This window comes from Pteronotus mesoamericanus, unplaced genomic scaffold (assembly GCF_021234165.1).
Source record: "Pteronotus mesoamericanus isolate MK-2021 breed Mesoamerican mustached bat unplaced genomic scaffold, CSHL_Meso_final contig_27, whole genome shotgun sequence".
NCBI lineage: Eukaryota > Metazoa > Chordata > Mammalia > Chiroptera > Mormoopidae > Pteronotus > Pteronotus mesoamericanus.
This window is the reverse complement of record NW_026555115.1, coordinates 23,287,640-23,418,834: the sequence shown is the minus strand read 5'-3', so window position 1 is coordinate 23,418,834 and position 131,195 is coordinate 23,287,640. Positions and strand designations below refer to the sequence as shown.

General features: G+C 47.5%; 1 protein-coding gene across 2 annotated transcripts; it reads right to left on the bottom strand.

Annotated features, from left to right (window-relative positions):
• Window positions 1-9,658: 9,658 nt before the first annotated feature.
• Window positions 9,659-123,085, bottom strand: ITGB5 (integrin subunit beta 5). 2 transcript variants are annotated; one of them, XM_054575183.1, is made up of 15 exons: window positions 122,609-123,085; window positions 114,133-114,218; window positions 102,218-102,422; window positions 93,184-93,433; window positions 85,743-85,911; window positions 65,599-65,760; window positions 64,026-64,121; window positions 62,189-62,278; window positions 52,678-52,812; window positions 44,114-44,543; window positions 20,208-20,430; window positions 15,995-16,098; window positions 12,573-12,692; window positions 11,067-11,233; window positions 9,659-10,387 (listed from the first exon to the last, which is right to left on the bottom strand). In XM_054575183.1, the coding sequence occupies exons 1-15, from the start codon at window positions 122,676-122,678 to the stop codon at window positions 10,292-10,294; spliced, it is 2,403 nt and encodes an 800-aa protein (XP_054431158.1). In that variant the 5' UTR covers window positions 122,679-123,085; the 3' UTR covers window positions 9,659-10,291. The 2 variants fall into 2 exon arrangements, with proteins under 2 accessions (XP_054431158.1, XP_054431160.1); XM_054575185.1 differs by lacking the exons at window positions 114,133-114,218; window positions 122,609-123,085 and adding an exon at window positions 106,014-106,034.
• Window positions 123,086-131,195: the final 8,110 nt, after the last annotated feature.

Here is a 131,195-nt window from a genome sequence, read left to right as displayed (position 1 = left end):
ATCCCACCAGGGCAAGGAAAACCACCTGTAACAGGTGTAAGCTCCCAAGAAAGCAAGGACCTCACTACTGTGTTCGTCGCAGTGTTCTCTGCGCCTGGAACACGGCCCAGCAAATGTTTCTGAATGAATGCCACAGAAAATGAGCTGTCACAGAAAAACACTTCAAAGACCAAAATAACAAAAATGAGAAGACACAATATTATGTTTGGGGAACTAAAAGAGAATTTTTAAAATTTCAAAATTTGATGGAAAAATTGAAAGATGGTATAATATTGCAAACTACATTTGTGGGCTGGAAGATCAAGTGGAAGGAATCATCAAAATGCAAAACAATGGGACAAAGAAATGGAAATAATGGGGGAGTAGATGAGAGCCTTCAAGAAGACATAATGGGACTAAAGGAAGTAATTATAGACAAAAATTAAGAGAAATTTCCAGTTTGAAAAAAATACGGCTGTAAGTTAAAAGGGCCCACTAAGTCCTAGGCAGGAGTTATAGACAAAGTCATAAGCACATTCTGCAAAAACTATTGAATGTCAAGGATAAAGCATTTTACAAGCATCTAAAGGAATAAATTACTTGTGAAGTAAAAGGAACCAGACTAGTAGCTTACTAACATCTGTGACACTGGAGGCTTGGCGACATCCACAGGCCCTGAGAAGAAAGGAGTGTGTGTCATAACCAGTTACCCTGAATCCAGCCATATGATCCCCCGTAGCCTGTTCGTAGTGCACTTCCCTGCTCTGACTCATAATCCACACTAGTGAGTGTGATGCACTGAGCATGTGCCTTTTAAGGGGCTTGTGAGGTGGAGGCTGGGAGTACAGAGGTAGAGCCGGTCCATCTAGCCAATAGAAAGGGGACCCATTGGCAGCTGAAGTGATCATATCACAGCATCTCAGGAAACAAACTGGGGGAGTTCCTTAAAGAAAATCTAATCCAATCCCATTTTACAAATAAAGAAATCTAGGCCCATTGAAAAATGATTGGCACAAGGTTGCAGAACTAATTTCAAGCAGACTAAGGACTAATATCCCTGTCTCGACTCATTTAATATTTTTTATTACACTTTTACTCCCTTTATAGGTAAATTCAACATTTTTACTAAAATGTAAAGTAAATAAAAAATATATTTACTTTTGTCCTGGTCATTATGGAATTTAGTTTTTAAACTAAGCTTTCAAAAGGACTTCCATACTATGAGAAGAGATATCAGCCAGTCTTTCCTTCTATCGATCACAATTCATATGTGCTTCCATTACTACCAGGATTCAAGAGTAAATGCCAAAACTGAAGTAGCGATTCTATTTTTGTCCCCATTCTTCTCCATTCCCTAAATCCATACACTTTGCCATGTGACTCAGAAGTTTCATTCAAGGTGACTATTTCCACATACCACTGATGCTGGGCTTGGTCATGTAACTTGCCTTGGCCAGTTGAATGTGGGTAGAGGTGATGGTACCATTTCTGAGCCCAGGCTCGTGTTTCTGTCCACACTTATTTCACTTCTGCCCTACCATGAGAAGAACATGCCCTGGTTAACCCACAGGTCCCAGAAGATTAAAAGAAAGGCAAGCACAGCCCTCACGATCCTTCTACACAAGGGCCCTAGCTGCTCTGTAAGGCTTGGGAGTGTGATAATAACTTCCTATCATTTTATGCCATTGAATTCTGGGGTGGTGCATTAAGCAGCAGTAGCAAACTAACACATTTAACAATGTGCCATAGCTCTCACAGATTCAGCTCTGGTTACCAGGAAGACACTAACTACTCCACCAAGATCAACCTTCCTTCAGCCTTCTCAGTCTTCACTTCTGGCTGCTTTTGGTGATCTAAGCAACAGCTGCTTGGCTCTGGTGTGGATACAGCATTTCAACACAGCAAGCCCCGCATCAGTCATTGAAAATGATGATGGGTAACCCCAGGGACTCCACAATTTGCTGCCTCTGCCTCCTAACGGGTGGATACACTATCATGTCAGTGCGGGGGGGCACGCAACTGGCTGACTAAGCGTAGGCTAAAAGCAGTGATATCAAAGCATGTTTTTTTGAAGAAATCTGATTTAAAATATTTTTTAAAAAGCATGGGAGGAAGAAATCAGGATTCCTTGGGGTTCTTTACATTTATTGTATAGTTAATGCTATTTTATTAAATGCTATTTTTATTCTGGATTACTGATGTGGAATGTCTAACCCACCCCCCACCCACCCCATTCTAGGGCCTTGGAAGTTTGTAATCTGGACTTGTATAAATTATCAAGTTTTTTTCCCCCTTCATTTTCTTCATAGTTCTTCCAAGTTCATACTCGGCCTTTGTGCCTCAGGAAAGGGAGGCCACAAAGGAAACACAAAGAGAAATGAAACAATTAGAATAATTTTTAACTTTTAAAGTTCAAGGTTTTGGCATAAATACTTCTTTGGAAGAATGTTTGCCTCTCTCCTCCCCACCATGGCAGCAGGGGAGGCGTCTTCCTCCGGCCTGGAGAGAACAGGAGGCAGAGGAATGGTCGCGGTCAGATGCTGGGGTAATCCAAGCCCAGCCAGTGAGGGAGGGAGGGAGGGAGGGAAACCAATACCCAGGCAACAGAGCTGCTCTGGGTGTCACTTTCTATGGAGTGGCCCAGGAGAACGAGGACCATCGGAGCCCCCACCCCAGCACAGAGCAGGCAGTAGGCTTAGAGGCCGTGTGTGTCTGGGGGCAGAGCCTGAGGTGGCCTGAGCGTCTCGTGGCTCCAGAATGACATGACAGAGAGGCCGAGCCCCCCTGAAAATTGCATGGGAGTTAGCTGAGAAACAGACCTGGTGGACAGCCATCCTGTAAGGACGTTTCAGTGAAAAGTGGTTCTTGCGAGAACAGTAATGTGTTAGCAGGTGTCCGTGCGCACAGCCGTGGCTCTGCCAGCCTGCCTACCTCTAGTGTTGTAACGCCGCATTGTCTCCCTGCAGGTGGCAGCCCCCCCGGGATGAGGTTTGGGAAGGATCCTGAAATGAGTGTGTTTAACAAGGCATTCTGTTCCTATTTACCTAGTAACTCTGTTTTCTCCCTCACTTGAATAGACATTTGAAGTAGAGATAATGTTGAGTCAAAAAACAAAAAGAATTATGTGTTTTGCTTACTTGAATGGATGGCCTAAAGATTCTTACTCACCTTATAGAATTTGCTCAGGGAAAAACAGCCAAGTCCTTTGTCCTTTCCGTCCCTGCCCGCTGTCCCTCACCTCTGCCATCTTGCTGCCCTCTGACTTCCCAAGGTTCCGTGGCCTCCTCTCGGGCTGTGTCGCCTCTTCCTCACTTCTGTTGTCTCTTCCCCCTTTAAAACTCCAGGTCCATCCAACAGGGGAATGTCTTCCAACTCAGATCAAACCTGCAGTCTCATGGCCCAAACTTGAAAGAGCCCCTCCGAGCCGGTGCTGGGCAGGCGGGAAAGCCAAGCCTCCTGGGTCTCGCCTGGACCATTGCCCAGCTCTCCCGCCCATGTGGGGGGACACAGGGCGTGACCCACATGGCCCTCAGCTGACTGTTTTGCTTGGTGTAAGTTTTCTAAAATATTGTTTTACGGTCACAGGCCAGGACACAAATGCCAACCAGCATACATGTCAGCTCGTACCACTGTCCCATAGACCCGGGGCCAGCTGATGGGCAGGGGGAGTGGCCGGGAACCTGTGCCTACAGCAGCCCTGTGTCACCCCTGGGGAAAGGAGCTGCAAACCATAACATCTGTATCAGGTGTCATCTTTCCTGATTTTAAAAGATAGTCCTTTGAACTGTACCTGGATTTTTAGTTAACATGCATGTACCAAAGGCTGCTCCTGTGATGCAGATGAGAGAAATAGCTACAAGGAAGAGGAAGCAGGGAGACCTTTTACAACTTCAGAGTCTGCAGAAGCACTTTATCTCACTGCAGCGGGGATGTGGGCCCTCAGGGCAGAAACTCCGATTACTCCCCAGTCGTACCACTGAGTCTTGGGATGAGAAAAAGTCATTTTCCAGGAGAAGAGGAAGGAGCATCAAACCAGAGGAGGAAACCCCGAGCTGGGGCCTCAGTTGCCAGCCCTCACCCCAAGTGTGACTGACCTCAATTTCCGCTTTTGGAAATGGGGGAAATCCCTTTGCCGAATATCTTGCAGGTCTAGTGGGAGGGTCGCCTAAGGAGAGGCTGCTTTTAGTCTCCAGGGCTTAGCCTTTGGTGCAGAGAGGACCAATGAAGCTTTAATTACTGAACCTTCCAGGGTAAAACTGAGATGTTAAATGATCCCTGGTTGCCTTGATAAATAGTAGGTCCAGACTTTCTAGTATGTCCCCTACTTGCACATCTATAAGTGTGTCTTCTGATAAGGAGTCTGTAGTGCTCACCAGAATGCCAAAAGGGTCCCCGACACAGAAAGGTTAAGTACTCCGAGCCTAGGTCGCCACCGGGGCTTAGGACCCTACAGTTACTTATGCAATTTAAGTCTTGTCTTTTTGCACCAAGAATTTGCAGCCACTTAAAATGAAGACATGATGCAGCAGAATACCTGTCAGAGAATCAGAAAGCACGCCTGGAGGCAGGGCGAGGAGGGGGTGAGGGAAGGCAGGGTGGGTGGCGGGGACAAGGATCCCGGTAAAAACTGAAGGTAGGTTACATTTTGTCACATTTAGTTCCCAGCTTCCTGAAAATCAACACCCAAACAGACCAGATTATACAGTTCCCCTTGGATGACAAAATGAAGCATCGGAACTTCCCTGCGGTGAATTCCAAGAGAAATACATGGCATATGACACCCTTCTCACTGCCATCCATCCCCCCCGCCCATCTTGGAGACAGCTCTGTCAGATGGACTAGCTGGGCAGTGAGAGACTGAGGGTCTTCCCAAAGCTGCCAGCTCACAGGAGGAACCCTGGGCACTGGACAATCTCTAGGCACAGCGCTCTTACCAGCACCCCCGCCTGTCCCCTGCCCTTGGTCAGTCGTCTCCTGGAGGGTCTGAAGCTCTGAATGGAGCTGTGTCCTAAGAAGTCTGCAGCCCCTAAGCTAAGAGGGGACAGAGCCAGGTGGGGCACCTAACTAAGCCTCCTCAGCTTTCTGACTTGAATGAGGGACCAAACACACAACACAGGCATGCTGAAAGCCACAGCTAAAGCCAGGCTTCCCGGCAGGCAGAGAGCCAGGCCGGCGCACGTGCGCCCTGTCTGCATGTCCAGTGCTGGCTCAACATCCACATGGGACTGATCCCTCAGGTGCCTCAGACACACAGGTCCAGCATTTACCTCCTCCTGAGTTTCACCCAAGCTGCTTTCCTCTTCCTCCTCTGTTCCACTGCTGCCTCCCAGCCAGTCACAAAGCCCTGCCGGTGCTGAGTGCACCAGGTTGCCCTCTGCGGAAGCAGGAGCCCTCGCAAGCCCAAGCCTTCCAAAGAGCGGGAGGGGCTATTAGGTTAAAAGGCACCACTGGAACAGAGAGTAAGACCTTCTCTACTCTCCTCTGATCTCCCCATCTGTGTGCTTTTACCTGAAGTTCGTTTCAAGAGTTTCATGATGATCAACCTCCAGCTTTGATCCTAATTAAGCAAATTAAAGCATCTCTTCCCAAAGAGGAGACTGTTACTTTACTTTGACTAGTCAACCAAGCTGAATAAGTGTCCCTAGTCCTTATAAGAATGACACTATAATCCTAATTTGGTTCAGATTACATATATTGGCATAGGAAAAAAAGATTGAGAAGTCTTACACAAAAGGTCAAGAATAATTACCTCCACATGAAATGTTTATAAAAGATTTTTACTTTCTTTATAACCTATTTTCCATCTTTTCCATTTATTACATTGGCAATTTAAAAGTTGTTTAAAATCAATAAAAAGACAAATGTATTTGAAAAAATAAATTAAAATTAAATTTAAAAAAATCATCTTAAAAAAAATAAGTACCATCTGGAAACCTGTTTATCAACATAGGTTGATTACAAAGGTAAACAGCGCCCCCTTCTCTCCAATGAACAACTGCAGCACTAGTCATCTATCCAGACGATACCAGAAATGCATTTTCCAGGGACTGGCAGGCGCTCCTTGCAGAGCTGCCGCCACGGCCATGCAATGGCAACTGCTCTGCAAGAGGCGGCTCATTCCCACCTGTGCTTCCACAGCCCAGCAAGGGCAGCAAGGGCAGGGTCAGCCCTTGGTTTGAGAGAACTTTCCAGCCAACCTTTAGCTCCTGCTCCGTTTGTGTTAATTCGGGGGTGGGAGAGTGAGGGGGATGGGGTGTGGCCATATCACCTCAGGGAAGGAGAAAAATAAATCACATACAGGCCTGGGTCAGCATCTCCGAAAGCAGGTCTCCAAAACAGCTTGTCCCAAGAGATTCCAGCAGGGGGCAACCGGGCACTGTGAGCATCAAAAACCATCTGGTGTCACAGATGAAACACGCCTAATTTCCACGTCATTTGGAAGCAAAAGGCGAATCATCCTTTGCTGCTGCGCGTTTACAGAGCAACTCAATAGAAAACAAATCTTCGAACAAGTTAGTGATTTGTCTCCAGGAAATACACAGTTAAACAGAAGAGAAACCCAGCATTTCTTCCAAAATCTTTTCTCAATTTACAATCTCAAAGCCACTATTTACCTATTGTACTTTTTTTAGTATATTTTGGTTATGCTCTTACCGTTGTCCCATTTTTTTCCTCCCTTCTCCCCTCTCTGCCCTGTGCCGCCCTTTTCTGCAGCATCCCGCCCCCGCCCCCCGCCCCCCGCCCCCGCCCCCGCCCCCCGCCCCCCGCCCCCGCCCCAGTTCATGTCCACGGGTAGTGCATGTAAGTTCTTTGGCTTCTCCATTTCCTATATTATTCTTTACCTCCCCCTGCCCATTTTGTACCTACCAGTTACACTTCTTATTCCCTGTACTTCTTCCCCCTTCACCCCTCCCCCTCCCTCGCTGATAACCCTCCATATGATCGCCATTTCTGTTATTCTGTTCCTGTCCTAGTTATTGTTTTTTGCTTGTTTGTTTGTTTTAGGTTCAGTTGTTGATAGTTTTGAGTTTGTTGTCATGTTACTGTTCATAGTTTTTGATCTTCTTTTTCTTGGAAAAGTCCCTTTAACATTTCACATGGTAAGGGCTTGGTGATGATGGACTCCTTTAACTTGACCTTATCTGGGAAGCACTTTATCTGCCCTTCCATTCTAAATGACAGCTTTGCAGGATAGAGTCATCTTGGGTGTAGGTCCTTGTCTTTCATGACTTTGAATACTTCTTTCCAGCCCCTTCTTGCCTGTAAGATTTCTTTTGAGAAATCAGCTGATAGTCTTATGGGAACTCCTTTGTAGGTAACTGTCTCCCTTTCTCTTGCCACTTTTAAGATTCTCTCATCTTTAATCTTGGGTAATGTAATTATGATGTGCCTTGGTATGTTCCTCTTTGGGTCCAACTTCTTTGGGACTCTCTGTGTTTCCTGGACTTGCATGTCTAGCTCCTTCACCAAATTGGGGACATTTTCCTTCATTATTTGTTCAGATAAGTTTTCAATTCCTTGCTTTTCTCTTCTCCTTCTGGCACCCCTATGATTTGGATGTTGGAACATTTAAAGTTGTCCCAGCAGTTCCTAACCCTCTAATTTTTTTTATTTTTTTAGTCCTTTCTTCATTCTGTTCCAGTTGGACATTTATTTCTTCCTTTTGTTCCAAATGCTTGAGTCCCAGTTTCCTTCCCTTCACTGTTGGTTCCCTGTATATTTTTGTATACAGGGAACCAACTTTGTATAGTCTTCACTTCTTCCTTTATTTTGCAGCTGTACTGTCATTTCTTTAAGCATCCTGATTACCAGTGTTTTGAACTCTGCATCTGATAGGTTGTCTATCTCATCACTTAGTTCTTTTTCTGGAGTTTTGATCTGTTCATTTGGGCCGTTATTTCTTTGTCTTAGTGCTGCTATTATGTTGGAAGGGGTGGAGCCTTAGGTATTCACCAGGGCAGGGGAACCCGTCACTGAGTTGTGATGCTGTCTGTGGGGGAGGGGTCTGAGAGGGAACAATGCCACTTGCTCGGCTCTCTGCTGGCTCTCAGTCACTTCCCCTGCTACCCACAAATTGCTCCCTTCTGGTGCAGATCCCCAGGTCGGTGGGCTTGTGCATGCTCTAGGACCACGTAGGTCTTTCAAACAGACTCTCCTGAGAGACCAGCAGTTTCTGCTGTGGCTGCAACCCCCCCAGATTTTTACAGCCAGAGGTTTTGAAGCGTTTTCCCATGCAGGAACCCTGGATTGCGCGGTCTGTCTTGTTCCCCAGAAGTTCTCCCGGTTTGTCCACACGCAAATATGGGATATCCTGGTCTTCAAGCCGCTGCCGTGCAGCATGTCTCCACCCTGGCTGCCGGTCTCCACTCCTCCCGGTCTGGATGTATGTTTCTCAAACTCCTTGGTTGTTGGATTTCCATACAGTTTGATTTTCTGGCAGTTCTGGTTATGTTTTTAAATTGGTTCTTGTCCTTCTTTTGATAGTACAAGGAAGCAAAGTGTATTTATTTAAACCTCCATGTTGGCCAGAAGCCCATTTACCTACTTTATATATTTATTTACATTTGCCTTTATTCTAAAAAGGATTTAAGGAAACTTCACCAAGTCACGGGGTCTCCTAACTGCACAGGACAAAGGAAACGCAGTCTACACTCATTTGTCCCAGGTAATAGGCCCTATTTACCAATAAGCATTTGTCTTAATATTCTCCTAAATGAAGTAAGGGGAATTTCATCCCAGGCTGAAAACACATGAACTTGGAATGAAAGCCCAATAGCCTTGAAGTGATGCCAAAGGCAAAAAATGACTAGTGAAGCCCTGGCTGGGTGGCTCAGTTGGCTGGAGCGTTGTCCCATACACCAGAAGTTTGCAAGTTCGATCCCAGGCTAGGGCACATACCTAGGTTGCAGGTTCAATCCCCAGCTGGGGCGCATATGGGAAGCAACCAATTGATCTTTCTGTCTCACATCAATGTTTCTTTCTCTGTCCCTCTAAAATCAATAAAAACATGGAGTTCTGGTTTTTTTTTTTTTGAAGTCTAAAAAATGATTAGTGAGAGATTTTACAAAAAGGAGCAGGAAGTAGGAGGCCAATGCTCTGGTTGAGACCTGGGTCTTCAGTAACAGTTTGTCATGAGTTAGCCTCTAGACACCTGACAAGCTACTTTCCCTCTCTGGAAATCAGTTTCCTCTTCTATAAATAGGGATATGATTGAACAACATATGGGATTCCTTCCATCTCAGATATGGGAACCTAAGAGGACTTCAGGGCCTTGCAGGGGGTGGGGAAAACTGCAATGGGTTTTGTGCTTTGAGCCTGGTTGGGACACAGGAGTTTAGCCGGGGAAGGCATTGCAGTAATGAAGTGACTTTCATCTAAAAACCACATCTTGACCTGCACAGTCTATTTCTGGCCTCAGTCTCTGTGAACTGGGGAGAGAAGACAGAGGGGTGATTTCCACAGCTTTTAGCCTACACTCTTTCTTTAAGCAAAATTGGGAGGGTCCAAAGGGCATCTGCTCAGCCCTCCCCGGAGCCACCCCAGCTGCCCAGGAGAGCCTGCGTTGGAAGAGCCCTGGACTGGCTGGTGTATCCCTGGAGGAAGGATACAGGCCGCTTCAGAAAGGAACAGCACACACTTTGTAGAAAGTGTCAGGCAAACACAAAATATTTTGGTTTTAATCTTTACTTCCAATCCCCAACAATCTCTTTCCTTTCCATTACAAAAGTACTAAACAAACATGGACAAAAGAGGAAAATTGACACTTGTAAACTCCATGCCTTCAACAGGCGTCTCAGTAATTCCATCACCAACACCCATGTGCAAGGCACAGACATCAGGCAGACAACTCTCAGGAATCAGAACTACACCATAAATGCATGATCTTTTTATTTCGTATAAAAATAATCAAACACGAAAAAAGCCAGACCATGCATCGATTTTATCCACTGACACTCCCAGGAGCCTTCTCCTCTGGCCAGACTGGAGGCCTGGCCCTGCAAGGCAGCACAGCATCTCAGCAGTTCATGGACAGGACAGGCTGGACGTGGTGGGTGGGACCAAGAGCGTCAAACTCCCCTGGCCTTTCCGAGGCTCGGAGGGGTGGCTGCTGAGCATGGGTCTGCCCCAGCAGCCAGGTGTCATGGCTGGGTGCCTTCCCATGCAAGCAGGGCTGGCTCCTCCCCCAGGCTCACTGCAAGGTCTCTGTGCTTGTCTATCTAGGGAGCTGTGACTGAGTCCAGCAGCTGTCCAAAGCGTCTCAGTCTCTGACTTTATCATTTGCCCCCTCCAGCCCTCGAAGGAGAAGGAGCCGTCAGTCCACTGTGCCATTGTAGGATTTGTTAAATTTGTTGAAGGTGAGATCCACCGTGTGTGTGGAGATGGGCTTTCTGTACAGAGGGTTTGAAGCCTACAGACACGGAAGGCAGAAGGACATGTGTTAGTGGACTCATTCCAGTGCACACACTCAGGGCGAGGGGCCCTTCCTCGGTCAGTCACCCAGGAAGGCACCAGGCAGAGCGCCCAGGTGGAGGGGACGGATGGGACGCCCCTAGCTCTCGTGCCCTGGGAAAGTCCTACCTGCCCTCTGAGCAGTCTCCATCTCTGAAATGAGGCCTGGGAGGTGGGTGGTCTCTAAAGTTCCGTCTACCTTTAAAAGAAACGAACTGGGGCCTTGGGTGAGTAACTCCCTTACTCTGTGGTTAGGTAGCCCTTTGGGAATGTGCAGTTTGCTTGCGAAGACGGGACTTACATCTATAGATACTGTAATAGATCATAAGAACCTGAGGTCCTTTCCTGGATCTGCTGTCTCCCTGAGACCACCCAGATTCTGTCTGCTGAGGCTGTGCTGAGCACCTCTGCCCCATGAGTCTCCTGACGGGCGTCTGCTGCGGGGCTCTGTGCCGGGCCCTCTGTGCTCCTGGGCCACACACTTCCTGCCGTCTAGAACCGGGCACACACCTCCTTTCAGGTTTTGCTCATTGTGTTTTGAATCCCAAAGATATTAGTGGACCTTTACCACTTGCCTGAACCCAACCAGACCTCTAAAGTTGGCATTTTTTTCGACTTCCAACTTCCTAATGGCTTACCATTTCATAGCGGGCCCTGGATCGTTCACTCTGGAACTTCGCAAACTCTCTCCGGTCGTGGATGGTGACAAGCAGCTTCCAGATGGCCAGGAGCGCCATCCCAATCAGAAGGATACTGCCAACCACGGCCAGGAGGATGGTCATGGCATTGGGGGCTGTTCCACACTCTGGAGGGGACCAGGAGGCACGATGAGCAAAGGCATTAGCATCAGGGTACCCCTCCTATCCCCAACCTCAGGCGTATCTAAAATGAAAGGCACTTGTCTCACCCACAGGTCCTCCCACTATTCTCTCTCAGACCCTCCCGCTGCTCCCAGGAGACAAAGGTGGGCAGGCAGATTTCTTCAGTGCATATGAAATGAAAGGGTCAAAGAGGGACTGTGACCGTTCCAGGGCTACACAGCAAGTCCACGGCAGGGTCTAGAGGAGAACCCTGGTGGCTGTTTCACTTCCTCCCATGTGCCACATACATGGCTGCATCTCCTCAACCCGAAGCCCCGCCCCCGGCCCCTGCGCCCCTTCAGCCAGGCCCATCCCCAGTGCAGGACGCCGGACCATGCCTCAGCTTCTGCGTAAATGGTTTCAGGGGCAGACTGGGCAGGCAGGAGATTTCAAGAAGCCTCTTCCACAGGGGCTGGGCTGGGGGCCAGCCAACATTTGTAAGCCCTTAGTGTGGTGCCCTTTGGAGCAAATGTGCTTATTTTCAAAGAACCGCAAAGACAGTGCCTGGAAACAAAGCCTCATTCTTACAGGCCCGCGTCCTGGGCTGGTACCACATGTCCCCCTGCCTCTGCCCAGGGAAGGCCCATTATGTGGTCTGGCCCAATCTGGAAAAACAGTTTGCAGTGCTGTGAATTAGAGAGATCACATCTTTTTCTGCTCCCCCTGCCCCTCTCCAGAGGAGAGTAAAAGAGGTCACACTAGGAACCTCAATGACTCCAGGGCCAAAGGCCCCTGGCTCCTCCCCGGGCATGAGGCAGGTGGCAGAACTGCCTGTGTCTGGATTAGAGCTGGGCCTCTGCAGTAGAGCCCAGCCGCTCGCAGGAATGCTTACCCCAGGCAGCCCAGGCAGGGCTGGGGGTCTACCCAGACGCTCTCTGTTGCCAGCGTTGCCTGCTCAGCCCTCGGCCTCCAGACCCACCCTGCACATTCCCCGCAGCGCCCAGAAGCTCCCCAGCACCATTAACCTTTAGCTTTGCAGGTTAACTATGTTTTGAGCTTACTGTCACCCTATGGTTTCTCTCTCCCCAGTTGAGACACTCCACCGGGGCAGGGCCCTGTCCTCCTCTGACACCCATGTCCTCTAGAGCTGCGCCCCAGCAGTGGGTCCCCAAATATGCAACCATCTTCCTTCTGAACTCTAGGAGTCGGGGAGGGGTGGCCTTACAGTCTGCTCTTTATGAGGTACTGTAACCTGCCTTCTCTGGAGGTGGGGAAGGGCGGCGGGGAGAGAACGGGCAGCAAGCCCCACGCGGGGAACGGCGTCAGGAGCGGAGCCTCACCCACCTGGCTCCCTGAGGACCGTCAGGTTGGACTTCCCCCCGGGCAGCTCTGTGTAGGTGAACAGCATGACACAGTCCTTGGCAGTTTTGTAGAAACAGAGGACAGCTTCCTGGTCGTCTTTCACTGGAAGGGAACCAAGCAGGAATGTGCTGGGTAGATTTCCGAGCAGCCCAGACCGCGGACAGGGCAAGGAGCCGAATGCCTCACAGAACAAAGAGGGTGCAGAGGGGCTTAAGGGGGCAGCTGGGCCTTTAAAAGTGAGCTCCAGTTTCTCATGTCAAGAATGCAGGCCCAGGCGCTGACTTTCGTTTGCTTTGGGGATGTGAATTCCCTTGGATGGGAGGGACTGCTGTGGAAAGCAAGAGGATCTTCAAACCTCCAAAGTGTTTGCTGCGGTGAAGTGACATGAAAACAAGCATTAATGGGAGGCAGGAGTGGTACATGGAATTGGCTGTGGACATTAAAGGGATAAAGAAAGAAGAGCCAGCCTGGAGCCCCTGGAGGCCTGAGTGAGGGTTCACACTCGAGACCACTAGGCTGCACGCTGGCTGTGGAGGCCAAGCACCGGAAGCTCTTTCCTGGGATGTAAAACCAAAAAGACCCACAAGGGGATGAGGACATTTGGATAAAAGATTGGTGCCCACAGAGGCACCTGCACCCCAAGACAAAGGGAGCCGCGTGGGAGGCCAGGGCGGACACTGACTGGCCTCGCTCCTCCTCACCTCCCCCATGTCCCGACTGCTCCCCAGGCTGCAGGGTCACAAGCCCCATCCAGGCCTGACCTGCACCCCAGGGCTTCCCGGGGAAAGGCTGAGACTGGTTTCTAGGAGGGGGAGGGGCTTTAGGAGACCATGAGTGAAGAGGGAGAAGAGGGGCGAGGAAAGGGCAGTCGAGCCAGGATGACAATGTAGGTTCCTGATACAGCGGGAAATGCTCCCAGCTCCGGCCTTTGCGGCCCTGTGGTACAAAGGAGTTCCAACCTGAACCGAATAAATTGGTGTGGTTTTTAAACACGAAGGCCTGGACTTTTTTCCTCAGCGATGCCCCCCCGCCAGCCACCCACCATCATAAGCCTGGCCTGGGTGCATCCTGAGAGAGAGAGAGAGAGAGAGAGAGACAGAGAGACAGAGAGAGAGAGAGAGAGAGAGAGAGAGAGAGAGAATGAAAAAAGCAAGGAAGAAGTGTTAAGTGGTGAGTTCAAACAGAAACCTTCTCTGAGAAGCAACAGGGACAGACTGAGAGGCAGCCGTGCATGACTGGTATAGCTGCTCCCAGCAAATCAGTCAGGGGACCGCGGGCAGGCAGTCCTGCCTTTTCTGACTGTGTGTGTCTGAGTGAGGGGCAACTGCCCCAGACCTGCAGGCAGAAGTTCTGCCTTAAGTAACAAGGCAGAAACAGGAGCAGGAGGATGGGTGTGAGAGGTGGCACTCAGCAAGCTCCCACTGGCCCCTGGGTCTACACAGGCCTGGCATACAGTCAGTGCTCAATGAGTATGTTGGCTGTGTACATGACTCAACATATCAGGAGCCATGATTTAACCAGAGAGGTCAGTCAAGACCAGGGAGGCAGGAACAGGAAGTCTACAAAGAAGGCCCGTCAGGGCCCAGACAGACAGGTGGCTGGGCTGTGAGGTCAGGGGCCAGGCTGCCAGCAGGGAGCCACAATGCAGAATCCCTCTCAGGGTACATTGTCTCTTTCCCTCACCATTTTAGCCATTTTAAAAGTGTGCAACTCAGTTTTAGTATATTCACAATGTTGTGTAACCATTCCGACTACCTAATTCCAGAACGTTTCCATGACTCCAGCAAGGAAGGCCATACAGTATGTTGGCGGCCAGTCTCGCGTCCGCTGTCTGCATTCCCCGGCCACTCCCCGCAGCCTCCGCGCTTCTGTCTACTTTGGGAAGGTCATAGCAACGGAATCATAGAGCATCTGTTCTTTTCCGCCTGGCTTCTTTCACTCGGCATAATGTTTTCAAGGTCCATCCATGCTGCAGCATGTGTCAGTACTTCATTCATTTTTATGACTGAATCATATTCATTGTATGGTCGTACCACATTTTATTTTTCCATTCCTCAGTTCACGCACATTTCGGTTGTTTCCCGTTTTTGACTATTATAAATAATGCTGCTTCAACATTTAAGTACAAGTTTTTGTGTTAACCTATGTTATTAATTCTCTTCTGTGTACACCAGGAAGTAGAATTGCTGGATTGTATGGTGACTGTTTGATTTTGTGGAATTGCCAAATTGTTTTCCAAAGTGGCTACACCATCTTATATCCTTACCAGCAGAGTCTGAGGTTTCCAACACAGAGTCCCTCCTGACTCAATGTGAACAGTGTTCCAGAACAGTTCCAAACCCAATGACATGCTCACAAACTCCTCAGCCTGGGCACCAATGGCAGTACTAAAGAAGACATGGATGTAGTCCCAAGATGGTGAAAAGCAAACATTTTTGTCCCTCTGTCTGAACCTCCTTGTGGGCTCAGTCAGCAATGGACTTACAGCCATCTGTGTCCAGAGGTAAAGGCAGGGGAATAGAGGGATGGCGTCAAACTGGAGTGGCTAGAGTGAGAAGAGCCTCAAGATGTAAGCTGCCGGGCAAGACAACAGAGGACGGACTGGGCAAGGTTTGTGGGAATGGGAGAAGAATCAGGGCATCACTTGCTACCAGATGAGAGCTCTGCCCTTTCTGATGCCTGCAGCACCATGAAAGCTACGAGGGGCAGAGGCAAAATGGTGCAGACACTGGCTAGTGTTCCCTAGCCATGGTTTCCCTGTTTCCTAGGTGCATGGCTGGACTACGTTTCCCAGCCACCCTTGCGGTTAAGTGGAGATGAAGTTACGTGTGCCACTTCCAGGCCTGGTCCATATAAACCTCCCACATGATCCTTCACTCTTTCCCCACTTGCTGACCAAGTGGAGAGGATTCTGAGGACCCTGAGGAGGGAAGAACCTTGACAGAGAGGGTGCCTGGATTCCTGAATGACCACATTGAAGGCCTTTTCAACCAGAAGCATCTTCACTGGACTCTCAGTTAGTGACAACCTCACTTACATTTTGTTAAAGTCATTGAGGTTTGGGGTTTGGTCATTAAAGCAGCTAGCATTACTTATTTTAACTAACATGCGAACTTCTCAGAGAGTGTGGGAGAAGACTGGGTTCCAGTGATGGGACAGAAACTTATGAACAAGGAAGCCATACATCCTGGAGAGGCTGGAACCTACACCGCAGCACGGGCTCCCCAAGTCCTCCTGGGGAGCAGCAGCCATGCTGAGAACGCCGAGGCTATGCTTCCTAACTCAAGGCTAAAACTGCACTCCTCCCACCAAGCAGCCCCGAAGAGCATCCCGCAGAAAGTCTCTCTAAGCGTCTGTAAGATCCAAAAGGGGACAGCCGCCCGGGGCTGTCCCAGCCCACTCACCGATGGTGTCCGCCCATGTGATCACCTCATCCTTGCACAGGGTTTGGCAGGTCTGGTTGTCAACCGGGCTCCTCGAATGAAGCAACAAGCACTCGACACAATCTCTTTGGAAAAGAGGCAATAAATGTGAGTGTTAGATGCTGTGTAGTAGCTCTGCACATATAATAAGATCCCAGCCCTCCTGCAGACCCCGAAAGTTTTAACTTCTGCCTGTCTTCAGACGTTTTGGCTTCAGAGGATGTTTCTGCTCTGTCCTTCCTGTGGCTGTATGCAGGGAAGCCCTGGGTTCCTGGAGGTACATATATGAGTTTAGAGCCGTGTCTGGTGTACACGTCAAGTTGCAGGTTGGAGACCTTTCAAATTCTGATGCTGGGAGCCAAATCCTCCCGCACTTTCGCGCATCAAATGCCTGACTTAGGCATCTGCTCCAAGCAATTATTTTCCAAGTGATAAAAAACTGTGATCCCAGCCTTGGAGAGGGGTTCTCACACCCCATGGCCAGTGCTTGCTGAGCCCACATCGCCAGAATTCCCAGGGTTCCTTCCACTCCCGGTCAACACCAGGGCAGGGCTCTCAACCCTCCTGCATATTAGATTCTCCAGGGGGGCTCTGAAGACAAAATACCACTGCCTGGGCTGACCACCCCATAGAATCACTTCTCTGGGGCAGAGCCTGGGCTCCCAGGAGTCAGATAAAAACAGTGGGGGCTGAGAACCACTGCCCTGGAAACTCGAGCCCTCGCCCCCCTTCTCCCGCCCTAGTGGGGCTGACCCAGCGGGCGCCCTCAGGGCTCTGCTGTCCACCCCCCTATTAGCTGAGCCACACTAAACTCTGGTAGAGGCCACGGGGTGGAAGCCCCCTTCCAGGGAACCCACATTTCAACAGACACTCGGAGCCTCTTTCCTCCCACCTCAGAAACTGATGGTTTAAAGCAGATGTTGTATGACTTGCTTAATTAAAAAGCTCAATTAATAATTAGTATTTACATTTTCCATAGTCAAAGCCCAGCTCCAGAAATTCTCCATCCACCTTCAGTTACCTCAGGGAGAACACGACGCCTAGGCCAGGCCAGGGCAGCTCAGCTTTGCCTGAGGGTCTGCAAAGCCTGCTGAGGAGGGAGACGGGCCCTGACCTTCTGAGGGACCGTGGGGTGGGCGGGGGAGCAGACGGGATGGTGAGAACTCAACTTCAGGGAAGAGTGGGCTGAGGGAAAACAACCAGCAGACTATAAATTTTCAGGGACTTTGTGAAGCCCCTCAAACAGAGGCTTTCTTGGGAAACTGGGTTAGAACTCAAGAACCTAGGATGCTGAGAAGGCCCCAGCCTCCCTGCAGCTGCGTCTTGGCCCCAGACTGCAGGGGGTGACCTCACAGAGCCTGAGTCACATGGAGGACAGCTGCCCCACAGACCTGTGGGGACCAAAGGGGCTGTGTGTCTGGAAATCTCTCTGGCGCAACATAGAGAGTATACAACCACAGTGCATCACCTTTATTATCATCATCCATTTTTTAATTCCTCGAGATTAAGATGTCGGGGCAGAAATGTGGGCTGGAACGTTAGAGCTGGAAGGGAGCTCGGAGAGCACTGCGTCAAGCCCTCTTAGCTTACCCGTGAGGGAAAGGAGGCCAGAGAAATCAAGGGCACAGCTGGGTCTAGCGCCCAGGTGCCCGTCTCTCAGACAACCCGCTCCCCAAATCCTGACTCCACTTTCTGACCAGTAAGAATGAACAGGCAAGTGAGTAGGTCATGAAGAGAAAGTGGGTAAGATTTTCTTAAGAGGGTCTTCGTGTGCTTAAGAGCTCAACTATCCCAGAACTGGCCACAAAATCCCTCTCCTGGGACTGACTTCATGGAAACATTCTGGAGTTACAAGCAAGCTGGTGATGTTTGCATTTCCCCTGAGACTAGAACTCCAAAGGGCATGCAAGCAAGACCTGGCTGCGGTCCAGAGAGGGAGGAAGGGGTGGCTCCAGCTGGGGCCATTCACGCTGACCCAGCTCCCCCTCCCCTGCTCCACCGCCACCCACCCCCCCAACACATCACAGAGAAGGGAGGCTGCTTCCGGTCTCAGCTGGGACCCACTGTGCCCTCCACCTGCATCCCCTGCTGCCATTAAACCACAGAGGCCCTTCTAGGAAACATTCCGATTATCCACATAGACATATCAGTCTAACTTGTATGATTCATGTACTGGGCTGAAACTTGGGATAGATTGTCGTCACGTATTAAAATGAGCCTGGTCGTTTAAACAAACAAGTTGCTGAGAGAGACTTTGCACAGCATCTGTTAATTGAAATCAGCTGAGGCTGAGTGTGAACTCACCCAAGGTGAAGGGTATGTGTAGTTAGTTCTAGACAGTAGAGATCAGCTGCTCTGAAACCCCAGGGGGGAAAAAAAGGACAAAAGGCATTCATAAGGTGGCTCTCAGCAAAGCAGCAAGTAGAAAAACAGACTGATAAGTCACTATCAAAGGGACTTTGTATAAAAAAAGAAGTTGCAACTAGAATGAGAGAGAGAGAGGGTCAGAGTGGTCCAGAGTGAGTGAGAAGGAACCGTGAGGTACCCTTATGGCATCTCTTTGCTCTCCTTGCTCCTTTGGTATTGTTTAACAGAAAATAAATGATCAAGCCTACATCTCCTGGGAAGTGAATGCCTTAACATTTAAAGCTAGGGTTGTCTTCCCATGGGACCTTTTAACTGACCTTCGCCAATCCAGACAAAGGGATGAAATAAGTTTGATCTACTTTTATTGATTCCATGTGTGTTGTCCTAGCTTGTGGGCCCCAGCCCCCCACCCCCAACAACTAACTCTCTGAGCCGCAAGAACTGGGAACATATACTCAAGGGGTTCTGTTGGTAGGAGTTGGGGGGAGGGCACCCCCCTCCAACATAAAACAGGCAGAATGTCTGTGATTCCATGCTCAGAGGACCTTGGCTTTTCGGGTTCCCGATCCAGGATCCTAAGCTCCACCCCTGGGTCGTTTCTCTTTGAATTTCTGTTGTTTCTCCACTCTTAGCAGGTCTGAAGTGGATCTGTTTTTCCTCTCCCTTACTCCCCTCAACGGCTCCCCTCCAATTACACAAAATTAAATCTGGCCTGTCTATCTTGTCTCTTGATCTGCAGCCAACGTTCAATTACCCACGCCTGGGCTGTTTGTGGCAAGTGTCCAGCCACGGGTCTGGCCACCCAGAATTTTTCTGAGCACGGATTGACCAGCAGCCACGGCAGGCTCAGGGAGCATGAACTCATTTCATTATTGGCCTGAGCCAGACGTTTGGAGGGGAAATCTGCCAAAAGAAAATTGCACACTTGTGTTGCCCAACTGAAAAGAAAGGCCGTCTATCTTATTATTTGTTTCTGGTTATCTGCCCCTCTGCTCCCCACCCCCCGGCTGGCCCCTGAGCACAGAGGGCGCCGCCGTGGCTCTTTCTCTAGTGAAGTGCAAGAGAAGCTGTCTCGCTTTCCTGACGGTGTAACGGTTCCTTGTACTCCCTTGCAACGGCGCTTGGGCAGTGTGAAGAGCAGAGCTGTGCGGAGGTCGGCCCGGGGAGCGTGACCCCGTGGCCGAGTCAGGGGAGGCCAGTGCCCGGGTCCACACAATCTGTGTATTCAGCAGCCGCACTGAGGCGGCGCTCCACTGTCTGCATAAATGGAGCAGAAAATTCAACAGCCACGGCAGTTTGTTTGCGGCGCGTCTCATCTAGGGTGGGTGCCCTCCTGCCCCGTGCACCTTCTGATTCTGTGTTGTTTAAAGTGGCATTTCTCCTACTGTGTCCTGTGAGATGTGGTCTGGGAGATGTCAATTTGAGGGTGGGAGGGGGAATCAAATGCATATGATGGAAAGAGGCACCCTAGATCCCCTTCTGAAATATTCATCAGTGCACTGAAGGCTCTGAGAAGATGTTATTTTTGTATCAAAACCAGTTTAATTTCATGTAACTCAGTAATCTTGTAATTTCTAAATTTGTTGAGTGATCCAACAGCAGTCTTGGTTTTTTTTTCTCTTGTTATTTTCTTACAAAATCCCCATGGAATCAGAATCTCAAAGATGCTGTTTTAGTTAATGTTAGTAAGACTTCCGCTCCCCAGCAGTGCTGGGAGGGTGCAGGTGGGGAGCGAGAGGCAGGCCGGCCCAAGGGCTGACTGGGCAGAGGACAGGACTGGGCTGGGGTGAGAAGCTGGTGGGAGGGGCTCGTGGGTGGGGACAGGTACCTCTTGGTGCTGCACGCATCTGGGCAGGTTGGGCACTTCTCACATGTCTCCCCAAAGGCTCCTGGCTCTGTGCACTGGCACTGCCCGCAGACACAGTGCCCGCGGTCACTGCAGACCTGGCCATCCTTGCCCCGGCATGCGCTGATGTCTGTCGAGCAGTTACAGTTGTCCCCGATATAACCTGCGTGGCACTTGCATTCTCCGCAATGACATTCACCGTGTCCTAAAAGGACCACATAGCATGTTAGCACCTGCATGGATGTGCACGTAAACATCTACCCAGTGCCTGCCATGTGCCAGGCACCGGGGACCTGAAAGAATGAGACACTGCACCCTCAGGGTCCTTTCAGCAGATAGAAAGGACCTAGTGTGGACGGAGTGACAGCAGGGACCCAGGTAGCTGGTGTGGCCTGGCTGGGTCTGGGGCTGTGCTCCAAGGTGGCCCAAGTCCTAATCTCCAGAACCTGTGAACATTACCTCATGCAGCAAAAGAGACTTGCAGAAGCAACTGAGTGAAGGGTTCTGAGATGGGGAGATTCTCCTGGATTATCCGGTGGGCTCTAAATGCCACCAGGAGGGTCCGTGTAAGGGGAAGGCAAAGGGACATGGGACAACAGAACCAAGATACTGTGCTGCTGCCTTTGAAGACAGAGAAGGAGGCCCGTGGCCAAGTAATGCAAGGAATGCAAGGAATGCAGCTTGGGAACACGCCCCGCCCCCCGGGCCTGCCCCCAGAGCTGCGGGGGGGGGGGGGGGGGAGCACTGCCACCTTGACTTCAGCCCAGTGAGAATGATTTCAGGCTCTGCCCTCCAGAACTGTAAGAATAAATCTGTGTTAAGTCACTAAATTTGTGGGAATTTGCTACAACCACAGCAGGAAACTAACAGAGCTGTCAGCCCTGGGTCTTGGTGAGATGCTGAACTCTTACTCTGGCCACAGGCGGGGTGACTGAGGAGCAGGTACAGGAGCAGCAGTGGCCAACACTGAACAGTGCTCACTACAGATGCGTCAGGCTTCACAACATAAACTTACAGCCATTGGGCGGTAGGAATCACCACCACCTTCACTTCCCAAGTGAACAAGACAGATGAAAGATGAAAACAAGACAGAGAAAGATGGAGCGGCTTGGTGCAGATCATACTGCCAGTAGCCCTCAACTAGGAGGCAAAGTAGGGAGTCTGGTTCCAGGACCGTGTCTGAACTCCAGGACCCACGGCCTCTCAGGAGAAAAGAGGACAGAGCAGGCCTGACCCAAGACGAGAACCAGCTGAGTGTTGCCCTGCTTCCCTTTGCAAGGAGGGCTCCTGTGTGGAGCCCGCAGGGGAGGGGTAGGGCACCCCCCCCTCAAGGTTCAGCGGTTGTCGTGGGCAGGGAAGGGCTCAGCTCAGGGGGTCGAGCGTGAATGTGTGCATGTAAGAGGAAGCATGTACTCCAGGCACGTGTGTGTGCACATGCCAGGCATGTGTATAAGTGTGTGTGGGCGTGTGCACCAGGCACGTGTGTGAGGGTGGGGGGTGTGCACACGGTGGTGGGCAGTGCAAAGCCTGGAGACATCGTCTGCCAAGGGGACCCGGAGCCTGGCAATTAGTGGATTCTCAATTCTCTCTACTAACAGAGGCTGAAAGCAGTCCTATAAATGGCACTTAACTGAACTGGTATTCACTGAACACCCACTTGCACATGGGCAGGAGACTGGACAGGCATGGATGGGCGGGAGCCTCGCATTTCACTCCCACCCCTGAGTCCGTCATCCTGGGAGTTGGATCCCAGCACCTTCTGTGAGACCACCCATGAGTGTGACCCACAATTCGGGTTAGGATCTAACTTCAGAGAGCCTCTCCCCACCACTTACTTCCTGCCCCCTCCCACCTTCTGTCCACGCCATGGCACTGAGCGAGCGGCCATCTGGAGCAGCCAGGCCGCCCAAGCCTCCCAGGGCTCAGAGCCACAGCAGCCACTGTGCAGGGCAAGGGCCCCTCCCACCTCCCAGGCAGGCCAGCAGGAACACAGGGCTGTCCTCTGGGGGAGGCGAGGAGGCTGCGGCCAGTGTGGGGTGTGCCCCATGAGCCCCAGGAGAGAGCGGCGTCCGCTCCCGCTCAGGGCCGTAAACGGGGGAGGGTGGACTGCAGCCCCTCCTCTCCACCAGCCTGTGAGCCTAACCGGTTTCAAGCCTGGACAGGCAGGAAACCACGCCCCGCAGGAAGTCTTCCCAAATGAAATGGCTCCAATCACAAAATTCCCTCACTCTCCAGCCTCAGGGACCTCACTGGTCAAGAGCCTGTTTTAAATTAACATGGTTCACTGTTGGGAGTAATTCCCTACCCCCTCAGACACACACCCTGACATTTTATTATGAAAATCTCAAAACCAGGGGCCAAGTTGAAAGAATTGTACAGGGAACATTCATCTACTCACCATCCACATTCCTCTGTTAGTCTGTTACCTGCTCATTTACCCCATATCTATCCAGCCCTTGATCCATCCATTAATCTGTATTTTTAAAAATGTATTTCAAAATGAGCTGCAGATACCAGTGCACTTCAGGGGTAGGTTTTTATAGCTCTGGCTTGTACATCACATCATCCCATAAAAAATAAAATAAAAAAAGTAAAAGGTTCCATCAAGTTTGTGCATAGTAAGTCATTAGATTTTCTACTAATAGTTTATTTCTCTCCTTAAAAAAAAAAGCAAAAAGCAAAAGGCATGGCCAGCGCCAGGCTTACGAGCAGCTCGAATGGTGCTCAGGCCAGAGGTACTGCTCTGCTTGAAATAGTGAATGTTGTTTTTCTTCCTACTTGAATTGTTTTTGGCAGCAATATAAAATCATCCAACTATAACCTGACACAATATTCCAAAGTGTCAAAGATTTGGAGAGGAAGTAGTATATTATTTTGTGGAAGAGCTGGGTGTTGGGTGAGGCGTGTGTGTGCTGAAGGGAGAACCTGCTCCCCAATGGGGGCTGCACCTCTAAGTGAAAATGAGGGCAAACCAGGCAGGGGTGCCTGCTGCTCTGTGCTCTCTTCTGGGACGGCTGATCAGTAAGTCAACCTGGCTGCTTTGGGTACGTCTGACGCCATGCAGGTCTGAGCGCTCCAAAACCCAGCCCAAAGCCACTGCAGGCGAGTGTGCCCCAGATCTGGAGTTCAAGTAGAGTCAGGAGTCAAGGGTGGGGCACAGTGAGGGCTGAGGGTTCTCCAAAAGTCCTGGGAAAAGAAGAGACTCCCTGCCAGAGACATAAACTGTTTCCTGAAAGCCTCCACAACGCCAGAGCACAGCGAAGACATGAGAGCAGTGTGCAATGAACGTGCAAGGCAGACAGAGCGAGCGCACAGCCCCAGCCCCCCTCAGTGGGTGGGCGAGCAAGTGGGGGTCACTGAGGAACATCAGAAAATCCTTATCTGCATGGCCTTGGACCTCAAATATTTGATAATTCCAAAGCAAAGTTGCAGCGAGACAAAACTAGGAAGTGACTCCAGGCTCCTCCTGAATGTCTATCCTCAGTGACACCCTTGATAGTTCTGGTTTACTCTGTCAGGACGTCGTCACCTTTCAAAGACAGCTCAAAGCAGCTAGAGCAAAGATGAGGCATGTGCAGCCATGGCCTCCTTCACACCCATGGCAGGTCGTGCCGTCCAATCATGGGATTCTCTTCCAGGGACCATACCCTACAAGTAGGTTCTACGAACTAATGAGAGCAGCACATCTTGGTTTAAAGCTTCCAAGTCTCCTTCAGAAAGCATGAGCCACACAGAGTGCCATAGACTATGCAGATCTGGTCACATTTTATCCTAACCCAAATGTCTCAGGTCTTGCAGCTGTGTCTCAACCTGCCTTTCCCTCTACCTACGTGGAGATTTCTCACACCTTCTGGTCAGCCCTTGGTCTCTCCAAACACCCTAGGAACATGTGCTATTAAAATGGCAAGGGTCGTTCGGCTCTGTCCCAAGGATCAATAACCTGTCAATAGCTGGTAGAACTGAAGGGAAGACTAGGAACATGGTCCCGGCTAACAATACACAAAGGGCTCGAGCAATGGCTCTTCATCAAAACAAAGCTCGTGCAGAATGCTGTCCCAGCCCCTCAGCAAAGTGAGTTGAATTGAATGATGCCTATTTAATATTGCACAGATCTAAAAATATTTTCATTACACAGATAGGGGTATTGAAGGGCATGTGAAAGCACTTTGTAAGCTGTGAATTGCTACATGTGCAAGTTATTATTAGCACTACCTTTGTTAGAATGATTGATAGCTAAATGGACAGGAAGTTGTAAATGTGTCTATTTATACAGAATTTCAGCTCTACAGAATTCAACAGCTTTCCTTCAGCACAACAGTGCTTGTGTGGGCTGGGAGCCAAGATGCAGCAGCCCCTTGCCTTCTTTCATAAAACAGAAAGCCAGCTATTTAGGGGAAGAGGTACCCTTGAAGTAGGCTGGGGGAAGGGGCTGCCGGAAAGGAGCGAGAGGGGCCAGTGGCCTGGACGCCAAAAGGGACACGAGGGGCAGCCCCAACACCGTGCTCTGCAGAGGCCAAGGAGGGCCATTCCTACAGTGGCGACTGGGTTTTGTCACAGTCTGTGGGGACTTGAGGGTAGAATCCAGCTGGTGGGGGATGAGGAAGTGGCGACAGGTGACACAGGCTACTCCACAAGTGATCTGGTTGTGCAGCGGCAGGAAGTGATAGGAGGAAGGACAGGATCTTGAAGACGGGAGATATTTGAGCCTATTTCTGATTACAGAGAAGAGTCAGAAGAGAGGAAGTCTGGGGGGAATACAAGAATCGAGCGAATGGCAAACTCTACAGAGGTCTCAGCAGAGAGAGAAGGGGAGAGGACGAGCTAAAGGGTGCTGGTGGCTGCGGCCGGGGGGGTGCTCGTTGTCAGCCCCAGCAGTGGCGTTCAAGGTCATGGCAATCAGCAGCATGAAAGTCTACGGTATTGTGCTAGAACCAAGTTAAAATCTGCCCCCCACCATTTGTTGTTTCACCTTTGGCAAGTCACTAAATCACTGTGATGATGTGTCCTCATCTGTCAATGAGGATAATGCCTTCCTCGTGGGAATGCTGTTAGAAATATGGGCACTACTGTGAGTACAGGTCCTCACCCGGTGTCTGGCACATGAGGGCGCCCAGGACATGTTAGCTGGGATTGCTGGGCCTGCCCCCGGAGCTGAGCAACCAGGAATGCGGAGATCAGGGTGCCAGACGGCTCGCCACAGGGAAATGCACTGGACAGGGGGGCTTGGGGGAGGGGGGAGGGGGGAGAGGAGTGAGTGTGAGGTGGCATATAGGGCTGACCAAGAGGTCAGTAAATAACAGGGAAAGGGCAAGGGCTATGCCGGAGCCAGGTGAGTGCTGCCTGCAGTGTAGAGAAGGCCAGCATCCCCCCAAAATCCCCGCCCCACCCCCCCCCCCCCCGCCCCCGCGACCACCGGTCTCAGGAAAAGGAGGGAGTGGGGATTTCTGCATAGCCTAAGAATGAGGAAGAGTCTGTTAACCCTGGAATGTGAAGGGTGAAGAACAAAGCCAGGATACAAGGACCATTTAGAAAATGGGGCAGTAAGGTATTGTGGTTAGCGCAAAATTTCTGGACTCAGAATGGGTTGGCCTCCTGAACCTGCTTTTTACCAGCAGGAATGTTTAACTCCTCTGTATCTTGGCTTCTTCATTTATAAAATGGGGCTAATAAAAATGTCCCCCTTGTAAGGTTGTTATGTGAGTTAAACGATTCAATCCGTATAAAGCACTTGATGTTTAGCATGTAATAAGTGCTCAATAAATGCTAGTTATCTCCATCATCATCATCAACATCATCATCATCGTCATTATAATGGGTATGAGGGGAGTGGAAGCCTGGAGCAGATTTACTTGGAGAATGGGATGGGAAGCACTTTCTGGGAGCTCAGATCCAAGACTTTCGGGGTTAAAAGCTCCCCTAAGCACACCTAATCCGCCCAGCCTGAGGAGAGAACCCCTCTCCGCTTGGTGGGGAGGCTGACACACCAAGGTGCCTGGGGCCCTACTTGGGGGTTCCCTGAGGTGTGCCACAGGATAGCAGGGAACCAGTCAGTGAGGGAGGGGATCGAACCTGGCCCTCGACAAGAGGGGGACAGCTAGATGTCTGGGGGAGGGCTCTGTGGCCTGTGGGGTACTTATCATCTCTCCACACTGGTCTAAACAGTTCCCATCCAGCTCAGGACGCACTGTGGCTCCCCTCAGTGGGAGCTTCTGTCCCCTCTGGGCGTCCATTCTGGCTGGCAGAGGGCAGGACTGGGCTCAGTTCCTGAGACAGAAGGATGCTCCCCTTCCTCTTTTCAAGTTCCTGTCTCCCTCTCCCTTTCTCGCTTACACAAGATCACTACCCCTTCATTGCTTCCTGCCTCTCACAGTACCCTGTTCTCCTCACAGCACCAGGCCCCCTCCCTCTCCCTCAGCTTCCAGCATCCCCTTCCATCACAGCCCTCTGTCTGCCCCACAGTCTCCCCCTCCTCGCTCTCCCTTCCTCTTTCAGAACCGGAGCCAGGAGCCAGCCAGCCGTGTAAACAGGAAGTGGTTAAGAGAAAAAGAAAAAGAAGGGGTGTGTCCTGGAAAGCCTTTGCTCATTTGGGACATTTCCCTATCACTGGAAGTCAGGTCCTGTCTGTGCTCCGGACCCCCCTGGGTGAGGCCCTGGGCCAGCTCCCGCAACTCCAACTACCGTGTGAAAAAGAGCAGGAAACCGACCCAGAGCTTTCTGTGCTTCCAGTCACGGGGCTGATGCGAGTCAGGGGCCCAGGGAATCTGCCAAGCCAAGTCGACTGGGAGTGGATCCCACAGCCCTGCCCTCTTTAGCATCAGGCAGATGTTTGGACGCCTCCCTGAGCCTGTGGACTCAGCAGGGAGCAGCCTCATGTCACACACATCCTGGCACTCACCCAAATCTCCTTGCAGAACCAAAGCTGGACGCAGCTAACCCCTGGTCAAACGCATACACAGGTTTGCTTGCAAAGGGTACGTACGGCCTTTCTGCCTGGGGCTTCTGCACAGGAAGGGGAACTCCCTCCTCGGAAGTGCTGTTCCTGGTTCTTGTTGACATGCAGGTTACGGTTATGTAACAGGCCCTCCGTTACCCTGAGCGTCCCTGCTGTGCTGCTGTGTCCTCAGGTGTCCTCACTGTATCTCGGTATCTCCGCCTGGTCCCTGGAGGAATGTGCTCCCTCCCACCACTTTATCTTCCCCTTTCGTGCACTGGCTTTGGTTCCAAAAGAGTAAAAAACAGAGCTTTCGGAAATGCACAAGACTCGTAGCAGAAACTAAATAAATCGCCAGGGGCAAGAGAGAAGTCACCACACTGTAAACACTGAACTGGCCTGCCAAGTCAAGCCTGTAACACCGCACTGGCTTGCCAAGGATGAGTGACTGACCGGAGGACCGGAGAGCCTGCCAACTCCCACCAAGAAAGCACAGCACGCCTCATGCCGGACACGGCCGTGTAGGAAGGCTCCTCTGACCAGCTCAGTCCTATCCGTGTCCCTCTACTTGAAACTCCATGGAACTGCTCAGCTGGGGACATCCTTTCAGAATGGGTGCTACTATGCAATCTCAGCTACCTACTCACCGCTCTGGGCAGTGGTCCAGCTTCCTTAATAGAAGAGGGATAGTGCCTTGTCTGTTTTACAGGATTGGGGAAATCCTCTGTAAATGTACACCAGAGAAATGTTAAGACTTAAGCACTTTACTTGGATGACCTCATTAGTCCTCCCAATAACCCTATGTGGTGGTATAATTATTATCCTAATTTTCCCAGATCAGAAAATAAGGCACTGGGAGGCCAAGTAATTTGAGCCATACTTGTTTGGTCCTGGAGCCGGGACTCATAACCACTATAGTACTGCCTCTCCAGCATAATCCAATCACGATTAAGTGATAAAAAATGAAAACACCACAAAGGATAAGTGTTCAAGGTGATCCAGGGTGTGGTATAGTTAAAAATGTGCAACAGACCCAGCTACAAGGTGGCGTTTTAAAAAATTACTCATCATTAAATCATTCTTGGCCTCCATTTTCTTATCTGTAACGTCAGGGCCGTAGCCTAGGTGAGCTCTAAGGCTCTTCCACCACTGACATCACTGTTCAAGGTCAGAGCAGGGAGATATCTGAAGAGCCAGGTTAAGCGACAGGTTTTCACATAGAAGAGTGGAGAAGCATTTTGGGTGCAAAAACGAGCATGAATTCACTTGTGAGGGTGATCAGAGAGTGGGAAGCCTGAAAGGGAAGTATCTGAAAAGACAAGATGGGTAACAAGGGGGGCTACTATAGGCCTAGTGTATGGACATACGTATGTATGTGTAAGTAGACAGATGAAAGGAAAGAAGTGAAAGGGAAGGAAAGAGAAAGGGAGGGAGGGAGGAGTTCAGAGTGCCAGACCACGGTGTCTGAGTTTCCTTTAGGCCCCAAATGGCCAGACAACAAACTCCCGTCACGGAAGTGAGCTGACAGCCTCACCTGAGCACCACAGCGTTCTCCGGGCTGATGTCCCATCCTACTCCTTCCCCAAGTTACTTCCTGTGTGGCCTTCTCAATCTTTTTTCGAAAATGTAAATTATGTGGCACTCTTGCTTAAAACCCTTCAACAGCCTCATCACTTCAAGTACTCTTTCCATATTTATAAATTGCACACAACATATGAGGTCTTCCATTGTCCAATGTTCCAGCTTACATCTTGTGTCTGTTCACCTGCCCATGTTTCCCCAGGGACCCCAGGTTCGGACTGTTCTGAACCACTCACAGCTTCTAAAAGGTGCTGAACATGAGCATATTTTTGTTTTGAAACAATCACTTTGCACGGTGAAGAGGAGACAGACTCAATGAGGGCAGCACATCTAGAGAAAAGATAAATTTCAATTAAATATGAGAGACTTGGCAGCATATAGGAGGTACGAGTTGAGGAGAAGGTAGGAAAAAGGATGATTCCTGGGTTTCTGCCTTGTACAACTGGATGAAAGGAGGAGATGGGAAGAGCAAAAGTGAACCATGGCTGGGAAAAAGATCATGAGATTAATTTGAGATATCCTGAGACTGAGTTGCATTTAAGGCAACCAAGTGAAGACATCAAGAAGGCCAGTGGCTAAAGGAAGCTCAGAGGCAAGTCTGAGCAATATATGGGGTCACAGAGGCTGTGGGCCCTGGGGGGAGGGTGGCTAGGCCATGCCTTGGACAACCCCAGCACTGAACAGGCTGCTAGAAGAGAAGGATCCGAAAAAGAGACTACACAGTTGTGACCATGCCAAGGTGGGCATACTGTGACATGCCAACAGTGTCAACGGCTGCTGAAAAGTCAAGAATAAGACTGAAAAAGTCTATGAGACGTAGCAGGATGAGGACGCTGGGGACCTGGGAAGACCTATTTTGGTAGAATGATAGGGCTGAATGCAAACTGGACCAAGGTGAGGGCCATGTGGGAGGTGATAGAGGAAGGCAATGTAGACTAATGTTTTGAGAAATATGGCTGTGGAAAGAGGATCTGGCAGTCATGGGGAGGTGGGGCATTGAGGGTGTCTCTTTTTATATTCTTCTTTTTTTTTTTTTAAAGATTGAAGAGATCCAGTCAGTGGCTGCCTTTTCATTTTGTTGATGGTTCCCTTTGCTGTGCAAAAGCTTTTTAGTTTAGCTTATTTAGCCAAACTAAAGAAACACTTATTTTTTTCCTTTTGTTTCCCTTGCCCAAGGACATAGACCAGAAAAAATAATGCTACAAAAAATGTCCAAGATTTTACTGCTTATGTTTTCTTCTAGAATTTTTGTGGTTTTGAGTATTACATTTAAGTTTTTAATTCATTTTAAGTTTATTCTTCTGCATGGTGTAAGAAGGCAGTCTAGGTGAAGGGATTATGCCAAAAAAGAAAAACTCATCGGTATAGACAACAGTGTAGTAATTACTAGAGAGAAAGGTCATTGAGGGGAGGTAGAAGAGGATAAAAGAGGGAGTAAATGGTGATGGAAGGAAACTTGACTTTGATTGGTGAACACACAGTACAATGTCGTATTACAGAAATGCACACTTGAAACCTATATCCTTGGGGGACTTCTGGTCAAGATGGCAGCATAGATAAACATGGCTCACCACCTCTCAGAACCACATCGAAATTACAACTAAAATATAGAACCACCATCACTCAGAACCATCAGCAACCAAGTTCAACGGAAGCCTGAAACTATAAAATTAAAGAAACCACATCCATCCAGACTGGCAAGAGGGGTGGAGATGCAGAACAGGCTGGTCCCCCACTACATGTGGTGGATAAAAACTTGGAAGGGATATCTCAGGAGTAAGGAGTCCTAGCCACACACCAGGCTCCTAGCCCAGGGTTCCAGTGCCGGGAAGATAAGTCCCCATAACCTCTTGCTGCAAAAACCAGCGAGGATCAAGTCAATGGAAGTCCTGGTGTCCCAAGCATTTTCTGAGTGCAGACTTACTCAGACTCACTCCATCTGAGCTCCAGCACTGGGGTAGCAGCTTGAAAGATACCAGTGGCACACAGGGAGGAACTGAAGTGTCGGACATCAAGGCAGGAGCAGGGGGACAGCTTCTCCCAGACAGAAAGGCAGGCAGAGGCCACTGTTGCTTTTCTAAGCCCTCTCTCTACATAACCAGGAGGCGGGTGACATATCTGAAAATACATCACCCTGGTTTACACTGTCTGTCCTGCCCTGGAGAGTCCCTGAGACTCCGTCCCACCAAAACTATCGACCGTGACTTTTCCATATGAATGGCTGGTCTTGGCTCATGCTTCACAACTTCATAAATCCTATCAAACAAGCAACAGCCAGCCTAAGTAAGGCCCCAGCCCTGGTATCTCCTGCTAAGTGGCCCCAGGCCTGGCACAAGCAGCAGCCAGCCTGGATTCTCAGCTGGTCTTCACCTGGGAATCTGCAAGCTCAGCACGAAGAGCAGCCATCTCAGATTGCTTCACAGCTCATGCATGGTGGCCCTGCGCAGATCACAGGTGGGGACTGACCTTGACCTGCACCACCACCACCACCCTGCCCCAGCAGAGCTGATCCTCCATGGAGGGCAAAGATTGGTGGTCAGTGGTCAGAGTCAGTCCTTACAGCTGACTGACCTGGGTAAATTCCTCCCACTGACCTGTCAACATGAGTCAAGGCTCAACTACCAGAAGAGGGTGTACTCAGCCCACACTAAGGATGCACCTTGAGTACCTAACTTGGATGATAGGGAAGGTTGTGCCACTGGACCCACCAGACACCTACTATATTAGGCCACACTACCAAGACACGAAGTCAAAGCAGCTCTACCTAATACATAAAAACAAACATAGGGAGGCTGCCAAAATCAGGAGACAAAGAAACATGGCCCAAATGAAACAACAGATCACAACTCCAGGAAAAGAACTGAACAAAATGGAGATAAGCAATCTATCAGATGCAGAGTTCAAAACACTGGTTTTAAGGAAGCTCCAGGCACTTAGTGAGGACCTCAGCAGCATAAAAAAGATCCAGTCAGAAATGCAGGATACACTAACTGAAATCAAGAACAATTTACAGGGAAACAGCAGTAGAGTGGATGAAGCTGAGAATCAAACCAATGATTTGAAACATAGGAAATAAAAAACCATCCAATCAGACAAGAATAAAAAAGAATCCAAAAAAACAAGGATACTGGAAGCTGCCTAGGGATAACGTCAAGCATTCCAAGATTTGCACCATAGGGGTGCTAGAATGAAAAGAGGAAGGATAAAAAATGGGAAATCTATTTGAAAAAATAATGAAAGAAAACTTCCCTAATTTGGTGAAGGAAATAGACATGCAAGTCCAGGAAACATAGAGAGTCCCAAACAGGATGAATGCAAAGATGCCCACATCAAGATACATCCTAATTAAAAATGTCAAAGATTACACATAAAGAGGGAATTTTAAAGCAGTGACCTACAGCCAAGATTGCTCTACCCAGCAAAGCTATCAGTTAAAATCAAAAGGCAGATAAAGAGCTTCCCAGACAAGGAAAAAACCAAAGGAGTTCATCATCATCAACCCATTATTATATAAAATGTTAAAGGGATTTATTTAAGAAAAAGATCAAACCTATGAACGATAAAATAGCAATAAATACATATCTATCAACTACTGAATTGAAAAAAAAAAGCAAGCAAACAAAGAGAGAGACAGAATTATGGATACGGAGAGCATTTTGATGGTTGCCAGAGGGGAGGGTTGTGTAGGAGAATGGATAAAGAGGTGAGGGGATTAAGAAGTGCAAATAGGTAGTTACAGAATAGCCATGGGGATGTAAAGTACAGTAGAGGAAATGGAGTAGCCAAAGAACCTATGCATGACCCATGGCCAGGAACAATGGTGTGGGGACTGCCTGAGGGAGTGGGTAGTTCTGGTTGGAGGAGGCAAAGGGGGAAATGCCACGACAATTGTAATAGCACATAATAAATAAAATATGATTTTAAAAAATCTATATAATTAACCAATATCACCTCAATAAACTCAATAAAAATAAAAAATATAAAATTGGAGAGGTCTAAGCATGTCCTATAGCTGACCAGAAAACTTAGTTAAGAAATGTAATATATAGTTGTTTATCACATGGCTATATAGTTTCTATTTGTTCATTTGCCTCACCTCATTAGCCTACACCATACAAAGTTAACGGCAGTGTTTTAGTTTTGTTTATCCCATGCCTGGCATGGTGTCAGTCACACAGGGTATGTTGCTGGTTGTTGGAAGCTATGAACATCATCAGGACAATCCTAGTGTCCTGGAGTCAAACATCCAATGCCGGAAATTCGAAAAGGCACAGGAGTGTTATTGATGCTTATGAACTCTAATGTGTTCTTCGAGATATTTCAAATTCTTAACACACGTCCAAGAAACCCAGAGACTTCAGGGTAACAAGAGGAAAGAAGGATCGAGACTTCTCTTTCCTTTAGCAAGGCACGGTCATGGACAAACAGAGGCTTTGCACCCCACTACTGTTCTTGCATACTGTCCAGATTTCATATAGTTCAGAGATATGAATAACGACGCGTCTTTCGTCTCAAGGACAGCTGCTTCTCCATTCCTGGCTTAGTGTCAATGAACCAGCCCCAACAAGGTCAATCAATAGTGGGTCCCAGCAGGCAGCCCCTCACCCTTTGCCTTCATCTGCTGAACCACATGTATTTGAGCAGCAAAATATGACCACTAGCCAATGAATAAGGTAATGTGGTTTTCAGCTAAGCTTCCCTTCACCTCAGCATCACTTTCTGAGTTAACAGCACCAGATAGCAAGCTGCATCCACTGTCAGAGGCAATCGTGTCCTCTCAAAGGACAGCTTTGCCTTTCTGGTCTTACACCTTACTGCTCAGCGCTGCTGCCCGGCCGCCAAGTCCCTCTAATCCCCGCTGCATTTCCCATGAGAGCAGCAAGGAAAGGACCTGGTCTCTGGCCGAACTCCATCAGTCTCAGGGAGATTAAGGTAATGTAGGGAAGATGGAAAAAATCCCATGTTCTTTAATGAACTCACCTTTCTGAGTTCAAAGAAGTCTGTAAACTGAGCGATATCAATCATAGTCCTCGTAGGACCCTGAAAATGCTGACTCAGAAAGAAAAACAGGAGGCCTGTGGCCAAAAGAAATAGAGGTACCTCAGATCAACATTTTGGGTTTGGCTAAACCTGCCCAATCTGCCTGGCAGGCACTTCCAGGAAATGCCAACCACATCTGGAGAGACATGAATTCAATACCCTCTTGGTCACAGCAACAGGATGAGAGGGTTACTATTTTCAACCTGGAAAACTGTCATGCTGTTGTGGCTGGTCAGCAGTTGCCATATTCCACCCTCAGCTGGCTGCTGTTCAGCGCCCGGTGCAGCAGTCTTAACGGACGGAGTCGGTCTGGAATGTCACATGAGTGGGCCACGCAGGAGCCTGGCTGCCAAGAGCCCGGCTGCCAAGAGCCCAGCCAGGCCATGAGATGGCAGGAAGCAGCCACATAGAAAAGAGCACCCACCCCCGGGGGTTGGGGAGGTGGGCTCTAAGTCTTGGATAAGGGCTGGGGGCCAACATCAGTAAGGAGCGTGGCCAACATGCCAGTCCCCTCAGCCACAGCCACCCCCCATGTGGGTTAGGTCACTAACAGCCACATCAATCTCCTCGTAAAGTAACAACAACTAAATGAGCTCATCCTGTCAAGAGTGTCTTATAAATTAAAATAGGCTAACAGAGGCTTCCTTTAAAGAAAAGGGGGTCAGCATAATCAGTAACAATAGCCAGACACCTGCTGAATACGAAGAGGAACACTCTGTGTCTTTCATTAAATAATAATCATGTGATGGGTACCTCAGCCTTGCTCCACGTGTGTCCTTCCCCCTGGCCTGCTGTGTCTGACATATTCCTATGTAGCCTAGACACACTCACTTACGAAAACAGAGATTAAATGTTTCCTAAAATTTTTACTGAAATAAAGAGCACTTAACAGGTAAGACTTGGGAAATGAGGGCTACATGCTTGAGTGATAGCAGGGATGGCTGAACTGGTAATTCAGATATTTGGGAAGGATCTTCAACTAATTGAAATAGGTAAAATTAGATGGAAATTAGGTCACTATTTACTTGCAAGGTTCTCCCTACCTCACTCAGTCTATAATCAAGAATCACAAGAAGCTCTAGTCTAGGTTTTGGGCCTCAGTTTCCCCAAATGTAAACAGTCAAAGCAGGTACTACACAGTTGACCCAGTGTGTGTGTTGCTGGTATTACAAAAGGCAAGAGTTGCACATAATCCCACTATAAGTGCTTGCTGTGATGGGTGCAAAATACTAACAGATTAGCCTCAGTCTGTTTCCCAGGAGGGAAAAGAGGGTATTAAATAGATACTCCTTGCATTATTATTGGGTTGGCCAGAAAGTCCATATGGCTTTTTTTCCATAAAATAAAAGACATATTTTTCATTTTCACCAACAACTTTATTGATTTGGATAATTTGAGTATGTCAGCTATCTCCCACATGGTAGAACATTTATTGTTCTCAATTAATGTCTCAGTTTGATTGCTATCAAATTCAACTGGTCTACCCGACCATGGAGCATTGTCCAGCAAGAAATCTTCAGCACAAAACTGCAAACCACTTGTGCCACATTTGGTCAGTCACAGCACCTTCTCCATACACTGCACAAATCTGTACTTGTGTGTTTCAGTTGCTTTTGTACCCTTCTTGAGAGAATAAAGCATAATGTGCTGAAAATGTTGCATATTTTCTTCCATCTTTAATATTAAAATGGCTACAGAAAATGCACCAATTTGGTAAGTTTTTTTATGCACACTGATATGACAGCTGTCGCTATACAATTTAACAAATTTGTTTCAAATGAAACTGAAGAACAACTAAGCCTACTAGAGCCATGTATGGAAACAAACAAAAACTTTTTGGCCAGCCTAATACATTGCCTATTGTTAAAAATCAACATAGTGATGCCAAATAGCGTACTAACCTGGGGAGTACATTTCTTTCTTTAAAAAAAATTTTTTTTAATCCTCACCCAAAGATATGTTTACTGATTTTGGAGAGAAAAGAAGTGGGGAGAGACAGAGAGAAACTTCAGCCGGTGGCCTCCCTCCCGTATGTGCCCTGACTACAGATCAAACACCCTTTTGGTGTACGGGACAGCGCTCCCAAGCCACTCAGGCAGGGCAGGAAGTGCATTTCTTTAGCTTGGGGACAGTGGACCCATCTGATCAAGACTTTTGGGGGTAGTGGTTGTGGGCTAGGGTGATAGGAGTCCCCCTCCTCTGGGTCAGAGGACAACAGGCTCTGGGCTCAGGAAGTTGGCCTGGTAAGAAGAATCAATACTTGGAGCAGGTCAGACTAGCTCAAAGCAATTTCCAGACAGCAGGGAGCAGCTGGATCTGCCTGGAGCTCTTAGGGCAGTGTTCTTCAGAACACTCACCCCAAAGGGACACAGGGCTCCATCCAATCCTGCCCCACCGGCCACGGGCATTGAGACTATAATAAATTATGTCACCGTTTCCAAAATCAAGACCAAACTCAAAGTGACGGCTCAACACCCAAGAAATGGAACCCAAGGGACTTTAAGAATAACTCTTATGGTTACCAGAGGTCTCCCACAGTTTTCAATTAAACTAAAAATGAAAAATTTTCTAACATGCTATTCTATTTATATTCACATGGTCTTCCTAGGACTTTCCTGTGCTTTTAAAATTTCATTATTTCCTTCACAAACCAAACTTCACGACCTTACGGACCAGGCCTGAAGTTCAGAGGCACGCACAGTCTGCGTCTCAGGGCCTCCTGTTCGCACACTTCCATTTCCAAGCAGAGAGAGAAGTGCAGGGAGATGAAATCCAATGCTTAGAACACTCTGTTCTCCCAATCACTATTGAACTGTTGCATAAGATGTTTCTAAAAACAAGATCTGTCTGGCTGGTGTGGCTCAGTGGACTGAGTGCTGGCCTCAATTTGGTTCGATCCCCAGTCAGGGCACATGTCTTGGTTGCCGGCCAGGTCCCCAGGAGGGGGTGCAAGAGCAGCAACCACACCCTGATGTTTCTCTCCCTCTCTTTCTCCCTTCCTGTCTCTCTAAAAATATAAATACATACATACACACGTACACATGTACATACATACATACAAACAAGATCTGAGCAGTGAGCAAGGACAGTAAAAAAAGTCTGTTTCCAGAGCAAGGCTCTGAGGATGGAACAAGGCAGGTTTTCAAAGTGGCTTCCCAACACTCCGTTTCTTATCTTTTCAGATTTCATATAGATCTGGATGGTGAAGGAAGAAGGTTAAATAATTCATATTCCTCATTCTTCTATCCCAGAAAGTTTCTGAGAAGTGGAAAAACGCCAGGAGCCACAAAAAATTAGAAATTAATTCAAGACCACAAGCAACTTCAGCTCTGTACCCATGGCACCCCGTACACACTTGGCACATGACGACCGTTCAGTGAGCTTCTTGTTGAATGAGAAGAAAGCAGCAAAGTACCTAAAACAAATGGCCCTCAGTGAGAAGTCATTGTTTCCATGTCTGTGGCTGCACTTCGATTAGATACCAAGTTTTAGTTTTTCCAAGGAGCTTTCTACAAGGACAAGCTGTAAAAGCTGGCTGATTCCAGATCTCAGCAGCCGTGCTCACCTGGTTCATGTGACTGATCTGAAAGATGCACTGTTTCCTTACATGGCTAGGCCCTACATTTTTGGTTCCTTTTGGCCTTTCAGTTGAACTTGAACATTGTCTGGATACAGATGGAATTGTTAGAGAATTCCTGACCATGGGACACCCATTGAAAACGTCCCAGACCAACATGTTTTGATGCTATGAATATCTCTGAGGCTTATCTGTAAGAAAATGTTCTTCCAGGAAAACGGTGGGCAGGTAATAACATTTATTCAATACCTCTGGTGACGAGGTGGCGTGCAAGGAATTTTACAGAAGGATGCCATTTGATGCTCCCAATGACCCTCTGGGATATCTGACAGATTAAAAAAAAACTGTCACAGAGGGTACATGAGGCAGAAGAGGGCCCTGCCAAGTTTAGAATCTAGATCTGAGCATGCGTTGATCCTCAACCATTCTGGTAAATGGTCTTTGGTGGAATTATCTTTATTAATTATGGGTATATCATTCCTTATAATCACAGTTATTGGAGAATCCTATAACAAATTCTGTTCTCAGAGCCACTGTATTCTGTATTCCAAAATGGAACAGGACTCTCATGGCCTTCGTTGAGATGTGCACAATCAGGACTTACATAACATGAGGTGAGGGAACCTGCTGTGTAGGACGTGCGTTTGAGGGAGAGGGACCCTCTATCTAAGAAAAAAAAAAATATATATATATATATATACCGGGTCCGGCACAAATAACACCCCATTTTTTTGTTACAAAATCTTTTATTACAAAACCATAGCATGTAATTCTGTAACATAACAACATCACACTCAAGAGCACCATATAACATGTTAGGTGAAATGCCAAATTAAAACTGTAAATTATTATACCCATATTATTATCTTACTAGCCACACTCAAAGCAGGCTTTACTTCTGCCAGATCCTGTATGTGTGTGTGTGTGTGTGTGTGGTGTGTGTGTGTATACTTTGCATCCTTATATTTACAGATAGCACCTGGTGACCATGAACAAAATGAAAAACACATGAAGAATTTTCTAGGCTCTCCCACCCGAGGCACACAGGGGCAGCCATTCCCACCAAGACGCTGATTTCCTGGGAAATCAAATATGTCATATCTTGGGTCATTCTAAAGGTGCACTTGGAGGCCCTCTGTCATGAAACCCCATTCAGGATGATCCTGTAAGAAGTCAGTTATGAAACAGGCACCTTGCAAGGGGGTAACAGAAGGTACAGCTGTGCCCATGGCCTCGGGAATGGCCACCAAGCTGCACAGACTGAAAACTGCATTTCTGAAGACAATGCTATAAATATGGTGAGAAGCAGTTCTGTAAACATATCTGGGTAACCGTTCCCACAGGAAGGATTCCGTTTGGCAAGGATCAAGAAGTCCAGGGGTAGGCCATCATGTCAAGAACTAGGTACTTTTAACTGGAGAGATTTAGCAGAATCTTGTAGAGCCTTCTGGAAACTGTTAGCCCAGACCCAGAACTTGGTGCTCAGATTCTGGCTCTGCCACTTGGATTGACAACACTAGTGTCATTGTGTCATTCGCCATGTTTTTAAGTTTGGGAGAGAACTGCAGGTGCCTCCTGACCGCCAATTATCTGCCACATATTAAAGGATATATAACATTATATATGTACACGGACAAACTGGTCAAATAGCCTGACAGATGAAGTAAAATATTATGAGAATGTATTTAGAAGTACTTTGGGGATCTCACAGTCCCATGACCTAAAAGGTTCTGCTCAAAATTTTATATCCTAGTTGATTTAAATTGTCTCAGTATATGAACCCCAAGAGGTAAGCTGATCATTCACAAATTATTCGTTGTACCCGAGTGCAGTCATTGTAAGTGCAGAGACTGCTGAAAGCATCAGGTTGAGACTGGTTTCAAGTTTACCATAAAGGAGTAACTCCAATCCCACGAAATACACTGTTTGGGTACAGAAACCAGCGAAGAACAACAAAGTTTAAGCAATAATCTTTTATTACAGTAAAAACAAATGAACAAAGCAATAAACAAACAAAGAAACAAACACTGCCATATTCTATTAGCACAGGGGTCCCTAAGGGTCACCGCTCTACGAAACTCAAAAGAACAGGCACTGCCATGCAGGCCCCGTAAAGCCCCCTTTGCGCACAGGAACAGTCCGTGGCCAGAGCCACGCTCCATGTTATGTTGCCTCTAGGAACCAGAGGGAGAAACAACAGCCCTGACCACACACGCATCCCATGACAGTATCACAAAGTAACATGGTTGTTCAACTGCTTCCAGACCTTAGTTGGATCTGCCTCGCTAGTAACTTTTATGACGTGTAACATATTATAAACCTGAAATTGCTTGCATTTCACCCTCAGCCCTGGCTTTTGGTGTGGGAGCTGGGGGGAAGGACTATGAGCCCCTTACAGACAAAAAGACCAGAGAGAAGTGGAAGGAGTTGCTCCAGGACTTCCCACCAATTCTGGCCCTGGCGCTGCCTCCGCCCCCATCTGAAGACAAACCACAACCGCACAGCCCCCTGTAGGACAGGCTGCAGGGCCGAGGGATAAGAAAGACTGGGAGAGAACGCTGAAGTCAGCTGCTTGTAAGTCTCAGAGTCAGCATCTTCAAGCCAGAGTGATTACTGGGAAATAGACTTCTCTCCCACCAAAACCCCAAGTGTAACAGCAGCCAAGAGCTCAAAACCAACACACACAATTCCAGAGTGGGAGCCCCAAGCCAGCCATGAAACTAGGGACTAGAACCCCTCCCCCACTGGCTCACAGCTGCCTCCTGGAAAACCTGTTGTGTTTGAGAGACAACTAACGAACGGAGGAGCTGGGAGCAACAGCCATGTTCAAGGAGCTGCTGCCCAGACGCGTTATCAAGTTCTGCATGGAACAGGGCTCAGCTTTAAGTCCTTCCTCAAGAATCAAAACAACGACCTCATTCCAGAAACTGCTTTCTCCAGGAAAATGTGGATCGCTTCACATTTCAACTTACCGTTGGTTTTAAGGTGAAGGAGTGAAGGAGGCTAACTGGGGGTGTGCTGGAAAGGGAGTAAAATGTTCTCATCAATGATGGGGTAAAGTAACTGCTTTTTAGGATCATTATGTGAAAAAAGAAAGATACAAAGCTGTACACAGCCACAGACACACACTAACTTAGAAGAAAGTTTATAAGGGAAAATATTAACTCAAAGTATGAGTGATAGAATTAGAAATAATTTCTTTCTTTCTACTCTTCAGAATATTCTAGACCCCAGAAGAATCCTCTGGCTATCTAGTCATTCTCTTGACTGAGCACACCTGTGAGCGAGTGCGGGCGAAAGGAGCGCCTCATCTGGTTCACCAGATGGTCCAAATTAGTCCTGGTCACCAAGGAAGAGACAGGTGGCACTGAATGACCACACATCCATCGATTTCCCTGTGTTTTCCGTTCTCTTTAAGAATGTGAATGTTTTCCCAGTAGGGGAAAAAGACACTGCATCTCAGCAGTAACGGGAGGTTAGTGATGAAATGTTGTTCGTGGGGAGCCTCAAAAGCGTCTCAAACTCCGTTTCTCCACCTGGAAATCTGCGAGTCTTGCGATATCATGAGGTTGGATGTAATGAAGGGGGAGAGACAGAGCACCAGGGTCTGGCTTAGAATGACTAGCTAGCTGGAGGATTCTTCTGGGGTCTAGAATATTCTGAAGAGTAGAAAGAATTCGAGGTCTGGCCAAATTCTGAAATGCAAGATTAAACTCAGAAGAACTGTGGGTTTTGGTGACTGAACAAAAAAGCTGCATTTTCACTCAGCTACAATATGTTCCTATTTCCAAAGTGACAAGTTTTCCCTACTAAGGCCACCCACACTTCATCTGCCCCCTGCCCTGGACCTCCCGGCTCTATGCTCTATGCAGAGAACCATCACTTCTCGGAGTGTGGGAGGGGGGTCTGTCACGCACTGGGCCGTTTCCTGCCAAGCACCATGCCAGGTCCTGTGTCTGTGTCTTCAATGTTCTAAATAATTCAGAAACTTGGGGTGTTGCCTGTTTTTAGAGAGAGGAAAACTGAAAATCCAGGACAACCCAGACAGCAGGCTGCTGAACTGTGGGGACAGAACGTGCACGTGCCATCTGGCGCGGTAGCCCTACTCCCAGGCAACACGGACTCGGCAGCCTCTTACAGCAGATGAACACCCAGCAGAGGATTATTTCTGGCTCCCAAGGGGAAAGGAGGGGCAGTTCTGTGACAATATTTGATAATATGTTTAAAAACAAAACAAACACTGCCGAAAGCCAATTGCAGACATTGCCAGGCTTTTTGAACTTTTTATGATAGTTGCTCAAAGGAACGCAACCTCCATCCCACCATGCTGAGACCCCCTAGACGAGGCCCAGAGTTTGGCAAGGGGGAAGGGCACCCCTCCTGCACATGAGCAGCAGCTGCAGCTCCCAGAGCTGGGTGGCATGGACTCGCAAGGGAGCTGGTGGTCAGCAAGCCCTCCTTTTGTGCCAGACAACATACTAGGTGCTTTATATACATTCTCTTATTCCTCAGAACTCTATGCCCAAAGTGACCCAGCAGCATGTGGTGTGACTGCACAGAGGCAGGTCTGCCTGATCCTAATCTCTTTTTCTGCTAACCCAGAGAGAACCAGCCAGCTAATCCCAATCTATCATCCCTTTCACAGGGAAAGAATAGATCCTTGCTGCATGTTTAGCACATCAAATCCTAACTCTTCTATGACATTCAAAGGTCCTGCACTTTCCAGAGCAATTCCAGTTTTGAACACTGCAGCCGTGGGTGCACGCATGCCTGTCTCATGGTGTGGTCGGCCCCAAGAGGCCTCACTTTCTAAGCAACACCTGCGCAACACTCAGCATGTGCTTCTTCCGTGGAGAGAAGTTACCCCACTCACAATGACTCATTTATACGTTGTTGATTTGCTTCACATATTTGTGCTTTAATCTCTCCTGCTGCACTCTTAACTTCCTTTCAAATCAATGGTTCCCAACTGGAAGACCATTCTCAAGGAAGGAATCCTGGGAACAACAGAATGCACACAGAATACACAAGAGAATATATTGCAGTAGAGGAAACCACAATCCTAACTAAAATTGTTTTTGCTTACTCTATTTGCAGGGGGTCTGGTGTTGGATGGAATGACTCTTTGGAGACACAGTTTTCCGCTATCTTATCAGAACACAACTCCCACAATGGGAACTGCTGAGTTGTAATTTAACTGGAATCCATGTCAAGTTCCATGCTTAGCTTTAAAAATTTAAGCACTCATGTATGACACAATAAAAACTTGGTGCGCTGGCTGGTGTGGCTCAGTGGGTTGAGCACTGGCCGGCAAGCCCAAAGGTCACTGGTACAATTCCCAGTCAGGGCACATGCCTGGGCTGCAGGCCAGGGCCCCAGTTAGGGGGCGTGCAAGGGCAACTGATCGAAGATTCTCTTGCACATCAATGTTTCTCTTCTTCTCCTCCTCCCTCTTTTCCCCTCTCTAAAAAATAAAATAAAATCTTTTTTTAAAAATTTAAGAAAATTAAAAATAAAACAAATAAATAAAACTTGGCTGGGCTATATTTCAAAAACTTTAAAAACTTATTATTTTGGTCGTAAAGTTAACAACAAGCTCAATAGTATAATGTGACTGTTTAATAGAAAAGTAAGCATATTGTTAGGATCTGTTAATGGAAGAGGAATGTGCAGATCACAGGAAGCAAATGTTATCCAGAAGGACCAACAGTGTGCTTGCTTGTGAGAGGCACAGTACACAAAATGACAGAGCCCTCAAAGAAGGGACTTCCTTCTGGATAAGCCTGGGCAAGAACAGAGAGACAAAAGACATTTTCAGATGTTTGACAGGCTGTCATGTGGAAGAGAGGGGCTAGAATGCAAACCATTGGGTGAAGGTAGTTGAGAAACAACTGTTTGTTCAATATAAGAGGAAACTTCCAAACCTTGTCTGTGGGAGGCAGAATAGGGCCCCCTGAAGATGCCGATGGCCTCATCCCCAGAGCTGTGCCTGTGTTGCTTTACATGGTAAAAGCAACTTTGCGGATATGACTAAGTCAAGGATCTTGAGGCAGAGACTCCTGGCTTATCCTTGTTGGTCTAACAAAACGGCAAGGCTCCTTATAATAGAGAGGCAGAAGTATCAGGAAAAGATGTAACAACAAAGCAGAGACTCTTTCTCAGAGTCAGAACAAGATCTGAGGACGCTACACTGAGTGCTTTGAAAATGGAGGCACTCAGCCAAGTAATGCTGATGACTTCTAGGAGCCAGAAGGGGCCAGAACTGGGTTCTCCCCTAGGGCCTTTAGAAGGAATGCAGCCCTGACAACACCTGGATTTTAGCCCAATAGCATCCATTTGACACTTTTAGAACTGTAACAGAATAAATCTGCACTGTCTTAATCCGCTAGGTTTGCGGTACTTGTTAGAGCAGCGATAGGAGATGAATGTGACATCTAACAAGGGAATAACCACTACCACCTCTGGTGAGCTCCCTGTCCCAGGAGGCAATCAAGAAGAGGTGGAACATCTACCTGTCAGGACTGCTGTGGTCCTGGGTGACCCATGACTGACCCCTCCCACTGAGAGTCCACGTCATATGGCGGCTCCTTCTCCTGCTTCTGTATTTGACACATGGGCCACCGCTTGCAGACCTGGCTTGCCCTCCTCTCCTCCCAGGAGGATGGCAGTGGTAAGTAAAAGGCATGATTTGGGGGATGCCCTCACAGCGCCTGGGCCCGGGCCTGGCTCAGAGTCTAAGCGTTTGCGCAGGGTGCCTACCTGAGCAGAGAACTCCTTTGTTCCTAGCGCAGGAGAAGTTGTCGCACTCGCAGAAAGGCCCGTAGATCTTCCCGAATTCGCTCTCGAAGCAGGAGCACTGGCTGCAGCTGCACTCCCCGCGCCCGCTGCACAGGGGCTTGCCCTCTGCTTCCCGGCACAGGTTCTGGTATCCTCTCTGGTTCTCCCCTTCCTGGCACTCGCACCTGGTGCCCAGGTAGCTGGGGTTGCACTCACACAGACCGCAAACGTAAGTCCCGTTCCCACTGCATCTGGGGCTGTCCCGCTCCAGCCCTGCGCTGCAGCCACACTTGCAGTTGTAGGTGACCCTCACCTCCAGGCTGTCCCGGAAGCCCACAGGCCGTAGGGTGAACATTTGCTCTGTGTGTTTGCCCGGGCAGCTCCATGCCTCCACCGATACCTCAAAGGACGCCTGGGCAGAAAGAAGAGAGGGGGTCATTGTGGGCACAGTGAGACACGGTATCTGCACTGGCCCCCCAATCACCCAGCCCTGTCCACACGCGCAGGGCCCCAGAAGGAAGAGGCCACAGGTCAGCAACCTCCCTCGTTTTATCGAGGAAGAGATTATTCAGGCATGCCAGCATTTGACACGCACTGCGCTTGGTTCTTGAATGTTCATTGTCTCTGTTAATCCCCACAACCTTGAGGAAATGGGATTCCATAGAAAGGTAGAAAGACGCTCTCAAGGGTACACAGTTCTTGTTCTTCTCTTTCTTTTCGCCTCTATTCCACTTCCTCCCCATCTGCACTGTGAAACTCATTCAATCAACAAATACTCCCTGGGTACTTCCTCTGTGCCAGGCACTGTGTCAGGTGCTTCCTGAGCTCACGGGCACCAGGGCCCACAGGCATCGCTGAGAAAGGCTTCCTCCCAGACAGAGAAGGGACAATAGGACACCTGGGTCCCTCCCAGTGTACCTCACAGACATACCTAAAAGGACCTGAATGGTCCTCACAGCTGCATCTTTCATAATCAGCCTATGGCCCTGAGGTCATAAAGAGTCATCAGTGATCAAATGTGCAACACACGTGGACAGGCTTTTTCTTTTTAAAATAAAGCATGTAAAGAAGCATTGCGAATTCCTGAGCTCCTTGTGGTTTGCCTTGGAAACGGGCAGCAAGGTGGGCCAAGCTGGCAGATGGCAGGAAAGATGCCTGCTACCTGCCCACTCGGCTGCAACGTGAGGAAAGCAGGGCACGGCTCAGTGGGACTCTCCCAGGAAGTAGAGCGCGACTCCCCCACCTCCAGTCCTCCCACTGAGAAAGAATCCCCGTGTGGTCAGAATCACCCCGCACTGCCCTCAGAGCGGAGCCCTGTGGGAATCCAGACGGAGCTGGCATGCCCTGACCAAACGCTGCCCCTCAGTGCCCCTCCCCTGACGGGTGCTGCTCCTGCCCTTAACGGCGGTGGTCCCTACACAGACAGAGGCCTGGGCCCACTCCAGAAACTGACTCACCCCATCTGGCCCAGAGGTCTTAATGTTTCAGGTCTCCTCCGATCATTCTAAAGCTCAAAATGGGTTAGGAATCACCTTTAGCTATTGTTATGTTTACTCTATTATTTGGGCTGGAATAGAGCTGAGTTTAAAACTCATCAAGAATTTGGTTATGGGACACTCTTCAGGTAATGATGTGCACTTCTGGAGAACAACGAAAACAGTTTTTTCCTGAAAGTTCTACAGACCCTTATCACTTTGGGATCATTACTAATTCTAAAAAGCCTCCCTTCAGATTCTGTGATACCTAGGGATACCCCAGGGTGGGGGTGGGAGAGACTGAAGAGGAAGACAGACCCAGCTCTCTAGGTCCTGGAGACAGTCACGCTTGGTTGGAAGCCGCAGCTTCAGGGAGCTCGACAACACATGCTCAGGGGTCGGCATTAGCCAAAGGGCGTCACAGGGGATGCTGCTGAACAGGGAGCTGAGGACAATGACCAGGAGCCAGGGTCAGAGGACACTGGGAAAACCAAGCCAGCCACAGACAGCTGGGACTGGCCCACCCCTACCCTCCATGTCTATGGGGGGAGGGGCGGGGGGAGGAGATAAAAAAAGAGATTGACAAAGCAAGTTCAGGACTAGGCTCCAAGGCCCTGAGGTACAGGTGGGCACTTGAGGTAAGAAACACAGGGGCACTGAAATGTGCCTAGTGACAACACACACTAACAGTTACCAGGTGCCAAGCACCTGCCTGTGCCTGGCACTGTGCAAGCATTTTCATGAAGATTTCATTTGCATGCCCTGAGGGAGGCATCCTCATTCACCAGAGAGAACACGGAGTGGGCGAGCTTGGTGCTGGCCTCACGGCTGGTGAGGGGGTGGGCTGGTGCTGTCGCTGGCACGCTGCCTCCTGGAAGTGGGGAATGAGGCAGACGCCCAGCGTCCAAATCTGCGTAGAGGGAGAAGCAGCTCGGCTCGCGGCGGGGACTAGATGGTGACCCCCAAGAGCCAGAGGCTCCTCCACATCTTTCTGCCTTTGCTCAGGACGACCTAGAGCTGCAGAGGAGAGGGAGGGGAGACTGCACCTGACCAGAGCCACCCACAAAACATGGAGAATGCAGGGAACATCACAGTCCTCTGAAGCTCAGTGGCCCGGGGCCTACTTCCCAGGGCTACCACTTTGCTGCACTTGTTAATTGAAAAGCCCTTGCCCGGAAAGGCATCTGTGGGGCAGAACTGAAATAAACTACAAAGGAATAACCTGGAGGGAGGGCCAGAAGCATTTAACTATTGAAACACTGCGAGGGAAGTGTCCATCTCTGAACACAACCTTCCCCCGGGGGAATCTGCCCTGGTTGCGGGACAAAGTAACAAAAGAGAGAATGAAATCTAGTCTTGCTGCTGTGTCTGTGGTTGCTGGGAGTAAATGAAGAGGTTGGGGAGCCCCTGAATCAGTGCTGGCAGCTGATCACCCAGGATTTAGAACAGCTCACACCCTGTCTGCGTGGCCGGGGGAGCAATGAGGACCTGGCTCGTAAGCAGGTCCAATAGCCTTCCTCAGTCCTAGCATGTCGGGGGCCACCAGTGATCACAGAGGGGGCTCTGTCTATTTCAGCCCCGGGGTCTCAAGTCCCGCCGGAAGGGGTGCGCTATAAAAAGCACTTCAGGAACAGCAATTAAATCTGTCCAGCGACCCTTCCTTTCAGTGTCCATTTCCCTAAGGGATCAGGAAAGAATCTGGAGAGTCTGACAGGCCTCTGGAAAGAGGCTTCTCTTCCCTGATTACTCTGGCCTCCAACTGATACGGAAGGCCCCCCAGATCGTGGAGACTTGCCATCCTCCCACTCTGAGCCGGCAGAGGAAGGTCCGGGACGGAGCAGCCCTCCCTCCTGCCCAGCCGTGGCATTTCAGCCTCATTGGGATGCTCCCGGTTCCCCAGCAGGGCTGCTGGTCTGACCCACCCTTTCAGACAGGCCCACCAGCCCCCATCCTAAACCCACCAAACCCAGAGCTGTGCAGATGCCAAGTCCACTAGGAGCACATTGAAACAAAGCCCCAGAGGAGGGGGACAGGAACGGGACACCATGGGAAGCCCGTGACGGGCTCACTGGGCCCTTTGTACTGGGCGTGAGTGCTCGCCACACAGCCAGCCGCTTGCATACTGATTTGTCAAAGCCGGTCCATGAGAAAACCGACTCCAGGGCCTGGGCCACTCACTCCTGGTTGGTGTTGGGATGAGGGGAGGAAAATCAGGGAAACATCTGAAATCGATGGAGAAGAGAACCCCACTGGATTTGGGCCTTTCAAGGCTTCATTTCTCTAACATTTCTCTTTGAGGACAAACCTGGCCCTCGTCCCCTGCCACCTCTCCTGCTCTTGCCTGGATAAGATCTCTTAGCCCAGAGAACAGAGTCACAAAACCAGGATCTCTGACTAGAAGTGATCACAGATCTCTGCCTGCCCACCCCACCCCTGCAGGAAGCTTCAGTTGTGAGGTGAGACCACCTAGCTGCCACTTTAACCCAGCTGTCCCAAGGCTGCCCCACACATGTCCATACACCAGACCCTGAGACAGCAGATGACAGTTACTCCCTGTCTCCCAGGGCCCTCCCCCTGGCCATTCCCTGACTTGTCCAAGGCCCTCCCAACCTGTGGCTCTGAAGAATGGAACCCACCTGCCAAGTAACAGCCAGCCACCTTAGCTTTGCACATGTGTCCTACCAGCATGGCCCAAGCCTACCTCTGCAGCCCTAGCTCCAGCCACCTGCCCCTGTCCCCAACCCACTGTCCTAAGCAGCTTTGTAATTATAAAAAAAACAATGTTCCTTCACACCTCGAAGACTCACCTGTGATCTGCACATGCTCCGCCCACTAATGGGACCTGCCCGCCTTCCCTTTCCATGCCTGGAAAATTCTTTCTCATGCTCCAAGCCTCAGCTCCAACAGTACCCCTCTGCGATGTGGGGCCCCTCATTCTGTGGGGCTCCCATAGTAACATGCTCAGCTTTTATGGCCATACCCATCCGCCTCCATAGGGTTAACTTCTTTGCATGTGTATTTCCTCCACCAGATCTGTATTTGGGACAAATATCAAGAGGGAAATGCTCACATGCTCAGTAGCAAGCCTGCTTTGTCAAAGCCCAACTGTAAACTCTCTGGAGGACAATTCCGTTTGTGAGGAGGAACAGAAAGTTGGACTTCCTGGTTCAGGGTTAAGAAAAGCAGACTGGTCCCCTCTGAACCTGACCCTCTGCTTCAGCAAAAAGAGGGTTGAGAGAAAGCCCCCCAAACCGCCCTCCCAGGACCGGCTCTGTGGGCATGTGCCTGTGCAGCGACTCAGGGCCCCACCTTCAGATGGCCCTGTGCTTAATGTCCTGCTGTTGTCATCCTGAAATTCTTTATCATTTTTGAACAGGAATCCCACATTTTCATTTTGCACCAGGCCCTGCCCCCCACTGCCTCCAGGGCCTGAAAGAGCTTGCCTCCTGTGGCCTCTCGTGGCCTGGCCCGGCCCTAGAGCAGCACCGTGTCTGACAACAGTGGGCAAGTAGCCGCTATCCTGTGCCAACCTGTCTCCACCCACTGAAAACCAAACCCCACCACCCTGGCTGGGAACCTGTGGCCCTGTGACCAGGCCCCTTGGACTGCCAGACAGCACTGAAATGTGGAGAAGAGACAACGAGCGAGCATGGACGCTTGCACGCGGCCACTGCTGTTTCAACAAGGCCACAGACCTCAGATCTCAAGGGAGGCCCCTGGCTGTTGGTGGGGGAGGAGCTGTCTCCTTTTTCTATTATTTCAAATGCTCTACGAATTATGCAAACACATCAGAGATTTTTTACTTTTGTGAAAAAATGCCATTTAAAATCGTTTCCGGTCTTATGGACTACATCTCCCTATCCTAAGGTATCCCATCAAAAAATAAAATCTGTACACTAGCATGTCCGGTGACTTCTGCGAGGCTTCACTCCCAAAGCGCGTGAGGAGTAAGGGAAAAACATGGACTTGAGCATCAGCTGTTTCACATCTGACTCCTGGGGCTAGCAGCTCGCCAGAAGGGGGACTTCTACCAAGAGTCTCAGACACCGCCCCCCTGCCGTCTGGCCCCCCAGAGCCTCAGTCTTTGTCACATAAAACAGGTAATAATATATGTCGAATTTACGCAGCCACTGCAGGAAGCAGAGGTAAATAAAGCCCCTGCTACAGTCTTGGGTGTGTTATAAATTCCCAAGGATGGCGACACACGTTATTCCCTTCACAATAAGGAGGCAGTGACTAGTGACATGACCTGGTCTGGAGTGAAAAGACCTTGGTTCGCATTGCAAGTCCACTGCTTGCAAGCTGGGTGATCTTGGGCAGGTCACCACACGGCAGCAGTGAGTACAGTGCCCCTTCCCCACCTGAGTCGCAGGTGTGTGGGAGGCACATAAAGGCAATGGATAAACTGCGCTCCCTGAGCGGAGGCCTAGTTCTTTGTTACCATCCTTTGCTCTGAGACAAGCCCTTTGAAATAGGTAAGACAGCAGAATCATGGGCACCAAGAGGCCAGGTAAAGGGGGGCTGGCATCAGAACCAGAAAGCCCCACCTTTGAACTCTCATATTTTGCTACTTACTAGCAGGGGAGGCTTGGCAATTAATTAAATTCTCTGTGCCTCGGTTTTTCTCATCTACCACATGAATAACATCTCCCTCACAAGGAACTAGAGGAGACTGTAGAGCTAAGTCATTGTCAAGTGGGTTTCTTGTGCTTCCCAAAACTAACTGCATTTTCCCCTTGGGTTCATTAGGGACCCCAGCATTCCTCTAATGATTTTCCCTTTTGTGCTTAAGGTGGCATGAATTGGTTTCAGTTTCCTGCATCCAAAAAGAATTCGGATTGCATGCCATTATCATCAACAGACACCAGCTCCTTTGACCTTCCTGGTTTCTAGGCAATTCATCATGATCATTTACTTGTCACTGCCCTTTTAAAAAAAGAACTGAACATAGAACTCCAGATGCAGTCTGACCCACACCAAGAAGAGGGGAGCCATTATCTATGGGGTTTCAAAATACTTCCTTTAATGCAGCTTCAATTGGCTTTACTTTAAAAAAAAAAACACGCTTTATTCACATTGAGCCTTTGAAAATTAGAATTTGCTAGATCCTCTTCTTAAAAACTACTATCAAGTTCCCTCTACCCTACTAATATTATCAATGAAATACAAGACATTAATCCTGATGATTTCAACCCAGCTTAATTTTGAAAAATATTTTAAATCTTGGTTTTCTTATTTATAAGGTAATTTATTTTCTCCAGCTCTGTGATCTTCCTGTATTGGACAAGCGGGTCTCCAATAGTTCAAACCAGTAGTAAACACAGATAGACAAGAGATGCATGGGGCCTCAGGCAAGTCCTTCTTCCAGTTGATATTATCAACACTCTTAGAAAGCGTGTTCACTCACCTACAAATCTGCCTAACTGTGCTGTTATCAACTCACATCATGTGTCTTAGCCGTAAGGATGTGATTAGTAATTGTTAAGAGCCTTCCTGAACCCAGGTGTCCTGTGTGTGTGCTGCATAAGTTCTTTCTTCCTCTGTTCCACTGGACCTAGTTCTCCAACTAAACGGTTCCTGGGCTGCATGTTTTTCACACTTCATTCTTCAGCTTTCCTGACACACTGCACCAAATATTCTATCCACAGATCTACAGAACTAGCTTACATGTTTTCGGGGTTGTTTTTTTTTTTTCTTTTTGTTATTTCTTCTTCTTTCCAGTTTTCATAACCATCTCTTTAAACCTGTGACTATGAGGCTCTTGTAGTTTTTTTTAATCATCTAGATTAATTACTAACTTATCAAAACACAAACATACTGCAAAATTTGACATCTTAAAAACAAAATTTTATTGGAAGTTCCTCTTTGACATAAGGTTTTCCCTGCCCCAATATATCATGTATATGTGAAATAATATTACTTCTAAATAAGATAAAGAGATCAGCACCAATTCTATTCTTATTTTTTATTTATACTGGTTATTCACATAAATAGGAAGATGGGAACAGAAGGAGTTTTGTTACAGCAACATAGTCCTATTCCATGAATGCCTTCAAGTCAATGCCGTAGGTAATCATTTTAAATGATATATCATCTGACAACTTGATTAGGCCTTACACTTTTTTTTTTTTTTTTAAGCAAAGGCACTTGACAAAAACCTATCTTAGAAAAATATTTGTTACCCTGTCATTAGAATCCTTCATTTTCTCAACACTGACACCACTGTTTTGAATTGTCCCTTTGCAGGGCAAGGCCCACATATATTCAGAGTGTGTGAGAGGTACGCCTGTGTGCTGAAAAGCGGACGAAGGGCAGTTCTGAAAGGGAAGGAAGGAGAGGATCAGTTCTGGAGCATGAGAAAACCCCAGAAACCTGAGGTGTGACCAGCTCCACAACTGTGCCTCCCTCCTTTTGAGAGGTTTCCCTGAAGCCCCTCTGCCTGTCTGAGGCCAGCGTTCCACCTGTCTGTGCATCACCTCCCCCCGACCCCTCGCAGGTCCTCGGTTGGGTGCACAGGCGCACATCTTTACACACAATGCTTCTTTCCCATCATTTAATTATATCCACTTAGTCCACACAAGGCATCCATGCCCTCTGCTGCTGTAAAGTTATCCATCCCATTTCACCAAAAAGAAGATGTGAATGGATTTCTTCATGTTTTACAGAGGGAAAGAGGGAGGGTCAGAGTATCCAAGACACAGAGCAAGCTGTAGGAGACTAGAAATGAGACCAGGCCTCCTGTCTTCCCTGCCCATATTCTGCCACCTAATTTCATCCCTGTCTAGTGAAGATAATAACCATGTAAACACCCAGGGCACAATGCAACCTGAGGAAGACTTAGAGGGCAATGTACTGAGGTCTGTCTACTGACTGGGGCTTTTTAACAAGTCCATCTGCCACCTTGAAAGCACAACACAGAGCAGGCTTCGGGAAGTCCCCTAGGCGGCTGACATGGAAGACAGAATAAAAACTACTAAAGGACTCTAATAAGTTACAAAAGTCATCAGAAGGCAAAGAATGATGGCCAGTGCTAATGTGTGTCATATAAACAGAGACGGGGTGAGGGCTTACCGTGTCCCCGATCTTCAGGCCCTCACACTTCCTCTGATCAGGGTAGGATACACCATCCTGGCAGGTGGCAGTGAAGAAGAGGTTAAGGTCTTCGGGCTGATCCCAGACTGACAGCTCCACCTTAGATCGGATGCTCTGAACAGAGAAAGAAGAGGCCCAAAACATTTAGCGAAGTCTGCTGCCAAGATGCCCTCCACAGTGGTTCTCTGATGCCCATGTGGCTTCCTCTTGCATGGGAGTCTCAAGCCAAAGCAATCCCTTTCCTTCTCTCCACACCCACACACTCATCTTGCTAACTGGCCTGAGGTCTCCCTCTGGGAGCCTGGAGATGTTGATAATGATTCACCTGCGATATGATATTATTATCTGCCTCTCCAGTCACCTCTCATTCTACCCTAAGTTTCAGACATGCAGCTCCTCAAATGTTGCCCTGTGCTCTCCAGACTTTGGTCCTTTAAACATGGAATAGTGTCCCTTTGCTCAATGACTCTTCACTCCTCTCTTCTCTGGCCAGCTCCTTACCATCCTGCACAATGAGTCGAGCAGGAACTTGCTCCAGGAGTCCACCCTATTGCTCTTCACGTCCACACCCATCCCCCATCAGATGAGATCCGCCTGCATAAGGCTGAAGTACACTGTCACAGAATAACATCCTTTGTGTGGATTATGTTCTCAAGACTGAATGAAATGAAAATCAAGCCAAAATTTCCCATGAGGATAGGAAGAAAAAAAGACAAAAAGACTGAAAACATCAGTGTCAGAAAAGATGTGGAGCAACTGAGGCCCTCATACTCTGCTGGTGGAACTGTAAATGGTACAACCCTTGAGAAAAGCATTCCGCTAAAGCTTAGGTCAACTGGAAACCTATCAGTCCACCCATGGATCATACTCAACAGAGATGTGTACTAACCAGAAGACATGAACAAGAATGCTTACAGCAACATTGTCTATAGCTATCCAAATGCCTAACAATAATAGAACAGATTTTATTTTTAAACTGTGGTTTGTTCACAGAATACCACACAGTAATGAGAATGAATGAAATGTGACATGTCACAATATAGATGAATCTCCTAAATACAACAATGCCTGAAAGAAGCCAGACACAAAAGAGATATCTACTACGTGATTCTATTTATATGAAATTCAAAACAGGCAAAAATAATGTTTCCCCTTAGGGACAGTAATGGAGGAGGGCACGATAAGGACTACTAGATGCAACTAACATTACCTAGGCGCGGGCCACTCAGGTGTATTTAATTTATGAAAAGTCTGAACAATTTTCTGTGTCTGTTGGTTTAAAAAACTGCCATTGAAAATCTCTATGCAGGACGTATCTTGGAGACTGACACCAAATAAAGAAACTGGCTTATATTTTGCAGGCATATCTTACCCCCACCGAGTATTTTTTGTACAGTTAGTACACTCAAGCATGGCAGGACGTATGCACTTTAAGAGACTTGTGGACACATGGAACCCAAGTCAACTGAGGGGCCATCTGACTTCCTGGGTGCGCTGCACGGAACATGGCATTGAACACAATAGCAGGTATAATTGCCTCTCGCTCTCACACTATTTTTTCTTTTCTTGCTGAGCATGTACTGTTAAACTTGTATAAGTCAAATATGCAGTTTTCCTAACAAATTAACAGCTGGTAAAAATATTCTCTGAGAAAAAGTCTCTCCCTTTGTAACAAATTGTGTAAGTGCTTCTACAACTCTAAAAATACTCTCCCTCTTAAACCCACTTCCTCTGGTAAGTGCCAGCCTCAATTGGCAAAAGGTTGCTAGCGCACCACTCCACACACAAAGCCCTCTCCTGCTGGATGTGATTAGCTATTTACAAATCCGTTTCCCCCACTGAGCTGTGAATTCCAAGGACCATATTAAATTTCTCTCTAGGATCGAGCACAAGCTGTTGTTGAATGGATGGCAGGATGGATGGTTTAACAGCAGCTACACAAAGGAGCTCAGGTCTGGTGGAAGAAACTTAAAGTTATTTTTGAAAGAACAAATAATTTTTAAACATTTGTAATCGTGAACAAATATGACGATGAGGCAAAACTGCATGTCATGTAAGGGCTAGGTGGACTGGAGCTCTGTAAAAAGTTAGAGAAGAGTCATATGAAATATGGGTTTTGTGGTTCACAAACAGAGTCATGAAGATCCTGAAGTTCATTAACCTGGATGCATTAATGGAGAATTTGGCAGAGGGGGAAAAAGCACCGGGCACTGGGACTCCCATTCTATGAGTCAGCAACTATAATGGATGGGAACTGAATTCTATGTTCTACTCTGACCATAAGCCCCCCAAAGCCTTGTGTTTTGATGTGATATTTGTATTATTCCTGCTCTCCACACATTCTCTTAAAATCAGAAACTCTCAAGATGTTAGAGACATAGGAATCATGGAGGTTGTTTGGTTCAAACCTCTCACTTTATGGAAATGGAAAGCCAAAGAAAAGGCCTCCGCCAAGGTCATCATCAGCTGAAGCCAAAGAAAAGAACTCACCCAGGGTCACTCAGCTGCCAGAGGCAGGCAGGACCGGGACGGGGACGGGGACCAGGCCTTCCAATTCCCCCACAGCGCTCCCTGTGGTCACTACACCCAGTGCTTCTTTCTTGGAACACTGGCTCTGACGTGAAAGAGTGTGGACGGCCAGGTTATAATCTGCTTGTGAGGGTCAGTCTCCCTAAAAGACGACAAGATCCCAAAGGGCAGCTCTGTTCACTGTTTCATTCCCAAGGTCTAGCATGATGCCTGCCACAGCCATTGGTATATATTTGCTGAATGAATGAGTGAATGAGCAAATGAATGAAAGAAAAACAAGATACCGCGAAGCCACTGGCGATGCAGTTATTTTGCATGAGGTCTTATGTGTGACTCCTGAAAGTCAGTAAAATCCTACCAGTTTCGCCCCTGAAGGATGATTCCTTGCTCCTCATCCTAGGACAAGGAGACAATGTCAAGAATGTCAGAAGTTTGGAGGCTATTAATTACTCAGTCAGGTTAGGTCACATCTGCAATTGCTTTAAGTCAGGCAGCTGTGATGTGGGTGGAAGCAGACTTTATGGCAACAACGAAAAGAGAAACATGTGCTCAGTGAGGAGAAACATACACCATGGCCTCTGATGTCACCCTCCACATGCCACTCTAGCGGTTTCCAGCTCACTCTGCTCTTTCCCACTCTGGAGAGAGGCCGCGGTGATTGTTCCCTGAGCCCTACCTCCCCTTTCGTTAGTGAGACGTAATGCTGGTGTTGTGGGTGTGCAGCCAGGCCCTGCCTTCTCTCCCCAGTGCTAGAAGAGACCCTGTCACCAGCACCAACTACACAGCAAGGCTCCACATTGCTCAATGCCCTCAGGAGGATTTGGTGATTTCCTACAATGGAGAATTTGGCACCGCAAGAATATATTTATAAATCAAAGCCCAGAGTTGAAGATTTCTCACTATGAAAGTTGCATATGACAGACTCAATTCTGCAAGACATTAAATTAAGCGTACCCTTTCCATTATGCTCCATCTTAAGCTGAGCTAAATACCACAGCTAGCTATTTCATCTGTTACAGATGTTCCAACTAAAATCTTTTCAGAAGGTCCCCACAGATGGTTTGCCAGCAACTCTTGGGGGAAGGAAAAAGTCAACACCCATACTGAGTCATGTTGCATGACTCATTTGAAACCCAACACAAACCGCTGAGGTGGTAAGGTGACACAGAGAAATGCAAACAGTCTGGTTAAAGCTGTGCTTGTACCCTGGCCAGGGAAAGGGCAGGAGAAAGGATAATTGGAGCTAACTGGAATCTCTAACGCAGGCAAAAGCTCACACCACACCCACGCTCACAGGCCCACACATTACATACCCACCACACACAGACCCACAAAACACCCCTACAATGTACACCACACTACACACTCCTACATCCTTACCATGCACACACAACCACACACACACTATAGACTACACACACCACACCAGAGGCCAGTGCCAGGCTCAAATCCAGGAGACATGCTAAGGACTGAAGTCCAGCCTGGGCCTTCCCCTTTGCCAGAAATGCTGGCAACCAGTGAAACAGATACTAATCAATGTCAAGCACCAACTTACCCTCAACACCAACAGCTTCCACCAACTAGGCTTTGCTCCAAATACCTTGAGATTTCACATTTCTTTATTTAATATATTACTTGAAAATTTCCATGTCCAGCCATACACTTCCAGCCAAGATGGAACTGTAGGCAGATGCACTTTGCCTCCTCGCACAACCAAAAGACAGGCAACAACAAATTTAAAAACAAAAAATAACCAGAACTGCCAGAAAATCGGAGTGTATGGAAGTCCAACAACCAAGGAACTAAAGAACAAACATTCACATCCAGACCGGTAGGAGGGGTGGAGACAGGCAGCCGGGGTGGAGAGGTGGGGGTGGAGAGGTGGAGACGGGTGGAGAGGTGGAGACGGGTGGAGAGGTGGAGACGGGTGGAGAGGTGGAGACGGGTGGAAAGGAGCCTGTCAAAGCAGCAACTGGAGGACTGGGCTATCTCACATTTGCATGTGGATAAACTGGGAGGAACAGCTGGGGAGCGAGACAGACCGCACAATCCAGGGTTCCAGTGCAGGAAAAGATAACCTCAAAACCTCTGGCTATAAAAACCTGTGGGGGATGTGGCAGAGGGAGAAACTCCCAGCTTCATAGGAGAGTCCATTGGAGAGATTCAGAGGGTCCTAGAATGTACACAAACCCACCCACCTGGGACTCAGCACTAGAAGGGTCCAATTTGCTTGTGGGTAGTGGAGGAAATGACTCAAAGCCAGCCAAGAGCCGAGTAAGTGGCACTGTTCCTTCTCGGACCGCTCCCTGACACACGGTGTCACAACACAAGGACCAAGGTTGCCCGGCCCTGGCAAATATCTAAGGCTCTGCCCCTCCCAATGTAACAGGCGCACTGAGACAAAGATATATGGCCTAAATAAAAGAACTGATCAGAGCTCTAAAAATAGAACTAAGCGATGAACAGATAGCCAACCTATTAGGTGCAAAGTTCAAAACACTGGTAATCAGGATGCTCACAGAAATGGTTGAGCATAGTCACAAAATGGAAGAACAACTGCAGGCTATGCGAAGTGAAACAGAAAAATATACAGGGAACCAACACTAAAGGGAAGGAAACCGGGACTCAAATCAACGATTTGGAGCAGAAGGAAAAGGTAAACATTCAACCAGAACAGAATGAAGAAACACGAATTCAAAAAAATGAGGAAAGGCTTAGGAACCTCTGGGACAACTTTAAACATTCCAACATCCAAATCATAAGGGTGCCAGAAGGAGAAGAGGAAGAGCAAGAAATTGAAAACTTATTTGAAAAAATAATGAAGGAGAACTTCCCCAATCTGGTGAAGAGAACTGACATACAAGTCAGGAAGCTCAGAGAGTCCCAAAGAAGTTGGACCCAAGGAAGCACACACCAAAGCACATCATAATTACATTACATGGGATTAAAGATAAGGAGAGAATCTTAAAAGCAGCGAGAGAACAGGAGACAGTTACCTACAAAGGAGTTCCCATAAGGCTATCAGCTGATTTCTCAAAAGAAGTCTTGCAGGCAAGAAGGGGCTGGCAAGAAATATTGGAAGTCATGAAAGACAAGGACCTACATCCAAGATTGCTCTATCCAGCAAAGCTGTCATTTAGAATAGAAGGGCAGATAAAGTGCTTCCCAGATAAAGTCAAGTTAAAGGAGTTCATCATGACTGAGATCTTATTATATGAAATGTTAAAGGGACTTATCTAAGAAAAAGAAGATGATCAAAAACTATGAACAGTAAAATGACAACAAAGTCACAACTACCAACAACTGAACCTAAAAAACAAAAACAAAAACAGTAACAAACTAAGCCAACAACTAGAACAGGAAAAGACTCATAGAAATGGAGATCAGAGCTGGGAGGGGGAGGAGAAGAATGGGGGAAAAGATACAGGATATAAGCAGCATAAATAGTAGGTACAAAATAGTCAGGGGGAGTTTAAGAATAGTATAGGAAATGGAGAAGCCAAAGAACTTATACGTATGACCCATAGACATGAACTAAGGGCGGGTGGTTGGGGGGTGGAGTGGGTAATGTTGGGGGGCGGGGCGGGAGGGGGCAGTGGAGGGAAATAAAGGGGGGGAAAAAATGGGACAACTGTAATAGCATAATCAATAAAATATATATTAAAAAAAAAACAAAAAATAAAATTAAATTTCCACTGAAGGGGGCGGTGAAGTAGGCAAATACCAGAGATCCCACCTTTTTTGGAGTGATGGATATGTTCAATATCTTGATGGTGGTGATAGTTTTGCAGGTATGTATGTGTATCAGAACTTAAATCGTACACTTTACATCTGCACAGTTTATTATGTTAATTGCCTTCCAATAAAGCTATTTTAAAATTTTCCAATGAATTTAAACATAGTTGATAGTATTCCAGAATTGCCCACTTTTAAAAAGTTGAGTTTCATATGTTCCTTCGTAAGTTGTATGTCCCATTTCCTATCGTGTTCTCTTATAGGAGCCAGTTTAACTCAGAGTCAAGTTGCAGTGCTAGATTCCCACAATTCCTCAGGGGATCATGCCAGGCTGCAAATGCAGCACATCCTGCCCGACTCCTCAGCAGCAGAGAGGTCTCCCCATTCCTCTCCTGACCTTTGCTGACCACACAGAGCATGTTTCCTTAAAGAAAACAAATTTAGTTATCATGAATCCTGCTCAGAGCCAAGGCAATGTACCTCAGAGAAAGACCACCACTAAGCATTTGAGAGTCCCACCCAGGGAACCAACACCACCTCACGCTCCCCAGTGTTTAGCAGCCCTACACACAAGTGTGGACATGCAGAGCCACTTAGCCCTACAACACAACCTGAGTAGAATGCTTTTCCATTTCTGGCGAACACGACCCAGCCAGTTTTGTGGAACCGAGTGACACTGTGCCCTACTTTATTAAAGCTGAGAGAAGCAGAGCCTATGCCTTCATCAGGAAATGCTCCTGGGAAAGGCCTAGGAGTCTGTCATCCACACACAGGCGTCTGGACTCAGGAACTGAGGGTAGAAATGCTGGAAGGTGGCTCCTCCCCAGGAGCTCGGGAGAACATCCTCACTCCACCCAGAGCCTGAGACATGGTTGCTCTTCAGCCATTTCTCCCTCAAGGGCCCTGGCTCAGCAGAGGCAAGCTGCAGTCACCCTGCCAGTGAGAGCAGGTCCAGTCGGACCCCACCACCCCGCCCCCGGCCCCAAGCCAGGCCCCAGGACCCCCAGGGGATGGGGAGCACAACCCAGGCTGGGGTTCTGGCTCTCACTTTGACTTTAGTTCAGTGTCCAGAGCTTGTGTCCAAGAGGTTCATGGGGATGCATGGCCCTCAGAAGCAGGGCAACACTCAGCAGGCCGAGCCCCTCCCTTGCACACATGCTGTCTTCTCAAACAATTTCTCAGTATGTTACATTTCCACTCTCTGTGGAAATCTGAAAATCACTAAGTATAAAGGTAACTGGAAACCCTACCTTACTGGGTTCTGGGTGGCCAATGGTTTAGGCAAAGATTTAGAGGTCAGAGATTAGAAAAGGGGATGTTAGTTAGCAGGGAGTGGGGTAGGAGAGGAGAAAGAAGTCTTTAGTTTCTCTTAGTAGGGAGTTTGGGATCCTGGAGGAATCAAAGAACTCGTGAAGAGGACCCTTAACTGTAACAGAAGGTGGGGGAAGGAGGAAAAACTAACCACGAATCCTCAGTGACCCCCAATTCACACCAAGGCTCCAGGAGACCAAGGGAGGGTGAGCCACCCGAGCTCCAGGGCTCCTCCCGCGGCCCGAGGGCCTTACCTACAGCTCCTGGTCTAGCTGAGCAATATTCAGTCACTAAAAAAGGGCCCCTAGATGCCATAGTGGTTAATCGGGTTCCCAGGATGGCCAACAGAAGAATATTTTACACGAGTTTAGGACGAATACTGTTACTTCAATTATACTTACTCTACGTATAACTTTGTTTTAACAGGAAGCTACGCTGTGAATTCTGTGTGGGAGTTACCTGGCCCTATGAAGGGCAAGCTGGGCCCTGGAGGCTACAACCATCCTGGGGCCAGACAGGGAGAGGACAGCTGAGAGTCCATTCATGCCTCCCGGCACAGGACACTGCGCTTGCCATTCTCCGAAATAAAGCCGGGTCTGAGTCAAATACTTCTAGGGTATTAAGAACTGAGGTAGCCAGTCAGAGAAAGACAAGTGCCATAGGATTTCACTCATACGTGAAATGAACTAACAAGCAAAATAAGAGACAACCTGACAAGATAGAGAGCAGACTGGCAGCTGTCAGAAGTGGGCAGGGAGAGGGTTGGAGGGATTGAGCAAAAAAGAAAAAGGAAGAGAGAAAACTCATAGACTGGCAGGGGGAGGTGGAGAGGGGAGGGGGGGAATAAATGGTGATGGACAGAGACTTGAAGGGCTGGTGAACACACAATATGACATACAGATGATGTGCTGTAGAATTGCGCAGCTGAAACCTATAGAATTTTGTCAACCAGTGTCACCCCAATAAATTCAATAAAAAGAAAAAAATTAAAATTAAAAATTTTATGGCGACATGTGTGGGTCAGTTACATGACTTTTTATTTCAGATTGACAGCAGTAACTAAATTAAACCATTCAGTATAAAATCTGTCCCCCAAAAGGATATTGATTTCAAATCACATGGTCTCCCATAAAAAATAATAATAAATAAAAGAATTAAGATAAAAGAGAGTAAAAAGGAAAGAGGCTCGGGCATCACAGTCAGCGTGGGGTGTGGAAGTGGCTCCTCGACCACGCCTGTGATCCCGGCACTTGTTACAAAGCAGACAAGGTAACGTGATGGCTTATAACAAACAGCAGGGGATCTCACAGGCCCACTCAGGCTCCCTCTGATGGCACTCGGATCCTAAGTGTGCAGGCAAAAGACCTATTGTTGACTCCTTTTAGTTTTTCTATCCCATTACAGTCTGCTGCTCAATGCTAAGCTCCATGAGCCTGGGGAATTCCAACCATCCTGCCCACACGGTGAGGTGACATCGCTGTGCGTGCTTCTCACATTTCCCTGCAGGGAGCAAAGCGGCAGGATCACCTAGGCAACTGCGTGAGCAGATGGCACCTGTACCCACCCAAGTGAGGTGCTCCGATGGGACCTGGATATCACGCAGTCAGAACCCAAGCATGGGGCAGAAGCCACAGGCCTGAGTCTGACTGAGCAGTCACAGCTCACGGGGGTCAGCCTATGAGAGGCAAGTTGGCAGAAGTGAGGGGGAAGAGATGTATCAAGCAGGATAGCCTTCTCCATCCCGAACCTGAGCAAAGGAGAAAGGCACCAAACTCAAGAGGCAACAGTCAGCAAGCAGAGACAAGCACGCCAATGTGGTGAGCTGCCCACCTGAGTTCAGGTCAGTTCCCAAAGCCTCAGGGGGAGAGGGCGGGGCTGGAGGTGGTGGGGATGGGGGACGAAACTGATGACTTACGTTGTACGCATTGATAATCAGTTGAAGAATATTTTTGGAGTCTCCATGTAAAATCTCCACTGTTGTTCCAGGTATCAGGGCTGTAAAATTCTTGGGGAAAACAAAGAAATAAGAAATAAGCCCATTTGCCCCTCTATACCACCAGAGTGAACCCTGTTCTCTGAACAGGAAAGGGCCCCCCACACTAGTCTGCCACTCTCTCGCACCATAAATTGGAGAGGATGCCACAAGGAAAGGCGAAAAGAACTGGCACAGGGAAACAGCTACTGCAGTAGGCTGCGCCATATCCATTCTTGAAGGTCTAGATCTGTTCCTAAAGGACAACACCGTGCTCCTTCTTGGAGCCCCTGCCCCTCTGGCATGTATTGGAGAGCTCTCTGAATGTCCACCCTCCAAGGTCAACATATTCTACCATACTTCCTGCCATCCCGCCCCTAGTCCACATAGGGATTCCCAGGGTCAGTTCAAGGATGCCCTCAGTTTGTCCAGCAGAAGTAAAAGGGAAGACTTTCCGAGGGGCTCACATACAGCCTCTTTTTCTAACAGGGAACAAAGATGGGAATGGTGACCTCTGGGTGAAGGCCTGCAACAAAGCCGGTGGCCTTGAAGCACCTGCCTTTTCTCTTTCAGTTGTATTAACACCTCTGTATGTCACCTATTACAGTGATGAAAACACCCACCGCCCTCAGTCCACCTTGGACTCCTCCCTGAGCAAGGTACCCTTGGTTCTGAGCAAGGATGGCTTAAGCCAAGGTGGTCTCTTCCCTCCTGTGCATCTGGAAGCACGCTCAGCAGGCTGCACAACTGAACCCTCTAAAAATGTTATTTGTAAATGGATATGTTTTATCCTGCTGATAGTCCAGGAAACAAAACAGAACAAAAAAAACAAAACAAAACAAAAACAATCCTCTTCCCCGTTTTCATCTTCTCAAACTGATTCAGACTAAAAGAAGATAAAGCGCTCAAGAGCACGTCAGTGGCATCAGTGGCATTTTATCAGTAGTAATCTCAGGCAGGAACAGTAGAAAAATATAATTAGACAAAGGCTCTTCGTGGGTATTTAGAGAGGAAAAGAGAAGGGACCGGGGCTGACTGTTCTGGAGGTGGGGATGAAGTTCCCATAACCTCTCATTTCCAAGGATGCCAGGGGTGGGCGGGGCTTTACGCTTAGCTTACATGAGCTCTCCTGGAGCAACTCGGAGGAGTCCTGTTCCACATGGGGCCTGCCTGTGCTCACCGGAAAGCGTGTTCGCAAGAGGAGTTTACAATGAGAGTTCATGGAATGACCCAGAAATAGTCTCTTTTAGACAGAACAGATTCGCACACAGACTTCTCTGTGCACTTGAGACATTATTTTTCTCTGGGAATTCCTGTCCCAGGCTAACCCCCTGGTCTCCTGCACTCTCTGGGCGAGGGAGAAAAACTCTGAATACTGGAATTAGTGCCGTAGGCTGCCTCCATGCCTAAGTTTTCTTTCTGTACATTTTCATTTTACATTGTCCTTCCCCATTAGAGTGTGCCTTGTGTGTTTCCATTACATCATCTGAAAAGTGGGAATTTGTATTTCCAAAATTTAATCGTTCTTAAGATTAAATTAGATACCATGTTTAAATTCCCTGTAAAGGTAAGCACTGCTGGGTGAACTCTTCACTCTTCAACACTATTATTTTCCACTAGATCAAGACAGGGCTATAGTCCACCCCTCCTCCGGCTCTCCCCCCACACACAGCAGGGCTGCTAACGCTCCTCATCCCACATTCTAGTCTCCCATTCACCTGGGGGTCAGCATGGCACCCAGAATCAGCACCCCAGCGTCCCTCACTCCCTCCACATGTACCTTGTAGAGCATATAATGGTTTTTTGTCACTGCAAAGATGAGGTTGATGTTGTTCTCTGCCAACTTCTCTCCAAGCAAGGCAAGGGATGGATAGTCCTAGGGCCAATGGAAAAGTCAAGGCTGTAACATTTCCAACAGGTTGAGATACTACCAGGCTCCAACACGCACTCAGTATCTCATTCACTTGCCATGAACAGCACCTTCCCCCGGCAGCCCCTTAATCACAAAGCTCCATCAGCAGGTTCTACTGAGGAAATATGTAGAGGAGACCCTCCAGAAAAAGGCCTTCTGGCACCTACCATCTACACCCACTCCTCCCACTCCAGAATGGAGAAGTGATAAATGGAGGTGTCCCATACCTAGTCCACGTCTCCGCCCTTTCAGCAGGGATGGGGCAGAGTAGGGAGGCCCCAAAAGGAAGAGCCACCCCATGCTCCCATCTGCTATCAGCACCTATTACTTTTCCTCTGTTCCTTTAGACCTTTCCTCCCAGTCTCCTTGCCCTGTTTTCCTTTTCTTGTCCTATGTCTAATGGTTGGGCCTGCCAATGCCCCCTACATGTCCTGCTGAGTCCTGCTCAGGGCTCGGAAGGAGCAGAAGGGGCTGCTGGCCTCTGGATTAAAAGTCGTGCTGACGCGGGCATGGGATGTAAGCAAGGAGGGAAGGAGGAGGCTGAGAGGAACTTTAACAATGTCCTGAAGGGTTTTAAGGGCAAACAATGGGTACAGGGGTCCCTATCAGTTCTACAGTTCTCAGGTTCTACAGTTATGAGTCCTTTTTCCAGACTCCGTTATTCTTGTATAATATGGAAGGCTTGGGCACTGGCCATCTCTTGAAACTGGAAAAAATGGGCTTGCCCAGCAAAGAATGCCTTTCTAGCCAAACACCAGAATGGATTCAGGAAGGAAAAAAGTATAGATTCATTTTTTTTTTAATTGAATACCAAGTGTGACAAGATCTTGGTAATTGTTGGGTCTAGGTGATGGGAATGTAGGAATGCATTTCACGGGTTTATTGCTCATTTTATATTTTTGAAATTTTACATAAATTCTATTAAATTACACTGTCATGGTGGTAGATCACTGGGAGTGGAGGCCCGTGGGGCTGCCCATCCCACACAGGGTGGCTGTGGCCCCCTTGAGCACTGACATGGCCCAGGGCCTCAGGGCGCCCATGTCCCACAGCCGCAAAGTCTTGTCTTGGCTTGCCTTGCCCTGTGACTTCCATCCCTGTTTTGATCTCTGAAGGAGCACAGTGCTCCCTTCTGTAAGATCACCTCTCCCCTTCAGGATTTTTCCTGTATCCCAGGTCACCCCTTCCCTTGGTGGAAAACTCCCATTTAGGTGCACAATGGCAGAAAGACGAACCAGGGACAGAAATCCCTCAGCAATGTTCCAAGTTAATGGGGAGTTCTGGAAGCCCAGCTGGAGAAGATGGAATAATGAAACCCAATCCCCAAAATGGCTGGGAAAGTCGGCGAGCAGAGGCCAAATGAAGATTTCAGTACCAGTGAGCCCTTGGACCGTGGGCCGGTCCCAGGGCAGCGCTGGGGTCCCGGCCCTCACCCGCTCACCATCTGGTTGGACGCAATGTACTCGTTGGCCTCGTTCAGGTGGCACTGGCCATCGTGCGGCCGTACCAGGCCCCCCAGTTTTCCGTCGAGTGCGATGTGGGGCACGTCGTCCGTTGTGAAGACCAGCAAGTGCAAGGCATCCTTTCGCCAGCCAATCTTCTCCTGAGGAACAGAGGTTTGATGGTGCAAAGCCTTTCTGGGCACTACCCAAGGCTGCCCAGGGCTTCCGACTAGGCCCTGGCTCATCTCCAAGGGTCATAGTGTGAATGAGGGGCATTCCCCTGTGTACCTGGGGACCCACATAAAACCACTGACAAGGAATCCCACAGAGGTCAGAAAAGACCAGCCCGGGCTCGAGAGCCCTGAATGCATGGGGACAGTTCCCCAGGCTTGCCTCACACAGGCCTATGTGCCTGGGAAGTCCCCTCCAGCCCCTCACACACTCCCCCAGCTCCTTTCAGTTGACAACCAGGGCTGCTTCCCCTTCCAGCCTCTCCTATTATTCCTTCCCCAGAACAGCCTGCATCCCACCCCAACCTCTCACAACACGTGTGGGCTGGGCTGTCTAAGAAGATGGCTAAGTGAATACTTTAGTCCCCAAATTAGACTGAGTTGCTTAGAATTGAGTACTCAAACGATAAACAGACAGATCTGTCTTTATTTATTTATTTTTTTTTTAGATCTGTCTTTAGAGGATGGCAAAACCTGCCATTCATGCTGGCAGGCGTAAACTACTCCCATCATAACTGAACCACTTTGGTGCTTTAGTTCAATCAGATAAGCTCTTTTCTTGCTCTGCCGTCGGAGGCAGAGCTAAATACCAGCTGCTTCACAATGGAAGGACTCTTATGTTTCATATTTAGCCCCTGGGGCCCCAACACTGCACTAGGAGCAGCAAGACCTTGATACAGAGCAACAAAAACAGAGATATGGTTGCTCTCTTATTAACAATGAAAGGACATCCCAAAACACATTGGTAGCAGGGCGAATATATGAAGGATTTAAACACTGTTGGGAGCTGTCAACACAGATACACACTGGATAGTGAAATCAAGACTATTCTTACGGCAGATGAGGGGTTGAGGGTTTCTTCCTTTCTTTCTTATCACCATAATAATGGATAAAACAGCCTTCAAGAGCTGTGATGTTTTCTCACTTGCTCCAAAAGCAGCATGGACTTTTTTTTTTTTTTGTCAAATCACAGAAAGTCAGAGTAACGTGAGGGGCAAAGGGGTTGGAAAAGAGGCCAGCGAGGACAGAAAGTCAGGAGACCTGCTGTGAGGAAGGGACTTAACCTATTAGGGAATCCAGTTCTTTGACTCTCAACACTCATCCAAAGTACAATTACTGACCTGCTATGTGCCAGGCCCCGTGCGATCACTGAGACTAGGCAGAGATTTCTTAGATAAGACAGTTCTTAAGATAAAAAGAAAAAAGTGATGAACTTACAGTCAAATGGGTGTGCTAATGAAGACAAATACAATGTCAAAGGCAACTGGGAGAAAAGGAGCAAAGACTTCCAGGGCACATGAAGCTTAACCTGAGCTGGAAGGGTGAGGAGGACTTTTCAAGAAAGCTGGAAGAAGAAATGAGACAGAAGGCAGGGTGAGGGCGGGCGGCCATTCTAAGTGCTAACAAAGGCCAAATGAGAAGACCAGGTGCATGTGGGGGACTGGAGAAAAAATCTAGACAGACCCTTATAGCAATGAAATGCTAAGTGACAACATAACTAACACAGGGTGTTAGAGGTCTAGACAGCGGTTCCCACTGGTGGCAGGACCAGGGCGGGGGCGGGAAAAGGAAAAGGTCATGAGGAGGGTCTGTCCCACTGGTGGCAGGACCAGGGCGGGGGCAGGAAAAGGAAAAGGTCACGCGGAGGGTCTGTCTGGGTTGCTGGTTTTATTTCTTGACCTGGTATTCCCACCTTGTGAAAACTTACAGATATGTATTCTTATGTAAAGTTTTCTATATATACATTATACTTTGATAAACAGCTTAAAACTTTTAAAGGAGTAAGCAATAATTATAATCCATGAAGTGGGGTGGGGGTGGCGAAATGCACGGGAGATAAAGCATAATCAAGAGAGTATAAACCAGCAAGGTTTTTTGCAGGAAAAATGTGCCTTTCTTATCCAGCAGGGCAAGGCAATAAACACCCTAACAAGTGTATTGAGAGAAAACCAACCTTTAATTTGACAAGGTGTATCGAGAACCTTAAAGAAAATCAGACACCTAAATATATGGACAGAGAGATCACTTCCATGGATTGGAAGAGTTAATGTTGCTGAGAGGTCATTTCTCCACAGATTCATCTATAGACTTTACACAATTACAACTGAAACCTCAGAAGACCTTTCTGAAAAAATGACAGGCTGATTCTAAAGTTTATATGGAAAGGCAAACAACAGAGAGACAGCCAAACAATTTTGAAAAAGAAGACCAAAGTTGGAGGACTCATTATCTAAGGTTGAGACTTATTGTAAAGCTACAGTAATCAGGACAGTGTGGTCCTGACAGGACAGACACACAGGCCAGTGCAACGGGACAGAGAGACCAGAAACAGACCCACACACAGACGGTCAACTCAACAGGAGGCACTGATCAATGAGACATCCAGAAACAAAGAAGTGCTCAACCCACACACCTCACTAAGTATAAAAATTAACCTGAAGTAGATCACAGACCTAGGACTATGAAACTTCTGAAGAAAACCTTTGTGTCTTTTTAGGCAAATATTTCTTAGATAAGACAATTCATTAGATTAAAAAATGGATGAATTGGAAGTCAACAAAATTAGAAACATCTGCTCTTTGGCAGATACCATTAAGAAAATAAAATGACAAGGCAAAGACTGGGAGAAAATATTTACACCAAAACAAACATCTAATAAAGGACTTGTGTCAAAAAATATATAAAATTCTCAGAGGTGAATAATAAGAAAACAAGTAACTGAATTTATTATGACAGAGACTTGGACAGACATTTTACCAAAGAAGAGATATGAATGGAAATAAGCCCCTGTGAGGACCCCCGGCATCATCAGTCACTAAGGAGACCACACTAAAGCCACAGTGAGTGAGCCACTGGGTAGCTCTTCCAACGACCAACCAACCAACCAGCCCTGGCACTACCAAGCGATGGCAAAGATGTGGAACAAATGGAACTCTCATAATTGCCAGTGAGAATACAAAATGAATTCTTATAAAGTCGAATACACACTATCATTCAACCTGGCGACCCCACTCTTTGGTATTTACCCAAGAGAAATGAAAACTCTCTACAAGTACTAGAGTAGCTACTCATAATGACCGAAAACTAGGAACCACCAAAATGCCTGTCATGTGGCGAACAGGTTGTAGTACAATGGGGGTACTACTCAGTAACTAAAGAAACAAACTACTGAGAGACAGGTTGGATGAACCTCAAAAGCATTACGTTAAGTGAAAAATGCCTGACTCAAAAGGCAATTTACTAACTCCATTTATGTAATATTCAGGAAAAGATGAAAAGGTAGAGACATAACATAAATGGGTGGTTGTCAAAGTCTGAGGGTAAAGGGAGGGAGGGAGGGACAACGCGGGTACCAGGAAACTCCGGTGAGGGAGGCGATCTATCTCTTAACTGTGGGGGCAGCTATTAGACTGTACGCCTAAAAAGCGTGAATTTTAGTCTGTAAATTATTGCTCAATAAACCTGACTTAAAAAAAACAACAACCCCTTACCGACTTGGTAATTCTACTTCAGGGAGCTCTGCCAGAAGTATTCTGAAAAATGCACAACAGTATTTTTACTAATAGTGACAAAAAGGAAAAACAGGTGAATATCCTATTATTTAGGAGCAGGTAAGTAAATAGAGATTAACTCTTCTATGGCCATTAAAAACTATGTATAAAACTATGTGTTAACATGTATGATACAAAGTGAAAAATATGGCACTGCAACTGCAAACTACACGAGAAATGAATATCACTTTCTACTAAAAAGACAGTAATACAGACTGAAACAAAATTTACCATAACGGAGTTGGGTTAAGATTATGAACAATCTGTTTTTCTTTTTTCCAAATTGTCTTTAATAAGCAAGCACCAGTTTTACAGGACTGGGCTCTGAATGTTGGCTCTGTCATTTAACTGTTTTGGCCTCCTTTTCTCCCAGGCCAGCTTCTCGGGGGCTAACGGGGACCTAAAGGAGAGCGGTGGTGAGGAGGCAGAAAATGGAGCCTACAGATGAACATGTGAATTTTGTCACTGGCCCTAATTACCTGTGTAGCTTAGACCAAATTATTTAACACCTCAAAAGCATTTTGCTTGTCAGTAAAATAGGAATAATAATACCTAACATTTGTTGATCATCTCCATTATTCCATTTAATCTTTACTGCAACCCTTGTGAAGCAGGTGATATACATACTGCCATCTTGTAGATGAGGAGAGAGACATTAAGTAACTAACCCAAGGGCACTGAACTATTAAGGACCCACAAAGCCAGGTTCAGGTTACTTGTCTCTTACCCACAAAGCGAAATGACCCAATATATAGGGAACGCGGAAGGGTGTGTGTGTGTAATAAATGTGATAATTCATTAAAGTACATGGTAGGCTCTCAACCAGTGACTACCAGAGCCTAAATAAATGCTGGTTGAATCTGAAGGTTAAATCTGAAATGGAAATAGCTCCACAAATGAACAGCGTTGTTGCATAACAATAAATTGTTTTCTCTGAGTGGACCCTCGTTATGTAAGTGATGTTAACAAACTTGGCCCAAAGGCTGGGCTGCAGAGAATGAGTCAGGGCAGGCTTATTTATTCACCCAGGCGTTGGGACTTGGAGATTTTACAAGTGGTGACTCCACAAAGAATTTATATTCAGAATAACTTTCCTACTGTCTGCCTGGTCAGCAGAGCTGTCTGTTTTGAAGTCTTAAGTTTTATATTCCATGTCTGGGGCAGAGGGCAACAGTGGAAAAATTAATTTTTATTTTTTATCAAACAAACAAACAAACAAACAAACAAAAAGAAGTATAGCATGGGGGCCAGAATATGTGAGTTGTGGAGCAGATGAGGCTGAGTTCAAATCTTCGTTCTGCTCTGTCAGACCTTGAGTCAGCCACCTCACTTTATTCAGCCTTTAGTTTTGTCATCTATAATATGGAGGTAATCCTACTTTGCAGGGCTGATGTTAGGTTTAGACATAATGCATTTAAAAGTACATAGCATATAAAAAGAACTAAAGAGAGATCTAAAATTATTATTCTAAGACTAGTAATAATTTTTACACTTCTTTACTTCTCCTTTTACTGCTTGATATATGAGGCTCCAAGTGTTGTAGGGACTATGAAGTAGTGCATACCGAAGAGATTAAAGCTTTGCATTAATTAAAACCACCACGAGATTCTACCACGCACCTAAACAGAATGGCTGAAATTAAAAAAAGAAAGAAGGAAATGTGGGTGAAGGGGGGTTAAAAGGTACAAAGTTCCAATTATAAAATAAACAAGTCATGGGGATATGATGCACAGCATGGTAGCTACAGTCCCTAATGCTGTGTTGTACATTTGACAGTAGCTAGGAGAGTGGCTCGCAAACATTCTCATGGCCAAAACAAATTTTGTAACTGTGTGGTGGTGGATGTTGACTGGATTTATTATGGCGATTGTTTTGCAGTATATAAAAATATTGAATCATTACACTGTATTCCTGAAACTAATATAATGTTAAGTCAATTATATCTCAATTTTAAAAGATCGGAAAGACTAACGACACTAAATGTTGACGGAAGTGTGGAGGAAATGAAGTTACCATACACTGCCAATAGGAATGTAAAATGGTACATGATACCTCGGAAAACTGGCAGTTCCTTAAAAAGTTAAAACACGTGCCCTGACCGGAGTGGCAAAGCAGCTTGACTCCCAGTCAGGGCACATGCCTGGGTTGTGGGTTCAGCCCACGGTTGGGGTGCTTGCAAGAAGCAACCCTAATCGATGTTTTTCTCCCCCTCTTTCTCCCTTCCTCTCTTTAAAAAATAAATAAATACAAGCTAAAAAAAAAAATTAAGCACCTACCAAATGACCCAGCCTTCCACTCCTAAGAACTGGCCTATGAGAAATGGAAGCATACATCATACAAAGACTTGAACACAAACATTTATAGCAGCTCTATCTGTAATAAGCAAAAACCATAAATACTCAAAACAACCCAAATGTCCATCAGCAGGTAGATGGATAAACAAACTGTGGTACAGCTGTGCAATGGAATGCTACTCAGTAACAAATGAACGAAAACACTCAACAATACAGATGAATATCAAAATAATTGGGCTGAGTAAAATAAACCATGCCAAAAAGAGTATAAACTATATTTATAAAATTTTAGCAAATGCAAACATGGGTAGTGACAGAGAGAAAGTTAGTGGCTGCCAGGGGTGAGGGGAACAAAGGTATAGGAGGGAGAAATGACAAAGAAGTACAAACACCCTTTTGTGGGAGGAAGACATGTTCACTATCTTGACTGTGGTATATATCTCTCACAGGAGTGAATATATGTCAAAATTTTGAAACTATGTACTTTCAATATGTGAAGTTTATTATACATCAATTATACCTCAATAAAGCTGTTTTGTTTTTTTTTAAAGAAGCCTTGGTTTGCTCAGAAAGTTATTTAAATACAATAAATCACATGAATAGACTGAGCGTTAGTCATGTGCTGGGAAAACCACTTCTACATGCTCTTCATTTGGGGCAGTATCCACGTAGCGGTCAGGGGCCTGGGCTCGGATGTCTGACACATCTCTGCCAGGCAAGTTAACGTATCTTTCCCAGCTCCAGCTTCTCAGCTCTAAAAGGAGATGATACTAGTACCCATAAAACAGGGCTGTTGAGAGGATTAAATAAAATTATATACGAAGAACACCCAGCTCAGTACCCATTAAGTAACAAACAGTTTTTGTCATCGGTATTTGCACGGAGTTGACAATTTGTGACCCAAGTCTGTCATCTGGGAGCACACAATCTTCCCTTTGGGTTGCAGAGTCATGGATGATGTTTATCTCCTTTCAGCTTACCAGCATTTTCTGAATTTTTAGATTGAATATATTCTCTTTTTATAGAAACTATTTTAAGAAAAATTTTTAAAAGACCAAAACTTGTCTCCATGTCTCTGAGTAAAAACAAGTTTTAAAAGCCAGTTTCATTCAACATGATAGAGGTCAGCCCTCAGATGAAAATGTCAGGGGCAGGCGGGACGGAAACACGCTGGACTCAAGTCTGGCCAAGGCTGCAATTCACTTCACTTCTCTTTGTTCACTGGTCTAATCTGCATCAAGTTCACCACAAGGTCTGTGTCAGCCTTCAATCTCCCAGTTCCCACACTTGCTCCAGGAGGTAACTTTGTCTTTCTTGTCATCAACAGAGAGGAAGGTAACAGGACTTGGCTCTTGTCTATCCCAGTCTCTCACAGTGTCTGCTTCCACAGTCCCATGATGTCTTTAAAATAAAGGGGGCCACCTCCTGGCCTCTCCTCTGATATTAACAAAGGAGTGCTCTACCCTCCCCCAGGAAACACAGCCCCCCAAATCCCACCCTCTTTACCGAATCTGTTCGATGGCCAGTCTCTCCTCTGCTTCCTTTCCGTGTGCCTACAAATCTGCTCATGACTCACTGTTAGGAACCCTTCTTTTGACTCAGATCCTCTGCCAGTCTCTCCTCACTTCTCTCTCTCCTCTTCAGCACCAGCATATTTATTGCCTCTATTTCTTTTTCTCAGCTCCTTGCGATCTGACCTCTCCCTCTCCCCCAACAAGACCATGGTTCTCAGTCCCGTCTCCCTGTCTCACACTCACGGTGGATCTCTGTCCTGGCCACAGCACTTGAGGCCCCTCTAAGGAGCTTTAACAATCCTGGTGCCCAGAGGTCCCCACATAATTGGGCTCACCTGCAGGCCTGCCACCAAGGATTTTAAAGCTCCCCGGGTGAATGTGCAGTGCAGCAAAGGCTGAGAACCTTGTGCTGAGGTTCTGTCACCAACCCCACAGACATCCTCAGGCCTTGCTCTTGTGGCGTCTCTGTTGCCAACCAGGGCCTCCTTCAAGCCCTCCTCCTCTCAGCTTCGGGGACACAGCACCGTCCAATTCCCCTAGTCCGCTCTGGCTGCTTGCTGTGCCATTTCCTCTCACAGCAGTTACATGAAGTCAAAGGTAACATGGTCCCCATAAGAGATGTATCTGAGTTCATGCATCTGCTTGGACAACTCCTAATCACACCCCCCACCACTTGGTTTTTCTCCTGCGCTTTACTCCCAGGTCTGTGCCGTCACCTGGAACTCAACTCATCTGAAGCTGCTGCACCCACTTTCCTCCAAATCAGCTGCCTCTTGGGATGCCCCACTTCTGACAGTAGGGCCATCAAATGTCTGCTCTAGGAACCTTGGCATTACCTTTTTTCATCATTCCCTCCCAACGCAGATGCTTTTCTTCCCAACAGCATCTGTCCAGTCCCGAACGATCAGTTCTCTTATTGTCCATTCCCATGACACGTGTTCAGCTGGAGCCTCCGGGTGTGGCTCCCCTGACCTTCCTAAACACACCTGGGGAGGAGTCCGAGGCTCACTTCCCTCCTGGCCACCAGCCTGCATGCCATCTCCCCAGAGCGATGTGCTCTGTGATCCACATTTACTCCAGCTGGTTGGTCCAGGTGAGCCAGACAATTGGGTGGGTGGCCATGCTCCGTGCAAAGCAGCCATCCACGGACTCTGGACACACGTGCCAGGAATAAGGAGTAGCTGGGGAACCACTACCACACCCCAAATCTCTTACTCCATCCAGGTCACAAGAAGCAAACTCGCTAGTTTTGTGGGAACCAACCAGTCCAACCAGGACCGGGGCTGGAGACGACTTTCTCAGAGTAGAAATTCAGCGAAGAATTTGCCTGAACTCTGCTTTGTCCTCAGAAGGCAGCAGAGATCTGGAGCTGAGGGAAGAGAAGGGGTGCATGGCCCAGTCCCAGAATAAGCAAAAGCACCGCCTGGTACATGCCCAGCACTCACAGAGGAAGGTGCGAATGAAGACCAACCAAATTGGGGTTGGGTACCAAAACACCTCCCTTATGCCTGCAATTCCCTCACAATTCGCCCAGCTATTTACTATGCTTTGGACTCTAACATCTTCAATTAAACATCCTACTATGAGAAGTACTAAAAGGCTATTTTAAGTGAAAACATTTTATCAAATCACCTGCAACACACTGAGATATGAGAAAACTAATGGGGACTGCAGAAAGCGTGGTGACAGGACCACGGGCTTGTCAGGCACAAGCTCAGGAGGGTGCAGGTGGGTGAGGAGCAGGCGGGGTGGTCACCGGAGGCTCTGGGCAGCCAGGCCTGCAAGTCAGTCCACGGGATGGGGGACACTGTGAAATGGTGACGAGGAAGTGGTCCGTGAAAAGGAGAAGCAGAGTGGAGATGGAAGACCCGGACTTCCACGCTTTGAGGAGATAGATTAAAGACCCATTCTTCCTGCCCTAGCAGGGTAGGTCAGTTGGTTGGAGCATTGGCCCAATTCACCAAGGTTACAGGTTCAATCCCTGGTCCGGGTATGTACAGGAATCAACCAATGAATGCATAAAGACAGGGAACAACAAAATGATATTTCTCTCTCTCTCTCTCTCTCTCTAAAAACCAACCCAAAAAATTTTTTTAAAAACTGGCTCCTCCCAAGGGTGAGGACAGACTTGCTGGCTTGATCCCCTCCAACATCTGGCTGGAGAGTATGAGGCTAGGGAAGAAACAAGGACTAGGGAAAAAGGATGTGGTTTCTCTGAGGACATGGGCTTCCAGCATGTGGGCAACTTGGTTTCTGGGGTTGGAAGGAGTCACACTCAGGGACTGCAACATCTGACAGAGGAGGAAGATCACTCAGAGGACAAATAACAAGCTTTAACCCTCTCCTGCCCACCCCCAGTCTGCCTGTCGTCCTCTTGTACAGCTGTCTACTCCACCCGGACTTGGAGACTCCACAGGAAAGCCACTGGGAGTCAGGAAGCTTTTCTAGGTATCAGCTCAAAGCAAGCTGAGGTTGGCACACAAATGAGTACGTGTGGTAGAGTCCATGATAATGGTGGCCAATTACAGATGCAACTTAGAGGGTGCACTGCTGAGAACCCTGTAAGACTGGCGAAAAGAGGCTACTACAGAACAAAAGCTGGGCTCCATCAGCACGCTGACCTGCTGGGCCTAGCGCAGCGGTCTCCCCAGAAAATCCGAAGGGCAGCAGGAGCTGTTATAACTTTCTGATAAACAGGCAACTGTTAGCTCCAGTGCACAGTAACGTGTGCAAAGTGTCTTCCCCCAGGACTGACTCGGTCTCAGTCTATGGGTTGCAAACTGGATCACATGGGAAACCAGAATGGTTCCTCAGATGAGAATTTTGCTCTCTGTGGACGCTCTCATCTCCCACTTCTCCCTTCCCACGACAGACACTCTAATGTCCAGTTTTAAGACCTTTGAGAAGTTACTCAACCTCTCTAGGCTTGCTTTCTCATCAAAAGGAGAGAGTAAAACCACCTTCAAAGGATCAACTAAAATAACTTCTGTGGAGCACTTGGCATACAGCCCACTCTCTTAAAGCATTTGGCCAATGGTAATCAATAACACTGTCAGCATTAGAGCCTCAAGGCAAACATGGGAGGCAAAAGGGCAAAGGTGATCCCCTGAAGGACAAGAAGACTACTATGCAGCCACTGGGTCCTAAGAGGCCAGACCTTCCACAGAGTCTGTGCACTCAGCCAGTACCCGAAATTGCTGTCCAGGCGTCTGTCTTCCAACTGAAACAACGTTCATGGGGACAGGAGCTGTGGCCCTCATCCGCCCATCCCTCACAGCTCCATCCCTCACAGCTCCGAACGTGGCATCCTGCATGCAGTAAGTACACAATAAGTTGTTGAAAGTCACAATAAAACACTGTACTTTCACCTTTCAGGCAAGCATTGAGAGAGAGAACGGAGAGGTTTGGGAGAGGAGATGAGGAAGGAGAGGCGGCTGGCCTGACCAGCCAGGGGCAGTCCCCACAGCAGATCTGAGCTTGGCCTCTGAGGAATCTGAATGCCAACCAGCACACAGTGACAAACCAGGTTAGATTCCTCTGTGACTGGCTTCCTCAACCATACTGACATTCAAGGCTTTTCTGTTACTCTATAATAATAAACATGTTTGCAATGGTAGTTTGTTTTTCCTGCCTCCATCCATATATTGTAACAAAAATAAACCTTTAAGAAAAATCTGTTCTGTGATTAAACTTGAGGGCAATAGTCTAGTATTTCTTTCCTTGAGGAAAGAAATCTCAGCCTGTGACTCAGGACTTAAGACACCCACCTCGAGCCCGAGCCCCAGCACCGCGCAGGAGGACGCATCTGATGTGGGCTCTACGGAGAGTCCATTCTAAACTGAAGAGGAGAAACATTTGGAACACATGAGGCTGAACCATATGAGTTTCCTCTTTTTGTTGGAGGAATTGTCAGTAGTCAAATATCAAATATCATTGATAGTCAAATGTCAATAATTTCATATGGTTCCGTCTAATGTTTATAAACAGGCTGTTTTACTGACTTTCTAGTGGATCTTCCACCTCAAGTCAAATCCCTGAGGATAGGGACTTTTTCTCTTCTTTCTTTAATTCCTGTCACCCCACTTGACACTGACCACTTACTGGGGACTCGTTAAACACTTACTGAGCTGGAAAGTATTGCCAAGTAACAGTCGCTTAGTTCTGCTTTCACGGGCGTGTATGAGGTGCTGTGACATGGAGGCAGCTGGGGGTACCGCGAGGTGGGCCACCTGTTCCTTCACCAAACGTTTAAGGAGAACCTGTCATGTGTCAGGCTGTGAGCTCAGTGCTGGGAATGGAGGATGCACCGCCAAGAACCACAGAACACGGGCTAGAAGGAGCTTCTACAGAACACAAGCACGATGGTTACTGGCAGAAAAACAAACTCAGAGGAAAGAGCAGCACCTGAAATTTGGAGAAAAAGAGACAGGATCCCTGTCTTTAAAGAGCTTACCATCCCAAAGGGGAAATAGGTATTACTCAAGGAGTGGCTCAAATAAAAATAAAATGGCAACCGGGGTGGATGTGACCCAGGGTCTGGTGCTCGGGAACTCAGACATACTCAGGAGGATCAAACGGGGGGGCTTCCCTTACACAGACAAGTGAGCGGAGATTTGAACCATAAGTAGCCATGGATTAGGCATTAAAAGAAAAGAAGCTTCAGGGAAGTAGAAGGGAGAATTCAGAGGCAGAGCACAGAGGATTTTCAGGGCAGTGGAGCTACTCTGTGTGATACTGTAATAGGGGACACATGTCCTCACACATTCGTCCTAACCCACAGAATGCACAACACCAAGAGTGAACCCCATGTAACTACAGCCTTTAGGCAATAATGGTGTGTCACTGCAGGTTCGTCAGTTGCAACAAATGTACCACTCTAGTGAGGGGTACTGTAACGGGGGAGGCTGTGTGTGGCGGGTGGGATGGGGAGAGAGGGGGTATGGGAACTCAGTGCTCTCTGCCCAATTTTGCTGTAAATCTAAAACTGCTCCTACAAAATAAATCTTATTAATTTCTTTTTTTAAAGAAGGAAAGAAGAGCCAGATTACAGGGGAAGAATATACCAAGCAGAGGAAGTAGTACGTGCACAGGGCCTCCCATGAGTCAGAGTAACTCCCTCCAGGTCATCCTGGCTGGGATGCAAAGGTCAGGGATGGAGGCTGGGGAGAGCAGTGCCCAAGGGCAGAGAAGAATAAATCCTTGTTTCTTTTCCTCTTTGCCAAATGGACATTTAAAGGAAAAAGAAGCCATCACTTGAAATGAAAATTTGAAGTTCTTGCCAGGTGCAGAAATACAGCCTCGGTCATAGAAGAGGACTCCTAACTTCCCCCCAGGATGTTCCTTCCCTGCCACTGTCGGCGAAAGGAGCCAAGGGAGGCAGACACCCTCTAAGCAGGAAATAAGAGATTTACACTGGAAGATAAAAAAAGAGGGGAAAAAAAGATGTAAACTCTCACTCACCAAGCAGCTGTGAGCAGGGCAGTGAGGCCCCAGCACAGCTCCTGGGCAGCAGGCGAAACAAGAACACATTATCTCAGGGGATAAAACAGTCAAGCGATTAAACATGCGCATTAACCCACGAATACCTGCCAAGTAGGACGCCAAGGAGGACCCTCACCTACTCCCAAAAAGCAATAAAATGATAAAGCAATAAAACGCTGCATGGGCCGGGGACCTGCAAACCTGCACGCCCAGCACCCCCAGCTTCTGTGGGCCACGGGGAATTTAAAAACTTTCATGGTGTTTCACTAACGTCCTGAACCAGAGGAGGAGCAAGCACGTTGGGTTGGATCAAGCCCCAACAGTTCACGCATGCTGAGGCAGACAACTCAGGGGGCATGGAAACAGAACACGTGAGGCAGCCCCTTCAGGTGACAAGCAGGCTTCGGGGGTGGCTGACTTCTTCAAGGAAAAAAGGTAATCCCTTACATTTTTCAACGCTTGCTTGGAAAAAAATGATACAAGTCTGAGGTCTACAAGAAAGCAGAAAGTCTAAAGAAACCAAATGAAATCTGCAGGGGGCTGGGAAATGGGAGAGTGCAGAGTGGAAACCTCTCACAGCCCTGCCTGATGCCAGGCCGCCCTTCACTGTTATCTACAGCCAGCCTGGCCTGAGGTGTAAGCCTGAACCAGGGAAAAAAAGCCAAAGAGCAAAATCCAGGGCTCTGAACAAAGGAACAAGGGCTGTGACAATCCTCTGAAAAGCAGCACTGGCCAGTACAGCTGGAGGGCATCCTGGAGACCTTCCCTCAAACCCCACCTCCCTGCACTGTCAGAAGGGCTCTGTGAGGTCTGGAGGGGTCAGCTGGCCTCCTCAGGGCCAGTGAGTAGCAGAAGAGGCAAAGCGTGAAACAGGACAACAGGACTCCCTGCTCTGCACTTCACTGTTGCTACTTCCCAAAGCACCCAGGCACCAGGTAACAGAGGGGGCATGGACTTTCCAATCAACCAGAGCTCGTTCCTGTTCCGGCTCTGCCCCTTACTACGGGTAAGTGTAATGAACCCCTGTGCCTCTCAGTTTCCTCACCTGTAAACTGGGGACAACTCCCACCAACGCACTAGAGGACTGCTGAAGGACTGCAGTGTAGGTCACGGGTACTGTACACAAAACATCTGAAGCACAGGGAATGGTTGAGCAAGGGCAGCAATGACTTTGCCTCTGGGGGTCCACAGAATTTGTCTTCCTGCAGCAAAGTCTTGCCAGAGTGAAGCTGTCCCTCCAGCCCCTTGGGGCCATGGTCTCCACTGCACATCAGAATGCTCTCCTCGGCAAGGGGAGACCAGCAAAGGAAGAAAGGACCCAATTCACTTAGTTTGCTTTGACACTTAATCATCCACCTACTTCTGAGAGGGGATATAATGCTTTAAAATTTTAACGCAAATGCAAAATATGAGAATCAAGATTAAAATAGAAAGTCTGTCTCAAGGATATGGAAGATAAATGCTAGTGCACTAAAAGCTAGGACCAAAAGGGAAGTGCGCTGGGTTGCACGGGTCTCTTTTCTGTTTGAAAGGAGGAAGCAGTCCCTAGACCCCTGTGCAACAGGGGTGTGCCCAGCCGGGCTCCACGGGGCAGGCAGCTTGTTTAAGCTGAGAGCCACAAGGAAGAGCAGCAAAGGTGCCCTTCCTGAGAACAGGAAAGTGGCTGCAGTGTGAACCACTCATCATACTTCCACCTATAATTTCAGAATAAACAAGAATAAACAACTTAGAAACCACTTCTAGAAACTCATAAAAGCGGTAACGGGAGAAACTATTATTCTGACCAAGAAAACGTATAAACAGGTACAATAATAGGTTTCCAGGTAGAGATATGAAATTCAGGGCAGTGACATTCCCTCATTCTTTCCCAGCTTGGTATGACACCTTGGAAAAAATGCCTGCAGGGATCACAGAGGCCTGGCTGAACAACGGACACCATTAGATGGCCTGGCACACCACTGTGACCTCCTGGGAGAGAGTCATTCCAAACTTCCACTTGTAGAAACAAGGCCCTTATCCTAAATCAAACCTTAAATAGAAACAGTTTCCTTCTGTTTGCAAAGAGCAGCTTTCCGAGAAATACACAGAGAGTCATGGAGGTGGGATTAAAGGTCAGTCATGTGAACATTCCACGCCCTGTGTCTCACAGTTGATAACTAACAGCCAGTCCATCCCAGGGAAACCAGGGTGAGAAGGAAACCAGAATAAAGACCCCTGTGGGCTGTGAGCCAGCCCTGCTATCAGCCGCATCTCCAAGGGCTCCGGGGTCAGAGTTGGACGGTGCTGCTGCTGCAGGGGTCCCCGCCCAGCCAGCGCCAGCCCGTGGCCGGCTCCTCTCCAGCTGCAGAGGCTGGGGGCTGCTGGCCCGGTCGCAGTTGGTTTGCAGGGTTAAGTGGAAGGACTTTCTGTCTGGGCAGATCAGGAGGCAGGCAATTCAGTAAACAAGGTAAGAAATGCTTAGGACTTCAAAAAAAAAAAAACAACTTTAAAAATATATCACTGAAATAAAAAATCTAATTATCACTGAAATCTAATCATCATTAAAAATTGGAAGTGGGGGCCCAGTCCCCAGTAGTGGCAGTTCGAGAGGCAACCAATGGGTGCTTCTCTTGCACACCCATGTTCTTTGCCCTTTCTCCCTCCCTTCCTGTCTCCCTAAAAATAAAGAAATACAATTTTTCAAAAAATAGAAAGAAGTGAAAATGGGGACAGAAAGAGGCTTAGCTCGGGGCAATGGGCACACGGTGCAGTGTGCTGATGCTGTTTTACTGGCTTGTCCACTTGAAACCCATATGGTTTTGTGAACCGATGTCACCCCAATAAATTCAATTTAAAAAAACTGAAATTTCATTGAAATAAACCGATACCTGAGACTTGCTTCAAAATGAAACAAGATTAGCCACGAGTTAGTATTTGTTAAAGATAAGCAATGGGTACATGGGGTTTAATTTCACTATTCTCTCTACTTTCGTATGTTTGAAATGTTTCACAATTTTTAAAACTCACACATAGTCATTGTGGAATTTTAGGTAAGTACAAAATTTTTTAAACCACAAAATAAAAAAATAAAAACCACAGATAATCCTATCGCTGGACAGAACTATCATCACCCCAGTCTATTTATTTCCAATTTTTTTTGTCTTTTGTTTGCAAACTAGAGTCATACTGTTCGTACTGTTTCATCACTTACTTTCAACTCCCCTCTTAATTAATCTTACGAATTATTCAATTCCTTAAATATTATTTGAAGGTATGACTGCTACACAGTTATTCATCTAAAGGTAGGTCACAGGATCAAGATGGCAGTGAAGATAAATGCTGTGCTCACCTCCTCACACAATCACATCGAAATTACAACTAAATTACAGAACCACCATCACTCAGAACCTTCTGAAATCTAGCTGAACAGAAGTCCTGCAACCAATGATATAAAGAAGCTACACAGAGACTTGTAGGAGAGGTGGAGATGCAGAATGGGCTGGTCCCACCCCATGAATGGCGGATAGAAATCAGAAGGGACATCTCAACTGCAGAGGTCCCCCCTGAGGAGCTAGGGGTCCCAGCCCCACACCAGGCGCCCCAGCCCTGGGTTCCAGAGCTGGGAAGAGAAGTCCCCACAACTTCTGGGTGTAAAAACCAGTGGGGATTAAGGCTGAGGGAGATGGAGACTGGAATCCTAGGCAGTTCTTAAAGGGCCTGTACACAGACTTCTTAGACTCACTCCTCCTGAGCTCCAGCCTGGAGGCAGCAGCTCAAAAGGTACCAGGGCTTTACGGGGAGACACTGAATTGTCTGGCATCAGGGTAAGAGCTGGGGTTGGGAGGGCAGCTTTCTCCCAGACAGAAGTGCTAGCAGAGGCCACTGTTCCTTTCCTGAGCCCTTCCCCTACAGAGCCAGCAGGCAGGTGCCATGTTTGAGACTCCATCAACTTGGCTCTAACTGTGTGCCCCGAGCTGGTGACTGCCTGAGACTCTGCCCCACCCAGCTTGCAGACCTACCCAAGCTGTAGCTCATGCTTCAAACTTTCAGAAAAATCTCAAACAAGCAGCATCTGGCATTGGCATGCCCTGTACCTCTCACTAGGTGGCCCAAGCTCAGCCGTAGGGGCAGCCACCTTGGTTTGCAGTTTGGCCTCTCCTTGGAACCCCCAAGCCCAGCACAAATAGCAGCCATCTGCATATCGCTTTGTAGCTAATGCTCGGTGGCTGTGGGCAAAACACAGGAGGTGGCTGACCTTGGAATGCACCTCCCAGGAGGCCCCAGAGATACGTACCTGGGGGACAGCTTCAGACCACACTGAAGCACCACCCAACCATCCCTACAAGCAACACACTCAAGGGGTGGACTCAACAAGGACCAGAACCCTGCTGAAGTTCTGCTCCGTGGGGTGTGCCCCTGCACGGCTGATCCTCCACCGAGGTCACAGTCAGCACTTGCAGCTGACTGGCCTGGGTAAATCCCTCCCATCGCTATGCCAACAGCAACCAAGGCTCAACTACAAGAGGAGGGTATGTACAGCCCACACAGGGGGCTCACCTGGAGTGCCCAGCTCAGGCGCATGGAGAAGCTGTGCCATCCCTGGGCCTCAAAGACACCTACTACATTAGGCCACTCTACCAAGCCTGGGAGACGTAGCAGCTCTACCTTATACACAGAAACAAATGCAGGGAGGCTGCCAAAGTGAGGAGACAAAGAAACATGGCCCAGACGAAAGCACAGAACAAAACTCCAGAAAAAGAACTAAACAAAATAGAAACAAGCAATCTGCTAGATGCAGAGTTAAAAACACCTGATTGTAAGAATGCTCAATGAACGTAGTGAGAACCTCAACAACATAAAAAAGTACATGGAAACCATAAAAAAGAACCAGCCATAAATGAAGACTACACTGCCCTGACCGATGTGGCTCAGTTGGATGAGCTCTTCCTGCCAAGCAAAAGGTCACTGGTTCAATTCCCAGTCAGGGCACATGCCTGGGTTGCAGGCTGGTCCCCCACTGGCATGTGTGCGAGAAGCAACCTACTGATGGTTCTCTCTCACATCGATGTTTCTCTCCCTTTCTCCCTCGCTTTCCCTCTCTCTAAAAATAAATAAAATCTTAAAAATAAGTAAGGCTGTGGTGAACCAGGAAGAATGACACTTGTTATAAACAGGGGATTTGAAGTGAGAAAGAAATTGCTTATTGTGTACCCAAACATAAACTGGCAGCACAAGGGAAAAGAAAAGGTGAAGGGAGAAGCTGGTGGCTCACAGACTGCACAGCTCCAAGCAATTATTAACTTCCCAGGTATTCCCTACTGCAAAGGTCACGGTGGGGAATAAAAGAAAATGTCAACGGAGTGCCTCTCAGCCAACAATAATTTATACATGAAGTTTAGGCAATGAGCTTAAGAAACCTCTGAAATGCTCTATCTTGAAATACTAAGTTTTCAAAAGGAAGAATATTTTCATGGGCCTAGGGCAACATAGGAAGGTTCTGCAGGCACAAGAGTAAATCCAATGGCTTCTCAAAGACCACTGTGCTTTAAATCATGCCATTCCAACAAATGTAATTAAACAGTTAATATAACTGGACATTGCTTAGGTCTGTCTCTGGGTTCTTTCCCCTAAGGCTAAAAGGTAATTTCTTCCCTCAAAAAAGAAAATCCACAAAATCCTGAAGATGGTGAGAGAGGGCATCCTCTGCTTTCTCTGCACTATTCGTCCCTGCCAACAAGTGGAATTTTGCAGAATGTCTGTCAATGTCTGAATGCCAGTCAAAATACCATGTTTCTTTCTGAAGAAATGTACACACTGCACTTGAAAGGTGAAGAGCTGAACACATTCTAACTATGTTCCTCCTGGCCTCCTTGGACACTGCAAAGCATCGGGGACCTCTGAATCACACCATTTGGTTCTGGTCAGCAGCTGGGAAGGGGCCACTCTGTGGCCCCCCTGAGTATGGGGCCACTGGGAGACCTTTCTCTCCAGGTTGGCCGGCAGTGGGCCCAAGAAGAGGAGTGCAGGAAACTGAGCTTTCTTCACTTTTCCCCTTCCCCTTATCCTTCTCTATTTACCATTTCAATATTTTTTAACTTACGGAAACCGTGGCTCTCTTATCACTCTGTCAAGGCCTGAGTGGAGGGAGAGTGAGACACACGGAACACAGGCTCCCCAGCGTCAGAAACATGTAAGCGGACAATTTAGTGCTTATCATCTACTAAAGAACAGCAGCTGCTTATAAGCATTCTCTCTCGAACGGAGTCCTCCCCGCCTTCCCCAGCCCTCCATGAGCATGACCGTCCCCAGCACCGGCCTGCCGCCAAGCCCACCTAAAGTTTCAAGGAAGCATGGCCAGTTACATACGCTTTATGATGACCACTATGGAAAAATTTCAAAATGTGCATTGGGATAACAAATTCAGGAATGATTTTTATGTTTTGTTGTTGTTATTGGGTTTTGACAGCAGAATATTATTTTAAGAATGAGTTATTACCAACATTCCAATGATATAGTTTGCTGAGACTGGAACCTCTTAGAGCATGAGTTCATTTCTGACCTAAGTGTCTACCCTCCCCCTGGATTCACATATCACAGAGAAGCAGGAGAAAAAAACAAACAAAGAGAAATGCAACCAAAGATGACATGCAATTCTCCTTTTCAGCTGGATTCCCCAACAGAACAGTATTGAAGATTTTCCAAAACTGGGCCAGAAAGATCTACAAGCTTCCATGCATTTGGCTTGACCTTTATTTTTTTTTACCCCTGAACAGATGCAAAAAAAAAAAAAAAAAAGCCAACTGTATGGCTACAGAACAGCTGTCTCCTGGCACAGACAGCATCCCGCCTCACAGAACCACACCCTGCCACAGAGATACACACCAGCCCAGATCCATCCCCAAGCTCAGGCTGATCTGACTGCTGTACATTTCCTCAAGGGCCCACTGAGCTCACCCTCTGATGTAAGAGTGGACGGCAGGCCACAGGCTGGGATGGCTCAAAATCTGCGGTCTCCTGCAGGCAATGTAAACGCCCACCCTGACACTCTCTCCCTCGACCTCCCATGCAGGCTCAGGACCAGAGAGGAAAATTACCTTGCAGACAGCTGCCTGGAGTATTGCATCAAAGCCCCCCTCGGGGGCATCGCGGTTCCGGGACACCCTCTGTTTCCGAACTTCCTCATTGAAGCTGTCAACTCTGTCTGTGAGCGGCAGCAGGTGGCGGAACCCAAAGGATGGGACACAGTTTGGGAATAACTTGTAACTAGAGAGAAAGAAGAAAAAAGTCAGTTTTCCATCACTGTCGCTAAATTTAAACCACCAAGTACTCTTGATTATCTACCCAGCACCTACTGTGTGCTCCTGGGACCAGCACAGTGGGGAGAACTAAGAGAAATGACGTAGTCTCAACTCTCCAAACATCAAGCTCTCAACTGCAGGCAAGACAGCGTGGTAGGTGAATGAAAAGGAGAAATGGCTGAGAGGAAGTAGAGGTGAGAGTGGGCTACTAGGCTCAGATGAAGTCATGATGGAGGAGCCCTGATGCGAGGGACCAGCGGTTCAGGTGCTGCGGTCTCGGCAGTGTAGCGGGGAGGCTGAGTAAGGTGGGCAGCATCGAGTGAAGGCAGTATGAGCACAGTCACTCTATGAAATCAGTTTCTCCAACTCGGCTGCTGCCATGAGACAGGATCACATCACCCCTTCACGGCAAGCCACTCAGAGAGCACCAGGACGTCCTGGCACACGAGCCAGTGCTAAATGCGGCAAGAATGAAGACGTTCTTTCCACTTCTTCATTCATTTAGCAATAGTGCAACAATAAACTCTCTGCCCTCCTAGATGCAATAAATAGCACTTAGAAACCAACCATCTCCAAATCGAAAATTGTATCTGCAAGTTTGGAAAGGGGGAAGTGCTGCATCTTAATAGTAGGTTAATGAGTGATGTGAACAAAATATTGCGCAATCTCACCTTGAGTATGGAGTAGAGATCCCAAGTGGCCTATTCCTGGAGGGAGTCAGATCCAAGTTATAGTTGTAGGAGTTTCATATGTAAATATAGCCAGTGAAATAGGACAAGAGGCCTTATATTGTTTCTTAAATGGGGTCACCAGGTAAAGGGTGAAAGGGAAGAGCCTTGGGCCCAGAGAGAAGAGTACATGCAGGAGCCCTGAGGCAGGAGGGAGTGTGGAGAGCCTAAGGACAGGGGAAGGCCACTGGGACTGCGGTGCAGAGAGTAAGGGCAAGAACGGGCTAAGAGGGGGCAGGGAAGCCAGGCTGGACCAGAAGCCTCTCTTTCAGAACAGAAGATGAAAAACAAACAATAACAGGGAGGCCTGGGGGGAAGGCTTTCTGCCCCAATACAAAGCCTGCACAGGAAGGGAAACAGGCTTAGCAACCGCTCGGGGATGCTGCCTAACTGCCACCAAGGAGCCGCTGCCAGGGCAGGTCTGGGCAGGCTTCCCTCCACCTCCAGAGGCAATTCTGGGCTGTCTGGGAGGCTGCTCCATTCTCTCCGGGACCTACAGGGTCTGCTCCATCCACCAGTCACTAACAACAAGCTGGCTCTGGACAGAGTCAACCCCACTGCACTGCGGCCTCACTTCTCTGCACACAGGGACAGCGACTAGGGGCTTTGCCTGCTTGCCGTTCCTTCCTTCCGCTCCCTCCTCCTACCCCCAAACCTTCACCTACTCTTTGTGCTTGGACAGGTCAGATTCCTAAAACCTGTGCCTGGGGCCACCCAAACTTTTCATCCCTGTCTCATTTTGCCATAAAGAGAAGGGGCATGGAAATTACATTGCCGTCTGGAAGAAGGAATTGAGCTGAGGCCCCATCCGGGGTTCTGTGACCAATGGGCAGGCCCGGGAGGAAGTATATACAAACTCTCGCTCCCCTTCTCTCTTCCTCTAAGCAGCTACTCCCTTCTGTGTTATTCTAGTCCATGACTTCGGACTTCAGGTATGTGCTGACTGTCCTGGTTAATCAGGCTGGCTGAGGAAAGGGAGGAGAGCAGCAGAATAATAATAGCTGCTCAATGTGAAAACCAGAAAAACTGTGAAAAGCTCAGATAAATTAACTCAGCTTTTTTTCCGTTTCTCCTTCATCCCTGCAAACAGCAATAAGCATAGCTGACCCGTGCAGGTATTAAGGCGCCTACCATTGACTGAAAACCTTACCAATAACGGAATCAGTTGATTAACACATATTTTGTATGCTATACGTATTACATACTATATTCCTACAATAAAGAGAGCTAGAGAAAAGAAAGTGTCATTAAGAAAATCATAAAGAGAAAAATACATTTACAGTACTGCATATATTTATTGAAAAAAATCTGCATGTAAGTACACCTACATAGTTCAAACGTGTGCTGTTGCAAAGGTCAACTGTAGATGTATTTTTACAGTGAAGAGTTACTATTAAGTTAGTAGGAACTAGAAAATGTTTGCCAGAGAAAAGCCTTCATACAAAAAACTTACTACAGCCAAATTAGAGTCACCTAGTTAGAGAAAAACAGCCCCTGTTGAATGTCTCCATCATCACCCGAATACAATGTCACCTGTGACCAATTTAATTGCACCTCTGGAACAGCTGGGTGACCTGAAGATCTAGATACTCGGGGGTCTCATGCCAGGAAGCACTACCACCTCCCCACTGTGTCTACGCCATAGGGCCCCAGCATAGGGACATGTACAGGGGGTTATTAAAGATTATGAACCAGGAAAGCAAAATATAGATGCTTAAACAACCTGAGGAGCAGGTGTACATACAAGTGAACCCAATTTGAAGACACTAGATCTAGGCAAATCCAGGAAACAATCTAAACGCCTCGGGACAATACCGTGGGATCATGGAGCTGACTGGGAAAGAGCCCCTCTTGTACCCTAATCATATAGAACTGCCAGAGAAAGTAGCATTTTTTTAAATGTTAGTATGTAGTTAAAACTCAAAGCCCAGCAAGGAAATCTCAGGCATCAGAAATGAAGAGAAAACCATCCAACAAATGGAAGGGAAGGAGAGGAGAGGTGGAAGGTGAGCAGGGGCTCTGGCGGCGCGCTCCCCATGTGTCAGGACCCGAGGGGCCAAGGGCTCGGGCCGGACTCTCACAAGGACATGAGAGCCTCGGGTCGGGGAAGAACAAGCACTGGGCTAGGGAGGCAGAGTGTTATGAAGAGTTGCCCTCTCACAAAAATCAAAAACAGGAAAATTCCAGCCACTGGCCTGGGAAAGAGGGAACATCCACTCTGGGCCAAAGGAGAGATGAATCACCCATAAAAATTGCAACTCCAGGCCCAAACAAGTCAGAATTCGCTACTTTTATGGTGAAAGAACCCCCAACTGAGAAATGAACAAGAAAACTAGTCCTAGTGACAAGGGGAAGATCCCGGCAGCAGCAAACATAACCCCCTTCCCCTCCCCGCAGGGCAGCCAGCACAGCTGGGTCTGTGAGGAGTGAGAGACCCGGGCGAAACAAGCACCCTGAAGGGGTGCCAGCAGGTTCAGCAAACTGAGGGCTGCACCGTTCAAGAGGCAGAAATAACAGAATGATCTCAAGTACTTTAAAACAAGGATATGTAAAACATTCCAGGAGAGGACGGAATAAATACCAACAACCAGAAGAGGATATTATTAGACGGAGAAAAGTCAGAAGCCTGTGAAAAAATAGTATGAAAAACAAAGTTGGAAAAAGGAACAAATCAAAAATACAGTCACCAAAATTCCAAAATGAAACTTCAGTATACAAATTAAACAACTGAAGAACAAAATGGTAAACTGGAAGAAATATCGTATTACACAGTTTCGGGAGGAGGGGAGTGTGGAGGAAAAAAAGAGGTAGGAATTGTGGGAGAAAAATTTAAAAAGCATGTAGTTTAGAATGAGAAGCTCCAACACCTGGTAGCATTAGACAGAAAATGGAGACAACAGGAGAGAGGAATTGAGGAGATGATGTCTGAGAATTTTCAAAAATAAGGATGTATCTCTGATTAAATAAGCCAACCAAGTATTTCCAGTTTTTTGTGCGTACGGTGAGAACGTTTAAGATCTACTCTCCGAACAACTTTCAAAGATGCAAGAATGTATTTCAAGGGTAGTACTGTTAACTATCAATCCAATGCTGTATATTAGATCCCCAGAACACATGCATCTTACAACTGGAAGTGGGTACCCTTTGACCAACTCTCCCCATTCCCTCCTCCCCCACCTTCCAGCCCCTGGCGACCACCACTCTTCTGTTTCTATTAGTTCAGCTTTTTTAGATTCCATGTATAGATGAGATATAACATGTATTTCAACAAGAGGCCAACACCTCTAACAAAAGTGTTCAGAATCACAAACAACATGCCAGATTAATCCTTCAAATCAGTGAATATCATGTGACTCTTCCCAGCAATACTATTCGTAGTAAAAACAACTAAATCTACATCTTTTTTCTCCTACAGCACCGCTGGTACTACTTACTTTAGTTCTGGCTTTTGGGGTGCATTCTAAGATGGGAAGAAACGAGTAGAATTTTGACTCTTTTGCTGAAACATCTGGAGCAGAAGGAAGAGGAACAAACCTCACGAAAGCCCCATGAAAAACTGGCTCCCTTTTCTCTGAGATGTCCTGCACAGGTGGCTAGGTCACCTCTCCTGACTTTGCAGGCCCCCAAACTTCCCGGGGACGGGGAGGGGGAGCAGCTTCTGCTGCTCCCACCACCAGGGGCAAGAAAAAGCTACTAGAGATGCCACTGCCACTTGAGGAAAACCCTGTGATGTTCTTCTCTCCACATTTGCTGGAGAAAAAGAATAGATAAAAATCACAACGTCTACCAGCCAGACATGAAACCCAAGCTGTGAGAAGAGAGGGGGTGGTGGAGACTGTGGCAGCCAAACAAATGGAATAAGCTCACCTTTACTGGACCGTCCAGTGTTTCAAGAAAACCTAGGAATCCTAGGTATTCATGGTTATTTTCTCAAATGTTGGTAACTAGTTCACACTGCCATTAAAACTCAGAAAGGCAGATAAAATACGTACAGGCTGCATCAGGCATGGCAACAGCCAGATTATGTCCCACAGCTTGCTCTATTCCTCCCCCCGGGGGAGTGGGGCATCTCCAAGGACACCCAGACACTGCACCCATTCCACTGCTTAGACGTGGGAGAGAACCTCAGCCTGCTCACTGAGCCAAAGAGTGACTCCCCGATGTGTTGCCCAGCTTGCAAAAGTTAATTTGCATAACTTAGACGTGATATTTCCTTCAAAACCCCCATTCTTCACTAGATTTCCTGTCTTACAAGCAGCTTTTCAGTGTGCCTTGTATTCGCGGTCAAGACTTTTACTGTCTGCAATTGGCTCTGCCTTCTAGGGCTTAGAAAAGGAGCTCTGAGTAAGTAGTGTGTAATAACCTGCATTCAAATGCAGAGCGCCCAGAGCCAGTCCTTCATCCCCTGCCAGCGTCCACTGTAGGTCTCACAGTCAGTGGGTGGTGCACAGAAGAATGAAAGTGGAGACACACCTGTCTGTCAGGAGACAGGGCTCAATCAGAGGGCAGAGGTGAAACAAAGCACCATCACTATTCCAGATGAATTGAAAAAAGGTTTTGGTTAAGATGCTGGTGCCCCTGGTAAGCAGCAGAAGTTCTACAATAGGATATTTGGCACTGGGACTCCACTGAAAAGGGCCTTGGAGACAAGTCTAAGGTAATGATGCCAAAAGCCACCTGCAGCCAGGAGGCAGCTAAACCCAGCAAATGATGACACCTGGTGCTTCTCTGTGGCTAGGGAACTCAGAATCTCATTAGTATTTAGCGCTTTTTCTTGGTGCTTTTTCTACCATTGTGTTAGTTCCCAACCCCTGGGGAAGACTTAAGTGAATGTCTAAGAGAGCATACGGAAGAATCAGGGAGGATTCAGAAGAATGTACACCACCAGCAGTCCAGCCCAGAGCTGGGCGCTGTTGAGGCTGCCAAAGATGAATGGGGGTGCTAGGCAGGCTCAGGGGCTTATGCAGCTCTCTCGGCGGAGGGACAGCCAAAGAGATCAGGGGTCAAAAAGCACCTCACAAGGAGGAGCGAGCCTGGATAAGTCACCACTTACATGAGAGCTGCAGTAGGGAACAGTTCAACCCTCACTGGATTTTGTACAAACAAGAAATAAATTCTCACTGTGTTTAGCCACTGAGATCTGCGGCTTGTTTGTTCCTGAAGCACAGCCTAACCTGACTGTAGCTAGACAAGCAACTAGTGGGCTGTGGTAGTTTTGGAATGGGCATGTTTACTTACAGTAGATGCAGATACAATCTGCGTGGTGTAGTGCGACTTGGATGGGGAAAAAATAAGCATCATAGTAATGGACATGCAGATTCTGGGAGTTCTTCGTCTTTTTTTTAATCCTTACCCAAGGATATGTTTATTGATGAGAGAGAGACAGAGAGAAGGGGGGGAGGGGGGAGAGAGGGAGAGAAAGAGAAAGAAAAGAAACATCAATGTGATAGAGAAATATTGATTGGCTGACTCCCATACACGCCCTGACTGGAGATCAAACCCCCAACCTTGGCATGTGCCCTGACTGGGAATTGAACCAGCAAACTTTTGGTGTATGGGGACAACGCTCCAACCAACTGAGCCACCTGGCCAGGGCTGGAAGTTGTTTGTCTTGATTCAAATCCCAAGTCTACCCCTTACTATTTGTGTAATCTTGGGTAAGCTATTCTCTCTAAGCCTCAGTTTCCTCATCTTTAAAATACGGCACACGACTACCTTAAAGACCTCAAAAGATTATGAGGTTAAATAAAATAACCCATGGAAAGTATTTAATATGGTGCTTGACACTTGGTAAGAACTTAAATCTTAGCTATTCCTTCTTCAGTGACTTCCCAAAATCTAACTAAATAAAGCTAAATGTGGAGATGAGGTAAGAAGAAATGGGGAGTTACCACTCATTGTAGTCACAGTGCATAATCTTGTCATTAAAGAAATACGTGAAAGGCTGTGAAAAACAAACCAACCTCACATAGGTTGTGCTAGGGCAGTTGGAGGATGTGATCCTCCATCCTACACGCACATACACCACGGCAGAGACCTGTGCACTAGTCCTGCTTCCTCATCGTCCTGGGCACAGCTAAACCAGTTTCCAGCCTCCTTGCTAGAACACAGTTCTTTAGACGAGAATTCAGGAGCAGAAGAGGCAAAGCCACTCAGTCCTGGCCCATAAGATCCTCCTATGAGCAACCCTCCAGACCTTATGACCTTGAAGCCAGCCACATGTGGCACATATGAAAGATGGTGGAATCTGGGTCCCTGAGACTTGCTTGGAGGAGAGGTGTCCACTGATCCAGAGACCCATTTGCACTTCGGTGAGCAGGAATAAACTTCCATCAAGTTTGAGCCATTATATGCTTTTGGATTTGTTTGTTGCAGCAGTTAGAAACTCCTGTTCTCTAATAATGTGTCAAATATTTTCTCCCTCCCCAGTCCTTTCCCTGGGCTAAGTTCTCCCGCTACGCCATTCCCCCATCCTTAAAGATCCAACGGAAGGAAAGCTGATCACTTACCCAATGCATGGATTGGTCTGGTACCTTGGTGCTGTGTAGGAGAAAGGAGGAATGTTCTTGTCTACAAAAGAGCCAAACCCCAACCGGAAGTTGCTGGTGAGCTTCCTCATCTCCTCAGCGAGCTTGGTGCCCAGACTGCGGATGTTGTCCAAGTCATCCTTCATGGACAGGGAGAGGTCCATCAGGTAGTACAAGTCCACAGGATAGTCCTCCACCTGTCGAACCTGCAGCTGGAACGTAGTCTTGTCACCTGTGCCAAAAGAGAGGGCACGCACATTACAGGCCATCCAACTTGCGGGGGCTGAAGGGATGGATTTCATTTTCAAAGCTGGTCTACCACATACTTTTCTCTAGAGACTGTGCGCCTCTGAAGAAATATTTTTTTCTTGGAAGCAGAGTGACAGAAGGGAATGTGAGTGCCAAGGATGAAGCTCTGGGTTCTCTGCTCAAACACCCGGCTCAGCATTTTTAAGGAAACTCTTTAACAACCAGTCTCCTCGGTGGTGTTCTGTTTTCTCAGCAAAAATGGCACTTGGGTCATTGGTGGACAGTGAACCAGACAGTTCCATGGACACAAACTGAGCGAGAGCAGCCCATCAACCATATACCAGCTTCAGGGAAAGGACCAGCCACGGTGGGAATGTGGCCAGAAGGAGACTCTAAAGGTGCATGTGACAGAAAAGAGAGAGACTGCAAGGCAGTAGAGGGTGGGGACATAGTGCTTAAAATAGCCCCCATGCTTGTGCCACATCACCTATTTATATGCCTCTAGCTAGTTACCAAACAGCAGTATTTAATTCTAGGGTCGGCTTTAGCTCAAGCAGTTCTTTCATCACGGCAGACTACTGATAGCGTTTAGTTCTTAGATAGCTGATGTTTTGGAACAGCAAAGACAAATCATTATCCTCAGAAATTGTATGTGTAAATACAGGAAGACAGAGTTCAAATTTTAGCCCCATGAAAAGGGGAAAAAAGAAAGCAAGAAAAAACACGACCAGATTTGTCCACCAGCTACAAGAAAAAGAAAATAATTTTTGGTTTACGATAAGATAGTCAAGAGACAGAGGAAAGGGGAATTAATTCAGAAGAATGAACAGAGAAAAGCCAGCATCTGGGAGGCACGGCTTCTGCAATCTCACCCCCAGGATGCGCAGAAAGGCCCAAGTCAGCTCAATGCCTGGAGGACTCACACCAGGATAAAGGACCTAAATCACTTATGATCCCTAAAAACATATTTGTTCAAGAGGCAAATCATACCAAGTAATTGTATCTGCCCTTGGGCTTATTAGCCCTTCAGAGGCAACAAGAGACGTTCTAGAACTTTCTTGGTAGAAGACCTGCTCACACACCTTTGACATCTGGAGGTATTCTATGTATTCAGAGGTGCGATAGTGAAGGTGACCACACCGGCCCAAGGGGCCACGCCTGATGTGCCAGTATCACGTCTCAGAGAAACCAAGCTTTCGCCTCCAGCTCCCACCCCAGACAAGACACCCTTCATGAACTAGACCATAAAGAATAAAATGATCAAAAGACTATAGTCCAAGTTCCAGCTCCATCCCTTGTTTAGGGGTGTAACCTGAGCCTCAATTTCCTTAAATAAAAATGTAAAAATAACAACACACCACTGATTAAGGTTTGAAGCACTCTCGTGGGAGGGAAGCGTTCTGTCAGCAGCCAAAGCCTGCAGACATGAAGTATGAGTATGAGAATTACTACCTGCAGCCGGAATGACAGCACCGCGCCTGCTTCCTCTGCTTTGTCTCTGCGTGTACTGTTCTAGGCGCCTGAAGGCTGATGTACTGTAGTTCGGGTTGCCTGCTGGTATAAGCCTATTTTTAAAAAACCATCAGAGCCTGACTCAAATGGAAGAGTGTTGGAGATCTCTTCCAGAATGAGTTTGGAACTGCTGCAATGTCTGTCTCTGGTTCCTGTCAGGCAGACAGAGCAGGGCTCCTCCCAGCCAAGGCAGCCACATCCCAGTAGGGGAGGAAGGGAGGTGGGAGGGGAGACCCTGCTCAGCCTTACCGTGGACAGACCGCAGACCCCAAATGGCCAGAGCCTGTGATCGTGTTCCCTCTGGCCAATCCTATGGCCTTTTTCAGGGTCTTCTGCATTTTCTGTCACCTGTGCCCTTCCCCGCCAAGATCCTAGCTACACCTTTTTTAAATTCAGAATCCACTCCCACCTTTCTGTGGATTATGAGTAATTAACAAGATGAGCACTTTCGGATCAGGAAAAGGGAACTGGTTTGGACTCAGGGAGCCCACCCAGGGGAGGGAATGGGGACACCAGCCTGGGAGAGGCGGAGCTAGGCTGGAATCCAGACCTTGTCACCAAGGACTCAGAGACCTCGGGCTTCTTTAAACTTGTGGCTCAGTTTATGGATTAGTAAAATGGCAGGATGTTAATTATTGCAGCAATTAAAAGAGGCAATGTATATAAACATCATACAAATGCTTCCACACAAGGAAAACTTTGGCCTCCGTTCCTCCAAAATCAATTATTAAAGCAATTTCCTGTGTGGATGAAAAGAGACAGAAAATCCTGCCAGAATCTTGAGTGTGAAAGGCTACAGACTTCTGCATTAAATTTAACTCCAAATTTTCCAGACATGAAAGCAAAGAGAAACAAGATATGATATATTGTTTCTCTGTATGCTGAGGGTATCTATTCTGAAGTGAGAAATCAATTCCAAGAGAAATTGATCACTAAGAAAAGATATGCACCCACATGACAAAGAGGCTGCAAAATGTTAAAAGAAATATTTCTCCAGTTTTCCAGAACAGGAGTAATAGCACTGATGTTCAGAATGAGGGTCTATTACTACCCTCAACCAAGCCTTACTTCAAACACTACAAAATCCCCAATGGGCCTTGGCAGTAATGGAATGTCCTGTCAGCAGATTTTACAGGGAGCAACATTCCTGGACCATGCTCAGTGTGGGAGTTAAGCTGCAATGCACCAACTCCCCAGCAAGGGTGGCCGCCAAGGTCAGCAAGCTGATGGGGAAGCCATTGCTGTACGCAGGTGCCCTCTCTGCTGAGAAAAGGTCTGAAGCACATTCACGATCTCAGGGCATATGTCCGGAGCCCATGCACACGTGCCCACACTCCAACACACATACGGCCCCCAGTCCAGCACCACCTGAGGCTTTAAAGCAGTCACCACCTCCCCTGTGTCTGGTGGGTGCAGAGGCCGCCTCGCTTTCACTGCGGGTGCTGGGTCTGTGCCTGTCTCTAGTGACACCCTCCCTGCCCACATAACCTCCTCCTCTCTCCTCTCCATACAAGACCCTTCGGGCTCATCGCCCTGTGCAGCTGCACCCCTTCTCTCTGGGGACATTCCACAAAATTCCCGCCTTGGGGCCAGCAATAGGATCAGAGAAATAGGATAAAGCAAAATGAAAAGAGAAGCTGATCACCTTGCACCTGTTAGGATGAAACTACTCCTGCAAGTGGCCCCTCTCGTGTCCTTCTGGTTTTCCTGTTTCCCGAGCACCCACCTCAAACTGTATTTTGCACAGAATTCCTGACACTGCTCGGTTCTCACCTGGAGGTTCCCCTACCATAATCAGGTATCAACGCGCATTCCACCTGAAATGGATTTTTTTTTTTTAAAGCTTTCTTTTCTCTGCCCTCCCCTCAATAAAAAGAGAAAAGTTTCTTCCTAGGGGACATGTATGTGATGACAAACATCTCTGCAAAGTGAAGGTAGAGCCATCCAGCAAGAACTTTTATTTTTTTTAAGATTATTTTTTTAAATGTTAAGGCAAAGTAGTACCTCAATAAATAAAAACTCTTGCCATCCTCAAATAAATGCAAACAGTTTTTAATGCCCCAGAGTCACTAACACTGAAAGAAAGAATGGAAACATAACATACAGCTGTATTACAATGGGACTGTGGCTGAGCAGGGAATTAGGGCTCTAGTGCACACTGCAGCTCTTCCGTTCACGGCAGCGGACGGTGACAGCATCCCAGAATCAAACCCAGGCCCTGGACCGAAGGGCCGCCTCCCGGCCTAGAACAAGCCTGCTGTGCTGCCCTACACCCCGCGCTCCACCTCCGCATACGGACTCTGGACAGATGCAGCCATGGCTGGCCTCCGCAGTGTCTGCCCCCAAGCATCTGGGTTCAGCGTCCTAGTTTCCTTGAAAATAACCCTGTCTGGGACAGTTTGGGCTGCTGTAACAAGTGACACCAATTGGGTGGCTTATAAATAACAAAAGTTTAGTCCTCACAGGTAGGAAGGCTGAACGTCCGTGCCAGCATGACTGAGTTCTGGTGAGAGCACTTGTCCGGTTACGGCTGTCCACTTCTTGCTATGTCCCCACATGGTGGAAAGGGTCCCTTGGGGTTTTGTTTTTTTTATTACAGCACTAACCTCATTCTTAGGGCTCTATCCTCCAGACCTAGTCACCTCTCAAAGGCCCGACCTCCTAATGCCATGGGATGGGGGGTTAGGATTTCACCTGAGGAATTTTGCGGGGACACAGACAGTGTGCAGCAAACCTCTGATCCTCCCGACATCGTCTGTTTACGTGTGTGCACTGTGAGTCTGGGTGGCGGACGCTACACCTCCTCAGTCAGGTAACTGGCACCTACAGAGCAGCACGGGGAGGCGCTGGCAGGAAACTCCTGAAGAAGCAGGCCATCGCCTGCAGTTCAGTAAATAGCATGATACCAGTGTGGCTTCCCTGGCTTTGAACACATGCTCTGGTTATGTACTATCTTATCACTGGGAAAAGCTGAGAAGGGTATATAGGAACTCCCTACTATTTTTGCAACTTATGAATTTAAAATTATTTCAAAATAAAGAGTATTAAATGACCCAATCAAGGGTCATTTGTTCGAGAGGCTAAGGAAGTAAGGCAAATAATGGCTGAAGTAAACCCTTTGTAATTGGTCCACCTCTAGCTTTTTACCATTTCAATAAACTTTATCGAAAGTTTATGTCTTTTCTTAAGGATTTTATGTCCCTTGTTAAGGCTTTCTTAAGATTGTTATCCTGACATTTGCAGGATGGAAAACAAAATGGAAAGTATGATCCTGTGTTTACACAAAGTCCTACTTAAAGTTTGGCAGTGCCTCAAAAAGTTAAACACAAAATAACCACATGACCCAGCAATACTACTCCTAGCTATATACCCAAGATTATTGAAAACATATGTTAACACAAAAACTTGTACATATATGTCCACAGCAACACTAGTCATAATTGTCCCAAAGGAGAAACATCCCAAATATTCTTCAACTAACATGTGGCACATCTATTTATACACAGTGGAATATTATTTGGCCATAAAAAGGAAGTCCCATTATGTGCTATAACATGGGTGAATGTTGAAAATGTTTTGTGAAGTGAGAGAAGCCAGACATAAGAGGCCACATCTTATGCGACTTATATGAAATGTCCAAAATAAGTAAATCACAGCTAGCACACAGATTGGTGGCGGCGCGAGACCCAGGGCGGCGGGGACCGGGCGGAGAGAGGAGAACGACGCAGCAGTGGCCGTGAGCAGGCAGGGCTTCCTTCTGGAGGGATGGAGATGCCCTTGGAGTCAGCGGTGCTGACGCTGTGCAGCTCTGCAAACATACTACATGCCACTGAACCGTGCCCTGAAAAAGCGTGAATTTTATGGTACATGAACGCTATCTCAATTAAAAAAGAAAAACAAAACAAAAAATCCTGCTTAAAGTAGAGGGAAATACTCCTTCGCTCTCCTTCCCCAGCCTCATCCTCAAACAATAATTTTGCCTTGGTGAAATCTCTCTCATTGTGCTGACGCTTGTCTTTGGCTAGTCTGACCGAAGGCTGGCGAAGTGTTACATTTCACTCAACAAACATCTATTATGAAGAGGCCAGGGGAGCAGGGCAAGGGAGGAGAGACAAAAGCAACTCTAAACATGCATAATGGAAAAACCCAATCACCGCACAGGGGACACCTTCACCAAGGTCAGGGGTCATTACTTTGAGGTAAGTATGCACTTGATAAACTGCAACATACCATTTTCTCCTCCTCCCAAATAAATAAATACCCGGGGGTTTGCCTGTACTTCTCTTTAAATATTAACATTTTCAAAATGTTAAGAGACATCACTGGCTTCAAGTGTTTCTATATTTGCAAAACAGAGCCTCAAGGTTCTTGACCTTTGAGAATTCATATTTTCATCAGATCTGCTCCTGGTCTTCATCTCTACAGACTGACACGTCCTCACACTCAGGGTGTCTGCACGGCGCAACCAGCCCTCCCTCTGTTCCCTTGACCTCCCCGCAGGGGGCTCACCAGTGCTCCAGTCTGCGCAGGACTGGAGCTGCACACAGCACCGCCAACACAATTTTGTATAAATGCAGGGTCACGTTTTCCATTTTATTTATGATACCAGGGACTGCATCATAATACTTAGCAGGAGATGTGACTACTCCAAGGAAGACAAATTTCTTTTTTCTTTAATGGAGCATACACTGAGCTTTCCACATAACTAAGTATTGTGCATAAATTTAATATCAAGAGAACTTTGCCCCAGGGGGTTGCCCTCACTCTCATCACTTCCTTAGCTCCTCTTTGGGGGCCGTTTCCAACACCAGTCCAAAAGTCAAACCAAACAACAGTTTCTACACCTTGCGGTCATAGCTTAATTCTTATTTGTAAAACTGGAATTAAAACTGTGAAATCTCTGTCTTTGTGTGACCTCCAGCTCTTTCCTAAACTAAATCTACCCTGAAAGACTGAGAATGTGCCACCGCGAAGGGTGTTTCTCAGCGCGCACCGGGGGCCCTGCGAGCCACCCTGGGTGAGATGCCCCACAGAAACAAAAGCCTCCTTCCGGGGGGCCCGAAACCAGACTCTTTCGGAGGAATGAATTTTGGTCCTTGTTTTCAAAGATTATTGAGTGAAAACTATATACAATTATAGATACCTTGTAAGTAGATGAAAAATATGAACATGTGAATAAAGACAAAGGGTCTAGTAAAAATGGAAAATAATAGTGTTCATCTTTTAAAAATTTCTTTTAAGTTACTGTTATACTATTATTACAATAAAAAGGAAAATGTATCATTCACTGCAGTTGATAACCATCTTACCCTGCACCATGTTCCAGTATCTCAAAAGTCTACCCCAACTCCTACATCCCTTCTGGATCACAGCCCTGGACCCTGAGCCTGTCTGCACGTAAGGGGATGAGTTCTTTTCCCGTACAGGACATCACCAAGCGTGTGTCCACACAGAGGTGCAGCTGACTTTCCTCCCCACTCACACAGCTTTGTAAGGGCTGCCTTCCCTCTCTCACCAAACACAAAGGCTAAGTGTCGCTTACAGGGAGACAACTTACACAGGCAGCCACTTCAGCTAATCCCAGCACCACCCGCTGGGCCGTCAGTCCCTCGTGCCTCTCTCCAGCAGGGCCACGTGCATCCTTGTATTTCGTATCTCTAAGACAATTCAGTAGGCAAATAAAACATTTCTCAAATACATGATGACTCAGAGCTCTTTCCCCCAAAACCAAGCAGCGCTGTAGCGTGCTTCCGCGGGGCGGGGCTGCGCCCACTCCACTTCCGAGACACTAAGAAGCCCTATTCGAATCTGTATCTGGTTGATTCTAGAATCTACATCTCTGGCCATTACTCTTTGAAAATAATTATTTTACCTTTTTTAAAGTGCATTTATACAAAAAATCCTCATTTAGGCCTCTGAACACAGCTGTGAGGAATGAAGGTGAGAAAGACGCTGCGATGCTAAGGCACCCGCCCAGGGCCTCGGAGCTAGGGACAGAGTTAGACCCCAGGACGGCCAGCCAGATCCACATCTTCTCGCTGTGCCAAGTTCCCAGGAAATCTAAGCAAGCCAACTAGAAGCAGTGACTGCCAACGGTTTCCCAGACGATAGGATAGGGGAAAAAAACACTACAATTAATGGAATTTGGAAAAATTCCTTCTCTCAACAATGTAATACTTCTTAATTTAGCTACATGCACATCCATCTTTTGACATCCAAGGATTCTAATATGTAGACTATCGGATAACAAAAGTAGTGAACAAGAAATAATTATGAGATCTGCAGTCACAAAGACCTGGGATTGGATCAGATTCACCACTTCTATCGGGAGCACTTGAGCAGGTTACTCTCTCCTGTATAAAGCAGTATCAGCTACCTTAGGGTAGGTCAAGTATTTAGCATAGTAGGTGTGCAAATTTGTTTGTTTCCTTATATTGCAATCAACTCTAGGGCCTGCAGAGGCTCCAGGGTCATAAAACAAAATATTTCTTCTCTAAAAGTTTGTCCCTTCAGAATGTCACTGACTTAAATGGAATCTGCTGACAAGAAAAAGTTCTTTTTCCCAGAAGCTGCACTGTCTCTGAGAAACTTGCATTCACTATATCCTCCCATAAAAAACAATAACATTATTCACAATAGCTAAAAGGTGGGAACAACCCAAGTGTCCACTGTCAGATGAATGGATTAAACAAAATGCAGTATAGACATACAATGGAACATAACCCAGCCTTAAAAAGGAAGAAAATTCTGACATATCCTACAGCATGGATGAGCCTTGAAAACATTATGCTGAGTGAAACAGGCCAGGCACACAAGGTCAAACACTGTATCAATCCACTTATCTGACGTCCCTAGAGCAGTCAAACTCATGGAGACAGATAGTGGAACGGAGGCTGGGGTAGGGAGGGAATGAGTAGTCATTATTTAATGGCTACAGAGTTTCAGTTTGAGAAGATGCAAAAAGCTGTGCAAAGGGACTGGGATGATGGTTTTAAAACATCATCAATGAACTTAATGCCACTGAACTATACAGTAAAAATGGTTAACAATGATAAATTTTATGTTCAATACATTTTACCACAATCATAAAAATAGCAAACCTATCCTGTCCTTCCACGGGGGCCCTGAATGTTGCTTCCTGGGGCCTAGGACTTCCCCACACCCCCCCCACGCCCCCTTGCCGCCGTGCCCCTGCCCCCAGCCTGCCCTGGCTCACTTCCCCATTATTCACATGTCCCATCTCAAGGGCACTCACCAGGCCGCAGGCTCACCGCGACCTCCTGCGGCGTCATCTGAATGACGTCTGAGCCTGCAGAGCCGGAGCCCTTGCTGCTGAGAGGCAGGCTCCGCAGCACCTCAGTGACGCTGGCCGGGCTCTCGAACTCATCTCCACAGCCGTTTTTGACCAGGTTTGCCCTCAAGTCGCACCGGGAGGCGACCGACCGCAGACTGCCGAAGTTCTAGACAAAAAATAGAGGAAGAGAGCAGGAGGTGGTCAGAATGTATCTCCAGAACACCTCAGGGTGTAGAACCATCACCATATCTGGTTGACCTTGAAACCTCTACATTCCATTTTCAATGTCTGAAAACGGAGAAATGATAATCCATATCCCAAATACCTCACCAAATATTGAGAACATGAAAACATTTTGTAAACCGTAAATATATAATAAAAGATGTTTGGTTTCATGGCTGTTTAGTTTTAATCATCAACCCAGGATATCTTTTCCTTCCACTGATTTTAGAAAGGGAGGGAGAGTTAGAGGGGGTGTGGGGGAGAGAGACATCCATCTGCTGCCTCCTGTATGCATCTTAACCACAGTTCAAACCTGCAACCTAGATAGTGCCCTGACAGGGAACTGAACCCAAAACCTTCCGAAGCTCCAACCAACTGAACCACCTGGCCGGGGGCGGTTTCATGGCTATTTTAATGGTCAAAATGCTCCTAAAAAAAAATGTGCCTAATTGTCTACATGATTAGCAGGAGAGAGTGACTGAAATGATCATAAGTTGTATACTTAAAATTTTTTGAAAGATATAGGTGTCCAAGTCAGTCATCACTCGGGCAATCAGGAGTTAACTTGTGAACTGTTCACTCATCTGTCTATTCTGAAGGCACTGACCTTGCACAACCACTGAGAGAACAATGTCGCAATATATATTGTATCCTTTAACCTACAGGTCCCCCTTCCAGAAATTTAATCAGAAGAAAATAACCAAAAGAAAGGAAAACTCTATAATATATGTACGGCAGTGTTATTTAAAATAGTATAATCTTATACATTTGTAAACCTAAATCCCTAAACCATAAGAAAAATAGGGTTTATCACCTCAGTAGAGGATGGTATAGCCAATGATTATGAAGGCTCAATAGCAATTTCAAAACATATTAAGAAAAAAAATCAGAAAATATAACTATGTGTATTAGGATTCAAAAGAAAAACTTTTTAAAATGAAGACAGCTGAGGTATTAGGGTAGAGGAACTAAAATGATTATTTTTCTTTTTTATTTTTATCGCTGTTTGAACAATAAAGCCACATGGATAAGAAAAAATTTCTTTTCCTAAGATGAACTGAGGAGGGGAGGGCATCAGGGTGACCCAGCCTAATGGGGGCACCACAGGTACGGGCCAGTAACTTTAGAATGGAATAACATACTTTGTTTTCATATATGGTGACGGGAAATATTGATCATTTTCTGGTAATGAAATTTTTAAATGGAAAAGCAAACCGAGGATTCCTTCTGAACACCTCTCACAGACAGATGTGAAAACTAAGGTCACCTCCTCCCGTTGGCTGGATGCTGGCCACTGCTGCGCTGGACAATCCTCGTGACGGCTGGAGGGGTCTGGACGCTGACCTTCCTCTCCCCTCTGTAACACTTTGCCAGAAAGCCTCGGATGGGTCAGGTGTCCCTTGACTGCTGTCAGAAGCCACACTACTGGCAGACACACTACCACGCAGAGGGACTCACCCTTCATCATGACTAGGATGTCCCACAGCGAGTCAATGCCAGAGTCTTTGCAAGATTCAAAACCAAGACGTCAAGAAGGATGACTTTGTAGTATTTTTAAAATAAGTAAAACCAGATGTGCTGTTCTGAGCCTCTGTGAGTCTTTTGGGGTTGGGGTTTGGGGCGGGCAGGGTGGGGGGCCCAGGACGCGCGTGCGCGCGTGTGTGTGTCTGGATTTTTTTAATCTTCTGTATTAAACCCTTGGAGTTCTTATCTATCAAAACCTCAGGAACTGCACCACAGGTATAGCTGGCTCCACAGATTATTCTGGCTTAAAATGATTATCCTTGAAGTTACACAATGATTTCAAAGCTAGGGTTTCTAAAAGAGAGTTCCAAGCGGTCAGAGTTGACTCTGATGTAATAATTTTATGAAGCAGTTAAAAACCACAGGTATAGGGGAGGGGAGGTAACCACCTGAGGGCGCTGCAGCGACCGTCAGCTGTCTCAGGCTGTCTGAGGCAGGGGTCTAATTAGCTGGAGAGAGCGGGAAGGGCTCAGGGGCTTTCTGGCTCAGACTTTACTCGGCTAGAGAATTGCTGAACTTCTTGCTGACACACTGGGCCTTGCTGCTAGCTCCTCCAGTTCTGAGGAGCGGGAGATCCTTGGTCCACTTCTGATTGCCAAGGCCCACCTACCCTGACCAGTCCCATGAAGATCCCTGCCACCAGGTTGGCAAGGAAAGCATCTTCAGTCTCCCCAGAGTGAAGGGAACCAACCCCTGATGTCCCTCCCTCCCATGGTCTTGAGCAGCTTGCACTCTGGAACAGACTAGGTCAAAAAGCCAATCTGCTTCCCTCTGACTAGGAGGCAGATGCATGATTCTTCATCCACAGTCTCAGCCATTCGCTTTCAGGTTGGTCACTGAGATCATTCCCTACTGCCTGGACCTTCTTGACTATCCTGCCCAAAGCGGGTTTTGACAGACTACCAGTCTTGATGGAGGACGTGTACAGGGCCACTGGATGGTCAGGGCCACCGGATGGTCAGGGTCATCAGCTAAAACCATCAGGAGACTCAAAGTCCAGGTCTGTCTTCCCAATGAAGAACTCAGAGGCAGCCCACACCTGTGCCAATTACAACCTTGTTTGTGTAGCAGGCTTCCCCAACTGCACTCTGGGGCTTCTTTATTTTCTAGAATGTTAGGACCAAAGCCCTCTTCATTCCCCTCTCGGTAGCAGTGTTTGCTCTCTTTCTTCTTAATACCAGACTTCAAGGTTGTGGTAAAAACTCAGCTCCACTGCCCACGGCTTCCCTGAAGTTCGCGGCACCAGCAGGGAGGACCGTGAACTCCTGCGCTGTCACCTGGTTCTCAGCATGAGAACGATGACTGACCACATTAAAACTGCCACTTGCAGGATGACTTCAGAAGTGCCAACCAAGTCAGTGACGTGACAGCCCAGGCAGCCCCTTCTCAGCAGCTCCAGCTTTACAGACAGTAGGGGACATCCTATGATGGCACCTACACCAAATCTAGATCTGGTCTCAGTGGCGTTCATCTGTATCATCAGTTTTCCAAAATACCATTTCACAAAGTGCAGCTTCTTGCTACTTGGGGCAGGTCCAACAGTTTTACTGATGTGCTCAACAGCCCTTTGAGACATCATTACCTACGTATCAAATCTCGTCATTATTCCAGAGCTTTAGGGCCACAAAGATACCAGCTGAGGCCCGTCTGGGCAGGGCAGGTCTGAAGAACCTTTCGAGAGTTAGGCAGCTCCCTCAACAGCGGGATTCCCGCCACAGCTGGAGGTCCCTATGGCACGGAGTCTGAAAGGGTCATGGTTAATTTCCAGCCACAGGTTCTCATTGCCCAAGAAAAAGACAGTGAGTGCTGCAGACCCAAAGGGAGTGTTCATCCCACAAGTTCAAGGATCTCCCCTTTATGCCCTTGAAATCCTTTCTGGATACTTTCATTTTAAACAAGGACATGTGCATATTTAAAGGGAAGAAACCAAAACCACAGAAGTCATGGACAAATACTGTGATGGTTATGACCTTTCAGATACACAAACATTATAACGACAAGATCTCAATACCTGCAGTTCCAAGGTCCACATTCAATGAGAGCAGATGCCCCAGATTACAAACCCTTAAAGAAAAGGAAGACTCGTGATTAAGAAAATCCTCCTCACATGGATGACATCCCAAATTCTGATGTGTTTACAGCCTTCTGATCCCAGAGACCCGACACTGGGACCCTCCATCGGATATGGGAATGGAGCAAGTTACAAGGTGCCAGCCCCACACTTTTGGGGTTTTTTAAAGAGAAAGGATGGCAGGGAAAGAGGAATGGAGAGAAACATCAACGTGAGAGAGAAACATCAATCAGCTGCCTCTTGGACGCACCCCACCCAGGGACAGAACCCGCAACCTGGGCACGTGCCCTGACCAGGAATTGAACCTGCAACCTTTTGCTTTGCAGGATGACACCTAACCAATTGAGCCACACCAGTCAGGGCAGCCCCACAATTCCATGGGTGAGGAATCAGAAGCCCACACACCTGAGTTCACCAGAGAAGTCTAAATTTGTCTGGCCTCAGCTTCTTGGACCCAAGTCCAGAAACCTTTGCATCATCTCCCTCCCGTCTCAGGCAGGGTCCCTGCTGAATTCCACAGCAGAAAAACTAAGTGGGCACACGGATTCTATCCCTCTGCATTTTGTATCCCCTTGCTGCCCCAAATACAGAGCTCTTCCTGCCACCTATCAAACTTGGACGATAAACATCTTCATTATGCAGAAAAATGGGTATGGAATGTGGGGGTAGGAGACTTCATGTCAACATGGAAAAATGGAAATGAGTTCAGAATGGGCTTCTGATGGGCACAGCTCAATCGCTTATAGGTGCTCCTGCTGCTCAGAGCTGGAAGAGGTTTCAGTCCATGAAGGAAGCCTCTGTCCATGGTCTCCAGAACCTCATCATCAACTCTCCAAAGAACTTAGAAAGAGTAACTACATTCATTACAGGCAAATTACCAAGAGAACCAACAGAACGGGAACAGGAACTTAAAACATTTTTTATGGTTTTTAGTCACTATATGGTAATAATATAAAAAAGAAAAGGGAAGTATTCCAAATTTAGATCCTTTTAATTTGTTACAGCACTGAAGTCTGCACCCTGTTGTAACCTGCCCCTCTCTCTTCTCTCCATCCCCCGTTACCCAGAGCATATAACGAGGCTGACTGTTGTTAATCAAAATTTCTCTTCCTACTTTGGGTCAAGATGGAGGTATAGGTAGACACACTTCACCTCCTCGCTCAACCATAGAAAGAATTACAACTCAATCACAAAACAAATAACACCCAGAACCATCAGAAAATCGAGCTGTATGGAAGTCTGACAACCAAGGATTTAAAGAAGACACAGTCATCCAGGCTGGTAGGGGGGTGGAGTCGTGAAGATGGGTGGAGAGGTGCAGATACGCAGTGTGGCACAAAGAGGTGGTGACAGTGGAATGGCCAATCCCACATTCACGTGTGGTAGATAAAAATCAGGAGGGATACCTTGGGGGCAAGCAATCCCAGCTCCAGGCTAGACCACACAGCCCAGGGTTCTGGAGCCAGGAAGATAAATCCCCATAACTTCGGGCTATAAAAACCAGTGGGTGTTGGAGTAGCAGAAGAAACTGCTGGATTTTCAGGGGTCTCAGCTGATAGGACCTGCATGGACTTCGAATGTACACAAACCCACCCAATCTGGGAATCAGCACCAGGACAACAGCAAGAAGGGCACCAGTCACACATGGGAAGTGGGTGACGTGACTGGAAATGGGTGAGTGCCGGACAAACCTCCAGAAGCCAGGCAGCGGCACTGTCTCCTCTCTTATCCCTCCCCCCCACAGGGCCACAAAGCAGTTAAGTGGGTTGCGCTGCCCTGGAAATTACCTAAGGCCCTGCCCCACACAATTTACAGATGACTTTTCTGCAATAGGCCACAATACTAAGACAGGGAGTAAAGGCAGCTCTCCCCAACACACAGAAACAAACACAGGGAGGCTGCTAAATTGAAGAGACAAAAAAACATGGCCCAATGAAAAAACAGATCAAAATCCCATAAAAAGAACTAAACGGAACAGAGATGACCTATCTGCAACCTATCAGATGCACAGTTCTGAACACTGGTGATCAGCATGCTCAAAACTCACTGAGTATGGCAATAGCATAAAGTCAGAAATGAAGGTTACACTAAGTGAAATAAAGAAAAATCTATAGGGAACCATCAGTGGAGGGGAGGAAGCTGGGATTCAATCAAGGATTTGGAATATAAGGAAGAAATAAGCATTCAACCAGAAGAGCAAGAAGAAAAAAATTCAAAAACCTGAGGGGAGTATAAGGAATCTCCGGGACATCTCCAAAGGTGCCAACATCCAAATCATAGGGATGCCAGAAAGAGAAGAGGAAGAGCAAGAAATTGAAAACGTATTTGAAAAAACAATGAAAGAAAACTTCCCTAATTTGGTAAAGGAAATAGACATTGAAGTCCAGGAAGCAGAGTCCCAAACAAGTTGGACGCAAAGAGGTGTGTACCAAAACACATCATAATGAAAATGCCAAAGGTTAAAAATAAAAAATCTTAAAAGCAGCAAGAGAAAAGCAGTGAGTTACCTGCAAAGGAGTTCCCATAAGACTATAAGCTGATTTCTCAAAAGAAACTTTGCAGGCAAGATGGACTGGCAAGAAGTACTCAAAGTCATGAAAAGCAAGGACCTATAACCCAGATGACTCAATCTAGCAAAGCTGTCATTTAGAATGGAAGGGCAGATAAAGTGCTTCCCAGATAAGGTAAAGCCAAAGTTCATCATCACCAAGCCATTACTACATGAACTGTTAAAGGGATTCATTTAAGAAAAAGAAGATCAAAAGATTAAAATGGCAACAAACTCACAACTATTAACAACTGGATCTAAAAAACAAATTAACTAAGCATACCACCAGAACGAGAACAGAATCATAGATATGGAGATCACATAGAGGGTTATTAACTGGTTGGGGGAGGGGGAAGAATGGGAGAAAAGGTACAGGGAATAAGAGGCATAACTGGTAGGTACAAAAAAGACAGGGGGATGTTAAGAACAGTATAGAAAATGGAAAAGCCCAAGAACTTACATGCATGACCCACTGACATCAACTAAAGTAGGGGGAATTCCTAGAGGGAAGGGGGTACTGGATGGAGGGGTGACAAAGGAGGAAATAGTGGGACAACTGTAATAACATAACCAATAAAGTATATATTTTTAAAAATCTCTTTTCCTGCAGTCAAGGTCAGCAGTTCACTGGCTCTTAGTCCAGCAGTCCAACATCTCCACCAGAGCATCAGGTTCTCCCGCCACATCAGTCATTACATTTTATCTGTAGACCATCCTCCCTACTCCTGGTGAAGGCTAAAACCCTAAAAAGATGTGGATGGTTGTATTGAGGGCAAGGGCATATTTTTGCTTGTTTGAAACTGCAGGCCCTGGTAGAAGAGGAATCCAAGCAGGAAATGAGGCAACCAGGCCAACCCCTGGGATGAAGAGGGAAGAAGCAAACTGGTGAAACAGACAGAGAGCCCGGCAGAGAAGTGGGCACGGGGGGAGCTGATGTCCTCTGTGGCTGGCCTTTCTCTGTGATACGACCAGGCCAGGCTCTCTGACCTGCCAAGGTGGCAGCCCTGGTTTGGCAGAGCCCTCATGGGTATGGTAGAAAGGAGGAAGGAAGAGAAGAGGTAAGTGATACAACCTGTAATCTGTGCACCAGCCACAGGTACTTCCTGCCTGGGGATACAGAAATCCCTCTATCAGCCTTCAACTGGCTGGCTTAACTCACCTAACAACTATTTATGATGCATCTACAGTAGGTCAAGATTATACCTTTCATGACCATAAAGAGATGTTCTCTCAAAGAATCTGTATTTTATTTGTGATCTGGAGTAGCTGCTCTTTTTCTTCCCCCAGCCCAAAGGAAAATGTGGATGATGCACCTCTAGTTTCCCTGCCACTGTAATTTCCCAGAAGGTCCAGCTGTACTGCCCTCTTTCCCAGCCTCTAATCCATTTCCTTCTTCATGTTCGTGCCTCCAGTCCTATTGACTCCTTCACTCCTTCCTCTCCACATCCACCTCCAAGGAAAACACCTTCACCCCAGCCCAGGCTTCCCCAAGTCTGCCGTGCCTGACTCTATTTCCACCCAGCCACATGTCACAGGGCGGCCTTGCCTGCGGAGGCGTCCTTTTTCCAGTTTCTCAGCAGCCTGCACTGCCCACATCACTTCAAGGTGTCTCCCTTTCACACCGTAGAGCTTCCCCACTTGCCCCAGCCCTGAGTTCAATCTCTCTGCCTGCCTTTGCCTCCTCTCCCCCTCCCACCAACCCTGTTCTCTATTTGACAGGGAACATGGGTCCATCTGCCCTGCCGCTTGTCCTCCACCGCCGTCCCCCTGCAAGGCACACCGGCCTCACTGCCTCCAGCACAGGCTGCCAGCTGACAAAACTCACCTTCCCTTTCTTCCTGGGCAACAGCGAGATTAGATCACCAGTTCTCCTTGCAGTTAGGACTAGTGACATGACTGGGTTTTAAACAGGAAAATGTGGGTGGAAATAACATGAGCTGCCCTAAGGCCTTGCCATTAAAGCCCCCACACACATTCTTCTGGCACATTCCTCTTTACAGATGGCTGGGTTGCAAAACTTGGGAGTCTCAGAACAGAGGTGAATTTCCACTCTAAAAAAATGATGGATGGACAGCCCCGGCCAGGTGGGTCAGTCGGCTGGAGCATTATCCAATGCACCAAAAGGCTGTGGGTTTGATCCCCAGTCATGGTGAGTATGGAAGCAACCAACAGATGTTTCTCTCACATCAATGTTTTTCTCTCTCCCTCTTCCTCTCTCTCTAAAAAACTAAAACATTTTTTAAAAAAGAGTTTTTTAAAAATCAATAAACATATCCTTGGATGAGGATTAAAAAAATGAAGGACAAAATAGATAAAAAGTTGCCTCAGTTTGCTGTGTATTTTATGTTGTGCAGTACATGCAGTGTAAGTGTTCAAGCTGGTTGAGCCATGGCCGGCTAAAACAGCCCAGGGAGCCACAAAGGACAAGGGACAGGGGCTGAGGTGTGCAGTGCAGACAGGTGAGGACAGGCAGCCCCCTACACATCTTCATTTCCAAGTAGGAGAGAGAGTCTAGAAACTCTGGTCTTAAAGCCCGAGGGTAAATCTGAAGCCACTGGACAAACTACGATAGAAAACAGAGACAAGAGAGCCAGGACCATAGGGCCATGCGGCAGAACTGGGAAGAGAGAACCAGCATGCAGTGCTGTGCTGGAGTATGTGAGGACACCAACTGACTCAAATTCGACACCTGTGGGAGAACACAGCGAGGGGAGGATGGACTGGGTAGAGGAGGTGGAATTAGGTTACAAGGGGTGTTAAATGTAAGGCGCCCCACCTCCACCTCGAGTGAAATAAGGAAGTCATTGTGGGATCTAGAACAGAGCAGTCCAGATGGAATGCGTGCTGGGATTAATCCGAGCAGATCTGAATCCACAAGAACACACTGGTGACAGATCTGGCCCTCTATCATCCACTTGGTATGAGCCCTCAACACACACACATGGCTCTTGGCAGACCGACACCTTGCCTCTTCAATGATATCCTGGGGTGTACGGTTAAGAAAGCACACTCGTTCTCTCTTGCCAAGGGGCAGGGGTTCATCAAAGCCATTCCTGAACTCTCCAGACTCTGCTTCCCGAAACACATTCGGGTCCCCAGGAAAGTTAACTCCCAACGGAGATGGGAAGCTGCATTCCAGCAGAGGCCTCATGGAGACGTTCCAAAGCCAAGAATGAGGCTCCATCTAAGCATTGAGGGAGCCCAATGGGCTAGAGAGGGACCCCGGAGTGGGCCTGGGACAATGATAAGCTCCTCAGAATAATGTCATTTGCTGTCAACATCAGGATGACAGACTCATGGAAATACTAACAGAGGAGAGGAAGAAACCTAAAGTAGACAACTGATCTTGGTGTCCAGATCCCACTGTCCACATTTCACTAGAAAATATCCGTTGATGACAGCAGTTTGCTGGGTAACTCTCAGCCAGCCAGCCGAGGGGCCTGGCTGACTGGCAGTCCCATCCACAAGCCCGCTCATGTACTGATCTCATTTTATACTCCCAATAATGCTGGAGGGCGGGAGGTGTCTTATTCATTTTACATATCAAGACACTGAGAATAAGCCATGGCAAAACTGATATTTCACCTTTGGGTTTCTAACTCTATGTCTTTTTTAGTGGGCCACTTTCATCAAAGATGAATTCCTGCCCGATTCTTAGCTGATCTGGCGATGCTGAGACAAGTAAGACGTGATTTAGTTTCTGAAAGTAACAGGCATGAGAACAAATGAACAGAATAAGAATCTCTAACCGCTATTGAAGGAGTAGAGTTCGGGAGACAAAGAAGTGGTCAGGGCCTGCACATGCAGACTCACAATAAACAGACATTTAATGAACTCCTTCAGTCAATGTTTACTGAGCAAATACTGTGTGTCAGGTGCCATCCTGGGTGCTGGAGATATAGCAATGAGGAATACAGATGTAACTCCTGCCCTAACATTCTGATGGAAAGAGCTTGTATTCTCATGTCAAATAGATGGACAGATAAATGGATGGATGAAGGGATGGATGCATGTGTTGGGGAAAAACCATGAATGTCTTCGTAGAGCAAATGAGGCTTGGCCTGATTCCTTGAAAACTGGAAGACAAGGTGCTGGTCAGGGGAAGGCGTGGAATGCCCGCAGGCCCTCCAGAAGGAGGAGGAGCACAGGGAAAACCACGAGCACGTTCATCAGTCAGGGCTGTCTGGGGATCTTCAGGTAGTTCCCTCTGGCTCAAGTGTTGGTGGTGGGCAAGGGACAATGGTGAGGACATAGGCAGTGGCCATGGAACTTGGATTTGTTCCGCAGGTCATAGGGAAGTAGCACAAGGTTCTAAAGAGCATTCATAACAAAGACACTAATTAAACACAAGCAATGAACGGTTTAGATACTGCGAAGATTCCTTTCTCAAAGTGCTTGTGCCTTAATCTTACTCTCTGCTAGAAAAAATTCTAGGACAGTCGCACGTGAAGAGGCAGTGTAGCCTACTGGAAAGCACTCCGGCTCAGAAACCCAAGAAGCCAGACTCAAATCCCAGCTTCAGAACATCATGTGGACTTGAAAAAGATGCTTTACCTCTCTGAGCCTCAACTTTTCATCAATAAAATGAGTGCACTACCACCCATGTGACAGAGATGTTGTGATAATCAGAGATATTGTATACAAAGTATATGGCATCTGGTAGGGGTCCCCAGGTGATCGTTTGCAGCCACTGCAGGCTAAAGAACTCCCCAGACCTCTGTGGGTGCATCACAGTAAAAAAGCCTGGCCTCCCAGGAGCCAGCTCTCGCTCTTCCTGACAGGCACGGAATTCAGGTCCCACTGAATTGCAGAGGCTGAGCGAGCCTAAAACGCCAAGCTTTGGGTTCTTTAAAAAAATAACCTTAATTGTGCACAAGTGCAAGAAGGGTTTATGCCCCATGGTTCTAGCGACAGTTTAGAAAACTGACCCAGAAATTTCCTTTAAGACAGGAAGTTTAGAAATCGATCCTTTCCCAATTAGCCCACCAACCTTGACAACTGTATTGCTTTAGGACAGCAATCTGCTCATCACCACCCCAAACTTACACTCCTTCCTGAAGGGCTTGAAGGAAAGCAGCTATTATTTTTAATGAAATCCTTCCATAAAGGCCAGTTCATGATATCCAATTCATTACGATGACCAGCACCCAAGACATTTGCCCACCCAGGCTTGTTTTGAATCGTTATGCAATAAGCTCACTTCACAAGCCCAGGTCTCTAACTAAATAGCAGAGAATTATACAATAGTCCTAAGAGGTTCCCCGACAAAAGGAAAGAAAGGGCTCGTTTCCCCAAAACAGAATTAAAACTAGAGACCCAATTTAACTTACCATCTTATAAAAATGCAGCTTTTCTTTTGTCATCCCATGGGAAAAAGGGGAAAAGGCAGTTTGCAGAATTTGCACATACTTTTTCTGTACAAACAACTCATGTGCTATGGAACAGCCCAGCCCCTCCCCACCCCCACAGCATTCCTTCTTTCTCCCGCCCCCTCCCCCACTGCCCACATACCTCTTTCGAGCACCAGGCACATTTTGGATGGATTAGCAGACATTCTTCACAAGAGGTGGCACTTCCACTAGTGCATCTGTTGAGACCTTTAAAGCAAGATAAAGATGCACCAATCAGTTCCTGGCTATAATCCCTATTGATGTTTTCATCGATAGGGATTATAGCCAGGAACTGACTGGTGCATGAGAGGGGAGGGGAAGTCACTTCCTTTTTAGTAGGGGGCCTGGCAGGAAGGCTGAGGGATGCAGGCCCTGGTGCTAATTGCAGGTTAAGGCTCAAGGGCTGAAGTAAACACTGCCATTTCTGAAGCACCCAAGGGGCATGCACACTTTATCAGCAACCCCCATTTCTTAGCTGGACCCACTTGGATTTCCAGACCCTTCCCTGTAACAACAGACTCCCCCTGAGGGAGAAAAGGCCCTCTGTATTTAGTTCAGCCAAAATGACAAAAGGGGGCGGAAAAAAAAAAAAGGAAAGACAAAAGAACTGATCAGTCCCCTTCAAGCAAAAGGAAAGAAAATCCTAAATCAAGTAGTATCATGTCAAATCTGTAGTGTACCAAAAGAAGCTAGCACAGCCCTTAAAGAAGAATGTAGCCCAGGAATACAATGATGGGTTAAAATAAAGGAAATCCAAGCCCTGGCCAGGTATCTCAGCTTGTTAGAGCATTGTCCCTAAACGGCTAGATTGTGGGTTCAATCCCTGGGCAGGGCACACACAAAAATCAACCAGTGAATGTATAAATAAGCGGAATAACAAACCAATGTTTTGCTCTCCCTTCTTCTCTAAAAATTTCAAAAAAAAAAAAAGTGTAAAAGAAAAAAATAAAGGAAATCCATTAATTTGATATATCTGCTAGTAGGTCATATAAGACAAACCACGTCATCACCTCAGTAGGTAATAAAAAGGCATTTGATCAAATTGAAAGTCCATCCCTATGCTTAAAAAAAACCAGAAAGCAAGATTAAAAGGAAATTGCTTTAGTGTTGTAAATTACTTATTTCAATCCCAGGCCAGCTCCCCCTGCCGTTAATCCAGAGGAGGGGCTCCTGAGGCAGACTCAGCTGCGGGGCTGAAGTTAAACCCACTGTCCCCCGCCTCCCTCCACTGCATCTCACTGCCCCGCTCTCCTTCTCACCCCCACCCCCCACTCCCCCAGCCAGCAGCACAGGGATCCTTGAAGAAATCTATCATCCCTGTCTTTTCCTTCCTCTCCAAAACATCAGGACAGATTTCTTTCAACCAAGAACAGAACTTGATGGTTTTTCTCTGAATGGAAATGACAGTTTGGCCCTCAGAGCACTAACAGAAGCCTGGCCTCTCCTGGTCACTGCTTAGAGCCACAATGGATGGAATAAGGAAAACCTAGGACCACCAGCCATAGGAAGAAGGGCTCAGACAGTAAGGGGGCATGTGGAAGAGTCAAAAAGATGAAAAAGAGAGAGTGGAAGAAAATACAGGCAGGTGGAGACAGTTCCCTAGCTCCACTAAACACCATAACAACATTTGTTGTAGGCCATCTTGAAACTCTAGCATTTCCCAAATTTGCTCATTTTAATTCTGTCTCCTTTGTCACTAGAAGTAAAAACCCACAGAAACTGGGTGACACAGGAAGCTACACTGTGTCTCCCCGAGAGGCATTAGAGGGATAAGAATGGTAGCTGGAATCAGAGGGAGGAAAAACGGGCAGGACCTGAGATGCTGAGAAGGAAAGGTGGCTTCGAGGGTAAAAACAATGGTTTCCACCAGCCACAGACCCCAGCCCTGAACCCGGGGCCCCACGTCCCCACTAACCATCATTCTGTTGGGACCCTGTCTCACACCCACAGAGCTGGCACTGCTCAGACACCATCTCTGTGCTAAGCCTGCAGTAGGGCCTGCTGGGCACAGCGCTGGACCCAGAACACAGTTTCTAGGAGAAACAAGCTGAGACCGACCAGGGTGCATAACCTCATCTGAGCAGCAGAGCCACCCCAGGTCCAAAGGCTGACCAAGGAAGTCTTAGAATCCTGCCTGCCCCCTGCTTTCAGTGGCTTTTAAATAAGCACAGGAGCCTTTAAAAAAGAGAATGTGTGAAGGAAGTTTCAAAATGCCAGTTTCTTGGTTAAACTCCCTTACCTGTCAGAAACTGCTATCTGAGGGGGAAATGGTCAAATCAGAATGGTCTCCTCAGCTCATCCTCCTGGTCTCCTCAGCTCATCAAATACAAACTCAAGCCCTTGTGGCATATCATTTGCTTTGCTGTGTAAAATTATTTCTGTAAAATGATGGAACTACAGAACCTTGGAGCTAAAAATGTTCTACAATGAGCTAGTCAAGTCACTTCATTTTACAGATGGAAACATGAAAAACAAGAGTAAGTGACTTGAAACAAAGAGCCCAGTCTACAAGGAAAGGGTCAGAAAGCGTGGTGGCCAAAAGTACCCACATGGGGTACACCTGCCCGGTGGTTCCTGCTCCATCCCAGCTCAAAGCCACATGACCAGAGAGTTCCAGTTTCCTCTGGAAGATATCTCCAACAGGCCTTTTATCAGAAAAAAACTTGAGATCGGGTATCTCATTTATAACTCTGCTCCAATCCACATAGATTCACACCACTTTCTAAGTGCCACAGCCTCATCACTGAGCTCTGGGAACTTGGCGGGGGGGGGGGGGGGGGGGGCGCGGGGCGGGTCCTGGGCTCAGAGCAGTAAGGGCTCCTCCGTTCCGACCCAGATCAGACTGGACTCTGGTCTTCTGCTTTGCCAGCCTAGAAGACCTCAGACATAACACTGAAGAAGCTCAAATGTGACAGACTTCTGGTATGCAAACATATTGAGCAACTGTAAAATATTTATCAAATGGCATTGCTAATTGTTTTCATTATTACACATTCACATGCAACAGTAAAGTAGTTTTATTGCACTCAGAATGATTCCTCTAAAATTAAGTTGTTGGAACAAATTCAAATTCAAGAAAATCTACACTAAGCGTGCCAAGCAGTGGACTAGAGGACGCTAGAGGTGCAGAGGTGAATGGCCCAGGGCTTGCTCCCCAAGTGCTCACGGCCTGCCAGGTACCAGGGAGCAGACAGGCACTCCTCGCAGAAGGGCACAGGCTGTGTGCCGATACATGTCACAGTGCGGGAGTCACTCCCTTTGGCATCTCTCCTCTCCACCTATTAATATTTCAGACAGTTTGGATCTAGCTGGATGAGTCACTGGGCATCAGTAGTAGTATGTTGAAAGGAAGGAAGCAATGAATAAAAAGCTAAACAGCTGGAGGTCACAAATGTCAGAGCACTGTGTCTAGGTCATGGAAACGGGCACCAGCTGTCCAGAAGATAGCCACATCTTTTCTTAGCTGCTGTTTGCTTAGTGACTATTCCCAACTCAATTTCAACGGCCGGTAGCTCTTAATGTCTCTGAAGCCAGGGGTTAACTGCAAACCACAATCTAATAATATGCTATCCTTCTGAAACTCTTTGACTCACTCCTCTCTTTCATCATGGCAGCCATCATGTCCAGCCAATCCTTTAAGGTGTATGACGTGTTTCTTTCGTCCAATCCAATCCTTCCTGCCTGCCCTCCTCCACCCCGCACAGTCCAGGCCAGGCCCTCTTCATTCTGCCTCTTCTCAGCACACATGTCCAAGGTCAGAAAACACCACTGAAACACATATCAAGCAGCTGAAGTTTCCTAGTGCAAAACATTCCGTAGGAAAACAAAAGTGAGTACCAAGCTGGAATGGCCGTGCTGGTTCGGGGGGAGAGGAGACATGACTTTATTCAGTTGGGATGGTGGAAAAAGCATACTGAGTACACAGGATGGACACCCTCCCTGGGAAGCACGTAGTTGTATATGGAAGCAATGTTAAGTAGGACCCGGGCAATTCACCTCGTAGCAGGCGAGACAGACCCCCTTCAGTCCCCACATGCACTAGGAGCTAAGGGAAGGAAAGGCCAATCCTGCTCCACCCGAGGGACGCAGAGAAGCCATCAGAGGAAAGGACGTTTGGGCTGGAATTACGGGGTCCGGAGAGCCTATGTTGGGCATGAAAGATCCAAGTACTTGTTCTATCATTTACTGGCTGCATGACCTTGGACAAGTCACTTTACCTCCCCATCCTCTGTGTCTTCATGTAAACAATTCAACTAAATGGTCTCTATTATAGATTCTAGCCTCCCCCAAATCTTGATATTTAAATGGGTCCTCTCTCCCTGAGAATGTTTCTTCCTAATATGCTACATGCAGAGCCCCTGACCTCAAAGCTAGTTGTAAAAGCCAGTGAGAAGGTAAGGATGGGACAAGACCTCCCCCCGGCCCCCACCACACACACCATCTATGCATTCAACGAACATGATTCAGACACTGTTCTAGGCACAGAGGATAGAGAAATGAGGAAAACTAGTAAAGCTCCCTGTCTCACTGAGCTTATGTTCAGACTTGGGGGAGACCATCTTGGGGGAAGACAGACAATAAGTATGGTAAGAAAGTGCATTAGATGGTGATGAGCACTATGGAGGAAAATTATGGAAGGAAAGGAGGCAGGAAGAAGGTGGGGCAGGAGGTTGCAGCTTTAGCTCGGAGTGGCCAGGGAAAACTTGGCTGAGTAGGAAACAACTGAGAAAGGTAGAGGAAGCCTGTCTGGCATCTCTGGGCGAGTATTCCAGGTAGCATCATGCTGCTGGAGTGAAGTGTGTGAGGGGAAGGAAGGGGTAAAAAATAAAGTCAGGGAGGGAAGCTGGGGGAGGGAGAGGGGAGGGAGAGTTCAGAGAGAGCCTGGAAGGACACCATTAGGACTTTTGGAAGCCATGAGAGGGTTTTAAGCAGAGTGACCTGACCTGAGTTGAGTTTTAACAGGCTCACTCTGAGTCAGAGTTGAGAATAACTCAAGGGACAAGTACAGAAGCTGGTCCCAGCTCCAAAGAGATAAGCAACCACCTCTGAAAAACTGGTGGGGTGAGGAAGGGGATCTCCTCCAAACACCCGCCACAGGAGATGCGTCAAGCCTGTCTTGGAGCAAACTTTTCATGGTGTGGCCCAGGAATCAAGCCCCTCATTCGACAGTAGCAAGAAGAAACCTCACAAACAAGGGGGCACCTATAAAGTTTCCTTTACATTTATAAAGGCCATTAATTCCATTCCAACTGGAAAGAAAGAAAACAAACCATAGCTGTGGCTTTCCAAAGCCCTCAGCCCCAGCCAAATGAAAATACCTGTGAAAAAGAGACCCTACCCTATTAACCCAGCTACACACCACCTGTGAAAGGACACTGTTATTTAAGTACTGTGTAATTATCTCATGTTGCTGATATCATTAAAACTTCTCAGAGTATGTCCATAAACCAGCTAAAGAAGAAAAAGTAGTTACCAGGGCAGGCAGGCACAAGGGGCCTTTTGCCAACTACTTAGATATTTTAATTCTCCATTGCCTCAGTAGCTAAATAAGCATGGAGAACAAGCAGGAGAGGAATACTAATTAGAGCTAATTAGACCCTGCCCTCTTCTGCTTCACTCCCCTTTATAAAAAGCTCCCTAATTCAAGGATGATGGAGCTAAAATATAAATACCTAGGGTAAACAGCAGTCCACACACTGGGCCCCCTGTGTGCATTTCATTGTCCTGTTATTTTCAAACCTATGGCTGATCACCTGAAGAGAGCTGCAAACCCGCAGCCGACTTCCAGCAGCCCCATCACAGACCAAGGAAAATGGGGGTGGGAGTCAGTGCTACCAACAGGAGTCCACTAGCTTGACTAAAAGGCTCTCTCAGGACTTACAGCCTTCTCATTTTCAGCACTAAAAGAACATTTTAAAAAATGATAAGCTATAGTAGCAAACATGACTCTAGTCCTACAGTGAGATCATAGCACATTTCCCACTCCTTAGAAGGCAAGGAAGGGCCTCAGCCCAGCGACATCTTTCCTTGGTTCTGTGGAAACACCAAAACCTATGTCCCATCCGAGGCTCTTGGCCACGGTACCATAGAGAGCAGAAGATACCCCTGGGATGGGGGGGGGGGGGCGGCGGTCAGCCTATCAGGAAGTTGTTTGAAACGAGCACCCTTAAATTAAAAGTCTGTTTCCAGCCCGAAACGGACTTTTTATTTAAGCAGAGATGAGAGCGTGGTGAAAGCAACAGACCGGCCACTTGGCTAATGGCCTAGGAACACCCGGGGAGGCAGGGCCCTGCAGGTCACCTCTTTCCTCACTAAGGAAGGGTTTCCTTTCTAATACGGTTCCTAGTAGCAAGACAGAAACAAACTCTGGAGAAAGTACCTGCAGGACTTCAAGAATAAAAGAAAAGGGAAGGGAGAGGAAAAAACTGTTTCAAACTATGTTTAACCTTGACTTGGCACCACTGGGAAACTAGGAGACCCCAAAGGTATGTGAGTCAGCCCCTGTGAACCTTGAAAAGCTGCTGGGCAGAAAAGGAAGATGACCCGGTCTGGAGGCCAGCAATGGGCTTGCCCTCCCCCCCTTCCGCAGACCCCGCAGGGGCTGGCTGAGCTCGAAGGCAACAGTAGGAGAAAAGGGAAACCTGAAGGAGATGGAAATATTCCGCCACAGCTCAATGCTTTCTTTCCTACCTAAGGTGTGTCATGTAAGACAAAGGGTCCTGTGCCTAAAAAGGCTTGAGGTTGGTGGACAAGGAGGATGGGTAAGTCACTTCACCTTCTGCCCACCCGAAAAATGAAGATCATTGTAAGAATGTATTTGAACTTCAAAAACACAACTCACCACACAAATGAAAAATAATATACTGAAAGAATTCTTTGCAACTGGAAGTATGAGTTTTTATTAGAATCGTTGAATGTCAAGCTGTAAGGAAACTTAGAAGTCATTTCATTTATCAGTTCCTAATTTTTGGATTTCACAGAATAAGAACAAAACAGAAAAAGGGAAACACATAGGATTGCCAGATTTTTTTTTTAATTTTATCAAAAAAGAAAAACTACCCTCTGTTAACACTTCAAATTATTAAAGGAAAATAAGTTTTTCACTAAAAAAAATAAAATTTCAAATTAAAAGACAATCCTTGCGAAGCAGGGGACTAGTTGGCAAAAAAACACTCCAATGTGTGACACAGGCTACATCCTTTTCTTTGCATTTCCCTGGGATCCCACAAAAACATCAGTGATGGGCACTGGCTGCCAGATGGATGTTTGGGAACCGCTGATCTACTCCAAGCTCTGGAGTGATCATTACCCCATAAAAGACCCCCAGCTACAGTACTGAGTTTGAATTAGGGCCTGAGGAAGTTTTTTGTTTGTCCAGATCCCTCCTGCGTTCGCAGACTTAAACCTCATGTAAGAGTGCCTTCACGTAAATAAGACAGCGTAGGAAGGACTGTCCCGCGCTCCCTCCAATGCCAAGTATTTAGCTCACAAGAGCAACCAAGAACGTCGGCTAGAAAGTGAATGGAGCACCCAACACAGTTATTTCCTATGGGAAAAGAGAAGTTTGGAGCTTCCTGCTTTTTGGGGAGGGGGGTGGGGGGTAGCTCCTCTGCCTCGAAGCCCAAGCACCCAACAGAGCATCCTTTCTCTGGGGCCCCCTAACTTCCTAAATGCCACGTCCGCCCCTCTTCCAACTCGGAAAACTTAAAGCAGGTTAACACATTACAGCCAGCCCACGGCAGAGTCACGACAGTAAATCAATCAATCAATCAATCTCTCTCTCTCTCTCTCTCCCCCTCTCCCCCCCCCCGCCACACACACCCGCCCTCCGCTCCAGAATCCTCCTGAGTTTGGGGGTTGCGCGGTACGGACTATTTGTAAATCGCGGAATAATGCCAGGCAGAGAAATCAGATCGCGAAGTCCCAGGTAGGGCTGTGAGGTGGGACGCCGGTCTCCCCTTGTTTACGGTTTCTTCGGGGGAGAAAGCAGACGGGTTACATCTTTAAAGAAAGGCGGTTGGCCTGGGCGCAGTGAAACTCTCGGATTCGCTATGGAGCCCTGAGCACCGACTGTTCCAGAAGACAAGTCCTCCGGCGTAGCCGTGTGCCCCCGCTTTACCTCCAGCGAAGATTTCAGGTCTCGCACCTCTAACTGCCCTTCGTCCGGGGACCAGGGCACCGGCGGCATCACTCGGCACCTCCCAGCAGCCCGCCGGCCCCCGTCGGCCACAAGGGCCGCTTTGTGCCAGGGGGTGTAGAGCGCCGGCTCCAACGCAAGGGTAGCTGCGGCCTCCCGCGCACGGGGCGCGGGCGCACGCGGGCTGGGTCAGCAGACTGGCGAGGCTGTTTACACAGGAAGAGAATGCCCCTCCGCAGCCCAGAAAGAACGGCGACCGACGACAGCCTGGCGGGATTGCGCGGGTTGACGCATGAATTTCGGAAGCCCCCACGGGGCCGAATCTCGGCCGCCTGCCTACCTGGGAGGGCTCGGAAGACGCTTTCCACCCTCGAGCACTGCCTCCCCCACAACTTCTCCAAGACGCCTGCGGGTGGAACTGTGTACGACAAAGTTTTGCAGAGCGGGCGGCGCGGCTTACCTGGAAGCCTGGGCACCAGGGCGCAGAGCCCAAGGAGGCAGGCGTACAGGGGCGCCCCGGCCCGCGGCATGGTGGGGACGCCCGGTTCAGCGGTGGTGCGGGCGGTGGACTCCGAGGGGGCGTGCGTTCCGGTCTGGTGCGCGGGGGCCGAGGGTCGGGGGCCACAGCCGCATGCCCAGCCCGCAGCCGGGATTCACAGTGCTCGGGGCCGGGCGGGAGTCGGTGGCGGCTGCACTGGCCCACGCCCCGCCGCCACCATCCCTCCCGCAGTGCTCGCGGCTGAGTACGGGGCCCGCCGCAGCCCTGGCTCGCCGGCCTGAATGCCCGGGGTGTCGCCGTTCGGGGCGGCTCCGGGCAGGGGAGGGGCTGGCTCTGAGCTGCGGCCGCAACTTCGGCTCCGGGACGCGCCCCGCGCGGAAGCTCCCCAGCGCGCCGGCACACTCTGCCCTTCGCCTCCTCCCCTTCCCTTCCTCCCTCCGGCCCTCCGAGCTCCACTTTCCTCCCCTTTTTTCCCCTCCCCTTCTCTCCCCTTCCAGGCCCCCGTCGGGCTGCCACACGGTCAGTTTACGGCGGGGCGGGGCGAGCTCCCAGCCCGGCAGGCTCCGCCCCCGCGCGGGAACCAGCTCGGGACGCGAGGCCGCGGACGTCCAGGTGGAAGTCCCTTACGGCGCACTTCGCGCGGGGGTTGTAAACCGCTGGAGAGTGTCTGGCTCACCTTTCTCTGCAGCCGGACGCTACCGGAAGGGGGCGGGGCACTCTCCAACCTGCGAGCCGAGATTACTTTGGGTGGCTAGACTTCGGGAGGGAGAGCTGGTACGGTGGGATCGTATGCTGGCTGTCTCGTTCCAAAGCAGCACCTCCAGACCGGCTCGCCCCGGAGGAGGGACAAAGGCTTCCGCGCGTGAAACCATGAGGCGACGAATTTGATGGAAAAGGGAGGGCACGTGGGACGTGGAGCCCACTTTTTCCTCAGTAATGTTTTGTCCCTTTGAGGGTTTGGACTGGCCCAGGTGCCGCTATTCTTTGCTTTCCTTTTCTCGATACACTGGAGGTTTCCGTGAAGCCAAACTGATAAACTCAAATACAGATAGATGCTCAGGGTTTCACCTGATCATGGACATTAAATCGATAACCTTAAAAACAGCTGCTCAGTCGAAATTACACGTTATCATTTATATCTAAGCTGGTTCTGAAATTGCTGGTGAGGAGTGGGGATGGGGAGCTACTGCCCCCGAGAGCACGTGTGAAGAACCAAGTGGGTTTGAGCTGGACTGATGAATGGTTTAACACTGGAAAGGTAGAAGAAAGCAGCACACTGCTAGCCAGGTACAGTCCTAACTACTTTATCATATTAACTCATGTAATCCTCCTCGCAACCCTGCTGTAGCCGGGATGTGAAAACTCAAGCTCAGAGTGGTTAACTTGCCAGAAGGAGTAACAGGGATGGCATGCCCTGTCCAAAAGTTTAAGATGCTTTAACTAAAAACAGAAGCGGTAAGGAGTGACCTGGCCTTTGCAGCTCAGGAAGCAGCAGGGCAGATGGCTCCTGGGGGCCAGGCAGGGGATAGTTCTAACTGCCCATATTAGGGATTTGGAGTTCAATCTTTATTTGTTCTCCGACTCCCCGACCATTACCACCACCAACTCTGCCAAGGCGGTGCCCTGAAGCTCAAGAAAGTAAACTTACAGTATACTGTTCCTAGAAGCAAAACTCCGGGTTTGACTGAAGGCCAGTGTTTCATTCCTAACCTGTATGCAGATATCATTTACTCTCTAACATCTCTTTGTTCTGATGTGAAAGTCACGCTTGTCTCCAAAGATTTTCTAGTACAATTGTTGCTGCAGAGGCTACCCCGGGTTCATCAAGGGTCTTTCTGCCTGGAGGAGGGTCGGGGGTGGCCCAGGCCTACTCTTAATCCAACCTTGAGAGGCAGTGATTATCCATAGTGGGAAGTAAAATAGTTTGAACTAGGAGGTGACATTTGCCAGGTGGTGATTTTAAAAGATTTGTCTGGCAGGATTATAAATCATGGATTAGATAGAAGAAAGTTAAGTTTCATGAACTGGGTAAATATTGCATTAAATATAATAACAACTTGCATTTATCAAGCATCCTCAAAGTGTAGGCCCTGTTGCTGTCTAATCTTCTGTGCATCACCTTCCCCACCCCAACACGTACTTCACTGTTCAGACCAGCACACACCCCTATTTACCTGGACTCCACCTGGAAAGAGCTGCAATCAAATCTGCCCTCCTCCTGCCCCACCTGGTAGTTCCCCACCTGCCCAGACCTGCCATAATCCACCGAATCCCAAGTGAACACATTCTCCCAAGCTCTGTTATCTTAGAACTGGTTTGGAGATAAAAGGTGTCTTTTCTAATTACTCTGAAGCTTTTGCTTTCTGGTGTGTAGCTTTTTTCCTGTCCAAGAACCTTTCATTCTGTCTGTTAAACTGGATGATGAAAGTACTCTTAAAATGCTTTGACTTTCTGAAGTTAGCAAAGTCAGGGTGCACTGATGGCCCCCTCAGAAGGGAGATAAGGCAGTGCTTCCCACAGTCACTGGAACAGTCTCCTTTGTGGCTGCCTCAGGATCATCCCGTTTCTGATCATTGCTGAGCTTCCGGGCCCGAAAGAGGCTGCAGGATAGATTGCGTTTGACTCTCAAGGTTTGAGCATATGCATAAACTAGAGAGACTTTGTTTCTTGTTGGTTTTAAAATAAGGTTAGTTCCTGGAAGAGTGAAACATAGAATTACCATCTGATCTGTACCCAAAAGAATTGAAAACAGGGACTCAAACAGATATTTGTACACCTATATTCACAGCAGCATTATTCACAATGACCAAAAGATGGAAGCAACTTCAATGTCCATCAACAGATGAATGGCTATACAAATCGTAGTATCTATATTCAGTGGACTACTGTTCGGCTTTAAAAAGGAACTGAATTCTGACACATGCTATAAGAGGGATGAACCTTGAAGACATTATGCTAAGTGAAATAAGCAAGACACACAAAAGGACAAATATATTATTCGACATATGAACATACCTAGAAGAGAAATTCACTGAGTCAAAGTATAACAGAGGTTACCAGAGGCTATAGAGAGAGGGAGAATGGGGAGTTATTAATTAATTGGTATAGAATTTCAGTTTGGGATGTGGACAAAGAGGGACCACACACGAAACCTGACAGGTTCAGAGGAGGCCTGCATGGTGGCCTTACAGACTCAGAGACAGAAGTAACCACGTAGGATGGTCTGGTAGTCAGGTCTTAGGACGGTATTTTTCCCTAACAAAGGTCAAATCTTTACCTTAACTGAGCCTGTTACCTTCATGCATCTAGGGTAAATGTGCCTTTGCAATAACGAAGTAATTTCCCTTTTTCCAGATGCCTCAAAGCACAGGCGCATCAGAGTGGAGACCACAAATCCCATCATTGTTACTGTTACCCTGTTAATTGCTGACTGTTACATCGTTTTACTTTTTATCCAATCCCAGAGGTCCTCCCCCTGCACTGCTCTCTGACGACTCCATCTGTTGTCTATCATCAATGAAGTTCATTTAACCCACTTACACCACCTCTTTTTCCCTTTTTCCCTTTTTGATCATAATGTATAAAGTAAGGTGCAAAACTGCCATTTTCCAGAGCATTTTTCTCAATCCCAGCATTTCTAGAGATTTTTTTAGATTTTGCTTCCTGGCAATTGTGGTCTGTTTTGCTCATAGAAATTCTTACAGGTTTGGATATTTATGTTTGAAACGGTGCAGAGCATGTTACCCCACAGCTCATGGTTGGGGGAAGGGGAGAAGTGGATGATATGCTTAAGATATTTTTCACAACAATGGCAAGTGATAGTCACGTCCTTCCTGAAGGGAAGCTGTGCGGCCACCCAGGTAAAGGCCTACGTGACCTTCAGTACCTTCAGTACATACAGTGCTGAGGGTGAAGTGACATAGGGAGCCCCCGGTCAGCATTTAAAATTAGGGCGGCCAGTCATGAATGCTGCCATGCAGTTTGAAAGGATGTAGTAAGCAGGGGCCATGGGGAAGGAGAGCAATGAGGTAGAAGCTGTGTGAAGGGAGGATAAGCAATCAGCTATGTAGTTTGTAGTCAGGATCCCGCCATGCAGCCTGATGTAGGAAGGAAGGAAACACTGCTGTTCGGATTGTGCCTGCTCCATCTGACTCAGAAGCCATCAAGGACCTGCCTTGCAAGACACTGACCAGCTTCCTTCGTAGACCCAGACTCCATCTGGACTCTTGGGACTTGGGACATACGGTGAGGCCACACTCCTGGGACTTGTGCCTTTCCTGAACTTCACCATGATCCACTGTAACAGAGCATGTTCTTTCCTGGACTATGACACAGATGACAACGTAGCCCAGATCCTGAAGGAGGGGGCTGCTGAGACTGTTGACGCAGCCAGCTTAAGCACAGATGAGATGGGGCACTGTTGACCTTGGCTTTGGCTTATAGCCTTTTGGGGAGCAAGGGAAGTCCTGGGTCTTATGGGAGATCAAGGTTCTCAGCTGAAGTGCTCCCAGCCCCCTCAAGGTTGGAATATTGTAAACACAGACCTACTTCTTCCAATACTAATTGTTGGGTCATACACCAAGGCGCCACATGAACAGGCCCCTGTTTTCTGTTACATGTTAACAGGGATAATAAAAATTTCTGGAAAGGATCATGGTGATAGTTGCACAACATTGTGAGTGCATTTAATACTGCTGAACTATATGCTTAAAAATGGTTAAAATGGTAAGCTTTATGTTATGTATTGAGTTGGCCAAAAAGTTACATTTGTTTTTTTTCTGTAAGATGGCTCTAGTGACACATAGTCGTCTTTAACTTCATTCCAATTTTGTTAGATTGTATTGTGACAGCTGTCATATCAGCATGCATTTTTAAAAAGGCATCAAAATTGGTGAATTTTTTTGTAGCCATTTCAGTATTGAAGATGGAAGAAAATATGCAGCATTTTTGGCATATTATGCTTTATTGTTTCCAAAAAGGTAAAAATGCAACTGAAATGCCAAAGTAGATTTGTGCAATGTATGGAGAAATTGCTGTGAGTGATCAAATATGCCAAAAGTGTTTTGCAAAGTTTTGTGCTGGAGATTTCTCACTGGACGTGTGGTCATGCTGGACATGGCTCCTCCAACTGCCATAATGGAAGGCTAGCTGGAGGGCCCCGGCCAGAAGGAATGTGTATTGCTTTGGAAATGGATTGTAATTCCTTTCTTATCTCCTTTTGGGTGCAGCTTCTTGTCTTGTGTGACTGATTCTTGACCTTTTCTCCTTGCACGCACACACTGAGGTAATGTAGCTTAGAGTCACATGCAAAACATGCACCCCCTTTGTCTAGGACCCCTTAAGACAAGCCTCAGACTCAGGGAGGTGCGGACCTGCTTCACCAATTTGCCACCATCGGTGCTGCCTGTAATGAGTAATAAAGGCTATGTCTGCTCCATCCAGTCCTCCGTTCGTTTTTTTGGCTTATCCAGACTAGCAGTCGAGATCCCCGGCTCAACCACCTGCGTTACAATGGTGTAGTTGGCAGGATTGAGATACCCTGACAACTCCCCGAGTTGGCTGTGGGTGGCATTATGCCAAGTGAGGGGATGCTGGAAGGAATCCCAGCTGGCCAGCAAATTCTATGTGGTACAAGGTGGCAAAACCTCTTGATGCATGGGGATGACCTTGGGATTGGGGCAATGCCCCTGAAACTCCCGATGGCCTACTAGCCTTGCAGCATGTGAGAGAGGAGTGCACCCTAGGAAAAAAGAAAGGCCTCCGCCATGTTGCTGCTGCTGTTAATGTTGGGTTGGCAGCGCTACGGGGAGTAACTGAGAGACACATGGAGGCAGAGGCACATGCTGGGCATTTAGAAGAGGAACTAAAACTAGAAAGGAACATACGTCTCCTGACAGCAGACAATAAGGATGCCCTAGGGAGACAATTAGACTAGACCAGTGTGCAATTACAGGACCTAGTGTGCTGCTTTACCAGGGTACAGGGACAGCAACAAGCACCCACCCTTATACAAGTGATCGTGGCACAGTCTGGCTGGAATCCTCACAAGTGGGGTCCTATGGCTGAAAGTGAAAATGACTCAGATGAAGAAATTGAAATAGATGGGAGCAAGGAGGCCATGGACGTAGAAGAAGGGAAACTTAAGCTTGTCTGATTATGACTCAGAAGATTAAGATGCTACAGCCACAGGCACCATAGGGCACTCCAATGCCATCTCCCCAGCAGACCTCGCACACTACAGTGTGCCCCTATACCCCGGCCAAGCTAGTAGAGCTGGCTATTAAGTTCACACAGAAAGGGTCTGAATCCCTCATGGGATGGCTGTTGTGGCTGTGGGATATAGGGGCTGATGGCATTTTGCTTACAGGGGATTCATTAAAACATATGTCTTCTGTCACCACCCATCCCTCTTTGAGACAAATAATTAACAGGGCCAGAGCCCAAGCCAGTCACACAACTACCTTCATGTGGTTAATGGCTGGCTGTACAGTGGTGTGACCTAATGAGAGAGAATCTACCCTCCTCTAACCCACACTGGACTGATTTACTTTAACTCCAGCAGTTCATCCGGGAGCTAGGCATGCAACACTCCATCTATAACCCACAGTCCAATGGGCCAGATAAGGAAAGATTTACCTTGGGAATGAGGGATTGGGTTGTGCAAATGGCACCCTCAGCCTACGCCGACACCCTGATACCTATTTTGTCCAACAACGTGGGCGATTTTGTACAAGAAGTGGCTCAGACAATTGCCAACGTAGCGGAAGGCTACGTTGAAAAAAGAAAGGAATAAGACAGGTAGAAAGAAGGATGAGGAAGGAAAAAGGGGAGAGAATCTAACTGTGAAACATAAGCAGAAAGGTCCAGTGAAAGTGAACCACAAGCAACTATGGAATGACCTGGCAAAGGCTGGAATAAATAAAGATAAGATAAATAAGAAGCCTAGCTGCATTCTTGTAAGTTTGTGTCAGCAACAGAAACCCGAGCAACAGTTCCAGCCCACAATGACATCTACTGTCCGAACATTGGAATGGACGCCGTCAACTGGAACGGTCCCATTGGCACCTCCAGAGCTGACGCCTTGTTTGGCTGACTTCATGGCCGCCCTGCTTGTGCTCGTGGAGTTGCCTTTGGCCCATCCAGAGGAAGATCCATGCGGAGCAGTCTTTGCCTGGGGGGATGGCAGAGGGACCCACTTAGAGCGACCCACTTAGAGCGACCCAGTGGGGACCAGAGGCCACATGTAGAACTTGCTATTTACTGGTTCCCAAAGAATGTGCAAAGAGTGCTGGCTTTAGTTGATACTGGCACAGAATGTTCTCTTATTTATGGTAACCCAGAGAGGTTTAGGGGGCTTATAACTGCCGTTGATGGCAATGGAGGACAGTCCACTCAGGTGCGGGCTGTGACACTGACTCTTGAAATAGGGTGTTCACCACTATGCCCCATAAGGTGTGTGTTTCCCCCATCCCTGTGTTACGGAACAAATGGACCCATCGGGGGTGGTGCCCAGATGCTGTTACCAAAACCACGACCGCCCCCATTCCCCGGGGTCCCTCGGTTGTAGGTCCTTTGCCCACCACCCTTGGGATTATGGCTCTCAGTGGCAGAGTTTGGTGAAAAGGAAAGGAACTAGTTATTCAAAAGTTATACAGGTTTGATTAATGGCTAAATGTGGTTCTTAAATCTCAAAATGCCTTTAAAACACCCACCAACACACACAGTCCTGCCTTCCCCACTTTGCCCAGTTAGGCCAGTCAAGGGTACTGTCCTTCAGAAGAAAAAGAACAGAAGTCCGGGGCTCAGCTAGGCAGGCCTCTCGCGGTTCTCAGCACCATCCGCTGCGTCGCCGCGGTCTCCAGCTCTTAATCCATAACCATGTGGCACCTTCTCATGGCCCACTAGCAAGAGTCCTTTCTCCCCTCTTTATTCCCGCATGGCCTTCACATTGTTCCCCAGAGTCTGTGTCCCTTTGTCTCTCCCGCAGGCCCCTGTCTTTCCTCCTTCCTCTCCCAGTTACATTCTGCATTAAGTCTTTCAAACCTTCCCGATTAGCCCGATTAGCCTTGGTGATATGCAAAATAACCCTCTTTGCACATGAGGAATGAAGCTTTCCTGTCATTGACATGCAAAATTACACCTGGATATATTGTAGGAGTTGACATTCTAGCTGGCACATGACTACAGATCACTATGGTGGAGTTTTGCCTCCAAATACAGGTTGTGAAGGCCATTTTGAGGAGGCATGCCAGATACAACCTTCACAACCACTTCCCACTCCCCATAGAACAGTGGCAACCAAACAATATCACCTTCTGGATGGCTATAAGGATACTGGTGATACCATAGAAGTATTGGCTAAGGTGAACATCATCTTGTAACGGGGCACAGCCAGGGCCCCCCCACCAAAGGTATTTGTAACAGGGTCCAGAAATTGGGGTGTCCAAGAAAAATATATTCTCCCTACCCCAGGGCGGGCTGCCTTGGGGGGTGGGAGACCCAGTATAGGGCCTATGAGAGTCATTTTGCATGTCAATGACAGGAAAGC

Excerpts from the sequence above, each read along its gene's own strand:
- ITGB5 (XM_054575183.1), bottom strand. The coding sequence starts at position 122,678 with ATGCCGCGGGCCGGGGCGCCCCTGTACGCCTGCCTCCTTGGGCTCTGC. Across the intron at positions 65,761-85,742 it reads TCCAGGCAGCTGTCTGCAAG|GAGAAGATTGGCTGGCGAAA; the intron begins GTAATTTTCCTC and ends TCTGTTCCTCAG. Across the intron at positions 10,388-11,066 it reads CCAGGGCCCGCTATGAAATG|GCTTCAAACCCTCTGTACAG; the intron begins GTAAGCCATTAG and ends CCGTGTCTGTAG.